Source organism: Rhea americana, unplaced genomic scaffold (genome assembly GCF_003343005.1).
Source record: "Rhea americana isolate MKP2758 unplaced genomic scaffold, rheAme1 scaffold_76, whole genome shotgun sequence".
Lineage (NCBI taxonomy): Eukaryota > Metazoa > Chordata > Aves > Rheiformes > Rheidae > Rhea > Rhea americana.
This window is the reverse complement of record NW_028186934.1, coordinates 1,224,016-1,326,186: the sequence shown is the minus strand read 5'-3', so window position 1 is coordinate 1,326,186 and position 102,171 is coordinate 1,224,016. Positions and strand designations below refer to the sequence as shown.

The 102,171-nt window shown below is 45.9% G+C and overlaps 1 protein-coding gene across 2 annotated transcripts; it reads right to left on the bottom strand.

The window, feature by feature from the left end:
- Positions 1–14,116: 14,116 nt before the first annotated feature.
- Positions 14,117–86,983, bottom strand: PLD1 (phospholipase D1). Of its 2 annotated transcripts, XM_085322303.1 has the most exons (27): positions 86,810–86,983; positions 68,807–68,992; positions 67,436–67,563; positions 67,004–67,149; positions 66,153–66,261; positions 64,424–64,489; positions 58,226–58,284; positions 56,807–56,899; positions 52,327–52,479; positions 51,384–51,533; positions 50,019–50,102; positions 48,205–48,286; positions 44,935–45,045; positions 43,622–43,828; positions 42,646–42,862; positions 41,578–41,691; positions 39,373–39,501; positions 38,960–39,078; positions 38,713–38,826; positions 29,694–29,804; positions 28,909–28,997; positions 25,546–25,659; positions 24,498–24,547; positions 23,392–23,526; positions 20,965–21,118; positions 19,729–19,843; positions 14,117–19,143 (listed from the first exon to the last, which is right to left on the bottom strand). In XM_085322303.1, exons 2-27 carry the CDS (start codon positions 68,958–68,960, stop codon positions 18,919–18,921), a joined length of 3,228 nt encoding a protein of 1,075 aa, XP_085178429.1. In that variant the 5' UTR covers positions 68,961–68,992; positions 86,810–86,983; the 3' UTR covers positions 14,117–18,918. The 2 variants fall into 2 exon arrangements, with proteins under 2 accessions (XP_085178429.1, XP_085178430.1); XM_085322304.1 differs by lacking the exon at positions 41,578–41,691.
- Between the last annotated feature and the right edge of the window lie 15,188 nt (positions 86,984–102,171).

The following is a 102,171-nucleotide window of genomic DNA, read 5'->3' as shown; positions in this document are numbered from 1 at the left end:
CGGGGCGGGCAGGGGCCGGGGCTGCGTGTGCCCTCCGGCCCCACCGCCCTCCCTCTGCCCCCTGCCAGGGGCCTCGGCCCCCCGCGGCAGCTCTCCCCTCGGCTCTGGTGCCTCCCGCCGGGCCTGCTTTCCCCCCAAGCCCCTGGCCCGGCTGCCAGCCACGCGGGCGGACGACCGGACAGACAGACGGGCGAGGGCCGTGGCCCGGAAACCTCGGCAGTGCGCTGAAGTCCAGCCCGGGACGCGTCGCTGTGCAGAGTCCCACGCCCGCGTTCGCTGAGCGCGGAGGCTCCACGGCACCAGAGACCGCAGGGCCGAGCGTGTCCCGGTGCCGCGGCAGCTGTGCTGCGGCTTCGTAAAGTTTGGTGGCAGAAGCTGCCGAATCCCAGCTGCCGAACCCAACCGGTGCAGCGCTTGGGCGCTAGGACGCGTTGCAGCCACCCAGACGCGGTGGCCGCTCTGCTTCGTGCRCATCAGGACACATCGGGTCAAGGAACCGGCCTGCTCCGACTGGATCGAGGTGTTAGATCCGATTTTGTGTCCTTTTCCCCCAGTGCTTAGCACTATCACGAGCTGTCGTTGACCTATCTAGTTCCATTTCCGAGCAAGCATGAGAGATTCGCGCTGTCTCTGGGACTGGAGTTGGCCAAAAGCCTCCCAAACCCAGCAATTAGCTAGGTAGAGTCAGCTTGGACTGATTTCCTTATTCCCTTTATTCATAAGTCGTTTCTGCCAAACCAGGTGCCATATATAAATATATATATATAAAATCTGTTGCCTTTGAGCAAACCGTATGGAAGATGTACTTACAACATCAGCTCTCGCCGGCTTGTGTCAGGATCTTACAATATGCGGATCTGGAAGAGGAAACCCTACACATGAGACAATTGGCAGATGGATGGGGATTTCTGACGCTGGCTGGTCCGAGATGCGCCTTGTATGGTTAAAAAAAAAAATCACATTACAGACAAGCAGTGCTGTTGCAGGGAGGCTCAGTGCCGCAGCYAGCGCGTGGCGGGGCTCGCTGCCCGCGGCGCGGCGGCAGTTTTACCGGGGCTGGGCCGGGAGGGAGAGGCGGCCCAAAGGACGAGCCCTGCGAAACCGAGCCGAGGAGGTGCAGCCCTCCGCAGCTGCGTCGGCGGCTTGTTAGCGTTACTAGTGCTGATCGCGGCTTTGCAATACAAGCCGCGGAAGGGAGCAACTGCGTCRGCCTGCAGCGCTGGGAACAGGGGTGTTTCTCTTGTTGAGTTGCAAAACTCCCAGGGAAAGCAGAAGGTAATTTTTTTAATGAACTGTTGGAGCATCAGGTAACTGGAGTGACCCTGAAGTGCATGAAGTGTGCAGGACTGCACAACAGATGCAGTGCTGGGATGGCAGCACAGCTGAATTTATTCCCTTTTASCTGCTCCATGAATCCTTAATATCTTGCAAAGTGATTAATGCTCACAAGCATTTAAAAAGCAAAGTTTGATGAAAATGTTAATAAATACAAATTTGGAAAACAGGGAACAGCCTCTTTGCTTCTGAGTGTCCTGAATCTGTAGCACTGATGGAATTTTTTAAACCAAATGTTGTCTGTGTCAGGTCAAACCTATCTATTACAATGTTTTGCTCATACTTTTGAAACTGAAAGAAAAACTGCCTGGAAACTAGTAAAAAAAAAATGCAAGCTTTTCTACTGCTTTCATTGTTCCCAGGGAAAGAAATAGGAACAGATGGAGTGACAGAGGACACTTGTTTTCTCCAGTATGCTTTCTATCCAAGAATGCAAAGTTTTATTTGTAAAGCATGAAAAGATTAAGATAAATAAATAAATAAATAAATACCTGTCCTGCATATGGACAGATTGCCTTGATCAAGGCACGAACACAAAGTCTCAAGCTGAACTGTAGTTTAATGACTATCCATCTTCTGCCTTTCAAGATGGCAAAAATGCAGAGAACCGTTCTGCGTCAATAACGTAAGAAATGCRGTAAAGGATAGTGGAAGGCAGATGCAAACCCCAGCAACTTCAAGGCAGTGCGGCACGAGGATTGCCGTGGCGAGAACAGCACACAGGTGACTGCTCAGGGCAGCACGGCCTCGCCAGGGAGATGTCCAGCTGTGTAGGACTCGCACTGGTCAGTCACTTTCTGCAGGAAGCTTTTTGTACAGAAAACAATGTTTCTGAGCCATTACCTTTTTTGCAAGGAAGCATCTGTTTGTGTCTCTCCATACACCATTTCTCTTCCAGGGGCATCTAAACAAAAGTCTTGCAAATTGAGTTGTTACGACTTGAAAGAGAGTTYTTTGTTGAGTTGACCTGAAATGTTTTGCCGTGAGTCAGCTCGACATTAAATTGTGTTTGCAGCTAGCCCTCCTGGGGATTGCTGCGAGGTCCCATCCCGCCACGAGCCGGGGCCCCTTCGACCCAGTGTGCTGTGCCTGGGATTCACACAGCTCCACCAAACTTGGCTGCCAGTAACCCCGGTTAGCTCCACATGCGGCATTTCTATCTCCCTGGAGATGGGAACAGTTTTGTGTGAAGAAGTTATTTTGGCCATGTTCATCAAACTCTTTTTTTTTTTCCACTTTTCCATCCTCTGACAAATGGCAGGATTTTGCCTTTTGAGCACAATTTGGCCTGTAGATGAACGCTAAAATGTCAGTTTTTCCTGCAGGATGACTTTGGCCCCAAGCTTTGGTCAGCACCTGTGAGCAACAGACACACCGTAATGCACCACATCTCAGCTGTTGGCAGGGAGGGCTAATGACATCAGGGTCAGTGGGTTTGATTCATTCGTTAAAGGACGTTGGCTCACTGATAAACCATCCAGTCCATTTGACCCCTGCGTATAACCAAATTTAATAATCTAACAGTGCTAATGGTGTTAATTACATCCTGAGGGGGTATATGTTGAAATTAGTGAACCTAAACGACACACAAGGCCTTGCCTGGTTATAGCAAAAGCTTTGGGTGCTTTGGGCTTTGGGTTGTTCTCTAAAAGACTAGAAAGAGATGGAATGAAGCAAGTAAGGAAGCATATTCAGGCTGTATTGCTTGATTTTTTTTCCACCAGCATATGTGGATCACTTGTTTCCAAATAATTCTGTGATTTTTCTGATTCCTTAAGACCATGTTGGTCTGCCTTGGTGTTCCCAACGCAGTAGGCAGTGAACTCTGCCTCAGCTGRATGGAAGATGTTGAAAAAATTAATACTCTGTTAAAAACGCCTAAGATTTGGATTCTAAGCTAACATGACGATGTGCAGCTGTGTTAAAAGACACTCAGAAATGAATGGCGAYGTGTGTCCTACCTGCATCTATTGATCTTCCCAAATGCAGTTTAACTGATTCATTACCACGTCCTGATTGCTAGGCCTTCTTCTGCTGATACATTTTTTTCACTCGAGGGAGAGAAGTGTTTCTCCATTGCATCCTGGAAGCTAAGCAGGACTGCTTGTGTGAAYCCTGCGGCCAAGATTTTTCCTAAAGCTCTATATATATATTTAAAAAATCCTCTAAATAGTTAATTGCTCTCTCACTTCAACATTGTTCAACTATGAAAACCCRTAATCATTGCAATGGGGGAGGAAACGGGAAATCAGCAAGTGCTCTTTGAAAAAAACTGGCTCCATACATTCGTATCCATGGAATAGCAGGGCATATTTAAATCCTGAAGTCCTGGGGCGTTGCAGATAAAGAGACAGTAGATGGTACGCTTCCAGGAGCTTCGGCCACCTCCAGCACCCCGGTCCAGGCTGCTGTGCTGCTCCCAAAATGTATGATGCTGAGGCTAGACCGATGTTTCTTTTATGCGGTAGCATTTGCCTTCTCTTGAGGCTACCACTGTGGGCAAAGTCGTGAAGGGGACAGTAGCCTTAGAGCACTTCTCCAGCAGTGCCAGTGAGGTGCCTCGAGAAGCTCTCCTGCTTTTGATGCCATACTCTAGGTCATGTGGATTAGACTTGCTGTCTGAACTGCATGAGTTAAGTGAGACCTTTTCAGACCAGCAAGTGCTAGTACCCTTTGAAGTGGTGCTGTGTTATTTACTAAAATACCTGAGTTTAAATACCAAGTTGCAATTTTTAAGTAAAGTAGAATTGTATGTGATAATGTGTGTGCTTTCCTAGCAGATGCCTACTGACATTTATGTCTTTGTTGGTCTGCCATTAGTCTGGCTATAGTATCTGCAGCCTAATGCATTGTTTATTTGGGCAACACACCATGCTTCTCTTTTAGAACATGTTACACTAGCAGTGTAAAACTTTGTTTGGCCAATCTACCTCTTTCCTATTCTGCCTCTTCTGCAAAGAAAAAAAAAAATCAATGACCAGTCTTACTCTTCGGGCAGGTGTCAAATCTTTTGTAATCATTTAGAATTATGTAATCGATTAGAATTAGCCAATTATGACTATTCAGAAACCAATCAAAATCCCATTTTTGCCCTGCTTGCAGAAAATCTAGTGCAGCTTTGCCACCAGCAAGGCATGTTCCTGTGGTCCTGTAGAGGACTATTAACTTCTCCCTTCTTTGTGGAAATCTCAAGGATAAAATCTGTGTGCATAAAAGAGACTGCTACAGATTTCCCACCTTGTTTGAGGAATGTGTTCCTGCACCCACCTGGCACACCAGGAAAGTCCTCCCAGAGTCTGCTCATACACATCTGGTTTACAACGCTCTTCACAGCTCTGAACATCTGCTCAGTTTCCAAGTCTCTTTTATCAAAATTATTTAGCATCTTGATATGTTTTAATGCTGATTAGTCTGGATCTGAGCTCCCCTATCGAACGAGTATTTAGAWTCTCTCTTTCATTCTTCTTTCTTGGCTTGCATTGCTAGACCAGAGACAGCCCTAAGCCTGGGAAACAACTGACCTGAAGCCACCCTCATCTGGCATTAAGCAGAGATAAAACCAAAYGAGAAACAAGCTCTGTCTTTTGTCAAATGTAAATTGTCAGCAGTTAATTAAGACACATTTCAAGCATGTTGCAGTGTTTTTTGTTTTTTTGTTGTTTTTTAATGATAATCTGTCCTGTGTTGTGGGTGAGGTTCAACATCTCTCTTCAGGAAAAGGGTTACAAAACTAAAACTGTGCATTGCAGTTCGCGAAGACGCTGACAGTGAAGGTCTCATAGGGCTTCAGCAACAGACAAATGCAAGTACAGAGGTCTCAGAGGCCCAAAAAGTAATATATAAAGCACACATGGACCTGTGAGACTGGAGGGACTCTAGGTTCGACTGGAGGGACTCTAGGTTCAAAGCCTCCTATTTCTCCAAATATTCATTTATTTTTAGTAATTGTTGTTTTACTGTAAGTTGTGAAAAGTGTTACTTTGCAAGGAAGGCAGAGCCACAAAGACAATATGCCTTTGCCTTTCGGAAGTATATTGAGAGCTTATTGTTTTGTCCACCAAAAGTTAAAAGCCTTTTACATGCAAAGGAAAAGAAAAGTTAAACCACAGAATAAACTTCCAAATCTGATATTGCAGCTTTCCTCACTCTTACTCAATGACCAAAGTAAGTGCTGTTCAGAAGACAACAGGCAATGCTTAATGCACTATAAAGAAGTAGTGTCTAAGTAGTGTTAAAGTAGTAGTGTCTGAGTAGCAAGACAGAGTTTGAGTCAATTGCTGTTGCCTTTACGTGGCGGCTTCTCTGAGGAACGTTTACTTCCTCGTGCCTTTGTGGATATACGGCATTCTTTTAAAGCAGACTCATCAAATTAAATCAAAATTTTTTTAAAAAAAGTTTCTGGCTCATGTCATAATGGAGAAAAGCCTAAAAAGAGATAACTCAGGTGTTGTCTAAAGGCAAGACACACTGCAGTCTTATGAAACAGGCAGAGAATTTCAAAGAAATCTGATGTTCTGACTTGTAGAAACATGAAATCGTCATCAGAGCCCTCAAAAATATGACCTCACCATCTCAGAAAGGAGCCTCTTGGTTCTGGGCTTTTGGCATGGAAGGTCTTCTGCAAGGTGCTACTGCATGGCATGACAGAGCCAGTGGAGTCAAGGTTGACTTCAGGCCCTGGAAATCCTGTGCAGATTACATAGTCTCATTTATGGACCGTAACATAAGACTATAGACAGCACACTTCCTTTCAACATCAATTTTGTGACCACCAGAAGGCATCCTTCAGCCTGCAAYCTGAAACATCCTTCACTCCTACAAATCACAGCGAATGTTACTAACACCACACACMCATGCGAACGTCTCCAACAGGTTCTACAGATGAAAAGCATTCGGCAATGGCATCTCCTCTCCACTGCCATYTGGCCTCACAAATAATTGACGTATAGTTCATGCAGCTGCAAACGTAACACAAATGGAGGATTAACCCCTCAACGACCTAAGACCTTGACGATTACATCATGTCACCAAGAAAGACTTCCAGGATACCACAAAGACAAGCAAGGCTCAAAGTGCAGCACGAAGGACATCATTAAACACAAATGCTGAGTAGCAGGAGGTAAAAACCTCACAAAGGCAGAAAGTTCACCTAGCTGCATGACATCACATTAGTCASCAGGACTTGGAAATTGAAGTAAGATCCAGGATGGGATCCAGGATTCTCAGTTGAGAGTAGAAAAAAAAGTGGGCTTGTTTCCCCTGTGATCAGAGGAAAACCATAGACATAATCTGAGCAGGCAGTCTGGGCTCTTATACAGCAACTGCAACAAGGAAACCATTAGCTGAGAACTAAATGACATGAGGAAACCAAAACACTCAGAAAAGCCTTAGCAAGGAAGGTAGCTCAACACCAAATCGTCAAAGGAGTGGCCGACACTGATTTCCCTTGTGCCCTGTTGTCAGAGTGGAAAGAGTTGGAAAATTATCTTTGAATTTCTAGCCCCTAAAGCTCCAAGTAGACAATATGTGAAAGGAGGGATTTTTAAACACATTATGTAGCTAACTTATCCCAGAGGTTCTGAAGTTCGTGGTTCTGAGTTTGTGACTCCTGGTACTAGCAATACTGTAATTTTCACTGAAGCCACCAAAAGTTTTGCCCATTCAACAGTTACAAGATCAGGCCTTTGCCGGTATGAGGTGGTGAGCAGCAAGAAACACAACATAGATGATGACAGCTGGAGAGTGGTGCCATGTGGGCCGTTGCTGCCTGCCATGGTTAAAGCCGTGCTCCAGCCAGTGGAGCACACGAGGCTCTGGAGACTGAGACACCAGTTACCAACTGCAACTCTCATTGCTCCATTTACAGAAAATGTTTTAGAAAGTCAGGTCAAGTTTAATACACTTTACTGAAAACTCTGCTTTATAGTTCAGTTTGCTAGATTATTTTGGAAGTAGACGCACATACTTGATATTGGTTTAGTAACACAGTCTTTGCTGGTAGCCTGTTGCTGATGCTTTTCCAAATCAGCCTCTGTAAAGGGTCCAGCTGAGTAGTGTGGAGCATTGGCAAAATCAGAACATATTTCTGTGCCCTCATCTCCAGGATGAGATCAAACCTGTTTTGACAGTAGATATCCTTCTCCYCGGTGCCCACCAAGTGAGCTGTAAGAACGAGCCAATGCCTCAGCCCACTTCCAAGTTCTACTTGACCAAAACAAGTTGCACTGATTTGTGCAACTTTTTCCTGGCCTTGCTCTGTTTTTTATATCTCASTGAGACAGGTCCTTGGCTATGTGTCATGGGAAAAAGAGTGGAGAGAAGGGTGCAACAGCAATTTGGAGGAAATTGAGGATACTTCCAAAACTGATTCATTTCCTGCCATCTGTTGCAGGCTGCTTGGCTTTTAATACATCTACGCTATGCACTGAACACGGTGAAATAGTGACTGGAAGAGAAAAAYGCTAGAGTGCTGGAAACATGCAATTTGCCTTACCTGGGATAAATGGCAGTCTGGTAACTGCASAAAATAAAGTCAAAACTGTTTTTGCAAAACAATGGCTACATCGATAAAATCAACAGGGAAAAATCTCAGCCTGTGCCTTGGCTGATGAAGTGGGAAACAGGCCAAATCTGCCATCAAGGAATGCAGGAGAATGTGATAGTGTCTGTGTCCTGCAAGAGCCAGTGTTCACTTGACGAAAGTCAGTAATGAAGCAGGTGCCCGCATGTGGCCGGGCTCCAGGCCGCTTCCTTCCCCACCGCCAGGAAGGTCAGTAGGAGCTGAACTTCAGTCAGGAAGAAATATTCCCTGGATTACATAGTAAAACTCATCTCTTTACAAGCAGAGCTTCTGTGATTTCTGCAGTAGTAGGACCTAACTGAAAATACTCCTGGCTACAAGTCGTTAGTGAAATCTCAAGCCTCAGGACCATGACAGGCTGCTTAAGTCTCCATGAGGATAAATCCCGCTTTGTGCAGCAGCACCTCTCCCCAAAAGCATGGAGGGCAGGCGGTGACAGCTCTGCAAAAAGTTCTCTGTACAAAATTCTCTGGATTATTTAGCTGTTAAAGAAGATTTCAGTGCTTTACRCAATAACTCAAAAAACATGTTAGACACATTCTAAGAGAAAATCCACTATCCTGTTGGAACAGGTTGCCCAGAGAGGTTGTGGGGTCTCCTTCTTTGGAGAGACTCAAAACCCACCTGGATGCAACCCCAGCTAACATGCTCTAGGTGACCCTGCTGAGCAGGGAGGTTGGACTAGATGATCTCCAGAGGTCCCTTCCAACCTTACCCATTTTGTGATTCTGTGATCCTCCACATAGGTGGTGGATTTAGCACTTTACGAGCAATYATGCTCTCAGAAGCACCTAAGTGACACACTCAGCAGTGTGAGTTTTGCAGGTGACGTAGCTGCCACGGGCTGTTTGCTGCATTAGGCCTTTCCTTTGCAAAACTGAGCATTAAGAGCTAAGCTGACTGCTAGTCAACAGCAATTAGGCTGCTAGAAGCGCAGATAACTTTTGGAAAATAGGCCTTGGGCTCCTGAATCAAGTAGGCCCCTTGTTAGCCCTGATTTTAATTTTTCTGTGTCTAACYAACCTGAGTTAACGTAAGCACTGAGATAAACTAAAATCATCCATTAAAAATAATGAAAAAAACCTATTAGACAACAATTTCTTCTAGGGATGCAAAACTGTCAGTCTTAAAGCCACGTTCTCCTTCACCAGTATTGTCTGTATTTTATTTCAAGTCCTGACATGGCAGATTAAACAATATGGAAGCATAGCAGGCATGTTATCCTAATACTGGTGTGTGGATTAAACACAGTAAAACCACTGCAAGCAACAGCCACTTAATCAGAAAGCGATACACACATATGGTCAAAATGACATTGCCTCGTGTAGCACTGTAAAATGTCCACTTCAGTATTAGCCACAAAAAGGTGTCAGGCACCTACCAAGCAGACCTGGACGGTGAAATGCATGAAACCAGAAAACCAGCAAGAAGCCTGTGCTCCATTCAACCCCACGGGAGCTTTTTTTTTGGCAAATTTATGATGAGAAAAACAAGAATGTAGTAGTCTATCCATGAAGCATGGCTCTTCCAGGTGGCATGTCTTGGCTTGGTAATGAGGAGGGGATGCAGCTCACTTGCTTTTTGCTCCTAGTTTCACTATGTTTGGTGCCTTACTTGAAACTGCTGATCCTGGAATCACACTACTAAATAAGCCTCTCTATTCTTCCTTAAAAAGCAATCAACAGCCAAAAGTCTTAGCTTTAGGAAAGCAAGTCTGAAAATACGGTCCCTGAGAAGATTAAGGAAATTGAAGGTGAATGCAGGTGATGTGCAGACGCCGGTGATGGGCTCTGCAAAGGCCGGGAGCCGGCCCCGCTCCGGCACTGGGAGCGTTGCCCAAGACCATCGCCCCGGGAGGAGAGCGCTCCGCTGCACCGCCTCGATCACAGCCTTGGGGCAGCCTCCCCAGAAGTAAAGTATTGGGAATGTGGGTGACAGCTTAGATTGCACATCGTTAGAAAGAGCCAGTATAATCTGCCACCAGTTCTCTAAAAGGAAATCTTTAGCTAACAAATATGCTCCAGTCTTTTGAGCTGGCAGATAATGATGAAACACAGAATAAAATATATCTGCATTTCAGGGAGGTGTTTGACATTATGCGGCACGCTGGGCTGATTTACTAGGCCAGAAACTGATGCAAAGCGAGGGAGCTGTTTTTTGACGATGATTAAAAGCCCGTTCAGGAAGTGGAAGTGGAAGGTGGCGGTTCGGCTTAGCGCGACGGGTTGCAACACGCTGCAAAGCCGCCCCGGCTGAAACACCGGCACGCTTCCTCCTCGGGACGGACACGTGCAGCTCRCTGTGCCTCCGCTCTGCAGCCCGCTGCCTCTCCTCGCCGGGGAGATGCCACCATCCCAGCACACGCTGTCGGATTTCCGGAGCAGGGAAATGTGGTGTTTCTAGATCCCTGGGCACGGTGGGATCCTGGGGCAGAAGCAATCAGCAGCTGCTGCAGTACAAGTGCATGACGGCGCTGCGACTGCCTGCTGCCATCGCTGACTGTGACACCCAGCAAACACCTCGGCAGCGCGTGGCTTTGGGTCTGTTCTGAGGAGAGGAGCTCTGTGGACATGGTCAATTGGATTTTGATCCTACTGGAAAAAAAAAATCTGTTTGAAACAGCACATCTCAGCTCAGGGAGACTTCTCCTGCTGACGTGTTTTGGATAAATTCTGCCTAAACCTTCCTGATATGATAAACATAATAACAACAAAATTGCAAGACATAGAAAATGCACCGACACAGTGGAAACCGAATTTGGACTGATCTAGATGATTCAGGCCTTTTCAGGGTGATAAGCGGCTTGTGCAGCTCAACGCGCGCCGCACACCCAGTGAGCTGCGAGTTGGTGGGTGGGTTTGAACGATTCGTTATTCTGCACACGCGCCGGCTCCGCAGCCACTCCAGCCTGTACCCATCGGGATCTCGGGAGAAATTCCTGGAGTGTGTAATTGTGTATAATGCGATCATCCTGCAGCAGGAAATAGGTTTGTAAGCATTCTTATTCAGTACAATTGATGTCACACAGATACGGTCTGCAAGGAAACAAAGTGGAGGTAGACGTTGCGGTGAGTCATCGGAGAGCTAATGCAGCCTTCTGGGAGTAACATTTGCAGCAGCGAATGCGTTTAAGCCCGAACAGGCAAYGTGTATGTAGTATTTCATTTTTAAATGGCTCAGCGCAGCTGTTTTCGGAGGGGATGGGAAGCGCGTGGCCCCTTGCTGCTGCGAGGAAGCGCGGCCGGCGCGCGGCCGGGACCCTGCAGCGGCGATGCCCGCCCGGGGCCGGTGCTGCCGCGCAGGGACGGCGCCCGAACCCGGGCAGCAAGGCCTGGAGCTCCGCACGGCCCTGACGGGGAGCTGCGGCTCCCACCCGCCAGACCTGGGTGATTTTTAGGGATATCGCGGCGTTTACAAAACGCTGGTTGAATTTCCTGCCGGCGTTCATTTCCTTGGCGAGGCTGCGGCAGGCGTTATTACGGGTTTGTGGCTCCCCCTTTTGCTGTGCCCACGGTTTCCCTCCCCGTGTCGGCTGGGGCCGGGACGTCGCCGCAGCATGGCCACCTTCCAGGGCCCGTGGTGCCGGCGAGACCCCCAGGGCCGAGGAGCTGGGGCAAGCGCCGGGGCTGGTGGCTTCAACCTCGCTGCCCTGCTCGCGCAGCGCGGCGCCGGCTGTACGCTCCTGCAGGCACCGGACACATCGGAGCGCGTCTGTCTGCGGGGCTGGGTTCTCTATACGGAGCCCAGACGAATAAATACCAAGCTCAGTTCACGTTAGAGCTTGCAATCTCCTAATAAAATGCTTTCCTCGCATTTCGGAGAGCCGGGGCTGGCGGCGCGGGCACCTCTAGCCCGCAGCACCCTCTAGAGGACAGCAGCCGCCCAGCCCTGGCTCTCCGAGGGGATTTGGGTGCGTTTGAAGCCATTTCTCTCCAGGAATGATTTCTCGGGCAAATTCAGTGCCTCCCTGAGCCTCCTTCGTTGCTTCACCRCAACGGCGGCTGCAAAGCTACGGGCTCGCAGCGCCTCTCTCTCCTCGGGGCAGGAGTAATCTCAAGCCAAGAGAAACCTGTGAGGCYGCGATAACATCATCGCGCTGAGGTTGTCTCCTTTATCCTCAGATGGTAACTCACAGGATGTTTAATTATCGAGATCAGGCTGAATACCGGGAGATTACTCATSATTGATCTCGGGCATAAACAATTTCCCTTGCAATTTTCTTCTTTAAAAAAGATTTTTTTTYCTCCTTCTTTCTCCAAATTAATTTACATCCCAGACATGAGCCTCAGTAGAAATTCTTGCCATAATCATTTTGAGCTAAATATTCTGAGTAATCAATCAATGCAGCGGAACCAATTTTGCAACTGTCACTTTTGATATTTCCAATAAAAAAAAATCGAGCATTTCACTCACAGTGCTATTGCAAATTCAAGCTCTTAAAACCTTCACTCCACTGCCTCAGCGCTTCAGAAACGCACTTGAAAATCTGAAGAGCCGGCACAATTGCGGAGAAACTAACACAGATGGATTTTTAGCAGTGAGAAGAAACCTGTTTTCCCACGTGCCTTTAGACCTTTCTCCCCAAACCCTTTCTTTCCTACCTTCCTCTTCTGCAAGAATAACTAAAATGTGTTAGTAATCTSATACGTGCAAAAAGCTGGCACAAATTATGAGTTGACGCTATTGAGACCTCAGTGCAYCCATGTTTGGCTGATTCAAGGGAAAGAACAGATTTGCTTGGGGCTGGGGCAGCGCAAGCAGAGGCGAGGGGGCCTCCCCCACCGCCCGGTCCAGGTGCCAGCGGCCGCCTTGGCGACGGCCCAGCTTACCTGTCGGGGGAGGCAGGGGCTGACGTGGTACAAAAGTGGTTGGAAAAATCCAACCTGGAAAGAACGTGCCAATTAAACGTACTGGTGATTGCTCTTTTTGTTCAAGGTACGTGGGCTGCATTTCTGCTCAGCAAGGAGCAATCAAATTAGAGGCTTTGCAAGTTGTTCCTCATGTGAAATCTTTGGCTGCAGGRAAGATGGAGGGAATTTTGCCCTTGTCTTCGATGAAGGCAGAGCATTTATGCCTCCCCTGCACAGTTTATGTCAGCTATAACTCATACAGCAGAAGCTAGCATCTATTTGTACTTTTAATGGGCTAATGTGCGTGGATGAAGTTGTGCCCAATAAAAGCAGGCGCATGCCTATGCATATATTAGAAAACAGCAAAAGCAGTATAGTATCCACAAGCCTGGCTCTCCTTCACATCTCCTGGCCTGCTCTGTCCTGTAGGAAAAGGGAAGGATCCTTCGTGTAAGCAGATAAGATGTCCTAAACTCTCTGAGATCAGGCCTATTTGTTATTTCACATTGAGATAAGCTTGTGTTGAGATAACATGGTTCTCCTGCGTTGTTAGCACAGGAAATAACCAATTCCAGCAAGATGCAGCTAGCAACAAACGTCAACCTTAACTGCATCCACTCTGCATTACTGTAATTACAGTGTGTTGCCAGTCGTCACCCCTGTGATGAGAAGTGACTGACAGGTCTCAGCACCATTCCTCCTTTCCGTTATCTTTGCTTGCAGGGCCTTGTAGGTGTGATGCAGCGAGCACGCAATTAGGTGTGAGGTTTAGGAGTCGCAGCAGGAGAAGCTCACAGCGTCAGGCAGCAGCACCCCACCCGAAACGCCGGCTCCCTTATCTCGGCTTGTTGCGTTTATCAAAGGCGCAGATCGGACCTGGAAGTTTTGAAGCWGCTGAGAGCCCTTTGGCATCCGTGAAGGGCAATGTAACCTGAGAAACAGCGAAGTTACTATGTTTCCAGTTTGCAAGAGAGCTGGAAAACGCCACTGTTACTTTATTCATCGTTTTCCCCTCCACAGTAATCTGCCTTTTCCTCTCTCGGTGCTGAATTTCCTTTCCTGAAAGCTAAAAAGGGACAGGGGCAAGTTAACTCTATTTCGGAGACAGACGGGTTTTGCCTGTGCCTTCCACAACGCCCTTGGACCGCTAAAGCAGGCTCTACCTATCCGTTTGGAAGCCCAGCTGTCTCTTCCTACGCTGCTGTACTTCAGTCTCTCTCCCCTGGGAGAATTGGAAGGACTCGGTCCAGCCCTTTTTATCGCAACTCTGGGCCTTCCCCCGCCCGCAGCCGGGGCGGCCCCGCCAGGCGAGCGGCCCAAAACGGGTAGAAACAAGACCAAACCCAAGCGCTTCGACAGATGACGTTCAGTTGTATTTTCAGTCTATCAATACACATTTGTTTAGCAAACACAACCCGAGTGGGAAGGAGAGCAGTCGCTAGCGGAAGCAAGGAGGGAGAGCTGTCRAATCCAGCAGCCTTCACGGAAGGAGCAGTCCCCGTTCACACCGGCACCGCTGGAAGCGGGGGCGCACAGAGACCCGCGCCCACGTCGGAAAGGGAAACTCTCATTTTGTCTGTTAGTTCAGCCAGAGACACGATKCAGGGAAACATTCCCAGAACTGTGAATTTTGACGCTGTTTTTTTTTCTCATTTCCCCGAGTGTCAGGAAGGGGTCAGGTAAGTCAGAACTATTTACATCTACGCGATTTCATGAAAACACACTGGGAGGTTAAAAACAGAATAATCACCAAGACTTGAAAACACAACAGTAAAACAGGCCAAAGAAAGACCCAAAGAGGATCGTTGCATTCAGCTGTCAGTTTACGTTTTGTGGGTCTGTTCCACTCTGGTTTACCCCAGTTTAACTGGATTTACCCCAGTTTAACGTTTAAACTGATTCACCGCCACGGTGTCGTGCTCCTGGCTTGAACCTTGATTCCGACAAGGTCTTGATTTCGGCAGGGTTGCAGTGACACCGAAGAGACTGCCCATTTGAATCAGCTTTGCAGAACCAGGGCTGTGAAAGGCTGTGCAAATGCAAAACGGCCTTGCAGGCCCCCCCAGGAGACGCCAGCCTCTGCCCCCTCCCCGGTTCAGGGGCGCCTGCAGCAGCTCTGCAGCTGAGCAAGGTGGGTCGGTTTAGACCTGCGTGGATCTGGGTCTTTCCGTGTGGCAGGAGGAAAAGGAAATTGCACTCATCAGAAGGATCATCCAGACGTTTCCTTTCTATGGCCCGCAAGGGCAGCTTCTGTGTGTAAGTTATACAACCCACAGCATGTTCACTACAAATGCACAGAAGAATTTATTACACGGAAAGAACAACAGCAAGCCAAGACTGAGTTTGATTGTACATGGATGTGTGCTTGGAAGAAATAAAGATACCATGAATTATGACCATCAAAACCCTCACTGAGGTCTCCCCCAGGCAAAAGCACCAGGACGGTTCTCAAATGTGATCAAAAGAAATTAAAAAAAGAGTGTTTGTGTTTTAATCCAGCAAAGCTCACATCAAGCCAGGCAACTTTACTGGCAGCTGCCTTGGATGAGAGACGTGTTTGCCTGGCACGGGCCTGCGGAGGTTTTCTCCCTGCACGCACTTTCACTGGCAAAAGTGAAGCCCAACTTCATAATACCAAGAGACCGTTCATGCGATGGCCTTGGTGAAAACACCCCTCCTTAGGATGAGGAGTGACGAATGCACTTGCTTGCTTGGGGACAACCGCCCTTTCTGCACGGGCCCACCGCAGAGAAGATCACGCTGCAAAGACGCCGCCTCTGCACGTGCCCACCCGCAGCAGGTTGAGCCTGAGAGACCAGGGGCCGAGCTGAGCGCTTCAGCTGCCGTGGAACACTACAGCATTTCTTCTACAAATCACATTTTGGAAAGGTCTAAAATAGGATGACATTTTATCTCTTTTTTTAAGCTATGCATCAATTCCCTACTAAAAGTTTTATCCAACCCAAACTCTATACAATAAAATATATATATTAAAATATCACAATATTTAAAGATATATAAAGATGTGGTAATGACTGAATTCTCAGAGTGGCACCTATTAAGGAATACATAAAAAAAAAWTAAAAGACTTTACTCAGGTTGAACTACAAAAAAAGAAAAAAGCAGAGCCTGGGAGAAATCTCTCATTTCTTACAGTTTTAAGAAGTAAAATCCACAAGAAACAGCTGTTTCGGGGCCTGCTAGTACTCGAACGCACATCGCTCGCTGCAGTACCGTACACGCGTCAGCCACTCCTCCGCAGCCCGGTGAACGCATCAGAAGTAAAAACGCTGCGGTACTAAGTAGTGATTGCTTAGGTACGGAAATAAGTTCTCTCAGGGYGGTCGACCTCACCCTTACAGCGGCTTCTTAACGTAAGAAAGGAAACTGCAGCCGGCGGGCGACCCCAGGGAGGCCGGGGGCACTCGGAGGAGGGCGCCAGCGGCCGCAGGCACCCGGCGCTGCCGGCCCTGCGCACCGAGGGCGGTGCGGGATCGGGAGCAGCGCCCACCCCAGGACCCTGGCTGCACCCGAGGGACACTGCCGACAGCGCGGACGAGCCCCAAAGCCACGTTTCAGGAGGCATCAAACCCGGCGGTCATCGCGGGGCGCTCCGAGCCGCGCCGGCCGTGGGTGGGTTTTTCCTAAAGCAGCCTGGGAGAGGGGGGTTTAGTGCCACCGGAGTGCCGAAGCCCCCCCATGTGGCTGCGACCCCAAAGGATCACGCAAGGGGAGTCCAGTGATTGTAGCATCATTGCTAGCACGGGACGGGGACGGTGAGAGCACTTGGAAGACGACAGGAGTCACAGGCAGCTTCACGCGGGCCGTGCCGCGGCTGCACGCTGCCTTTCCGATGCTGAACGTGGATCTACGGCCTCTACCGATTCCCTGGCAGGCTCCAAGTGTTGAAAGTTAGCAGCACTGTTCAAACCAAAAGAGCTAAAAACATATCAAGAGATAAAAAGCTGCAAACTAGCTAGCACTAGCAAGAAATACCAAGACACCTTTGATCTTGGCATGGCGCATTGCCCTGGCTCAGCAGCAGGTGAGCCCAGGTCAGTCTTTTAAGGGAAATAATCAGGGGAACATACTTCTCTACTTACAGTGCACCAGCCAAAAGCCTCAACCCCCAGACCAATCAAGATTATCACCGAAAATGCTGCGCGTGCACTTCCAACCGGCTAACCAGGGCACAGCTTCTCCAAGCATGAAAGCGCGTAAGTCACAGCTGCACCTCCAAAACCGCGCGAGCTGTAGGAAGCGGCTGAAATCTCAGCTGCCCTGGAGGAACGTTCGGTTGTTACTCTCTCAGGTGACGCGGCGTACAAGACTACTTGGTGCCTATTGATGTCTAAGATACAGAAGACAATCAGCTAAAATGGAAGAGATGGTGCCAGCCGTATTTTAGAGTTAGCTTGAGGAACACCGTGTTTCTTTTCCAGTTGAAAACAAGTAAGACTGTTGGAAGTTCAAACAAAGGAAAAAAGAAACTTCCCTATGAATGCCTCTCCCCTTTTTTTTAAAGCTAAAGTAAATAAAAGTTCATCTGGTCTTTTCACAGAAGAGCATTGAGCACATTGAGGAACGCTGAGTTGAGGACCACATCTGCAGTCCAGCTAGCCAAGGGATTCCTCTCGGCAGCACTCGGGCAGGGGAGTTCAGCTTCCCACTTCCACAGACCGGACTCTCTCGTTAGGTATTTCTGCTCTCTGCGTGTTCGACACGGCATTCCCACCCTCTCGGGCACACAGCTCTGAAGCTCACAGTTGGGATACTAGGAGGACATGAAATCGAGAGACACAGGGGACGGAGCCAACCAAGCACCAACCGAGCAACGTCCTCCTCACCCAGGAGTGGCCGTGTTTTGCCTGGGGATGAACTGCATGCGTGGCTGCTTCACCACCCAGCAAGATGCAAAATAGTTTCTGAAACTGTCTTACACAAATGCAAAACATGACTGGAAGCATTAAGTTTTGCCTGTACTTGGGAAGACGTGTTCTGCACGACTGATTGTGGCCAGCCTAGTAACAAAGCAGATCACAGAGACCAGCTCTCCCTTTCCGCCACCCAAACTACATAGTGGAAAAAAAAGATGCAAACTCAGTTTGAGCACAGCTGGCCTGACATTTCAGCTCTCCCTTCTTCTAAATAGGGAGAAAAAGGAATGGAAAGAAAAGTCTATGTATTTAATGCACTATAAATGCATGGGTAAAGGATCAAAAGCACAGAGCTGAACCTGGCCAGGCTAGCTTTTGAGTTTCTGTTCCCTGTCACACATAGCACCTCACCTTCCTTCAGCAAGGAAGATCTAAGGCTTCAGTTTAAAACTTGTTTCTCTCTTGGAGAAAGCCTTCCAGCAGTTTAAACAAATTGATGTACTACGTGTCTGTAAAAGCCAGAAAACTGGCAATTGCTGACACCTTTAGCTCTACCAAGACTGCCCTTTGCTAAGATCTACATAGCACCATGCTGCGTATTGTGAGGACTGCTGATTGCTCTAGCTGTAGTAAAAACATTTCTCCCTGCCAAGAGGGGAGAAGAGACCAAAATACTGATTCTGATAAAAGATTGCTAGTCTGTTCCTGAAACAGAAATGAAACATCTACTCTTGACAAGCTGTGATCATAGGAATGCCCAAGACAGGATCAAGCAGCACTTCCCAACAACGCCAGAGCTGTGAGAAGCGTCCCGGCAGACCACGAACAGGATGAGATGAGGGGGCTCCAGCAAACAAATGCACCGGTACCTGAAAGCTCTAGAAAGCACGCGCGTCCCGCAGCTCCTGCGTAGCCACATCACAATTACTGTACATTACAACTACACTGGCAGTAGTAATAATATGTATTAGGATGTGTTTCCCTTCCTAGGAAGCAGCCTGTATCCTTTGGGTGCTCAGAAATTGTAGTAACTTCTTCAGAGAATAAACTTCTCATGTGTCATAATTTCCAAGTCTTTTTTGATCCTCTCCTTTGCTAGTGTCAATTTGCTTGAAGTTCCTCCACCAAAATCCTTATGAAAGGCACATTAGTTTGGCAGAGATTTCTTTGCCTCCCTTCGCGGAAAAAAAAAAAAAAAAAATCCTGAAATCCTATACTGTTCATCAACTTGTTTTTAGAGAACTGGACTTTAAAGCATAAAGCAGTCTCAATCTTCCTAAGTCCAAACCTCCATTGGCACCATGGATTCTTTTGTTCCAACAGATGGAAGCAAGTATTCTTCCTCCAGAAAACGAAAGGGGAATTGTACTAGAAACCCACGAATCTTTTTCAATTCTTCTGCTGCTTTCACAGGATCGTCATTTGCTAATTTTGGTTTGTTGATGAAATCACGCAGTTGGGCTAAGTTATTCACCTGGTCACTGGGAAGACATCGGAAAACCTGATCAAAACAGAAAGCAGAGGTATGTCAGAGCAGGGGAAATACTGCAATATACAGTTCCCAAGAAGAACTCAGAATATTACGTAAACATTAGTGGAAGCGACTCAGTTAACAGTCTGGAGAATGGAGAAGGAGAAGATATGCACAAATCCATCAAACAGTTAAGAGCATGAAGAGGAGAAGCTCCAGGGCTTTTTCTGATCACTTCAAAAGGATTACTGGAAAACAGAAGCAACTGGTTTACTTCTACTCCATTTACTCTGTGGCCAGCTAGAAGAAGTAAACCTGGAGTAATTCACCGGAGCTACAGCTGACATAAGTAAAAAGAGAAACCTTGCTCCTCCTTGGGCTGCCACCATTATTTGAGGACACACGAACTCCAGTCCAATTTCTCGTTTGCAGCTTGTGTGTTTCACTGATACTATATTTTCTCTCAAAACATCTCTGACCAGCTCCAGGATCTGAACCCACTTCCCATTCCCATCCCCTCTTGCCACCAAACACAAGCCGCTGCTTCTCCCAATTACATCTCTTGAGAACAAGGAAGCTGGAAGGAGAATGGGAAAAGGAGCCGTTACGCTTCACCTTATCGAAGATGGTGGCATTGCGGGCTGCTGTCGCAATCCACACCTCCTTGAAGAATTTGTCACAGACAGGATCCTGGTGGTCTGCACTGAGATCAGAGCCACCAAGTACAACCCTGGAAAGAGAAGATAAAAGACTGTGCCAACAGAAGCCGAGACAGCAGGAACATTATTCTCGTCCTCCACTCCTTCAGAAGGAAAACAAGAAAAGCTGCTAAGAGAACGCCAGAGGCAGCTACTAAATTACCTTACCTCAAAAACATCCCAAAGTTGAGGCTAATACTGAAGGGCTGTGTTATTACTTTTATTATTACTTGTTTGCAATAGTGCCTAGAGTTTCCAGCCTTTCTGCACTAGGTCACGTGCAGACACTCCCGAGAGYGGCCAACATCACCCGTCAGGGACTGAAAAGCTACCCCTCAAGAGGACAGCTGGTTTTCCAAAGCCAAATAGAGGACAGGATTAAAATCAATCTATTTGAAGTGTGAGGAAGCCATTGCCTTGGGAGCTGAGCATGGACCTAATGAGCTCAACACCTTGCAGGCCCCCCCTCCAAACTCCACTCACTCCACCTCCCCCCCCCCACCGAAACACCAGGAAAGAGAAACTTTCCTTGTGAACTGCCAATAAACATCACTGGGTGCTCTGGGAATGCCTTTCCTGCTCCTTGCTCCCCCTCTGATAGCCTGTCAGCCTTAAAGCTGCCTTACTGCCTCCTTTCCTTCTGCTTAATATCTGTCCAGATGGGAAATAGGAGGGGGAGAAAAAGGTCTTAATGAAAAAACGCCTGTGTTGTGGGCCAGATGGTTGCTCTGAGTGAACRAACTTCCATTAAAAAGAGAGACACCACCACCCAAAATTGAGAGAGTGTGAAAACAGGATCTGGAGGCAAAATATCACTGTCTTGTTTATGAGCTCTCTTAGTTAAGTGCTTGAGTAAAATGATTTATAAGCCAAACCGGTGCTGAGCTGAGGAACGGGAGCACATGAGAAACGCTGGCTCCAGGCAACAGTAAAACACTCTGGCCTAACTYGAGGCCAGGCAAAGCTAAATTTAAGCAAGCATCTGAAGCTCCATTGATTTTAAAGGCTTTGACTCCTTTCACCAGGCGTAAATCTGAGCAAGCCCTGCACAGAAAACCACGAGGCCCAAGAGCGCTCGGGCAGCTGGGGAGAGCACTGCTGCTGTGTGGTCTTGGTGCTCCCTGCGGCGTTCAGGAATTGCCCCGGGCCGTACCTAAAGCACTGAAGGCGGAGAGACTGAGCAAACTTTCCAGCGCTGTAGGGCTCTCCGTCCATCATGGAAGGGGTGGTTTCCGTGTCCTGCACAATGATTGCTATTTCACTGTCCCGCTTCCCAAGCATGCTGCGGTCGTTGATGTTAGCAGAGCCTTGAGAGGAAGAAAACAAAGCAACTACAATAAACCACAGTAGCAGACGTCCAGGCCCCAGAGATCACCCCAGCCCCTAGGCAAGGGCCGTCGGTATTCCAGGGCCTGGGATTTTGAGACCCTCGGTGCAAAGGCACATCCCAGACACCTGTAGGTGCGTGACTCTACATCAAAGGAAGCATCACTTCAGCTCTCCTCCACACTTATGCTCCACACCACCACCAGCCACCCCCCGTCGCTCCACTGGACTGTTCGCTCTGCTGCATCCTTCGTCTGTGCGCGGGACATGTGCATGCGCTTAGCTAGGTAAAGTTAGGCCACCCCCATTCAACTGCCCCCCACGACTTCAAGTGACAAAGCCCAAGGAGAGTGCAGAGGTTGACAGTCTCTTCCTCCGCCAGTAGAAGGCAGYGGGCCAGATTGGGTTACTTCCATTTATTTCTGAAAATGGAGAAAATCAATGCATGTATCTCGTGAGCACCCCCCATTTCATGCTCATTCGTGACACGGTTTCGGCTGCTCAGGAGTGAGGGTTTTGGGATGAAGGTCTGTCAGAGCTGACCCCTTACCAGAGGCACCTCCTGAGAGAGGGAAACAAACTCCCGGAGAGCCAGGATGAGGATAAAACACTCATCCTCACAGGCTTCAGAAGCTCCAGGGCTTGAGAGAAGGTTAAATTACGGTCAAGCTAATGCCAACRTTTTGAAAAGTTTAATTTCTCTGTAACTCCCCAGGTGCTTTTGCTGAATGATACCACAGCTTTCAAAGGTCTTAACTGCTTTTGGTTTGGATAATAAGTTAAGGGAGCAGSATGGGCTTTATGAGGACATCCTCTCAATCTCTAGTAATGTCAGGAGGGAAAACGTATCGTTTGTATTTGGAAGCTGGGAGGTTTTAAGAAGGAGGATTTAGGAAGAAAAAAAAACCATTTCCATCTACGCTGCACCACGGCAGGGGGCAGGTTCTCGCTCGCGGTGCTTTAACCTTCCCTCTCACTACACAGCAGATTCCCCTGCAYGGGGGCCGAATCAGTACTTCGCTTGCACGCACTCAACCTCCTTCTTAGGCGGAAAAGTGAAGCGGYGTCAAGCAATCAGATCAAAGTCCTAACCAGTCCACCGGCAGGAAACTATCCCAGGGAACTTTACCTGCGACAGTTTTGTGCCTATCCAAGGTGCCAGCCTCCGGGCTGCCGCTGTGTTGTGGCAGCTTTTCTCTGGGGGGGGTTGCACTTCCTCAGGAGCGCCAGCGCTCGCTGGGAACGCGCCGGGGAAGCGCTGCCCGCGGCGCCCACGGCCCCGCAACGCGCACTGCCCGGGGCAGCTGCGCCCAGCCCGCGGGCCAGCAGCGCTCGCACGCTCCGCATCGCCTTACCCCTTCCTGGGGTTCACACAACGTAAAAAACTGGTTCTCAGGCTTATAAGCATGAAGAATAATAACAGAGAGCGCTCTGAGACCACCRCAGCTGCAACACTTCCATTGCTGCTATAGTAATAAATCTATTTCTTGGCTGTTCTGCGCACTAGAGACCTGATCTGACCCCCGAGAGGATAACCAAAGGGCAAACCACCCCAGCCCTAACCACGAGGCGTCTTAGCCTGCAGGTCAGATTGCTTCTTTGAAGAASGGGAGTATTTTGATTCTTGCAAAATCTAGTATTAAATTGTTCTTTGGCAAAGTTCTCATTACTGATATTACAGATCAAAAAGGGTTTCTTTAAAGAAACAGGCTTAAATTCTGCTTTCCTATTGTAATGCAACTCAGARCCCATGCTCTCTCATCTTTGCTTTATCACCTCACAATAAATATGGTAACAGTCAGCTGAAAAGCTATCTATTACTTGTTATAACGTATTTCCCCATTCTTAAGGAATGGAGCTGATAGATGACACACGTTGTCCAAATCTTCCAAATTTTACGGCACATTCTGTTCTTTAAGGAGCAGATGACAAGTCTCACAAGTTTTACTGTTGAGCAGAGTTTGATACAAGACAGATGGACAAAATTCCCTCCACTGGGATTCTCTTAACAATTATACAGAGATTTAAAACAACAACAAAAAAATCCAAAAAGAAAAATCCAAATCATTTTCTCCCTCCTGCCTTCCCTCTTCATTAATCCATTTTTTTTTTAACTGCAAAACACTTCTCAAGGAAGAAATCATAACACAGAAAAAAAGCATGTCACTGCAGCTCCGTACATGCCGGAGAAGCTAAGGGAATACTTCAGGTATAATCACATGGTACAAAATCCTCCCGCAAACACCCTGCTTACCAATTATGACAGTGTTGTCATCAGCAATAAGCAATTTGCTGTGAACGTAGATGAGTTCAGTGACTAGYTTTCCTTCCAACTCTGCATATGTTCGAAGTCCACAGAATGATATGTAGTTTATCCATTTATCTCCAACTGAAAATTAAAGGAGAACAAAGTGAGATGGGATGAGGAAGGGGGAAGGACAGATGAAAGAGAAAAGATCCTCTTTATATAAAGCCCAGAATGAATAACACAGTTTACTTTTAACATCTTTCTTTAATGAACAGATAACAGGAGTAAGTCTCTTCAAAAATAGACTTAAAAAATGCCTGTGGGCTCTGTATGCTGCTCTGATCCACTGCCTGCTCAGATACTTCACCCTGGTGAAAGAATGACCCAAATCTCTCTTATTATGCAGCATGCCAGTGCTCACAACTGATACAAACATCTGAAAATAACTGGACTRTGCGACTCTTCCCACAGGATCTGCAGAGAGGGGGTTATAAGCAGGTGTTTTGTCTATGCACAGTATGGAAAATATGTCCTGGCGTGCACTGTCTACAGTTCAGATTAATACAAAAAATTAGAACTAATGAAGCGTTACGYACGCCTCTTGCATTTATGCTATGTGTTTTTCATGGTGCTCTGATTTCTATCAGGGGAAATTCAAGCAGGCAGACTCGTGAGAGAGCAGCTCGAGAAACAGCATTACGACGAGGCAGGTTTTTCCTCCGTGCGTTCCCTGAACGGCAGGAACGGTTCCAGGACGGGGTTTACTGGGCCGGAGGGGGGACGGGGGTCGGCAGCTCCCCGGCGATGCCTCCCTCCAGGACGAGGGACCTGTCTGCTACAACAAACGCGACACGCAACACGAGTTGTGCCCGGGCAGGAGCTGCAGACGGGGCCTTGCTAGGTATTTTGTACTGGTATTTTGYACGAAGCAGAGCTGCTTTCGGTGAGTCTCTGCCCTTCTTTTGGGGGTGCCGCAACTGCCGCATTCCCGGCTATTGCGGTTTATATWATCCTGCCCTTGGAGGATCTGATTTATATCGTACAGATCCATCTACCCCGCAGCGGTGTCCCAAGACTAAAACCAGCCTACAGGAGAGGACTAGAGCTCTTACCCTCTGCCTTCAGCTGGCCCAGAATTGAATTTTCTCCTCTGCACATGGTCCTGGAAAGAAGGTAGGCAGCTGTTACCAACACCAGTGACTCGCAGCAACGACACGCTGAAGCAGCACTCGCTCGGCGAGGTAAAGCGCAAACCCAGGCTCACTCTCCATACTCCACGCCAGTAGAACGGCACTTCCAGGGCACGTATTTTTCCCAGACAAATGCTGACATGTAACAACTGCTCTTTTCTGGAAATATCACACACTAACCAACCTCCACGCGGGAAAGCACCTTTCTTCTAAAGCGTACAGCAATAACGAACGCGCCTGAGCCGCTCTTACACCAAGCGGGGGTCTCGGTGCGAAGCGGCATCAMGCAAAAAGAAAGGGAAAACAAGGGAAACAAATATATTTTGCAGCTTTTTGATAAAYATAGGGAGCAGCTCAGGAATCAGGAATCGGTGCTTTTGTACAGGCCCGCAGAGGTGAGAGGGGGCTGGAAGGGCACAGCGGGGCTGGGGAGTTTTTGCCCTGTGTCTATTTAAACATCCCCCAGCAGAGGGCACCGCGTCTTGCTGCCGGCAGCCCCGCTCTGGCTGTGCTCTCCTAGTAAGAGACACGTATTAAACCACCACGATCACCATCTGTTTTCTGCTGCTGTGTCCAAAAGCTAGGGAAATAGAAACATGCATTCCCACTATTACCAAAGATCAGAAAAAATGACACTGTTTTTTCCTGTTTTAGACAATCCCAGCGTTTGTATCACGGGGAAGTGCCACGTGCGTAACTCAGATCTGCTCAGAAGGTGGGCTGCGGGCCTCAGAGGCAGCTCGAACGCAACCCCAGCTTAAGGTCACTGCTGCAAAATGAATACAGCAACGCACAAAACCACGAGGGAAGCAAATAAACAAGTTCAAAAAAGCGAAAACTATATAAAGAGACAGTGTGGACAAGKCCTAACACAAGGATCGCAGCTGGAGCCGCGCACCGGCCGCAGCAGCGCAGAGGGGCCCGGGAAGGTCTCCGGCSACCTCGCCGGGCGCAGGACCACATACGCTACCTGTAATTGAAGTGCATTATGGCCTGCAGCGCATTCCCGCCGCCAGTCGAAATATCTCCTTCAAATCCAGGCAACAGCGGGATCACCACATACACTCGGAAACGTTTGTTTTCCCTAAAACAACAGTTTGGGGAGAGCATTAGTTTGCAAATTCTATTTCTTTGTATAACGTAAAATCGCAATGGTTTCAGTTTCTCTGGACTGACTCGCTTGGTTTCTGCTACTATGCAGATTCTACGGCGGCAAAGCGTGGGATGTACTTCCAGTTTTAGATCTTCATCACCTGTAATCAGTACTTTAGCAAAACGTTTAGATGATCACGGAGAGAAGAAATAATTTACTGTCAACCAAGGACAAAAAAGAGAAGCTAAAGGAAAAGAAACACGCTTTCACCGAAGTGCAAGGACAGGCTAGTCATCTGGCACGCTGCATCTGCCACTGCGGAAGCTCATCCGAGCACCTCAATCGCGCCGCCTCGCCGAGGCTGCCGCACGCCGATGGTACGGTGTTGTRCAGAGCACAGCCCAAATCACAGAGCTGCTGCGGGCAGAGAAACAAAAGCTCGTCGGAAGGTCCTGCTACACTCCGGTTTTCAGAAATCAGAAGCACCAGAAGAGATGGGAAAAAAAAAAAAACCCGAGGACATAAGTAAAACATTGACTATTCAGAAAGGCAAGTATTTGATTCATATATTACAATCTGCAAAAACTCAGTTTCATCTTTGTTCCCCGACGCCGAACAGTACCACAACTGTGAGCCAATTCTGGGTTACAACAGCTAAGACCACTGTGCGGTTTGGGCCTTTTCTTAAGGCACATTTCAGCATTTTCCTTGGCGACTGAAATGCCGGGCCACTTCTGCTCTCCTGCAGCTCTCAAGATGCCTCCGGGTGTCGGCACTCCCATCACCGTGCCGGGAGGATGAAAYTCCACGTAATGGTCCTGCCACTAGATGGCAAACACACTTTAACATGGACAAAACCGTTCAGCCGCCAGCCTGAAGATGAGCCGGTTTGCAATTTTTGTTAAACGTACTCCTGCCTCGTAAAATCCGTGCCTCTGGGTAAGAACAGAGGATTCGCGAAGAGCGGGGTCTCACCTGGTCCGGGAGTAAGACCTGTACTGAAGACCTATATTTATTCAATTCGAATTAGAGCCATAGTATACACTGTTACAAAGTTAATCCGACAGAATCAGTTAACCAACTCTTACCTATACCTGACAGCAGAGGACGCGGAAAGWCTCTGAAATGAAGACTGTTTGTACTATGTAAAAAACCACTAACAAAAGCATCCTACAAGAACAGTTTGTTTGTCTAAGCCCAGTATTTATTAAACTAATTAAAAATAGGTATTAAATACTAAATATTTTTCTAGTAAAGATTGAAAATATTTAGTCTAGAAGAGGGAGATGTGTATAACTTAGCTAAAGAACTTTATTTACACAGTTAAACGCCTGTGCCTCACCTGCTCTCTTTTCCCGTGACARTTTAGAAMRTATGCATTTCATACGAAACCATTARGTCTGAATTTCTTTTTAATCTTAGGCAACGCCAAGCACCTTGGGGCATGCAGACTGGCTTGAATCTCGTATTTAATGAAGAACCACCAACATCCTGCTGGCATAAAACTGGAATAATACGGAAGTGAATCAAGCACCACATGAGGAAATGGGTCACTGAAGAATTTGTATGACCCCCTTAATATTTTTATTGGACTTCTTGTTCCCTGGAGAGAAGGATACTCGGCACATAAACTTTATATAAGRGGAATATCTTAACAGATTACCTTCAGAATTTGCTGCTCCCTCACTAGCACTGCTAAAAGCAGGTAAGTCCAGAAAAGCTGCCCATGACAATCAGTCCTAAGGGCAAGGGCAAGTCACGTGAAGTGACCTTCCAGAGGAACGCTGACCTGCACGGAGCCACCACATCCGGCTGCCCACGGGGCTGCAACGCAGATACCAGCAGGGCCATTTCCAACTGCTCGGCTGCTGCACCTCATCCGTGAAGGGGGCAGCTCTGCTCAGATATACCTGTTCCATTCTTGATGCTTGCTCATCTTATCATCACAATATCTAATTCACGTGACACTGCTTTTACTTTGCTTAGCACCTTTCACAGCCTTGGAAGGACTCCTGATTTACCCTGGTTGATGACGTCCACCCTGCTTTTCATCCTCAGCATATTTCAACTATTTGTGCTGTGGATTGCTCCTCACAGATTACAAGACCAGAGTAACTCCACCCTGTTATTCTACTCTGCTGTTAATGGCACAGCAGATAACACCCATGCTCTCCCAGTTTCAAAAGCGCTCATCTTTCCACAGTGCCTCTGAGCAGAGCCTGTCTCACAGCAGTTTGCATGGTTTTCCAGACCGTACCTGAACGGCTGTGTCTGAAAGGCCGGAGTTACTGTCTCAGGTTGGTCTCTTTTACACAAGCTGCAACTTCCAAGCTCAATGGCCAAAGAGAAGGAAATCTGTGTAGGTCGAGAGCGCTCTACCTCCTCGGCACCTCTGAGAAAGGAGCCCCTSCATAGCTCTGGACAACTACAGTATGGAAAAATCTAATAATTTCAAGAAACTTATCCAGATACAGTGAAAAAGCAAAAGAGAAATGAAAGAAATAAGTTTAAAAAGTTTTCTGCACATTAGCCCAGCAAGACCTGGATAGTGGTTTAAAACWTGACATACTCATATCTCAAAGGCTGACTCTGGAAGAGCAGCCTTAAGTAAAGCAGTGTAGGGTCACAGTGAAGACAAGGCACTACCTGTGATGATAATGTTATCATGGGGCTAGGCAGTCTCAAGTAAAAGGAGTGTCCAAAACATCTGGATTGATCCATCTAGGAACTAACTACAGTCCCCTTGCACTGTCTGGAGGCTGCAATTCCTGCACTTACCAGAAAAAGGTTGGTTGAACAGTAACAGCTGAACTCTATAGTCAAATCCTCAAAATGCATTTGCTTCAGCTATTTAAAAGCAATTTTCTGTACAGGCAATTTAAATAACCCATATATTTCAGTTCAACCATTTCAGCCATTAACTTGCTTTACTGCTCAGTTCAAGACTGGCAGGCTGTGAAACAACGGTGTGTTTCAATGAGAGGGTTTTTTTTTTTCATTTTTCAAACAATTTACACTGTTAAAAATTACATTTGCATCAAGATATGTGCAGAAAACCACTTCCTGGTTGCAAAGAAACCACTACAGAGTCTCACTGCTGCAAGAGAAAGTGCAATTTAGACCACACAGGGGCTGCGTTGGAAAAATAATTGTACAATTGTTTCTATTAAAGTAGTATTTTAAATCACATTCTATAAATGCATCTGGAAGCCTTTCATTGCCTTGTTAATAACAGGTTACCTGTGAGCTTTAAGAATCCTCTGAGCAATTGCATCTCCTATCTTGTTCCAGACAACTTTGTCATCGGCACAGCTAATAAAGAACTGGTTCTGCAGGAAAAGCAAGGAAAGCTACAGTCAGACAGTGCCAGCGACGAACAGAAAATATTCCCCTATTGTATTTCAGGCCAAGAACAACTAAAGATAGCTGTGTTGTGTCATTTGAAAGGATGTTAATTTTTAAAAAATTAAATGTATGTTTGTGTTTCATTCAGGGAACAAAATACTCTTTACTAAATAATCACATTCCTGAAAGTTCACATAAAGAGCATCGAAACAAGATGCTGCAAAAAACCAGCAGAGCAAGTGTCTCTGCTCAGGCGACGTCGAGTCTCGCTCGGACACAGGAGACTCCCACGGGCTCTAAGGCTGTATGGACACGAGACCAATGCGCTGCGCGTAGGTTTGGGCACGCACCAAGGACCCAGCAAAGCCATCAAGGGCACTGGAAGACTATTGCACAGGTTGTGGAAGCTGCTGGCCATTCTGGCAAGAAAATCATCGAAGAGAGGCCAACTTTTTTCCACCTCAYGGTCAGACGACTGTCACTGTTCACCCCCATCAGCCTGCTCCAACGAGCACTGCAGTCAGAGGAAACAGCCCCCACGATTCAGAGTAGGTTCTGTATCAACATCCACGCCTCAAAATTCATAGAAAGGTAACTCCAAACCTTAAGAAAAAGAACCACACCCCGGACGGCTGCAAGCCACGCTCAGAGCGTCAGTGTTTTCCCTCGTGTCTACTCACTTCTATATATATGTAGTGCTTGCTGTTTTTTATCACGCTGACGTACGCATTATGGATGGATTCTTCATGGTATTTTATGCCGGCTGACCAGTCAGCAGCAGAACGGATCACCTGAAAAGCAGGAAAGATTAACGCTTCCAATTCTAGCCCCATCCAGGACAGCGCTGCATTGCAAGTAAATCATTTAAAAGGCAATGCTCTTAACCGGCAAAAACTGGTGTTCATTTGTCAGGATTTCACTACATAAGGTAATATATACAGCATTTACCATTTGTATTGCATTTATAATAAGGAGAAACATAGCTTTAAAATAGCACTAATAGTGTTAATAACGTTTTGATAAAAAAACATAACGGCCCTGTCCCATTGCTGCATTACTTCCCTCTTCCACCTAAACAGCTCTGCATGAAATAGGAAAAGGAACAAAGAAGCCTCGTTCTTGCTTGAAGTATTACAATAGAGTAATTTTAAAATGACCTAAGTTTCCAAGTCACCCCTTACTTTAGCAGGACATGACCACTCACAAATATCCTCTTTAGAAATTTTTAAAGCTGGAGTCTCTAGCTGGATTAATGATTTTTTTCCGCACAAACAGAGGTACATCTTTATTCACGCAGTCCAGTAACAAGCCATGTCTTTGTCCTAAACATTTAAGGTCATTTATTTTTTCTGCCAAATTCTTGCAAAAGCCATCAGATTTGTGATTATTTGACTTTTTAATTCCTAGGAATTCAACTCCCCAGACTTATTAATTTATTTACTTTTACCGTAAATCCACTCTTTAAGTAGATATCGCAAGATCCCTAGGGCACATTTTCACCCTGCCTCCYGCAGTTTTTATGTAAGAGAGCCAAACGAGTATGAGAAATAACCTTTGGTCATATTCTCATCCATGCTTAGCAATGTCCACTGCAGACAGTCTCCTCTCTCTGCTGCAGTCAGCTCCTACTCAAGAGCCTTCCCTGCTATGGCATCTCCCACTCCTGCCTTTTCCATCAAGATGCAACTGATGGTACATCCTGAGTGACATTTTCCTAGATGGAAATGTAATTTTTAATTAAGTGTTGCCTGGGTATGTCCTAAGGGGAAATAATTATTCTTCATTAGCCTGTCTTTAAACATTATCAACATAAAACATTGAAATAATAGCCTTAAGGCATCTTGATTCAGCCATTATACCAGCATGCAGGTCTACTATGCACAGGACAATATCCAAGTGCTAAGAATCTGTGAAATGTGCATATAGGGAAATGTAAAATCCCCGTTTCCTTCTGGGGCTCAACCAGATTTTTCCCTGGAAGACCTTCTAATGGATTTGCTCTCTTTTTCAATACCCAGTTCTGGCTTCTGATTTGCTCCTCGTTTTGTACCTGTCCCTCCGTCACTGCCGCTCACCCTCAACGTGCAGCACTCCGCAGGTCTCCAGCAGAAGTACGGGCTGCAGCAACCTGAGCTAAGGGGTGGTCTGTACATCCTCGCGTCCTCTGCGGATCAGGAGCAGCCGCCGAAGCACGGCTGCTCGCTGACCATCGCTTGTGAAAACCTCTGTTAAGCTTGCATAAAGCCACTGCCAGGTGGGATCCCAGCAATTCCCAGCAGCAGCAGCCTGCCCAGAGGTCTGTGCACTACTCATGCCCGAGAGGCTTTAATCAATCATTTTGCTGGCAAAGCTTAGCATCGCTTGGTGCTTTACATTTTGGAAGAGCTGTATGCAGTCCCAGAGACGAGCACCACTGAAACCCCTCCGAAAGCCAGGGGAGACAAAGTCACCGAGCACCATACAGGGCTCAGCTTCTGAAAGGGCATTTCACAGTTTGCAACCTGTTGTATTAATAAGGACAGAGAAACAGCTTTTCTGGGTAGAAAGCTGGCTAATTTTCTTTCATATTTACAGCTTTGGCTGCACGCAGGTTTTGCTCTTTCTTACCCTCAGCACACTTGCCTGTGCAGACTGCTGCTCTGTGTGCTTTAGCACTCAAGCGAAGAGCCGCAATTCCCTTCAACAAGTCCTTGACAGCTGTAGGAGCCAGTTGCTATGTCTGGGAAACTGTTCGGCAGTGACAAGCTTCCCAGTCTGTGGTGTCTGGCCCTCTCACAGCTCTTTTTCTGGCCCCTTGGCTGACCCTGCTTACCAATGGCTGTGTATGGCAGCAGGTGTGAAATTATAAATTGACAGCGAGCGAGATCAGTTCAAAGAAAGTCTACCTGACTGGACATCTAATTCTGGGATTTATCTTTCACTGTGATTGCTTGCACCATTTTTGCTTAAGGCTGGAAATGACWATATATAAAGTGGTCCACAACCGCATTCATTCAAACATGATGACAAAGAACATGACCTGACTTTGTAAAGTGTCTTCAGGAATATGTGGACCAACAAGCAAGGACTCAGCGGTCAGCACATGCTCCTGGGAGCAGCCTGGCTGCAATGGCTATGGTCCTGAGCCCTCCCAACACAGGCAAGGTGGCCCCAACACATTAGGATCAATGGGGCATTACCCAGTTAGCACCAGAGTGCCTGGTTCATGCTGTGTACCAGTCAATGGACAATTAGTGTAAACCCCAAGGCTGTCTTCATCATGACAAACTCCTGAGAATCAAGTGTGCAGGTGGTGTAAGATCAGCACGGAAATCAGTGCTGTGCTGATTTACACTAGATAGATACAATCAGGGCTGGTGCTCTATTTTAGWTGTTTGGGCTGGTAGAAATAGGATCAGGAAGAGGAAGCTACATGATCTGGAGAGATTCRAAGTCCACCTTGAAGCCACACACACTCGGTACAGCAGACAGTGGTGCAAAGAGTTCTCAGGGGCTTTTGAAGAACAAGGTGATGGCTCAGGTGCTGCCTCATATGGCCACAAGCTTCAAGATCTGAGCCCTAGTGTCCACTGGGCATTGCAAGCATTCCCCTTTGGGTCAGTGCCAGCTCTGGGACTTGCCCTTCAGGTACACATGGGCTCACAGAGCCTAGATCCCATAAACACTTTATAGGAAGAAGGAAGAACAATTGGATCAAATAAAACTACTTAGAAYAAAGGCAAAAACAAACCTTTGTTCACTTCAAAATGCTGCAAGTGACCTTCTTCTAATCCCACCTCACACACAACCACCAACAGCTCAAGTGTTGTGATCCAGACCATGGGTCCAGTAGCAAGGCAGCAAGATTTGAAAAACAAGGATCTTATTTTTAAGTTCAGGGATACTCTTGAAGTGAAAATAAGCTACTCCTCCTATTGCCACCAGGAATCATACTGGAGAAGGAAGGTAAAGCCACTAATGCGTAGTGCAGTTTTACCGCCTGGTCTCTTGGGAAAACCTGATGGCTATGGTGCCTGTGCCAGAAGAAGGATGTGGGGCAACGGCTGGACCAACACTTGCGTGGGAAGGAAGCAGCATATGTGGGCTGCTCAGATGGACTCTGCTGCCTCCGCACTTCTGATGGAMGTCACCATAAACAGCTCTCCGCTCCCTGCAGCCCCAGCACCCTGCAGACCACAGGCCAGCCGCAGTGAAACTGTGTGGCTGTGCACAGAGGAGGTGCTCACCGACTACGCGGCTCTGCACAGGCACCAGCCTCCCACCAGGAAGCTGCAGTCACACCAGCGTGGCAGTGTCCCCCAGCCCGTCCAGGGGATCGCGCAGCTATGCTGCTTTGCCCAGCTGGCRGCAAGCAGCCCCGCAGAGCTTCCTCTGCTGCTTCGTCCTGCTGTGGGGAAAGTCTGTGGACACAGAGCATGCACACAGCAGGCTGGGGACCTCCTTATCTCAGCATGACACGGGCAGCAGCAGTTCAGGGCGCCCCACCAGCAAATGCAATCTGGAATTGCACTCTTGGAAAAATGCAGATTGTAATTTTACAGTGCATGAATCACTGATCCTTAATAACTTTTASCTGACTAACTTTGTCCACATTCCCAAAGAGTCATTTCTGCTCTGGAGATAAGTTGCTGAGCCCTGCACTGAACAAAGTAACTTCCACACCTTCCTTTACAGCAGCAATAGTTGAAACTTTGCTTGGCACAAGGAATAAATCAATACYTTTTTTCTAAATTGTGAGCTTGGTAGTGCAGAATCCCCTCACTTTAAAGAGCAGCCTAACTGCTGTGAGATGTCTGTTCCAAGCTGAAGAAGTCATCAGACAGGAGAGCTTTTGGGGCAAAGCAATCACAACAGGACAATTCCTTTTCAGTCCTCTGGCTGCACGACTCAGTCCTTGTACCTATCCCCYTTTTCAGTTGCTTTTTACCCTCTTAACAAAACTATCACTCCAGCTGTGTCAGCACACTCCTGCTATTAAAGAAATAGCTTCCCTCTAACCTGKCCTGCAGAGCAAAGTGTCAAGGCAGGTCCTAAAAGGCTGGCTCAGCATCATCCAAGAAGCTTATGCCAGGGTGCTGCCCTGAATCTAGCTCCTCCATATCCTAGATTGCATCCCAGTCACTGGGGCCCTCTTCTTCCATCCTAACAATGTTTATATGCACATTTCCGTTCACTTTCCCTTACCAGGTATAACCACAAATACCCAGCTGTATCTCTGGTAATACAGGACTACAAGAAAAWTCAGTTTTGTTTCACCCTTTCATGCAAGACCAAGAAATGGACGTGTAGGGTGAAGAAGTGGTTTCAGGAAATGCTGGCTTTGGCAGCAAAACCCATGGAAGGAGTTCTGGCTCGGACCTCCTGAAAATAAAGAGAAAGTTATTTTTAATCTGGATCATCTGAGCAACCAGCATTGATCACAGTGCTACTCCGCAGCCGTACTGACACGCGGAAGYGACAGATTAGTACCCTGGGGTAGGACAAGACCTCTGYAGCCACCAAAGCCAGCATCTTGAARCTGCTGGATGCAGCCCCTAGAAAATGAAGCTGGAAAACATCAGTGGTGAGAAAAGTGGAATGTAARAATCTTCCAAGTGTGTATTTATCTTTAAATGCTATTTTGTCTGTTGCTCCTGGAAATTTCTCCTTTCCTATCACAGTACTCTAAGAGAGCTGGTTTAAACCCAAACTCTCCCTCTCAGGGAGAAAAGGTCACAAGCTACTTCAGCGCAGCCCTCACAAATAAGAGGGYTGTCTTGAGTCGTCTTTTCCTTCTCTCGCTGAAGTCTCACAATAGCACCGCTAAGTGCTATGCCAGGCCTGTCTTCTYTTCAACTTCTTTAACCCGTACAACAGTAACAACATTTGTTTGCTGGGGGCTAGTGCGTAAACTCCGAACAACGCAGGCTCTCATACGGGCTTCTAAGAAGACCTTCAGCCACCGACAGAGCATTAAATTCTCATTGCATTCACATCATGAACTAGATATTGCCTCACCAYGTCACGTCCTTTCCTATGCTTTCTTTGGATGATAACTGCAAACTGTGGAATGGAAAGAGTTGGAAGAACTTGGCACTGCCTTTGGCAGAACGCTGCTTGATTCTTACAAAAAAATAGTCAAYGTGCAATCAGATTGCTGTTGTAAGCAAAGCCCAAAGCTCAAGTGAGAGGATGTCTGACTAACTGACTAGCTCTTTTCTTCCTTTCTAGCTTGTACCTCCACATGCAAACTATGTTCCTTCTACCCGCATGGGATCCCATTTTAGTGCCGCTCCCGCTTTCCAGTCTTCTTTCAAAACCTCCTGAACACACACTTTCTGGTGTTCTCCTCTGACAAAGCAGAGCAAAACCAGATGGCACAATAAGGCCAAAATCTGTTGATGACAGGTCAGTTGCTTGAGCTTACAGTAACACTGCAACCCCCACAGATCCTGTGTGTTTTCTCTTCCTTTGATCTACCACAATTGAAGGCAGACTTGCAAACAAGTTCAGAAACATGAAGACCAGCCGCCAGATTTTCTAGAACCACGCACTGGTCAGGAATGTTCATTGCGTCTGGATGCTGGATTCACCTTGAGGCAGCAACTTCTGGTCTGCGTCACCTATAAAGTCTCTGAACAGCACCACAACAGAGATACCAAATATGTGTTTGGCTGTTGTTCAAATAAAAGATTTGGTATCAATAAGAAAAATATTCCTACGTTTTTCTGGACAAAAAGAGTCAGAGAAAGATTCTAGGATATTTGCTTATTTATGGACCATACCACTGAAAGGAGACGTGGGAACCTACAGCCCTCTGGTCCTAAACTAGTATATCGGAGAGAAAGAAGGTTGATGTCACTGTTGGTGTGCCTTGCCCTGGGGAGCTAGTAAGAAAGAGAAATGTAATTCTCATGGCAAACGCAGCTGTCTCGCTAATGTTCAGGAATACTACAGAAAACAGCAAATTTTGATAGGGAAGCAGGGAAAAAGAAAAGTAGAAGAAAATTTGTTTCTGGAAAGCCAGCAGGTGTATTAGCACTCCACCACTTGGGATAACCCAGCAAGGAAGGGGGAAAGCACACATGGCTCATGCAGTACTCGAGGCCGGGCTCCAGCACTACTTTAGGAGCTGGGCAGTGTCCCATCACATCAGCTGCAGCAGCATGAAGAGCCACCATAGTGCCTGCCAAGTCCCCCCACACTTGCACACTGCTTTTGGGAAGACGCCAGGCTTTGGTCCTGCCTAAAACTGAAGCCGTCAGTGGTCTGCCCATGGAAAAGTGTCCTTAAAGGAGCTTCTGAGGGCTTGCTCTGTGCACAGCCTGGCCAGCTGGGCCAGCATGCAGCCTGGGAGCCCCAGAAGAAAGGTACCAGGTTCAGGTTCAGACTGCACGTTTCCTCCCCTCTCCCCAACTGTTTGCAGGAGTCAAATCTGAAATCTTCAGGAAGAACGACTGAGCCAGTCATTAACCTGCAGCGGGGACTTCAGRGACGTCCACAGCATTTTTGGTGGTTCAGGAAAGCTACACTCTTCTCTCTGCATGAGCCCACCCTCCTCAGGTTCCCACACAGTTTCCCAGTAACCAGGTTTCCTATCGTGTGCACTGCTGTGTTGGGAATGAATGAAAACCAGGACAACGAGAACATTACTGAGGAGACAGCCAAAATTACAGTGCACGCATGCAAAAYGATATCTCAGAGCTTGAGGAGATCATCTTAAGGAAAAAAGGAGACTCAAAACACGTCAACGCCCCACAACGGATATCCCGCTCTAKGTCCAACAAACGGTGCTTCAGTGTAGGGGCGACCCAGCTGCACAAAACTCAGCCCTCCTGCRAGGCAGAGGTAAGGAGTCCGAACGCAGCACTGGGCAGACACAGCTTTTGGGACCCCAGCTCCATAGCCAAGCACTCGTGGCACGAATGCACCAGCCTCGGCAGCTTTAGCTCCGGCACTTCCAGTTGAGCAGTGCACAGTGCTGTGCACAGCAGCCGTCACCCCGAGAGTGAAATACTGCTCTCCCCTGCAGCTGCATTCAAAGGGGCAGCGAAGGCCAGCGTGTTGCAGGGCAACAACATATTTTCAAGCCTAACGTCATTTGTTTTAATTTATCTAGCCATATGCTGTGTAGGGCTGGGCTGCTCCAATGAGTCTCTAAGGGCTGCAATTGCACATAAATTAGAAATGATCAAGGTAGTTTCAAATGAATAATTCACAAGACAAACCTGCATTCTTTTTCCCTTTATGGCATCACGGAGAACAGACTATCATTTCCTGCAATGTATCAGTTATTTGCAGCTCCCCAATAACATCATCGCGAGGCTAGTTTTTAAACAGCTCACCATCAATCTGCTAGGGTAGAGCATGCTTGTATTCATCCTCCTTCCTAAGTCAGCAGCTCTGTGGTATGGGGCCGAAGAAAAGTTTGATCTGRGACTATGTTCAGCTTAATTTCTCCTTTGGTAACTTTCTAATTCTGTAACGAGAACTTTTCTTTGCTACAGCAAAACTTGCAGTTTAAAAGTTTTAGTCTTGCAGTCAGAGTGAGCTTAGGTGCCACAAGCCCCCTCGCTTCCGCGAAAGCATGAAGGTTTCCAAATAAACTGGCGTCGCAGACAGCCTGGGAGGTGCTCACAGCCAAAGAGAAGCGTGACGGTGCCTGAGGCTAGAGTGTATTTCTCAATAAGCTGCAAGCATTGTTTTGGGGGCTGATGTAAAGCACGCGCGAACCTTTTACACAACATAAAGATGATACAAGATCCCCACGCTGGCCACCACTCACACCACGTGCAAGCAGCAAAAAATGCCTGACAACCCACAAACCCTGCACAACCGCCTCTTGTCACACGAAGCCTCCCCAAGCGCTGCTGCCACCTGGGTGGACGCTCACTACGGCCAGAAAAGGCACCCTTTGATCTCTTCCTCGCTTTGATCTGATCGCTGCTAGTTCACACATCTTTCTGCCACAGACACTCACAATTGTTTTGCTGTTTTGACATAACTATTTTAACTTGGTATTCTTCAACATGTCCGTGTATATACCCACTAAGTTATATTCAATATATGCACACAATATAGCTAGGGTTTAAACCCAAACTCTTCCTCTTAAAACCCTTCTAGGGTTTTAAATATAGCTATTATTGCAATTCCAGCTGTGAGGATGATTACAACAAACGTGACCATGGGCTGACTCTGAAGAACTGCAAAGGACCCACGTGACTAAGCGGTTGCTGAATAAAATGCAAATAAGTTTAACACAGAAACCAACAGCCCCAACACTCCACTTAAGTCACTGGGCTCTGAGCTGACTGCTACCAGTCCCCAGTAAGACTTTGGAGCCTAGTAGATAATTCTCAGATCTTGCATAAATACTCAGTAGCCAACACCAACCCACTAGCCTTCCCAAAGCAGAAAAACAAACGTTAGGCATTAGAAGAAGAGAAGCAGAGAACAAAACAGAAAATTACACAGCTACAGCACTCCCACAACTTGAGTACTACCTGCAGTTTGCTCCACTTATCTCCGAAGATGAAGGGGTACATTAYCACATCTCTACTGAAACAGCTGCATTATTTTATTTTAACTGATGATCTGACCACCTATGTTACAAGCTAAAATAAATAAGAGTTCCTCATTTTACATTTTTAAATTTCTGCTAGAAAGATGCAAAAAGAGCTCACTTCAGGAGTATGTGAGCAGAAGACCATCAACACCCACCTGGACTGTGGCACGAACAGCCTCAGGCACCTGGTACTTCAACTCATTAGCAGTTTGCTGAGATTTTGGCAACAGGAATGGGTAGGAAAGGGATCGGTATTTGGGCTTCATGATCTGCCCCGRCAAAGAAAAAAAAACACAAGAGAAAAAAACACAGCAGAATGAGAAAACTGAATGTTGTAGGTGGTGCTGTGGGCACTGGGGTAGGAGGCCATCCATGGTCACATGCCACCTCCTTCGCCCCTACCTTGGTGAAGTTCCAGCGCTGRATGAAGTGACGCGCCACGTCGCGTGCAGCTTTGCCATGCACCACGGAGGAGATGTCGTGCCACGGCATTCTTGGTGTGGTGTGCCGGTCAATGAAATCTAGGGGGACAGGAAGGCATACCTGTTCTTTTTCCAAAATCCATGTATTCATGGGGAATATAGTGGGGTCCCTTTCATTAAGCTGAAGCTTTCTGGGGCATGACATTGATGGCTGTGCAGAGCACTTCAGACTTACTGTGCAGTGAACCCCCCACTCCCAGCCCAAATCCGTAGACCGTAGCAGGATAATTGRCTCTACGATATTTTAAAGAGATTTTGCTGCTTCTTTCTGGCAGCAAGATATGGAACAGGGTTTAGGGGAAAAGTAATGAACTCCAGTGCAAAGGCCCTTACCAGCAAAAGGTTTGTCAAGCTGAACCCAGTCTTTAAAGACAAAGTTGCAATAATCTTTTCCATGCCAGAATCTGGTTTCCCCAAGCAGCTCGCCAACATCTGTCTTCAGGCTGCGGATTGACCCTTTACCTGTTACARGTAAATGAGATGACACAAACATACGTCCCCAAATTATATAATATTGGTGAGAAACTTGCTTCAGCAAAAAAGCAATGGTGTGACTTGGCAGGCTCAATAAGTTGAAGCTGTTTTCTACCYAGTCTTTCTGCTGCTTTCAAAGAACTTACTAAAATATTTTTCTTCCCTATTTTAATATTTCTGATACACAATCAGGATAGATTATATATACATGAACCTGTTACAGAAACAAAAAGCAGATGGTGAATCCTCTCTGCGTTGGACTAAAAGAATATATAGATTCTTTTAGTCCAATGTAGAGAAAGAAAATATAATTATTTGTCTTTCCACAATCTCATGACACCTAAACAGTACCAGGTGGGGATCTAATCCCAGCTATCACCGACCTTAGCAGAAATATGTACAGGAATAATACATACCTACTTAATGTATTTTACAACACAAATGTACTAATTTCAGCTTCTCTGGTAGATGGTGTATGATGTTCCCTCTATAATAGGGTGCATCCCCTGTACTACAAGCTAGTCTTTATTAACTAAAATGAAACAATTAAAAAGCTTTGATTCCCTYGTTAGGTGTTGTGTTTTTTGCGGGAGTGGGGTGTGGGTAGTCTTTTTTTTTCCTCTCCCCTCCAAACAATGCCATCTTTTCAGTTTTACAATTAAATAAACACATCATGAATTCCAAATTTATGCTCCTAAAAATAATYGAAAATATTATCTGCGGGGATATTCCTCTTCTAAGAGGACCTGTCTTCCAGAGCACATACTTTGGGTGCAGGGTGAACTCTTTCCTCCCTCCTAAAAAACAGAGAATGTCAGCCTAGATCAAAAACGTTTAACTAACGTTACTTCCTGTCCCTGAGAGTGGCCTTCATCTAATGTATCAAGTACTAGTGCAATAAATACATAATAATATGCCAATAGCAGTACTCTCCTAACCCAACCACACCACCAAAACCACACCATGAAAATGCCTTAGCGCACACACACAAAAGAAATCTTTTAGTAGTCAACAAAATACACACCAGCAACACTGTAGTAACAACAGCTTACAYGAAGCCAGCCCTGCCAGCACTGCTTAAACACCCAAATGAGCCGAGTCAAGCCAAGCCATGCCATAAAGCCATGCAGCAAGTATGTACCAYAGCTGCCTTAGAAAAGCATGAGCTCCTAGTGAGAGTCCAGGTGGAGCTGGAGAATCACTGACTCTGCAAGCACGAACRTGAACATATGGGATGTACTGTTGAGTCAAAATACACTTCATGTATCAAGCTCTTGTGATTGTACACTGACTCATGAACGAGCATGAAGTGACCACAGTGGCGACAGGACTTCATTCCCATGTGGAGCAAATACATCTTTTTCTTGTTACACATCAATACTTTGCAACCAGCATTTTGTAACTGCCTATTAACATCTCAGAGGAGGATGTTAAAACGAGAAGGATGTGGAATAACTRCTTCTTACTCAATTCCCCAAATCAAAGGCATCTATATGATCTGCCTATATATATATAGATGGGCATTTTCAATAACACCTTTTAGCATCAGTCCAGAGATCAGAACAGCTCAATATTCATCACCATCCAACTCCTTYTTCAATCAAGTATGCTTTCATTAACTGTAATAAGGGCCAAAAGGGAAGCTCACATCCTCATCCAAATGTGGGCCTGGCAGTTGCCAATTTGCTGTTTCTTCYGTCCATCTTCTACATTAGGTATTTTAAAGTAAGCCTGATACATATGTTCTCAATTCCTTTGAGGAAGGGAGCTGCTGGAATAATCATGTACCAAAATCTGAATTAACTTCTCAACTGTACCTGCTGTCATTACTGCAAATCTGTATTTTTATATTTTTTTTAAACTTATGCTGAAGGTTTTGAAGCTTCTAGAGAAGGTATTTCTGTAAGAATGTCTTCAGATGGGGKGATAAGGTTGTTGAGTGTGAAACACAAATAGGAAGAGGTTGATCCTGGAACCCAACCTAACTCTCACCAAAGCTATAGTGCAAAAAACACTGACAGCTAAAGCCTACRGGGGTCTGCACTTTTGCCTTCCTCCACTTACCCTCCTGAGGCTCAGCGAGCCCCTGTTTGGATTCAGTGTGGTGATGAAACATTTTCAGATGGGGTTTTAAACTCTGGATTATATTCGGTTGACTTCTAGTGGGGTTACAATAACCTGCAGAAAGTCAAGATGCTCCATTTACAGCAAAAACACGCAGCATATCGGTTACTGATCATGTCTGAAAACAACTTGCATGACAGTAGTTCAAATGAGATGTCAATTTGCTGACACTACAAGCAACCACCAGATTCAAGACCTAGTTGTTTTCTAACTAGACAGATAAAAGTGATGACTTTGCGACTTCAGTATGTCCTGAGCTATGACCAATGCAAACAGTGCTCCTGCAAGGCTTCCTCCTGCCAGAGGAATAAATCATTGTGGAACCTGTCTGGGTGGGGAATAAGGRAAATTCAAAGAAATTCCCATTTCAAGCAATTTACAGCCTCTGGAATGAAGGACTTCAGAATCAGATTTCAAAATAAAAAGTCCATGCTGGAACAAATTTTAGCTTGCAATTTTAGCATTGAAGTTGGTTTTGAATGTGTGGAATTAAAAGCTGCATTCAAATAATCAGCTGTGGAATAGCCCTTTCACCTAGGAAAGGAGTAAATCAGGAATGTTTCTATTTAAATGGAGTAAATTAAACGTACGTAACACTAATGTATGGCAGAAGATAAGCATATTCGGTAATTGTTTCACTTGTTATACTAAATACAAGTTGAAAAATGAAATGCAATTCTCCATTGCAGGAAAACAAAAAATCCAAAAATACAAATAATAGATATCACATACACTACATCACGTCATCTGATGGCTCACGACAATCACTAATTAACTAAATCCAAATCCACTTAAAACTTTCTTGCATGTTTTGCAGTGACACAAATTTACATATTGACTAAACATAGTTATTATTCTGATAGTTAGGGAATTCATCAACTTACTTTCTTTACAAAGAACACGTTACCCTAGAAATTACGTGAATGTGCACATACACCCACCCACCCACCTCCACAAGTACTTTATAGATGTCATTTAGGTAAAACTAAGTTGAAAAACATTACTTACTTAACTCAGTGTCTATGCTGCTGATGCTATCAGCATGGTGCATGCCATGTTTCTGGAGATGCTTATAAATACTGAACCTTGAGAACTTCTTGGTTTTTCCTATCCCTTTCATTTTTGAAACGTCTGAGGCATCTTCAGCATTTCTCTGGAGCAGATGGTTTTCTGGGGACATAACTTGAGATTCCAGGGCAATATGTTCAGACGACTCAGCTGCAGACTTAAATAAAGAGAAAGAGGATATTGCTGCTGCTGATGTATACGAGTTAATTTTCAGTTTTTCCCCATACCTTTAATTAAGGGGGACAGCTTATTATTAAAATTAAAGGTGGACAAGCTCCCCTTTAATTACAAGTGATCATTCACTTCAGTGCTCTGAAACACCACGAGTCAAAGTTTGCTCTGTGACAAAGACACAACTTGCAATGGTTTTAGTGGGAATTATGAATGCTTTTGAGAATTTGTGCCAAGGATGCACTTAACAAAAAGCTCTATTAAACAGTATGTTCTTCAATGAATTATCCATAACTTTACTCTGGATTATTACTCTTCCTGAAATTCCCATAAAATCAGACCACTTTAAATTGCCTTTAAACCCAGGTTATCAGAACAGCTCAGCAAACAAGGCACCTGCTTACGGCCTGAACATCCATAAGTTTGGAGCACTCCAGAAGTGCCTACGCACTTATAGCTAAAAATGTTATTAAGAACCTCCAAATTGTGACRGCTACTCCAAGCTCTGGAGGAAACCTAGTGCTTTAGTGGAGGTTGACCTTTTCAGGATCTAGCCTAAGGAGTCATTCAATACACAGATACTTCCCTCTTCTCATTACTATTTCTCTTTAAACCCTCTAAACTCAATGCTAGGCTTAGAAGCGGATATGGTTTGTTCCTGCCCCCGACACCACAAGCCCACTACGTCTTTCCTTGYGGAGCACACATTTAAACATGGGCAGCCAGATGGAACAAGCTCACTTACTGCTAGATTGATTGTCGACACTGACTTTGTAGTCATCATGCGTTTAACRCTGCCAACATCAGTCAGGCGATGCTCATCATCGTCCCACCTGCCGTAGGCCAAGTCAATGCCGCCAACAAATGCTACGGACTGGTCAATGATGACAAGCTTCTCATGGTGAGCCCAGAGGTACACGGATGAGGACACATGGTCTGGGTGTCTCATCACCTGGAAAGAGAACCACTGCCTGGCTCAGCTGTTTTGCAAACCTCCTTGATCAGTTTAAACCTCCAGCCAGAAAGCCGCCAAGCTTTTGTGGGGCTGCTCAGGATAACAGGGTTAACACAGGAGTTTTTATAAGATGCATCCACACAAATGGTCAGATTGCTATAGTTACTGAAGCAACATGACTTCCCTCTAGCTGAGGCACACAGGTGCTTCCCAGTGATGGGGGTATTCCTGCGCAGCAACAGTTAGAGATGTGCCCTAGCCCAGTAACTGCCGCAACATAAGGGCATTCGTTAAAGGATCACAGTCAAGGAGTCTTGACTATAGACATTCAGTCTACAATTTCRCTCTTTGCTCTTAGAGGAGAGACATTTGACCAACCTGCAGCAGAAAAAGCTACAGAGTTTCACCTGGCTATTCCCCAAGTCATTTACACACCTTCCACAAACACTGTGCAGTCGTGCTGTGTAGGTGACAGTGCAYGAGCACTTCCCTTCAGGGACAACTGATCAAGTGACAATAAATCTATTATTTTAGTAGTTTGTTAATTCACTCTAATGCATACTATACATATACGTTATGTCTCATTAARATGTATGTCTCTAATTTCAAGAGAYGGCACGATAATCTACTAGCTTATGCCCCACAACTCATTTTCTGCTCTGTGACAGAGCAGCTGTGTAACAGCACAGACAGCACAACGCTGTCTGATGGGAATCAGATGATGGGAATGTAAACATCCACTGCTGACGCTCTTCATTTATATATGAACAAAAACACTGATATGAGGCAACAATCTCAAGTTGTGATTTTCCATTTGATGCAACTCCATTAACTCATCACATGAAGTATGTTTCTTGGGAATCAGATCAGTAAGTGGTTGGACAAGTCTAAACTGAACAAATTTATGTTCAGTTTATAACCTAAAGAAATGAAGTGGCCATGCTCAAATGCTGGTAAGCACCACATAGCTATATCTTCAAAGACTATTCCCACTGTAATAGAGACAACAGCTGACTTCCAACTCAAGCCATGAAATTCCTTACTAGATTTCAAGAGCAAATGAATGCAAGTGTCATTCATATGATTGCACAATGCACAGTTACCTTAATGTTTGGATGGAGACGCATGAGTGTCCGCTTGCTGTATTCGCTGTTGATTCCTAGAGCAAGCTCCACCTCTTTATACAGCATAACAAAAATTCTCACTCCTTGTTGCTGTCAGAAGTTAAAAGAAACACATGGTATGCAGATATTTCAATGGATGTAATCCATTTAAAAAGCAGTGAAAAGCTAAGAGGCAGTATGCATGTTGTTCTTGTAGATGAAAATACAGACTGTGATTACTGAGCCTCGTTCTTGATTACATTCTGCCAGATCCAGCAACCTGATCCTACAGCATGCCAGAGCCCTCACCCCTCATGAAAGCACTTCAGCCTCCAAAAAAGGGCTCAGTATCTGGGTTCTTGGGTAAAGAGCTGAGGTAAGCAGAAACCCAACAAAGGGTCATTCTTAGAGTTCCCATTTTTAAATAGCCTTTGAGGCAAAATTATGCAAGCATGATTCAYTCCACATAATGATGATATTCCACATATCCACTGAAGTTTAGTTTTCTACTGGTTTATGTTCTCCCAAGTTTTGCCTACAGTTAAGAGCATCTGCAGGATAATGTTACCACTGCAGTCATACTGTCATCCTTCTCCCAAAGGAGATGCAACTAAGCCAGTGCCARCAAACAAGGTTTTTGCTRTAAGAAATTATTATAGCTGAAGCAAGTTGGAARAGAACGAGCAATACTCAAATAAYAGTGTTTTCTGTTACTGTAATAATATAAYTGTATCCTTAGAAACCCTCATGWKGATGTTAAAGCACTGGCAAAASTGCCAAGTACTTGCCTACTGAGGTTGGTCACACACTAGAACACCTTCCACTGCCATAATTTAGTATAGCTTCAYGTCTTGCAGTGGAGTATGTCAGCTGAAACCAATGACCTAACCTTTCCACAGCATTGTAAATCCCTGTTTCCATAAAGCTGCTATTGAGAGTTTAGAAAGTCTCCAAATTACAGATGATAGTCTGCACTCGAGTGYACTAATCAGAGGCGGCCAAGGAAGCACAATACACTCATACAGGACAGTCAAACTCCTACCTAGATACCAGAATGGCTCTGCTGAATCAAAGAAACACCACAAATGAGAGAGTAGGCAAGTATTTCCATGAACTAACCTTGAAACATTACTCACTCTCACAAAATATTTATAGCTGCAGGAACATCTATGTCGACACAACAAATAAAGCCAAATTCCTCCAGTGAGCATGCCCTATGGATACAATTCATTTGCCAGAACATAAGACTACTCTCAAGTCAACAAAATCAGATAAAAACAGAAATCCTATATTTTTCTAGKCATGTGGAGTGGCTGAGGACTATTAAGATGACTGATTTGGAAGGAATGCAGCCAACGTTTATTCTAGTGCTGCTGCCTAGACTCCTGCCCTTTCACCACGTCAATCAAYACTCAACAGCCCCCACCTGGCTATGCCTCCCTCACTGAGTCTCTGCTCATGTGCAGCAAACTACCAGTCCTAACACTAGTATTTTCACTGGTTGAATTAACAACTGAAACACAGTCCAGAGTCATAAAAACCCCAAATTCAACATCTTTTCTCTCTGGCTTATTCAGGTCCTTTAAACATGCTTTTTTTAGTCTGGATCCAGACTGATTACTTGAAAGCAGAGTATAACCAACAACAAAATAAACTGTTTGCTGAGTGGATGGAAATGTAAAAAACAAAATAACAAAAAAGCACTCAGCAGGCTCACAAGTGCTGTTCCTTGAAATCCAGAACTAATACGTGTTGCGGCCTGCCCATATCTTAGATTATTGCAATAAAAGGAGAGTGCACATCAGCACAGAGCTTCACAAGGGAATTCTTACAGGGAGTACTAGCAAAGGCACCAGGTCAACAGCAGGTCTGAACCTGTCAGTTCAGGAAGAATGGCAGAGAAGGAGAAATTAAAAGGCAACGAAAAAAGCCTTATCAAGAATCCCAGTTTATATAAGCATTTGCTTACTGTGCACAAGCATTTATTAGCTCAGATAACATGGCGATACAAGCAAGAGTCCAAGTCTGAGTCAAACTTGTCACTACGTTGCTCTCAAGCTCCACACCAGATTCCAGCTCAGAGGAACATGATGCCATTTGTGTTTATTCGCTGAATTTCTACCTTTTCAAAAAACCTTTCATCCTAATCAAGCCACATGCTCTGCTAAAAGCCCTTTCCCCCATGTCCCTTCTCCATAGCAACACACCCAAATCTTAGTGACCGGAGTCACCGTCTGAGATGGGATAGACAAGGAGGGCAGGGCTGGTCTTCCTCCTCTTAGTGGCCATGCAACAGTTGTGGGGATACAAACTGGAGGGGGTGGGAATAAAGAAATGAGGAGAGACATAAGAAATAAGAGCCATCTATCAAAAAAAATAAAGCCTCCTTGAATCACTTAAGTCATGCTTGGAAATGAAAAAGAGCATTTTGGGTGCAGGYCTYTTATGCTCCACTAAAATTCAAAATTAAAATGAACAACGGCAGCAGCTGTGAAAGAGCTATGGTAAGAAGAGCATTGGGCAGCCTGGCCYGGGCAGCATCAACGTAGGAGGAGCTCTACAAGAGACAGCAAGACTGGGAGACACTAAGATGAAGTTTGACAAAAATAGGCACTTGTTAACTACAGTAAGGAATGATGGCTAAGAATTTCAGCACATAAGTGTTTAGTTGTAGCAAAGACCTGAACAATGTATCATTATTAAGTATGGAAATTGAGAAGACTTTAGGAAGTAAGCATTATCTTTTGGGTGATACTGAGTGACTTCTTGCTAACGACACCTTGGTTTTCACAGAAGACCGATAGTATCTTTCATAGCTTCTGCTCTGAAAGCAGAAGCACAGCTACATGGCAATGACACACCCTGTCCGCAAAACACAGTAATGTACAAACCATCTACCAAGAACAATTACGAGTATTTAGTCTCTTTAAGCACATAAAGTTCTCTATGCCATAAGGAAAGAGCCAGACAGCAACAGCTCTTGGACCACACTAGGAGCCGGAGCAGTCACAAGGCTGAAACAACCTGAGCCCGAGGAACGCAAGAAGCAATCAGAGGATCTAGCATTCTGCCTCTGAACGCTTCCAAATTCAAACAGGGGGAAGCAAATCAAAACACAACTTCAAAGGTCAGCGGAAATAAGGCTTGCTCTAACTCTTACTCCTACGAGAATAAACAGTGCAAACACTCCAATCCACGTATGACCTTGTAACTTGGTGGATGCCCAGTGGTTTACTGCAGAGCAGTAAGCTGAAGTTGGAGCTCACTTACTGCCTTCCGCTTGAGAATGCAGTCCAGTCTCCAGTGATTGCCTTCTACAACAGGTCGTTTCATGAAGATTTCCGGGCTCAGCCTAAGAAAATAAAGGGGTGGGAAAAACACAGTCTGCAAACAAAGCATTGGCATAGATAATCAACGCAGCAAGCAGAGAAAAGGAGTTTATGTAAGCCGATGTGAAATCTCATGTCCCAAAATGATACAATCGACTCCAATGTCATGCTCTTTGTTTTTAATAATAGAGCATTACAGAGGACAGGCAATGTGTGTGGCACATTCATTTTAGTATTCAGCAACCTATGAGACCAAATTTACCAGCTATATAGAAATAGGGAAACTTGGACTCTCTATGAGAGATGCAAAGACAGAAAATTCCAAGATAGATTGAAACAAATATGTAGATTTAAAAAAAATAGCTGGAATTTCAGTTCTCCTCATGCTTAAGCTAAATGAGTAACAGATTTCTGCTGAATTTTCCTTCCTGCCTAAAGAGAAAGCAACATGCTCTCACAACAGGACATTTTATTGATTCATGGTTTTAACGATTACACAGAATAATTAAGCAATCTTGTCTAACTCCTGCAGAGCAAGGTCACAGAGTTCCATTCCTTTACTTTTGTATAGAGCTCAGGAACTTGTGCTTGATTAAAGCATATTGCTACATCCTAAAAACATGCCTCTGACAGCAGCATTTTTATCTTAAGCTCCAACTTTCGATAAGTTTTACCAATGTACATTAAGAACTGACTGTTGTCTGAACAAAAGRTTGAGGTAAGTAAGAGGCAGCACATCCCAAGTGTGATGCTTTTGTGTCACTACCCAATACTGCACGTAGGGCTCCAGGGGCATTGGTTCATTTGTGTTCATTTTAAGAAACACTGTTCCYTCAGTGAGGGCAAACATCCCATTTAGTTTTCTCAAACTAACTCTAACTCCCACCTAGACCATGGATCAATCCTCCTAGCGCTTCCAGGAAGCAGAAGAGTCATAAGAGGTTCATTTTACAGATGGAGAAAGAGAAGTGCGGAGACTTGCTCAAGGTTAAAGAGGAAGTCCAAAACCTAGCTCTAGARTCTACCCTGTTGCTTTGTCTCCAAGATCCAAGCTGACCTCAGGTTATCTTCGCAGAGGTAGGACACAGGCAGCAATGACCACCATCCAGCCAAGTAACTATCTCGAGGACCGTAAGAGCACTTTATTTTCTGCCTCTAACAGAAACCACCATAGTAATGCATAAACATATTAAATTGCTAGTTAAGAATAGGGGCCTGCCTCGGCCCCAAGCAGCCACGTAGCTCACAAAAGACATTACAAAACTCCCTCTCTGTTGTCTGGCCTGTTCAAGAGCAGAGCAAAATTACATCCACTCCCAAGTGCTCTCCTTGGTGACACAAGGCTTCCCAAGACAGCGAGGAGGAGCAGAAAGGATAATGTCAGAAGTGCACTGTAGTAGTCAGATATTTGAGTGCCCCTATTCCCTTCACACTGAAGGACATTCTTGTCTCTCGGGTTTGCAATGATTTACACTCCTGATGAAGCAATGCAAGCCATAACATTTTCAATTCAGGTGGTGCCTTTTTATGCAACTTTCAGCCCTTTGGTTGGAAGGAGACAACCAAGCTGTTGATTTCAAGCATGTGCTTTTGCTGCCAAACCTCCTGAAAAGGTCTTTGAACACAACACAAGATGATGTTTGGGTGTGCTGCCAAACCATCTGGCTGCACGGCTAGTTTCCGCCTTTGAACACTACAGCATTGTTGGGAATGTCCTGAGAGGGCAAATCAAAATCCAAATACGTAAGTACAAACCACCAATCTGTGATGAAAATTTCTTCTTTAGCTGCTTCCATGGCATTTGCAACATCTTCAAAGTACCACTTAGCATTTACATACCTGTAAAAGCAAACAGAGTGCATAGACTTATTTTTCCTTGCCCTTAATMAAACAGAAAGTTCACAGCTGCAGACTGACAGGGTTCAATGCTAATGTTGTTTACATTCTCTTCTCCAAAGCAAAAACAAACCTAATTTCATGAATCAGGACAACATGCAGGGAGGATTTCATACTGCCATTAGTATCCTAATCGAATGGCACAATAAGGGATTATTTTGTGCCACCTGGAACTCCCGACAACCACACACAATGCTCCATGGGGCTCTGCTTAATGTGAGCTAGTCTGGCTCTCAGAAAGGATGGTGTGATATTATTAGCTTTGATTTATGGAAACTTCCTGAGCAGTGGAAGGCTGCAGGACAGAAGCTGCAATGAGAGCACCAGTATTGAGTATGATTAGAATTAATCAGAATCAATTTTTGAGGTGCTCCTGGGAACAGCATAGTRCAGTCTGGTTACACTGCAGAAAGAAAGGTTACTTGCATAAAGCCAAGTTACCTTTAGACTATGCCTAAATTTGCATTTGCTGATTCTCTTCCATTGCAAGTCTGCAAGGCCTGAATCTGATGTTGCTGTTCAACCACGACTGACATTTACATCTGAACACATCTGTGGTGTCTGGAAGGACAATACTATACTACAGATTGAGAATCAGCCTTGCAAGTGTTGTGTGCTGGACATATCTTGAATTTTAGAACAGGAAGGATGAGACTAGACCATTGGTCACAGGTGAGCAAAAGAATGAGACTGCAGCACAGCTCCTTTATGAAGGAGCTACAGAGAAGGAAGTAGCAAAAGAGGCGGACGTTTTCAATAGTCCTACATGACCACAAGTTTACAACCCAGAATCAGAAACTAYGATAAAACTGAACCCAGGAATACATTAACGAACGAGCAGTTCTGTCCTTAATTCATAAGTAACCTGCCAATTACCTGTGTGTCAAGATACAATTTTTGTCCTTAAAATAACGAACTGACGTATTTAAATTCTTACAAAATTCAAGGTTTAAAAATTCTACTAGCTGTGATGCAAAGTCACCACAGGAYCAAAACAGTCATCTCACAAGTATTGCCATTCTCTTACCAGTCAAGAAAGCTACAGTTTTTCGGCTTTTCTCAGTATCACTACTACCTATAATTACTGAACGAAAACAGACCTATGCATCGGGCTTTAGGACTCCATTAGGAAGGTCTGTGCTTTTCCTGCTGCAGAYAGCACCACCTTTTTCTCCAAAAAGCGTGACATGGATTACATTCTWGCTCCAGTACTCCATATCTTACCACTTCGCCAACGTGTTCTCCTGCACGGCTGCGTAAGACCCAAATCTGTGCTCTGTTAGAAAGTTCTTGCCATTTTTCCGAATGAATTCGTCTATTCCCTGTCTCCACCACTGGGCATGCCTGTAGCTGTTACACTTCAAAATCAGTGACCTGTAAAACAAATGACGTATGGGGAAGGGCGCTGAGGCCACGTACATTTAATTGGCTTACTTCTTGCAGTCTACATAGATTGGTAAGTGCACCTGTATGAGTCATGTTTTATTTAAGTGAAGAGTAGGAGTAGCAAGAGACTGTGCTTTGTTGTTTCCAGAAGAACATATCAGCATCTAGCCATATAATATTGCAGACTGCCAAGTATAAAACATATCCCAGGGTTAAATGAATAGAACCAGCCTAAGTGCAAGAAGAACAGGACATAGCTAATGTTATTTTTTTTAATGCGTTTSTATGTTATTTTACCATGAAAATATTAACTATGTTTTTATCCCAACTAGCATATCTTTTGTGTAATGCTCCAGTTCCAACTTAGAGCAATACGTTCCTGCTTGCAGCATAAAAGAACAGAGGGGCTAGAAAATTACTGCAACTGATTGCTGCAAAAACAAACTGTGCAACCGACCGAGCACCTGCCTCCCGCTCCCGAGGGAGAACTGTCTGGATGAACCAGCAGCCGCCGAGACTCCAAACAGCACTTCAAGACATCTGAAAAGAACAACGGTCCCAGCCAAATCCCCGCAGGTATRAACGCCCTAGAGACTGCAAAGGAACCGGGAAACCCTTCCTGCCGGGACTCCCCTCCACCAGGAAACTCACCTGAATTTGCTCACTTGCTCAGGCAGGCACACTTTGTTTACACCTCCTACACATAAGCTTTTTTTTTTTTTTTTATTTTTAAAAGGAGTGGAGGAAAAAGAAAGAAAGTCTAAAAGTCTGTATTTCTTACCTACAGAGATTGTCGATCTGCAACCCATATTTAGTTTCTGTTTCTTTCTGGCCTATCTTAATGTTGAATTCTTTATCTACCAGCAAGACAAAGGCAATGGCCCCAGTATCTGGCTTCATGTACAGCAGGAAAGAGTCTTTCACTACCAGCCACCTGTAAGGGGAGAGGAAAGAGCAACTGTTTCACTCATGCCATTCTTCAAAACATCCTGCRCATCCTGTAGAAAGACTGCAAACCCTTTACCTCTGTATTAAGGAAAGAAAAACGTGCAGCTACAATGTAAAGTGACCGTATTTTGAGTATGGTATAAAGACCAACAATTAGGCCTGACTATTACCTCGAAAAAAAGTTAAGAAACAACTTCTCTGATGTAAATGACGAATTCACTGCAGCATAAAAACAAGGTACATCTGATTATCTAAGAGAAACACACACACACGCCTATTCTGCACATTTGACGTCCAAAATTCAGCAGAGGATTTCTAAGATGACTTGCATGTTGACTACTTATGGAAGCTTCTGCAAGTTTAAGCTCTAAGAGCCCAATGAAATAAATGCGGATCAGCCTGTCCACAGGCTAACTCACCAGCCAAGCAGCTGAGTAACGGTTAAACGAGGTTAAACAAGGATTCCTCTATCCCAAATTATTATTTGGGTTATATGCTATACCTAGAGGCAATACAGGAGTTACTGGACTTCTCTAATGTTAATTACGAAACTGGGATTGCTTACTCCAGAGAAAATATGCACAAGTCATTTTGGAAAGCGATTATTGCCAAGCAAAAGACATCCTGTTACAAACATGCGATGAGAGATGGCCAGCAGGTTTTACATAAATACCATAGCCTTAAGGCAACTCTAAGAACTAAGTTCATTTTCACTGCAAACAGCCCTTCTCATTCTTCCTCYGCGAGCACATCTGAGGTAACCTCTCCCTCCGTCCCACACCGGTCTCAGCCCTGTGACCTAGCCCAGTTCTCGTGCATATTCAGAAACGCACAAAGCAAGAGAAAAGACCGCAAAAATGCTTTAATTCTTGCATCTTTTATAACTGATCCAGTTTCTCATTTATTTCCAGATCCCAGTTATGACAGCATCGCCTCTCACTCCTCCCCGGATCCGTCGCGCTCTTCGCCGAAGGCCGACGGCTGCTTTACGCTCTGCCTCGTGCCACTGCACGACATGGTGCCGTGAAGGAGCCTCCAAATGCTGCCGCAACACGTACGTTGGACCCATCGCCTACAAACCAGTTAGCTACACACGGAAACAACCGTGTACCGCAGGCCAGCGGTGAGCGTGGACCTCTCCCGCAAACGGCAGCGTCCCCAGGTTGGAGGGTCATGCCTTCCTCGAAGACCAGGACAGACCGGAAAGGCAGGCAGCTGGCAAATCAACCCTSCAGAGCAGAAGGCTGCTCTTTCCAGCAGAACAAGCGTTTGATCAGTTGGTTCACAACGAGGAGCGACTCACAACCTCAGCAACACCACCGGCGTCCTGGACACGAGGCCCTGCGCCACGTGCAGGGCGCTTGCGTAACTGAAATYGTACGGGAAGTCAAACGAGCACGTGACACGCTGTAATAAGTGAAGTGCATTTGGGGCGTAGGAAATCCAACGCTCGTGGCCAAGCTCCTCTGGGAGAACAAGGGCCTCGCTGTAAGGGTGCTCTGCACCGAGCTCTCGCTCCCCCCGCTGAGCGTTCAGCGCAGACCTTTGAATGACTTGGCACTGCAGAGTTTGATGCATGCATGGTGCTGGCAAAGAGCACCGAGCACGGAAAAAACTAGGCCAGGGCAGTTTTTGTTCCAAAGAGACAAAAGAGACCGATACAGGAAGACGGGAGAGTGAGRATGGGGAATGCAGCCTGGTGATGAAGCATGTGCAAAGCAAGAAAGAGTCAGCACGTTTAGGTCCTACAGTGCCCCACTGCATCTGGAAAAGTGATCCCCAAACCAACAACCTCCTGGCTTAGGAAGGTGCACGCAGACTGGGCATCACATTTGGTATTTAATTACAAGGATGAGTTTGCACTGTAGGAACAAGATGGTCAGCTGGACTGCTGTCCTTGCTGYGCAGCAGCAGACACAGCGCATTAAACAGTAATCGCGTTAGAGCCCACGGAGTTYGAGTGGAGCCTTTTTTGCCGGGATGGGGTGTCAGGGGACTTTCAGAGCCTGTTGAGTTTACAGGTCTAGTGTTTAGGGAAACAAGAACCAAAACTATGCTTGCACACTGATYGGAAAATTATTTTAGAAGATAACCACAGTGCTCCATAATGTATTTCCCCCCTGTAAAACACTACTCAATTTTATTATTATTTTTCTCCTTTTATTCAGCAAAACTAAGAAGTTGTATAGTTTGAGAAGCACACGAAATTGCTTGTAAAAATATAAAATTAAATTTTCCTGAAATTTTTCAGAACTTCAAGAACCTTCTCTTGGTAATATCATTGTCATTTGTTTATTTATTGATGCATATATTCTATCACTCCCTGCAGGCCGTGGCTAGGRATTCAGTGCCCTCTTGTGTTACTCGCTCTGCACACATAGCTAAGAGAATCTCCCTCCAAAGGCTTTTCTCATTCTATTAATGCTCTGAAGGAGAAACAAGATCCAATGCAGAGCAGAACCTGCTACTGTCCTCCAAAAAGTTCGACCTCTGCGTAACACAATGAAGAGTTAGCTGGGGGATATTAAAAGAAAAAGGCAAGCTTTCCTTGCCTTTCTTTTTYAAGCAAGGAGGAAAAAAATTGGACTGTGTCTTCCTGGTTTAATCTTCAACTCTCTCTGTAATCACTCCAGATAACCTCTGTAAAACTGTATTCAGAAACGGTAGAAAAAAARTAAGTTTCTTCACATATATGCAGCAAGATTTTACAGGAAAATAGCGATTTTAAAGGTAAAGTTAAGCTAACCACAGCGCATCACCGTTCTGCAACGCCAGAATCGAAAGGTGGTTAACGACTCGAGAAGCTCTCTCAGACAAAGACACTRTTACTAGAGGGCAGGTATGTGCCATCTGGATTTCAAAAAGGAAAGATTCGCCCATTAACTAGCAGCAGGGAGAAATACARCACAGAAACCCTTTCAAAGAGAGAAAGGGGAGCTCATGTAACACCAGGATCAGTYAGATTTTCTAACATGTGGTTATCAGTTTGGGAGTTGGAACAAAATAAACACAAAGATAATGAAAAGCAGTCAGCGAGTGCACACACCTTTGCAAGGCAACAAACACCMGGTTTGCTAATGCACAGAAAACTCCTCCGTGCTTCTGAGCGAGGAAGACTCCCGGTGCAGAGCACAGCGCCCCGACAACGGGGACGCCACGGCAGCGGAGAGGGCGCGAGCTCCTCCAAGCACACCTTACGTTTATCACGTGCCAGCCGACAAAACGCAAGCTTCCCCGKGCCGCGCACCCCTTCCGCTGCGGCCCGGGCGCACGGCCTCCCGGGGCGCGGGTCAGCGGAGCCGAGGCGCKGGCTGAGCTTCCACGCCACCAGCACACCCAGAGAGGGAGAAATGGCAGAAAAATACAGYGGCCTCGGCAAGCTTTAGCTTCGCTGCTGTTGCGGCGGAGGATAAGGACCACTCTTTGCTCTGGGCAGAAACATTCCCGCTAGACGCCGTCTGTCCGTCCGTCAGGATGGTGCTGAGCGCCCCGCGGGCAGGACTGACTCRGAGCAGCACCCACCCGTCCGCACCTCTTGGCTCAGACCTCCCTCCGCCGCTGCTCTGCCCTGCTGCTCTTGGCAGCGGGTTGCGCTCCCGAGGCGGCCAGATCGCGCTGAAAYGAGCGGCTCTGCTGCTCCAGGACACGAGGACTGAGTTACACCCGTCTGCAGCGGGAAGGGACAAGAATGACGCGGCTTGAAAGACTTCCACAAAAGCACTGGCATTTGAGACACACGGCAATCAGGAAGCAGCGACATATTTAATTCAAGGTTAGCTGTACCAAGCGGAGCTCCCTACTACCATAGTTCCTGTCTGATTTAATCCAGCTCTGAAGCAGCCTAGATTATATTTCAAATAGCTGGTTTTCTTTTTGCAAATCGAGGAAGGGAAGCTCAGAAAACTGAGCTGAAATCTGTCCAGGAAATCCCCACATCCCCTCCCAAAGGCACAGGTTCCCCAGCAGACCAACAGCAGAGAAAGCTGCAAACAAATCAGGCGATTATTTCAGTTTCTGCCAGCCCGTGGCTACACAAAGTCCCATTTCTCCTTAGGAGCAGTATGTCCGTTCTGCTATGAATTCTAATGCAAAACAAAAAACAAAACAAAACCAAAAAAATCTAGTATCTTCTACACAGGAGGGTCAGATGGGAATAACGTGTGGTCTCTTCTTACCTGAAGACCTGCAGCTTTTTGTAACAGAGCAAGAATTTTACTTGCAGCCTTCTTGGGGAGAAAATGGTAAGTGAGGGTGTTTATGCACATGCCTGGGCAGCACCCACTGCCCACCACTCTTCCCAGCCCCAGCAGTACCTTTTGGACCATCGATAGCACATCCTTCCTTGGCCGCAGCAGTTCAGGCCAGGTATTCTGTGGCCCCCGGACCGCTTCATGATCAAACCTTCTCTAAAGAGGGGGAAAAAAAAATTCCAGTAAAGACAGGGTGAAACAGCTCACGTGGTGATGCGGTGACTGCCCACACCGGGACGGCTCCTGGGGCCAGAGCGTGCCCATAGCTAAGGCTGCTCATCGGGTCCCTCCGACCTCTGCCAACAAGTCGCTTCTGCAGCCCCAGACAGCGCTCCCCCCACGAAACCAGCCCCTCCCCGCCCCGATCGCAGCACCCCAATCCTCATCCCTGCACCACTGGTCACCGGGCTCCAGCCGGGCCTCAGCCATCCTCTGTGGGGCTGCCCTCAAAGCCAGATCACTGACCTGATCAAGGTTAAGAATAACCCTCCCCCCCCAAAACGTGAATCACACACATTTGAAAAACAACGCAGAGGCCGCACAGCTACGCAAACAACCAGGTCAACGTTACTGAGAGACCGGTTGTGCGAAGGGAAAGGAGAGAAACCCTTGACCTGGGTGGTGAGCTGAAGCCTACATCTTGCGAAACAACAGACCATCCCCTCCTGTACCTCCTGCCTTCTGGTCTTAGCGTAACCTTGGAGCAATTCCAGCCAGGAAACCAAGCACACAAGCAAAGCCGCGAGGTTTTATTGATACTGTCAGCCACAGAGCATCTAAGGGAAAAGCTCTGCTTGCACTTCAGCTRGGAAAGGCTGAGCCTGGCAGAGCATCTGATGGGGCCGAGATGCCTTCGGAGCAATATCTAGTAGGTAAACAAGGAAGGAGAGGTATCGGAAAGAGGTCACAGCACARATCTGGCTGCCGAGCCTCCGACTGCAAGCGCGGCTGCACCAGGCCCTCTCCACCTCCTGCACAACCTCTCGTCACCACCTACAAGGCTGACCCTGCACTCAGCTCTCCCTGCGCTGGGGCTGGAAAACATGGGGAGGCTGGGCAAAAGGGAAAGGCAAACACATCTCTGCATTCAGTGCACTGAAATTATCACAAGTTACCCCTGCAGCTACAACCTTGCCTTTGCACCAGTTGTGACCCCAAGGTGCCTCAAAGAGCACTACGACAAAAATGACACTTCACCCCAACTCCCACAGACCAAAGTTATCCTTCACGCAGCTCCGCTGGCGCCAGAAAAGGATTAACCCCATGATGAATTTGGTCTTGGGAAAGCTCCTCTGCCTTTAATGTTCATTTGCCAAAGTTGTAGTGTTTCTATCTAAACATTAATACATTTTGATATCAGGATGACARCATATTCCCTAGGCAATTACCAATAAAAACGGAAAATTCTATGTCAACAATATTTGTTTATAAAACCATATTCTTGGTAAACTATAACTCAGAAGGAAACAAATCATAACTTACATGCCCTTTGGTCCTAGATCATGGATGAAAGACAGCTGACTTACTCCAATGAATTCCATCTGGGGGGGAAAAAAAAAAAAAAAAGATATACGGATTTCCCTCCTCTTTCATACTTAGAAATCYACAAAATACTTTGCTTCATGAAAGTGGCATGTCAGAAAGACAGAACCCGCTCAGCAGTCTCAGCAAAAGTTATCCAGCAAAGTTTAAGCCTCTGTAATAAGAGCAAGTATTTATGTGCTTTGGGGAAGGCATTCAACACAACCAGGACGATCAAGATCAGAAGTGCAATGAGGACCCATCGGTATCTTCCTTCTTGGGTCACTGGCTCAAACCAGGAATCAGAATTTACACTGCTTAGTGATCTGTATCAACTTAGCTGGCTGTCTGAATCCGCTTTTTCCTGCGGGCATTAGTGAAYTTCACATGGAGCTGGAAGTCTGGGCGAAAGTGCTAACTGCCCATTAAAAGCAGATGTACCTCCCAAACTGTCCAGCTGGCACATTCCCTGCTTCCCAGAATGCCTGAACATGTCACCACTGTTGCATGTGCCCTCCACAGCGAGCTCTGGAGCACCATGTCTCCTTCTGAGTCTCCTGTCCCCAAGGGGCACCTCAGATACCTCCTTGTAGGTATTCAGCTGCTGCAGTACAGCCCCAATCTGACACTCCGAACCGAAACAACGCTGCAAAGTCACAATGTCTCATCAGGCAGGAAGACAGTAAGGTTGACCACTATGGAAAGAGCAGGTCCAGCACAGAGCATGCCCATCATGACTTCTGCATGTCTGCATCAAGCAGCACATGGCCAAGCCCCTGCTGGAGCCGCAGGACAGACAGCTTGATGAACCCACGTATAGTACCTAGCTTTAATCAATAAATCTCAAATTCAAGTAAGCAGACTCCTCACAGTTTCAGAGGTTACAGAGGAATTTAAAGATAAGCAAAGTCAGTGACAAAGCACAACATGATTGCACTCGAATCTAAAATTAGGATGCCATGTAGTTTTGAACAAGCAGGCTTTTCTTGGCACAATGGGACATTCCTGAGAGTTTGCTGCTTATTAGTCTTGGGCCCAGCTGGCAGAGAGAAATGCCTTCCCAACATGTCCTGCCAGAGACACAAACTGAAACAAGAGCAGCCTACCAGAAGGCAATGTTGAAGAGGAGCTTGACTCAGGAGGCAAAGGGTTKCTCACGCTCAGGCACTGTTTATTTAGCTTATTATCACATAAAACTGCCAAAGTGTACTCAAGAGGGGGTAGGGTGAGCACAGGAAGCAGTTGTCTTCTTTGATCAAGCTACAGGTAAGAAAGCTAAAGTGAACTAATTAAGTAATTTGCCAGCCAAGGTTGCTAGGACTGAAGTCCAGGACTCGATCCACCTTCGTGATGGTAACTGAGCTTGAGGAAGAATCGCCAGATTCTTTTCTTCAAGCGACTGCTCTCATCTGCGTTTCGACAAGCCAAACTCAAACCTATCTTTGGCAAATTCCAATTTTGCACAGCAATTACACAGGTGGATCCACCAGACTCATAGTGATTTTCAAACGCTAAAAATAAAGCAGAGAGGCAACACTGGGACAGAAGCCTACCCTGCAGTTACCGTGAGAGTGGCTCAGGCTTCCTTCCCAAGGCGTGTTGTTCTCCCTCTATTTCTGCAGGGTGGGGGAAAAAAAGATCCTTCTTTCTCCTCACGCTCTACTAGTTCTGGGACCTTCCCAGACTTCTCACCACATCAGTGAGATCAGAAGAACAAAGGATCTGTTATTCTCCTACAAGTAGCTTAAGGATATAAAGTAACCTCTGCTTAGTAGGAACAAATCTATGCCCTCATTCTTTGAGAATTTCGGCATGTTTTCGAAAAGCATCTAGAGCAAGTTATTTCATACTTTTACAAACTGTCCTGACATCACCATTCCTCACTATACATCCTGGAAAAGCAACAGAAAGGAACATTTTACCTATTTCTGCAGATGACTCTCAGAACTGTTTTTTCTGCATACTTCCTGCCCAATGTATCACGTAAGATCTTAACATAGGTGCTAAGTGAAATTTCAGACCAGTTCTTTGCCTGGATCTTATTTCCATTTCTTCAGAAAATGCCTGGCATTCCCCATCAGAGAAAAATCAGAAAACTGGACATAACCTCTCATGCTGGGCACACACACAAAAAAAATTCAGTACATACAAATGTCAAAAACCTTTGAAAATGTTCACTGCGAAAAGAAACAGGGCAGCAACCTGAGGAGCACTGCATGCAGAGAAATAATTGCTCCTGAAGGAGAAGGAGAAAATCCAGGAAGAAAAAGGAGAGTTACTCACAGAAACAGAACTACATGAGGAAAAAAAGAAAAAAAAAATTGTCTGGCAGTACAGCAACCTGTTCTTCAGCTAATGAGTCTTTAAAACGGCAACTGTGGCAACAAAGACACTATCCAACACAGGTCCTATCTACTGAGCTGACTGAGAAAAGCCAATTAGGGATGCTACTGCAGGCTCCTCTTATGTCCAGCGCCTTGGCGAGCACGCTCCTGGCCTATTCCCACCTCCCATATCATGTGCTTCTGTGGCTCTACTGCCAAAAAAAAAAAAAAAAAAAAAAAAAAAAACACAAGAATTCTTACTTCTGCGTTTCTCTTCATTCATGCAAATGATCATGCATACTTCAAGGAGATTATTTATATGCAGAACAGTTACTATATTTGGGGTTTGGTTTGTAAAAAACTCAATTACCAGGAAAATTCCTCAGTGTATTGGAAAATACTTGATTAAGTGATTTACTATTGTTATTATTACTACTGCACTAGCTATTTTTACTGTTACAGTGCCTGTCATCCGAGGTGCTTATAATTCACAAAAAACCCAAGAGGGGAATGCAGAGTAGCGATGCACTTTCATCTCTTTCACATCTGAATTCCTGTGCTGCCCAGCTGCCTGCCTGGTGAGAGGGCATCCCACTCTGGTTTCAAAGTGAGCTGCAGCAGAATATTTTGAGTATGAGATATGGGACTAGAGAATGCAGTTTCAATGACATTGTTGTAGCAATAAAAAAAATAGACATGAATGATCAGCTGAAGAAAGATAAGTTATGAGAGGTGGAGAACCAGCTGCAAGGTAGATGAGCTGCAATTTTAAGCCATCACATTCTGCCAGCAATGTCAAGCATGCATGATTTATTTAAGCAAAATTCTCATAAAGTAGTCGCATTTTGGAGAAAAAAAATTAAAAAACAGCAGCTCCACACCAGATTTTTTTTTCCTTCACTTTGAAGTCTGGTTAAAACAAGCAAATAAACAAAAAACCTCACCTAAACAAGCACTTGAATAGTAGCTGTGGTCAGGAATAAAGCTACAATAGTGTTCAGAATATTGTTCAGTGACAAGTTGCCAGCTCTTTCTTACAGAAAAGAGTGGCTATCCTAAACCCAAATTTTAAAAATATTCAGTGTGCTAAATTTCAAATCCAATAACCAAAAACATGGAAGGGTTGAGTGGTCTGCAGATCCAACTGCAGTACACAGGCAAACGAGGAGCCACGTGTATGTACTTGTTATGTTGCAGTCCTTTGGTAAAGCTCATACAAAAATGTTCTGAAGATACACATACTGCACTTCGGCCAGAAGCTCTTTTTGATTTTGCTTAGGCATCTTTCAGCTCCTGCAGCGCATACACAAACCGATGCAAAAACACAGTTAATCAAGTATTTACACTGAATTCAATCAAGCCCATGGTTCCTAGTGCATCTGGCCTACGTTCCCCCAATTTCCAATCCCCAGAAGTAAGTGTACACAATTAACACATTTAGATTGYCACAATACTCATTTGAATGGTAATTGTCTTGAATCACTTTAGCACAATAGTACTACAGAAAGTGCTTGGACTAGAAGATGAGATTTAATCACAATTCACATAGCCAAAAGGGGGGGGGGGAGGAGAAAGAGAAAAGGTTATAAAGTCTAGGTTCTAATAACAAAATAATGCATCTATAATCCTATTTTGTGAACTSCACATGAAATAATATGTTGCAATGATGACGACAAATTAAGGAAAACTTGAGCAGAAGGTAGTAAGTTTTACTATTCACAGCTAACTAGTCAAAGCAGGGGACACTTTACATCTCTAGATGATGATGCTTAGGTATGCTCTGTTTTCACAGGCTGCAGGAGACTCATCTAGGCAGGCTAGATGTATAATCTCTAAAATGCTACACAGTCATCAGGGACCTTAAATGATTCTCAACCCACCAAGGACTTCAGGCCTGCAGAACAGCTGCAAGCTAGACCTCCAGCCAGAAACTCTTCCAGAGTATGTCATTATCCTCAAAGAGATGGTATATAATTTCATGATCTCCTAACCAATCAGAAATTAGTCAATCACAAATAAAAAATAAAAGCAGCAAAGACAGAATTAAAATGTATGGGGCAGAAAATGTCTCTGAAGGACAAATAGTTAATACATCAGGTGGGTCAGCTTGTCATTGTAACTCTGCTTGGGTCCATGTCTGAATTTCCAAAGAATTTAGAGTTTAACAAAAACCTCGGTGTATGGATCTGATGATAGGAAGGGGCAGGAATCAAAACGTGCTCCAAGAATGAAACAGTTAAAGCATTTGTCAGCACTCAGGCAACAGACTTCCCATCACAAGAACATCAACATGCTCATTTTGATCTTTTTTTTTTTTTTTCCACCTCTCTCTCTCTCTCTCGGAAATATTTTACTCCCTGTACTTTCCTTCAGCATCAGCTGCAGGACCTGCTGCACTTGGCAGTACAGCTGACATCAGCAGCAAAGTTCTCACTAAATGCTTCACTGCAGTCAGCTCCAAGACAACAATAAATGCAGAGTTTATGTGCAAAATGACATCTGCCTCCAAGGGCTGAGGACAGAAGGGCAATTGAGTGCAGGGGAGGCAAGAGGCCCACAGCTGCTCTGCAGCCAGTGCAGAGAGAACACAGGTTTGCTCATCACCCCCCATCCCCAATGGCCAGCAATCTGCTGCCAACCACAACTTGACCAAAACATCGATGGCATTTTCATATTAGCAGAAATTACCAGAAATATCTGAAAAAGCAATGCCTGCCTAAGAGTGACAAGATTCATCTGTACTGTAAATTGAGTCTCTCTTGCTTTGCATATGCTACTGATCAAAATTGCCAAGTTATCGCTGTCTCGCCTTAAGAACAAAAGATGGTTATTTTCCACGTGCAGATTAACACAACTCTTGTCTGTATTGTACTTAAAGTTAGAAGAGCTGCTTCGTAGCCAGTCCCCAGAAGAACCACTCTATAAGAAAAAACAGTTCCTCTCAGTTCAAGTGTGAAGGCTTTTTCTTTGCAGTACAAAACATGTTGGCCAATACTGGGTGAGCACATTACCCCATACAAGTAACCACGCTCACCACCCTGAGCTTTAAAACAAGAGTACATATAGAGTTTGAACATGACATCCAGCTAAAAGCTGTCGATTGTCTCTGCACAACAGAAATCTTGCATAAGGTTTAAAGAACAGAATTTCTACCAAATAAAAAAATAGAAGAACTGGCTCCTTTAGATATTCTAAGTGTAGTCTGTATTTGACTTGTTTTGAAGCCAAGCRCACCCAATTATCACACCTAGCTCAGAAGTTTCACTGAGTTCTGCAGCTACCCAAGGTATGCATCAGGTTTTGCTGATGGTAAAAAAAGACAAGGAATGCAGCTCATCATGCAGTCAAGAAAAGAGGAAATAAGTTACCATCTCAGGCAAATGTTACAGTTGACAGGTGAGGACTACTGAAGAAATGTTCAAAGATGGCTTTCAAAAAAAATATTTTTGCTTAAAATAGGCCAGAAGTTGGATTTGACGCCTCCTCACTATAAACTTGGGATAATAAAACAATTACCTTCTCTCTTTGGAAATGACAAAACACCTGCAGAGGTAAACAGATATCATTCAAATTCAATTGACTAAACTACTTTGTGCAGGTTATCAGTGTCRTAATAGTGGCCTCCAAATGGTTCAAGACTGAGCCAGTCACTCTATTCCTTTAATTTTAGATCCTGCTACATCCATGCTGGAGAAATCAGTTGAGACAAAACATTTGCAAAATATGAAATGTTTCTGATACGTCAGAGAACAAGCTGCAGGACTTCTTTGCACTAGTTAACAGAGTAAAGAAAGAATATTCTTTTGCCATTTAAGTCATTCTAATTTGTACTTACTGTTCCATAGTAGTTCCTGTACATTGGCATTTTTAAGATCTTTGTCAAGTAGTCTTCCAGCTGTTTCTACAATTAAAACATGGCAACTTTAGCTAGGATGCAGGAATTTTGAAGAAAAATCAACTRTCTATCATTAGAAGATTAACAAGAAATCAGAAATGCTTTTCAGCTTGAATGGATAAACATATTATTATGGGCTTACTGAAGATTATTGCTCAATGGCACAAACAGTTGGATTATACATTGTTTACTGCTCACAGATTTGAGTTTGTACCTTCCATCAGCTGATCTATCATTTCGCATTGCAATTTTAGAAGTCACTTATCTTGACCGAGTCCAACCTTCAGAACAACTTTAAACATAAAGGCAGGCCCTACTGTTTCTGGCCCACGCAAGTTGGCTTCGTGAGAAAAYGGCCTCAGACGCAACCGAGAGTCTCCTCAACCGGAACGTCAGGTTCCCGCAGGGACCTGGGGAGCACAGCTCCTGCGCTCTCCTGTCCTCAAGCCACACAGGCCAGGCGCTGGAGGACCTGCCACCCCCATGTGGAGAGGGGAAGGAAACAAACTATTACAGGAAAGAGATTCCTCCCCATCCTCACAGTAACTGGGCAAGGAAGAGATTAAACTCTTTGGATCTGGGGAACAGGGCAGAGTCGTACAGGCTCAGCCCAGGAGGGAAAAAGCAAGGTTTAATCTATAGGAATGGCAAACAGAAGCCATTCCCACCCCAAAAAGCAATTGGGTGTCACACAAAAATGAAGCAAAAAGAAGAAATGGAATTGGTTTTCCTTCTGAAAGTTAGCATGACAACACTTCACCCATCCAGGCGTGTAGCAGTGATATATATCCCCATGGATAAAGGCAGTATTTGTGTGTGTGTGTGTTAGGGGGAAGAAAGTGAGAAAAGGGAAACCAAGAAGAGAAAGTTTGAGAAAGCTTTTCTTCCCCCCCCCCCCCCCTTAAATAATTCTCTCCCCTAAAATTCTGGCACAATAGCCAAGCTTTGATCAGAAGGGAAGGTTATCCTGCACCATACAACTAGGAGACACAACCTATCAGTACTTGATATTTCAGCAGAACAAAGGCCAGAAAGGGAGTTAACAACAGTAAAGTACTTTTCTGGACATGGTAAACAGAGAATCAAAGAACATGTTTTTGTAGAGTAATTTTTGCAAACAGTAAAGCTGCAAAGAAGAAGTAGGAGGATATCTACCCTCTTCATACAAGGACCCATCTGTTAACATCTGATACAGTTACGTGTAACACGTGTGCCTCATCTAGAATTACCCACTTCAGAATTGAGAGCCTGATTGTCATCTCCTCTTTCAGAGGAGGACAGGACTGAAATCACTCAGATTTTGATGGCCACTGCACTGCCTCTGTCATGCAACCTGACTCTGTGAGCTATATCTTCTATGTTTAATCTGGAGCAGGTGGGAGCAGAGAAACTGCCCTTCTGTGCATCTTTACTCTCCCCCACTGCAGAGGGAGTCTTTGTCCATATCAACCCTGGGAGCAGTGTCCTCCTCCTTGTGTGCAGGATGACCTGGCCTCAAAGTTGGACTTTGAGTTTAAGTTTACCACCATTAAATTCTTTTGCTTGACAAAGCAAGGACTCTGATAGAGTGTGGGTTTGGAAACAACCTGCCCAATAACTGAAACATCAGAACCCCCCAGCAGCATCTCTCTAACCTCTGCACGCTCTGAGCTGCAGCCTGAACACTTACCCTCCTGCTAGAGAAGTGCTCTTCTCGGACTGTGCTCTCTGAGGTATGCGGCAGACTTGGCATCTGCCTTGGCTCTCCCCTTTTGATAGATTGTCTTCTCACTGTGTGACTGGAAGAAAAAACAAAACCCAAAGATAAGTCTAACCACAGAGAGAGAGTACGCTCCTTGGTATGTAACTCTTTCCATTTGATCCTTTATTTTTTCCATCTAAACAAAAAAAAAAAAAAAAAAAACAAGAGAAATAAGTGGGCAGGAAGCATTACGAAATGTGAGTCTTCCAACTAGCTTACGAACAAATATACAATGCACAAAAATCACAGGAGCCAGGTCCCCTTTTGCCCTGTTAAAGAAAGGGAATCTAAACCCTATTCTTAGAACATTATGCTCCACTAGTCCTTAACCCTTTATAATTTACCTTTCCTTATGTCCTCTACCCACATTTCCCCCAGCAAGAGGGGGGTAGAGTCTGCCCAGGCCTCTTTCTACGTGCAATCTCTTCCCAGACACCCTCTTACATCTCAAACTGCCCTACAACGCCAGCTGCACACCAAAGAGGTCTGCATCTTCCACATCTGGCCCATACTGGCAGAAAGCCATGTTATGCCAACAGTTTCCATTAGCAACAGCACAACTCCTCCCTGGTGTCAAGGGAAATTCTGCTCAAAAGCTGGTAAGCCAGGGACCCTGAGTCAGCAGAGAGACTTGGACTACTCAGATTATAGCTGTTAACTCCAYAGAGACTGAAATAAGTTCTCCTCCTGCTTAGAAAGTAAATAGGATCAGTGGAGCTACACCAATATGCTATTGAAAGAAAAAAATAAAATTGCATCTTTCCAAAATGCATGCTTACCTCCGTGTAGGGATTGGGATGCGTATAAAAGCCTTGTACCTCAGCAGTTCCCTGTGAAATTCCTGAAAGTGCTTGAACTTCCTTTTCACTTGCCATGTGAATTCTCCGTGTGTTAACTCAATAGTGTAAACATTTGGACTTGGTACCTGCACAGAAGAATGACACAAGTGTTCCAGCTTTTAAATAAGCAGTTTTCTAGCAGCAGCTCATCTAAAGATTCCTCATTGTATTTTATGGATCACTATTCCTTATAATTTCTTCTTCTATTTTATTAATTTTTTAAAAGGACAGGAAACGTTCTCTCTCAGTGTTTTTCTGAGACTCGGGCAGTCTTATTTCTTGAACTCATGAACTGACATGCACAAAGTTAGCCCATAAGTAGCACTTTATCGTTCTATGGACATAAAATGACATTTGAGTGTAGGTTCTGACCTTCCTTGTTGAAGTAAAACGTTCAACTTCCAAAACACGCACTCTGATAGGACAGCCCTTGAGATACGTCTGTACATCCGGCTCTTTGAATCCACACGTGTGATAAATTGCAGAGAATGGAATGCTCACTAAAAAGATCATAAAATCCCAGTTAACTTAACAGCATTTTAAATGACCAATGAAGGCATAAAAGCAGAAGGTAGTGGAACACTTTAACATGCTTTAGAGCATTGCATAGTTTATTTTCACCAAAAAGCACCATGTTTTATTTAAATCTTTCTAAGAGAGCTTAAAGAAACTCTCAGAGAGGATTTGACTTGAAGACATCAAGCATGAAGAATGATGCCTCCAGTCCTAAAACAGGGTCCATGACTGGGCAGAAACCACTGAGGCTGCACCATAGCTTTCAATGGATTAAAATCACACACCAGACCAGCCATCTCCTCAACACAGATGTAAAAAGGAAGCGTTGTAGCACAGTCACGCAAAATGGTAGGAGACAGGAACTGCACGGTCAGCGAGGCAAAGGGGGTTGAACCTCCCTCCTCTCTARCCTGCTAGGACTTTTGGGCCACCAATGCACCGGTCCAGCCTGGATGCAGTGGCACGTCTAGGAGTCCGGTGTTCCTCTCATGCAGGCAGCGTGCAGAGAGGCCACGTGTGCCGGCAGCCACCCTGCCTGCACGGGAACACAGAGTTGCGCTTGTGGATTTAGGTCTCTTATGTAGTAGTGGGAATTGGAGAGGAGTGATGGCATGTCATTTTCAGGGCCTTTTAAGGACTCTGAAAAAAAGTATGTGGTRGAAATATTGTGTAATTTAGGAAAAAAAGAAACAAAACAAGAAACAAGAAGACCTCAGACTACTGAGTTGCCAGAAACTAGATAGTGTAACAGCATAAAGCAGTAGCGGTAAATCAGGACTAGTGGCCAAAACGTAAAGACATCCACAAGAAACACACAAGAGACCTAAGTGAGAAAAATCCACGGCTACTGCTTCACTGATCATCTTAGATTGCTTAGTAACAGAGTCTCCTTGGAAGCCAGCAAAGTTATTTTATCAACAGTATCACACTGGGGGTTTAAATCTCGGAGTTCAACGCCGCAAGGCTCGTAACTCCTGAAAAGGGGCTGGGAACCCTCAACAGCCCTTTGAGCGGGGGACCCTCACCCCTCGCAGAGTTCACTGCCYGATCCCGCGCTCTTGGGAGCATCCATGCCCTGGAAAACCACGCCACGCGTCTCATCCCACACACACACCCCTCACCCGCGCTGCTGGAAGCCTCCATGCAAAGCCTTGTCTTCACCTCGGAGGCCCTCCGTTACCACTTCCAAGCAGGACATACAGTGAAGACGCCAGGGCGTTAACTCACCAGCGACTTTTGGATCACTTAGCACCTCCGAATCCACCTCTTCCCCCTCAAAGTGGAGCTCCCTCGTGTCCAGGCTCTCTATTACGCTGCTCATGTCTGCAGCAATCTTCTTCAGCGTCGACGTATCTACATGCCTTTCACTGCTCAGTGACATCTCAGAGACTGGCACTCTAAAACCACGGGGGGCTGTTGAGGAGGAAGGAAGAGRACTGTTACTACTATTCCTATAATATCCTAAATTGCAGGGCTGTCAGAGTCTAACGAATCTATTAGCAATTGCAGACCACCTTCCCTCCAACCTCACATTCATCTGAGCCATCCTCATCCTATAYATCCATTACAAAGTACTTAGCCCTGTGGCTGCAGTAAATCACTGCACGGAGCGGAGGGGAACAGCAGTAAAGCAAAGGCAACTTCAGGCTACAATACAAAAACTTCCTCTGATTCTAGTGAGCACAGGACTCTCATACCGTGGTACTATTTTAAATGGAAAATATGAAATATTTCATGTTTCAGCCTTCAGTGGGTTTGCTCATAGCTTAAGAGTACCTTCACATATTGATCTCAAATGGAAAGCAAGCAACCTTTTACACCAACTTGCCTAGTCATTTCAGCTAGCTCTGTAATAACAATGATGCATAATAAAGATAAAAAGCAGATACCATTTTAATGTCTGGCCAAACTGTAGGCCTGTTTCACATAAAGCTACATTTCCAAGTTTAGGCTACATAGAGGAAAAAATCACTCAAAAAAAAAAAAGGCATTTTTGTCAAGTATTCAACCTTCCACTATTAAAAGGGTGATAAAAAAAATCTTTGTATTAAGAGTCTCTCTATTTTTATTCACCTTACAGGATGGGCCATGGCATCTGCATGTCTTACACTCTCTAACAGCTTTATCCCCTCAGCAGGTTCAAGAGATACAGCCACGAGGGCTCCTGTCTCCAGGTTAGAGAGGGGAACTGAGGCATGCAGATGCCAAGTGACTTGTTCAGTCCCACAGCAAGCCTGGGAACGACACGGGCTGGAAGCCACTCTCACCCAGCAAGAGCCCTCACCAAAGAGCATGTCCTCCTGAACACAGGGCCTGGGTCCCCGCTGGGGATGATGCCGACCACCCTGCCTGCTGCAGGCTGGGGGCAGTTGTAGAGCAGCACTTAGAGATATTTGGGCAGTTGCAAAGCACCTTCCACCTTTACTTCTGCCCACATTGCTAGGAGCCTAGGACAGGAGAAAAATGAGGGAGGAAAAAAAAAAAAAAAGATATGAAACATGTTCACTAACACCAACGCAAGCTTTCATCACTTACAACCGCTTGCAAAGCTTCCCCCCCTCCTCCCCAGCCCAGGTAAGAGGCCCTGACACGTATGAACCATCCTGCAGCTCCCCAGATCCCACGGGAGCTCACTGCAGGGCTGCAGGCCCTGGCTGCTGGTCCCCGAACCCAGTTACGCCTCATTGCGTGGGCATCTTCGCAACAAAACGCCTCCTCAGTCTTTGCATTGCTCTGTAATAAACATAACAGCCTGACAGCTACACTGAAAAAACACGGATGGGACAAACTGGTAATCCTTCGCTGAAGTCAACGCAAGGAAACGCATTTAAACTCACGAGAGCTCTTGCATTATGTGAAAGAATGATTAAAAAAACCTCACAAACTGTAACACTTCTGAAGTTAAATCCTTCAAAGAACACAGTGCAATTATTCTTAATGAGCTGCTTAGAAAGTTGGATATGCTGTAATTTGGAAATAATTTAACGTTTTGATAATTCATGTGTTTAGTTGCTTTTGAAAGAACATTCTTTGTCATCCTTTTGTCTTAAAAGTAGTATCTGATTTTATTGCTACATAAGGCTAATATCATGCAAGTCTAAAAACAAGTTAAAAAATGAGTTGCCTTCAATTTCCAGACCAACTTGAATGAAGAAAAATTGGGTCAATTTTCCTCCTATCCCAAATGCAGCCCAGAATCAACAAGGTTTCACCTTCGGAAGAAGGCCACCCCCTCCCTGAGGGAGGGCCCAGAGGGGGTTAGTGGCCCTGCTACCTCCGCACGGCGGCCGCTGATGTCCTGGCAGCAGGGAGCTCTTCAGGGCTGGACGCCACATGCATTTACCCCATAGACTACCTTGATCCCCTGCCGTGCAGCAGGGCAAAGTATGGGTTTGCATTAATCTTCCTAGGTGGAAATACATAGAAACATAAAGTAAAGCCACCTATTTTATCTGCTGCTCTACCAAGTTTGYGGAGCCTCCCTTTAATGTGACCTCAGCGCTGCTCTGCATCTTCTTCACCGCGCTTAGATGGAAAGGCGATTCTCACCATCAGGGCCTTTAAACTTCACCTACGACCAACAATACACCGCAGGGAATTTTAAAACGTATAGTTACTCGTAGGGTACAAGCTTCTGCTTTATCTTTCTCCAGCAGTGAAGTCATCTCACCAGCTATAGATCGGCTTCGGATGGCGGGCGATTTTCTCCATAGAAAGCGGACGTATATAAATAACTCTCCAGCCGGAGCCACTGGGGAACAGGGGCCATACCACCAGCCTAACGCCAGGCTTTCTGAAATAACTGGGGGTCACGGGCAGCGGGAGCACGCAGCGAACATAATACAGCACTGCCCCGCTCCAGGCAACAGGTGCTCCGGCACCATGCGTGGACGTGACCCTCCGTCACGCCAACCCCTTCTATCCCCCCGCCCCAGCCGGCCGCGCAAAGGGCTTTCTCGGACACCTGCGCTTGTCGCGCGAGMTGCCGCTGAGGGAAGTCGGGCGGCGCGCTGCTTTGCGCCTCTCGCCTGTGCTCTCGGAAAGCGGTCCCAGCTTTYCCCGGTCTGCGGAGATGCTCACGCTTCGAGGAAACGCGGCGCACCTCCCAAAAGAAGAGGTTTGCTCGATCGAAGGGCAGAGAGGCCCGAACGCACTTTAAATCTGCGCTCGGCACGCCGGCGATCGAGCAGAGAAACACCACGCGGGCAAGGCCGGAGGAAGCGCCCGCGGGCGGGAGCCGGCGAGGAGGGGATGTGCACCCTCTCTTCTCCTCCGCCCCGCGCGCTGCCAGGTTCACCAGGGTTCTCCTCGTTCGCTTCCCTGACACGGTGAGTTAATGGATAAACAATTAACCAGCGCGTGTAACGAGTATTTGCTAAGCACCACAGCACAGCTGCMTAACTCTTTTTAAGCTAAAGCTTTTTCACAGAGGATACAGACAAGTCCTAGAATAAAGCCGGGCCTGGGTCAGCCCCACCAGCAGGACTCCCCCCGCCTAGATTACCACCAGATTACGGGCTGCAGAGGGCAAACGCGACTGGCCTAAGGGCTGGGTTGGAGCCCCGCGAACCAGGGCATCGGCGGAGCTCCCGCCGCGGCGGCGGGCTGCTGGAGAGCTGCAAGGTGCCAGCGAAGCCCACGACGCCGGCGCAGACGGGTGCAAATCGCCTCTCCCGCAGGCCAGCTGGAAAGGGCGATGGAAAATTGGGCCCCACTGAGAGCCACGGCCTCATTAGCACCTCTGCAAATTTTTTTCGAGGCTCTGCTCAGTAGGAGCTATTTAACCTCCTGCTAGAGCTTGCGCTGCTGTCACTTTTTACACTCCTATAAGCAAGCTAAGGAATGCGCCCCGGGTTAATCCGAGCAGGCTGGGCACAACGCCGGCTGGAAAGAAACGTACTGCACGAGCAGTTATCCATGAGTCAAAGTCAAAAGAGAAGGGCTACATCCAGMCCCAGACACAGGCCCTGACTATCCAGTGCCACTCGCTATTTGCACTAATGACACAAATGATAGACAAGATAACGCGCTCTCAAAAATCTGCAGACAGTGCCAGCTTTGGAGGTATGGCAATTACGCGAAGGACAGAAAGAAAAGTCAAACAATCCTGGCAAACTGCAGAAACTCTGGGAAATGTGAGAAAATTCACTGAGAACTAAATACTTCGCTTCAGTGTCTGATTGCTGCAAAGTACTAGGGGCAAAAATAAGAGTTTTTAATAACAGAAAGAGTACAGCCCTGGACTGGGTGAGCTGGAGAGGCTGCAGAGTCTCCAAGGTTTAAAGGTCTGTACCAGCCTGTGTCAGGACTCAGAGTGGTGCAATCCATCTTCCCCGGGCAGAGGCGAAGAAACAACGCCTCAGTTCCCTGCCGAACCTCCCCCTGCACAGCAGGAACGCCAAAACGCCTCCGAGGGAGCCAGCAGCCGGCACGACGACACGATGGCACCAAATATTCAGAGTGACACTGATACTCTGGTAGTAGCAGGCTCAAATTCTGCCAGGATAAAAGAAACAGAAGGTGGAGGGGGAGCRAAACTTTGGGAAGACTGAACAAATAAGGAAAACAGGGAGAGGATGAAAAACTGAAAAGTGAGGTGAAAAAGAAACATATTAACAAAAAATACGAACAGTGCTGACACCATGCTTCTGCCAGCCCAGTTTTTTGATAAACTCTTTTTTCTTCATAACAGACTCTGCGCCTCCAGCTGTCACTACAGCACACAAGTCCCAGACCTTCCTTGGCTAGTAAATATACATTGGAAATAGTGACGACACTGGGAGTCAGGGTTTCAACAACAGGAAAAGGGGACTGTAAAACAAAAATTATTCAAAACGGCTGGGGGATTAATGTGTTGTGAAATCCCAAGTAAGGACTGTCAATTYTGTGACTTTTCAGGTCCGATACCTATTTTTGTTAATTTTTTTTTTCCTTAAACTCCAGGTTTAAAACCTAGATGTTTATACAAGAATCTCAGCCACTAATAAAGTAGTAACAGCGTAATTCTGATCATTGCATAGGGAAAAAAAAGTGCGACTTTAAAGGTATGGCAGTCAGAAGACTAAAAAAAMCCCACCTATTTAATAAATACTAATTATTTTGAAACACATCTGCATTTTGAAGGCCAGCAAGTCCTGATTTCAAAAGGCATGCAGCCAGCAACAGCACAGACCACCTAAAACGCGCTCAGCCCAAGTTTATTCCTTTATATGCATCACGTCGGCCGATCTGTAACAAGCTCAGAAAATCACTGCTTTTTCATGAAGTTATGATGCTGGGAAGCACCATGCAGAGCTATGAAAACAAGAGAGCCTGCATTTGGGAAGGAGGGAACAGAAAATAAGGCCAGTAAAAATGAAACATTTCCTGCTAATGTCTCCCAGGGTTTGACACTAGGCATAAACTCCCACCTCTGTCAGGTCAAACATTCCTATAATCCCTGAAAATTACTGTTATTTCAGTTCTCACGACATCTCTCTTAGTAAAATGACCTTCTGACAAAGGCTATTAAACACGACCTCCCCTCCCGTATTTGGCTTTGCCGTGCAGGCACAGCGAGTTCCTCACTTGCARCGCTCTGTGCAAAGCAGACTGGGCTCCGGCCTCGAGCTAAAACAAAGCTTGGGGAGGGGGGGGAATAAAAAAAAAAAAAGAGACTTGAGCCATGAACGCCTTTTTTCCTTCTACTGCTAGGAGSCTGGACTCCATAAAGACCTTTGATTGCCAAGATGAGATGCCAAGGCAATCCCATACACAGTGCTCTCCACAAATATTTGCCCTGCCTGGTGATGAAGCTGTTCCACATATGTATATCTCGGTTCTGCATACTTTAATCTTAATTGATTTTGGACCACTCCTTTATGAAGAAATACCCTCAGCTCACGGGAATCCSTTTTGAGGAGTTATCTGCATCTCGTAGTAGGAGCAAGGCTTGTCACCACCCCAGATTTATGTCCTGGCATGATAACACACGGCTTCCTTCCAAATTCTTCAGCAGGTGTCAGACCTCCTTGGACAGCGCGGGGCTGTCACCAGGCTCGGCGTGCCATACCGGCCTGCTATGGGTCTGGCACGCTCACAGCAGCCTGGACCTGCAACTCACCCCGCGGAAAAACCARACACCGGTACGGAGCAAAACAAAGACGCGCTCTGGCCTTGCTTTACAGTATACCCTTACATTTATTAAAATGCAACGGCTCTTGTAGATGACGGACAGCATTTGTTACATTCCCTAAGTAGAGGATTAAAAGCCAGGTATTTTCAAGAACCCTCAGCAATGATTTAACTCTGCTTTTAACTTTAATACACAGAAAACAGTTAGTTGGAGGAGCAAACAGTCAGCATAGCACACAGATAGTCTTGTGAAAACCAGCCCTTCTGAAATTAGCCCCCTCCAAACTTCTCTTGGATAGGAAATAAAACATTGCTCCCATCCTGGAAAGATCTCCTACAGCTGGAGGACTGAAATATGAACCCAAAACRACAATAAGCATGATATTCAGAGGTGGTCCCAATCTAGACCTTTTATCTATGGCCCAGTCTTGACAAAACAAAGTATTATACACGCTGCTTCTGTCAGAAAGTTCTTACATTTAACAGTAACACCTCTAAAAGCAGGAAGCAATTAGTGTTTTCTGCTTTGATGACTGCAATATAGCCTTTTGGTTCTGCACTACTGATCTTTATAGTTCTGCTTGAGACTCGCTGCTAAGCCACGAGCACACTAGATTTCCAGCAGAATAAGCTAAGCCACCAGGATCCGGAGAGCCTATTTGCAGAAGCAGACAAGACGTTTACAGACTGGATTTTCCTGTTAAGTAACAGGTAAATCTACAGAAATCCCTCCTGTATCATCTGTGCTGCAGCAGGGTCTAAGAGCCCTTCCTGCTGCTGTACCGGGTCCTGTACAAACAGGGCAAACTGAAAGAACCTGCCCCACACTGTCTGTAACGAASAGTAGAAAAAAATAGGTAGAAACCATGAAGTAAGGCACTGGTGGTCACGACAGGCAACAGTATCRCTACCCAAGGTGACTAACCTACCCTGCAGTCAGAAAACCCCYCCGTGCTGCAATTTTTCCCACACTCAGAATAAGCCTAAGCGTCAGGCCCTTCCCAAGGATTCATTTTATTTGCTTTACAAAACACTGACACGAAAAGAAACCTTAAAGGTTTACGAAAGAGCATCAACTTGAGGTCACAAGACGACAGGAYGGTGTTGCTCCGGCTGCTGTTAGTGCCCTGTTTGAAACCATTACTCCATTTTTCCATGGATGTTAGACCAGAATCAGGCCCTGAACTACTGAACAGGTATGAAATTATGTCCTTAAGCCTACCATTTGCAAAATTATGTCCTTAAGCCTACCATTTGCAACTGAAGAGCTGACATTGGCTGACACCTCCTCCACTTACTGCGCAGGCTTGCCTGGGAAACCGAGCCTACAGCTCAGATAGTCTGAAAACGTCTAAGAGGAAAATTAAACATTGATTGGTCTGTGAACCTGCAACCTTTAGCGAGCTTCATGATCTCTAAGGATGCTCTGAACAATAGATTTCGCATTTGGGTTCTTTTGCCTAAAGCAGAAGACGAGCACAGCCCCGTGCACGCAGCGGCCCGGGAGAAAGGGCCTCGGCTCAGCGTTCCCAGTGCAAAGCGCGCGGCCCAGGCGGCCCTCGGGCTGCAAGCTGATCGCTAGGTGTTTATCAGTGAGCGGCGCTCATCCTTCACATACATATTTTACACTGCATTTTGGAATCCTAGGGTGGGTACACGTAGCTATAGGCAGGCAAAGAAACTGGCTGACAGCACCTTGCGTATCAGTATCACCCCAGCTTTAGCAAGACCTCAACAATCCTTARAAGTAATGAAAAAAGAAAAAACCTACTGATGTAATTACTTATTTGACTCTTTGTGGTAGAGGGGAGCAATGAAAAGGAAAGAACATGTCATTGGGGGTGAGAGGGGAGCAGGGCTCAGGAAAGAGGGCTGCAAAAAAGCATAAGGCAGGGAGGGTCCAGTTAGGGGGGCTGCAATGGGATGGGAAAGGGATGAGGGGAAAGTGTCTAGAAAAAGCATCTGCTTCTAAGAGTGAAAACAGTAGGAATACCAAAAGATGCTGCACATCAGAGTGGTGACAGACACATAGCTCTTGGCATGAGGCCAGAAAGCATAAAAGTTTTAGAGAAATCCTGAAGAGTTTGCAGGGGCAACACAGTAACGCAAAGGGCTCTGGAAKAAGTTATGAGCACAGTAACGAGAGGCGGCCAGGACCACCACGCTGCATTTGGAACGGTAAGGATTTCTGCCGCTCATATAYATAGTTGGTCATGTCATATAAATACAGGACATGTTTTCATTATCTAGATGTATATGTCTATATGGCTGGTTTACTGTACGTCATTCAATGCTATTCTGGGATATCTATATGCCATGTGTGCTCCCAGAGATCACCACCTGCCAAATCATATTTCTGCATGGAATTTCACTAACTATGGGCTGAGCAAGAGCACTGGAATGCAATCTGGCACTTCAAACCAACTGCGTTAGATGGGTTTAGGTCATAGCTGACAAACGAGAACATTTACAGAACTTCATAGCTCTCTCGGGCCACGCTAAACCCAAGTGTAACAGCAGGCAATGCTGTGGACTTCAGAAAGGCTGCACCGGCCTGTGCTTGGGGCAGAATTTAGGACTAGGTATCATACAGTTTCCTGTACTCTCGCACCTCGGTATGATTTATAATAGGCTAATGCAACAGGATCTCTCAGCCATCATCTTCCAACCCTGCCTGCTCATTCCTACGTCCCTACGCAGATGCTTGCTCGCTTCCTTGCTCTCAGCAGCTGTTTCTCTATATAAAGGCAGACAACGCAGGTACACTGTTAAGAGCTTACAGTCCTCTGGCTGCCTTATTCACTTTTAGCTCCAACTGTTCTGGTTATTGTTAAGTTTCCATTAAGTGGGGACATTATTCTTTTCTCATACTGCTGTTAAAATCACAATCAAAACAAATACATAAAGGAGCAAACTTTTTTTTTTTTTTAAAAAAAGAAAACTCTTAAATAATTTGCTCAAAGTAATGGGATGGGATGAGAAATTTCTGTAGTCATCGTGGAAACAAGAAGTAGCAGGAGATCGAGATAGTCTGGTTTTTAGTAAAAGATTATTATTTTACAAACAATGCAGTTTGTTGACTTGAATCTTTTTTTTCATTTTTAATTAAATTCCTCAAATATTTTCATTGGAGAAAAAGAGCAGCAGGCATGCACAGAAGACCAAGATAAAGATGACAGACACCACTGCAGCAAATGAAGGTTTTGGAGCAGTTCCCATACAAGCAGCCAAGTTCAACTCCCTTCTCTGCCTGAAGAGTTAGTGAACAAGCTCACCTCCCAGGAGTGCATCCCAGCACTATACTGTCAGGCTGCGGTACYGTCGGCAACCACAGCAGCTCCCAGCTTCACAGCAACCACCACGTGCTTACCACCCATCCCATTCTGTCCATCAGAGTGTTTGTCGCTGCATTTGTCCCTCTCCAGGGAAGTCCCCAAGCACCTGACAACACGGCTGAGATCCACACGCAGCATCTGCGATACGCAGTTTGGGACAGTCCCAGGAGATTCATGCAGAACAGGTACATGGCGGCATCAGATGCTTCAAGGCAGCATGAACCAACCTTAGCACATCACAMGCTCAAAAACTAACTTCAGGTTGTTTGTTGCACATGCTGCAGGATAGGGATTTACTCGCGTACAGTAAACCCAACRCATGCCATGAACATCAGGTTTATGACACTAGTGGAGTTCCCCAGAAAAGGGACAGCACCTTCAGGAGACTATTCTTCCACCCCCCAGACAAGGGCACCTCTCCTGCATTTTCACAGGCTCCTCAGCCAGGGCCTCTCACCCCAYTGCCCCCCCGCCTAAAGCAGATTCCCAAACCAGCCCTGCGAGCACCAGTGCCAAGTCAGCAGGCCAGGTTGGAGCGACTGGCCCAGCACCTCAAATCCTGCAGTGTGGGACAGCCACAGCAGCTCCGTGTCACCTGAAAGTGCTCCCTGCCATCCCAGCTCTTAGCATCAACTTATACCTTCCCATAAGGAAGTYTCTACCAGTGGCTTTTTTGAGCAATGCAGAAGAGACATGGAGCTACTGGAGAGAGTCCAGCGTAGGGCTACAAAGATGATCAGAGGGCTGGAGCATCTGCCCTATGAGGAAAGACTGCGAGAGCTGGGCCTCTTCAGCCTGGGGAGGAGAAGACTGAGGGGGGATCTGATCAATGTGTACAAGCACCTGAAGGGAGGGTGTCAAGGGGATGGGGCCAGACTCTTTTCAGTTGTCCCGTGTGACAGGACAAGAGGCAAAGGGCAGAAATTGAAGCACAGGAAGTTCCGCCTGACCGTGAGGGGGAACTTCTGCCTTGGGAGAGTGACGGAGCACTGGACCAGGTTGCCCAGAGAGGTTGTGGAGTCTCCTTCTCTGCAGATCTTCAAGGCCCGCCTGGATACAACCCTGTCTAACCTGCTCTAGGTAACCTTGCTGAGCAGGGAGGTTGGACTAGATGGTCTCCAGAGGTCCCTTCCAACCTTACTGATTCTGTGATTCTATGAAACAAGCTTCACATGTTCTGGCTAATAAATCCCACAATAGTTTGAGGTTGCCAATCTCAGCTGACTTTCATTCTTTAATTTCCCCCTAAAGCTATAGCACTCAATAGCCTCGGCATGGACTTCAAACCYCTGAACATCCAACGCCACGTGCACGCACTACAATAAGGCGCCTTACTCAACCTACAGCAGGATGCGTCAGAGGAAGCAGTAGGTGGGTGCATGCCTGTTCCTGTTTTGCATTTTCAAAATCAGCTGCTCATCCTCAACCAGGGTGAATGGCAATCAGCGATAAGGCCAAACAAACTCTGGACCTTCCTTCTCCACACAGAGTGGCTACTGGTTCATTATCAGTTTCATATATGGATTAACGGTGATATAAAGGACTACAAAAAAMTGCATTTTCCCTCTCCCTAGATTAAACCTGTGTGCAATACATTATTCAAAACAAAAGGTTTGAAAACAGTTTACAAGAAAAACAGAGTTCAGAGTTGGCCTAGAAAATCCCCAAAGGTAAGCATAAGACTGTTCAGAGGGCAAAACAGATAWCCCAAAGACTTGCAAAGCCACCTGAAGTCCTTTATAATCAAGCCTTTCTAAGAAGATTCCCAGATCCTCCATAGGATTACAATAGCATTCAGGACCCAGGGTACTTAATTTTTCTATACCAAGAAGTGTATGATTGCTTATTCTTAATTGAGAAATAATTATAGAATAAATACAAATAATTACAGAAGTTAGGCTCTGATTTCAAGAACAAACCTGGAATGATTACTCAGGCTTTAGATTGGTACCTGTTGAACTGAGATTGAAAACAAACTCAACAGAAAATCACACATTATATACAAACAAGTAGAAACAGAACAGTTTTATGTTTCTTGTTCAAATCAACTGAACACCTGCAAGTTTATGCAAAATAGCTCATTTATACATATTAACAATTCTGACAGTTTTCTTAGAACAAAACTGAGGCCTCTGATTTTTTTCGATCCTCTTTCCTGAAGGGATAAGATAAATAACTAAAATATCACACTCCTCCATCAGGACTGTACAGAACTGTGCTGATGGTAGGCAGTAAATGAAGATATTCATATGTGAACTTTAACCACCTTCAGCTGCCTCCTCATTTCTCTTTCCTACACATGTACCTAGACCTCCACCAAGTTACAAGCAGTGAGGATGTCTGAACAAGCCAGAGATGCAGCTTGTTATTAATCTGTGAGAACTCCTTTACACACTTCTCCACAAGTTCCTAGAGGAAATCAGAGCATTAAGGTTATGACTTCCATCCTTACAAATTTAACCCTTCACAGCACAAAAGCTGCAACTACACAGAGCAGTCTTTAGTCTTCAAGTAATTTCCAAAAAATTAAACATTACTTTTTTTTTACTGGCTGTGACTTTACTGTCACAGCTTTCTGGAGCAATACTGCTCCAAAGGGTTTCAGCGAAGAAAAGGACTGCTTGGCAGAAAGAAAAGCTAGAGTTTGGAAAGAAAGAAAGAAAAAAAAACTGAAAGGGCTCAGACACAGCAGTTTGCATCTTGCTGGTTCTTTCTCCCAGTGCACAAAATGGCTTAAATTGCCACAGTCGCTGCCAGAATTCAGTGGGATCGGATCTAACCACAGATATTTCCAACTGGTTATGACTCATCTATTATTCTTTACTGGGAAGACCTAAAGCTGGGTGGGACCCTTTTGTCCACTCCTGACTTCCATACACTCATATACTGATTTTTAGAGGGGAAAAATAAAAGTTTCCATTAAAGAGGCTTCCTATAAGAGGTTTTGTGTAAAAATACACAGCAGAACACAGGAACTACAAAAACAGACATTAAAAAAAAAAGCAGGGAAGAGATCAAAATATTTGTCTTGAAAAGAATGCACGATGCACTCCATTCCCTCCAAATCATTTTGACAGACCATTAACCTTAACAGATACGGAGGCTGAATTTACAGGAAAACCGACGGGGTGGCTTCTCAGTGCAAACTCAAGAAAGCACTTCACAAGGCATATTTTGCATTCTTTGTGAGAACGTGCCAACGGCATCACGTAACTGCATTTTGCTTCAACTCTGAATAAAAGGAGACAACGTGGCCCAAGACACCCATTTATCTTACCTTTCCCGTGTCACATTTAGACAAGGATTATTTGAAAGCAAAGACTTCTTTTAAACAGGTTGCCTGTAGACAGTTATTGCTATAGCACAGTTACAATGTACTCTCATGGATATAATAATATCACAGGTCACTTAGTGTTGGAACCGTGCAATTAATCACGATCGGGGGTTTATTTCTACTGTGGGAATCCCTGGAGGCTCTGATCAAGAGACAGCCCAAGACAGCGAGAAGAGTTTCTGCTATACGGCACCTCTAACCCGAAAGACGACACAACCAGTCACGTGCACTCAAGACTGGGCTTGATTCTGCATGGGGGACCAAGACAAGGGCTAAAAAGATGCAAGGAAAAAAAAAAAAAGACACAAGCACTTGCAATTAAAAACAACATACCTATTTTRCCAGCCGCACATCTGGGAGAAGTTTCTGGGAAGCCGCTTTGCGATGTGTCATCCATTATACATTAGCAACGCTCCTAGCCGGAGGTACAGGGAAGTCCTGAGGCACGTCACTCACGCGGTCCTCAACACGAAAAGCGCCCGCACGAGAAAAAAAAAGCAAGCTCCGACATGATAAGATAACCAGAAACAACAACCACATATGAATCACCCGCTTGCACAGACTCGGACAAAGGACGTCACAGGGCTCGTCTGTGGGATATTGTCCTCCTGATACTGCCTTTTGTTTCTTGAACGGCAACGCTTCTCCGAGAGAAGAGCGGTCCCGCTGTGTCCAGACCACCTTCTCCCTTGATGCTGAGAGTCAAGCTGTAAACAGCAATCTGCTGACCCCCCAGCTGTGAATACTGTCAGGCTGGATCCCTCACCTGCACCTGAGGCACTCATTTGTGGGATGCCAGAGGAAGCATGAGAGAAGGTTTAGCTACAGGTTTATCTAATTTGACCAAGAAGCACTCACAGTCTCTTTGCATTAGCGTAAATGAAGACGGGACTTCGGTCCTCTAACAAACTGATCTGGGAAAATGCAATCAAGGAAATTACACTTCAACTCCTCTACCAAGGGAGGTACAGAATCAGAAGAATAACTCCCAATTTCCATAAATATTCGCTGTCACCTATGTAGCRCAGGGAGGACTCCATTTCCAGAGAAAATGCCTTTTCCTGCTGAGCAAGTGTGGAAATAGCAGAGAGGTTTTCCATCTCCTCCAGCTGCCAGGTTTGCTCTCAGATCTGCAGCTCCTCTTTTAGGTGCTGCCCATATCAAAACTCAGCTCAAGCAGAACGCAAAGTGGAAGGATGCTCCTTCACTCCCACCAAGTGTCCACCCCACCACTACTCCWATCGCCTTCCTCTTGTGCTCTTTCTCCCTGAAACGGTCTGTTCAGGCAGCAAATTCCTCAGGGCAGAGGATGAGTTCTTATTTCATGTCTATGCCTTCTCCACTCAGGAGAAGGGGTAGAGAAGGAAGAGCCAACATCAGCACATCCAGGTGACTAATGCAAACCAGTACTTCTCTGCAAGATCCTTGGAGAGGCAAAGCACGGTTTTTATCTGACGTAGCTCGGTACGGTCACGGCTGTCCGCAGAGCGGGGAGGAGCCGTGCTCTGTCCCCACTAGGGACCTATCTCGAGATGGCTAGCTCGAGGGAAAGCGGGGCCCGTAAAACCTGGCTGCGCTCTGCGCTTCCACGCTGCCTACCTACGGCCCATCGCCGCGCGTCTGCACGCCGCTCTTGGCTGCTCCTTTTCCCCTTTCCAGCCTCTTTTTCAGCAGGTTTTGCCTCATGCTGGATTCTGTTCAGGCTTGTACAAGGCGGAGTTGTTTCCCCATAAGAAGTTTTGGTTCTCAGGGGCAGGACTCGTCTCCTGCCTGCGAAGCATAGGCCTCTCTCCTGCCTTGGAGAGAGCAGAGTGCCTAAAACGAGGGAGAAGGTGGTGCAGAGGCGATGCAGCCTGGCAGCCGTCTCTCTCAGCCGACCCAGCAGCACCCAAACCAGGGCCAAAATCACCACCTCTGTGGGCAACAGAAAACCCRGCCAAGGTTTCATGCTGGGGGCAAGGGATGAAGAATCACCAAAYGGTAATTTTTTTCTCAAACAGCTGCGACAAAATCATTTTTGGTCCCTCCAGGAAAGTCTCCACAACACAGGCCACGTGAGAGCAAGTTAAAAATAAATAACAGCAAAACAAAAGGAGGAAAAGGTGCAAAGCAGCCACTCGTCCTCTCCTCCCACCGCCGGCGTGTGAGCCAAGACCTGCCGCTACTGACACAAGAGCGTCCAGCAAATAAACACCTCGAAGGAAACATATTGCTTGCTTAGTTGTATTTCACACCGATTTAGATCCGCTGTACAACACTCATTCCCACTCACAAACTGTTGGTGTTTTAACAAGACTAAATGTCACATTGGAACAGCTATTTTGAAGAAGAAAAAAAAAAAAAAACACCTGTTTGCACCAAAAGCATACACGAGAAGTTCTATTAACACAGCATACGAAGCTGCTGCTACCCTYTGCGGTTTTCACTATTTTTGAAAGCGAGTTTCTTCTATATGCCTGCCTATTGGACACACCAAAGACGACACATKCAGAAAACTGTAGGAATATTAATGACTGATGCCCATTTTCTGATTTTATTTCAGAGAATAAGAACTGCGGCAATACTGGCAGTGTGTGTATTCCCATGATGTTCCTTTTCCTGAAGACAGGATAACTTGCTTTAAACCAGTTTCCAGAGAAGGAAAAACTCAAAAAAAGAAAAAAAAAGAAAAGTGAGTTCAATTCATAACTAGCTGATAAAGGGGTAAAATCTGCACGTATCTGCTTGTCTCAAAGAAAACATTTTTCAAACCACAGCTTGAAGCAAACAGGCACACTGTGAAATACAAGATCGTTTCTTTAACGCAGGCACACCTGAAGTCTAAAGAGCATTTCATAAATTATATCGGTTAACAACGTCAAGTTGACACAAGCCTTCTCATTCTGCTACTTAAGAGAACTGGTAGAAACTTCGGGTTGAGGCATGTGATTTTCAGGCTGCTTCAGGAAGGAATAATTTCACAAGATTACATAAATATAAAATTGTAAGCAGTGGGTAAGCAAGCAGTTTAAAGAATTCACAGTTCTGATCCCAGCCAACTCTTCCTTCGCTCTAAGGAGCTTCCCGCTTCCCTTGTCAGGGTAAGAGTGATGCTTGCGGTAGGAGCTGGAGCTTCTCAAAAGGGAAAGCGTCCCACAGCTTCCACGGAAATCAATCTGCTGCGGCTCTCCAGAAACATCAGAGCCACAACATCAATTTCTAAGGATCCTGAAAAAGAGGAACTTAAGTATCTAGACAAAAATCAAATGTGCAAAGAAGTTAGACCCTTTGATCTTCTGCAAATAGTTAATTCCTGGCAAAAATTTAAACAGGCGCACATCTCTCRATAAGCTTCAATTAATATTAGTACCTAGCTGTTGATGATTTTTGTCCAAATTCTCAAAGACAGAACTAAAATCCATGGGAATTTCCATATATTTGGTATCAGATCTTTTGGGTCCCCCCCCCCCCGCCATTCTTCCCTCCCTCCAAAGGAGTTTTTTTCCCAAATCAGTTTTAATAAATTTCAACCCACGTGGCCATGAAGCCAGGCCTCTTTGGCCTAGGTCTGGAGCTGCTTCAGCTCAGGGCTTGCTTTCGTAGCTGGAGGTGAGAACAGAGCTCAGGTGCAGCCCTACCTCCTTGGCACGGATGAGCGAAGATGTTTTGACAGTTCAAGTGCCAGTGGTTCTCCTRTGGTTCGCTCCCCACGACACCACTGAAGGGCAGGCATGCTTCCCCCACCACAAGCCATCAATTTTAAAGGCTTCGTGGCATCTTCAACAAGAGAACCGTGGTAAGAGTCTCTTCTAATAACACAGGCAAGTGTGGAACAAGCTCCCCAGTGGCCTTCCCCACACAGGTACTCAAGCGCCTGTGCCTGTCCCCTGGGACAGCACTGCAGCCAGGACATGCTCTGAACCTGGTAGGTCTCATCCTGGGCAGCTCCAAGCATCTCACAGGTAATGCTTATTGTTAGCAGAAGAGGTTTTCCGTATATTTAGAATAAATACACTAAAGACTGACAACAAACTGAAGGTGGGGAGTGGTAACCTTGTGCCCAAGATAAACAATTCTGYCTGAGTACTTAAACTGGGAACTTCTTAACTTCGGACAAATTTGGGTAGGATTTGGCCACAAGAACATACTTACAAGGCTAACATTCATGTAAGTGTCAGGAAAAGGGAGAGTCAGAGGGGAGAAATTAAGTTCCCTGATTACCTGAGAATGTACAGCATGAGCTCACACTGTCAAATACCAGAGACAGCATGGAAAAGAAAACATAAATTCTTGAGCAATTAAAGAAGCTTAAAATAGAGTGCACACACCCCCAATGGGCAAAAGCAAACAGCTAAGAAACATAAAGCCATATGAAAACACAGTTCATTATTTCCTGTGGTCATAGAAGTACTAGCTTTGCTGTTACATTCTATTGTTATTTTTGTTCTTCAAAACTAATGTCAAATTAACAGATCTTCACCCACCCAATGAAAGTACTATAAGACAAGGAAAAGTGCTCTCCCAAAACATCCACATAATCTTAATGACTTCAGAGGCATTGCACAGACTTACTTAACAGCAGAATTTGGAGACCATGTAGACCTGAATGTATAATACACACTGTCCTTACTCAAAGAGAGTTCATTTCAATCCTGATCAAACAGATGAAACGCTCCCAAAGTCAACAGAACTGCACCAGCTTGAATAATTGCCCAGTTTGGACCTACACACACCTAGTGCCTTTGAAAGCAAGATTTTTCAGGGACCAGGCTCCCAAACTGAGAAAGAGCATCGTGGCAAATAAAGAAAAATAAGAACGGGCAGGAGAGGCTTTCGCTYCAAGAGATCAAGGTTGCAGTGCAGCAGAACTGGTTACGTGAGCGTGTGTTGGGAAATTCACAGGTTTTTCCAATGTTCTGAAACGGCAGCTGCTAAAAGAGACAGGGCAGAGATGCCAGTTTCATCATCTTTGATACTACACCAGATGCACACAATTCAGTGAACAAGAAATGCTGAAGTTCACAGCAAAATGCAGAACTACCATCTCTGAATTTCCAGATCCAGAACCTTCACAGACCCCTTTTTAATTTCAGCACAGGATAAGGCTGATCAGCATTACTGAATCTGAATTAAAGACTTCAAAGTGTGAAAAATTTGTATGTCATTCTGAGTACATACTATAAGCCTGATAAACATCTTTCCATCAGCAAAGTTCACTTCCTAGCTTTGGCACAACCACAAATAGAGCCCAGCCAGCAAATAAAATGTCATATGTTTAGTAAGTAACATCCCTTTTCTTTCTGAAACGATTACAAAATCAGCTGCCCACTTTCTCTGTCCTCTCCCCTGCAGCCAAAAATCAGTGATCTRGCAGCACTACTGAATCAGCTGCTCCATGTTAGCTTGACAAACACACTGAAACAAAACATTCAGAAAACAGCAAAAAACTTCAAATCTTTCTTTACCAACCTTCTGCCCCCGTGGAAGTAGATGCCTCATGGTGCTTTTAAAATCAGAAACCTATCTTCCTACGAAGTCACTATCCAGAACTCTGCTACTATGAGGAAAACAAGCACAGAAACAATCTGCACAGGCAGGGAAAGCTGCGTCTTGCGAAGTGCTTCGGTTCAAGTATTCAGGCTGGCTCCCCAAAGGCAAAATGAAGCATGACCCAACCCACAGGGGCACTTCAGCCTATGAGCATTGCTAATTAGGTGAAAACCCCTCCCCGTATGTTAAGCAGAATACTGGGATACTGGCAGGAAGGGCGGAAAAAAAGGACGCGGTGAACTAACGATTTCTGCTACATTTGTATAGTGGGCACTTCATATTAGAGCAAAATCAAGAAATTAACAACTCACAGCGAGGACAAAGTCTGCTTTTTTATTTCAACTTCATGCTGCCACAAATGCGGGGACTCAAACTGGCTTGCTCCGCACTCGTAAACCCAAAGGCAGCTCTCAAAGAAAGAGCAAATTCTCCCTTTTGCACTCTTCTCATAGAAGTCCAATTACTTTAAATGGGAAAAGTGAGTTTTCCCCTACCACAGCCAAGAAACAATTGCATTTGCTTAGGGAAACAAATGAAAAGTCAGTGCAAATTAACAATACATTAAATATACATGTAATGTTATTTTTAGCATAAGACAACCTAATAATTATGGTCACATATTGCTTGTATCTGGGTAGCGCTCACCTGCAAATGCTGCATTTTTTCATGTTACTTCCAATACTCTCTCTCAGAGACCTTTTTAATATGCAAAGACGCAGATTTCTTACCAAGAGAGAGAATTCTTATGCTTTTAGAAGCACTGTACTGACAGGCAGAGAAGCAAAAAGCCTCCATACATTAAATAGCTAAAACATAGTCTGCATGTTGGCACGCTGGTAAAGTGCCTGAAACCTGTCTACAACACTACAGCTTCCATCACTGCAGTTGTACAGGAGACATGGTGCTTTTTCCCAGAGAGTTCAGTGTTCACACTTCTGCCCCTGTGGCATGATTTCAATATGGTTGTTATGGTATTTTTCTTCCTTAAAGGAAGACTTTTTTTTTTTTTTTTTTTTTTTTTAATGTAGCAAGGAGATGAATTGTGGTCCACAAATCCACATGAGATAAATAATCCAACTGTGATCACTACTGTCAGAGATGGATTCTATCTCTGTTTTGGCAATGCAATATTAAAGCATCTCCACGTTTTGTACCAGAACATCAGTCTGGGCCACCAGTATCTGCTCCGTTTATAGGCACACCTATACCACACTAGTTCAGCTCATTTAAAGTGGTTTTACTCTGACTTGGTTTATCAATGGCTTACTAAAAACAGAGAGTGACATGCTTCACAGTAATAAATATGTATCTCAAATTCATTTCTCAGTTGGGTTCCAAATGTAGGTCCAACATGTCTTCTCTCAATTCACAGTATTTGCCTCAAACATTTCTAAACTCAGCGTATACGGAAAGCTATGAGTCAAGGTGGCTCACCAGTGATCTCTATATTAAGCTAGGAAAAACACAGCACAGACATTTCTAATCCTATGCATCAAAAAGAGAACAAAGCAATAGAGAATAGCAAGGAGGAAAAATCTGCAGCAACGAATATGTGTATGTAAAGTCATCCTATACTGCTACATCACCTCTTCCACTCCAAAGAGCCGTCAAAGCCATACTTAGAGGAAGACACACAACCCTGCACTGCAAAGCTCTGGGCGCGGGGTCAAGGGATCTCACACTAGTGCCAACATACTACCGCCTTTGGAGGGGAAACAGCAGAAGGATGGTGTGGGGAGAGCCCYTAAGAGCCAGCCTGGGATCCCCCGGCTGCACTCTCCCTGGCAATTCCCCACGGATAACCCCACAGCCTCCTCGGATGGCAGGACGGGGACTCCCTGCTTAGAGGGGCCTTTTGCATCACGGCTCATGGCACGTGTGCATGGAGAGGGGACATCTGAAACACAGAGATGAACACCTCCCCTCCTACAACCCCCTGCCCAGCCAGGTCTCTTCACCTAGCCTAGCATTTATTTTTGTGTTTCTAAAGTATAGAAATCGCTAGCTGGATTCTAGCAAATCTTTGCAAATGCATAAACCTTAGTTCAGTTAATGCATATTTAATTCTTCTCCTATTACATTAGGTTTATTTTGGCAGCCACTATGAGTAGGGCTAGACCAGCAGCAGCAGCAGCGAACACTTTCAGTAAGTATTTTGGCGTCTATGTATCACATTTCCTTTCTAGCAAGCATCAGAACAAAGCCCGTTCTCCACCCATAATTATGCTGTTCTTACACAAGATAGAAGGGGGATATCCATACCTATTAGGGATTTGTTACCTTTCCATAACTTTGCCTGTCTCGAAAGCAATTCATCAAGTGGATACTTGGCACATGCCTTTTAAAATATCTTGAGCTCTGTAAAAAACAGTGTTGCCTAGTGACAACAGAACCAGCAAGGTCAGAATTTTTTGTTCTCTATTCCCACTTGACTTTTGATCTCAGAAGCTGTCTTCCCACCTTTCTGGGGACACTTATCTTTGTTACAGGATAATGTGAGGTTTACTTATTTAACATGASATCTTGGTGCACGCAATGTGCATGGCAGTCACACTGGGACGCTGCATTCTGCAAAATCAAGGCATGAATATTAGGAATCATTTTGGGCTGCATTTTTTTCCTCTTTTTCTTCTTCTCCTTAAATTTTTTCAGAGTCATTTCTAATGAGTTGCCCAAAAGTGGAGATACACAAGTTATCTAGAGACATTTGGCAATATGGCTTTTTAAGACCAGCTGAGAGCTTGTACTGCTGCACAATAAACCCAGTTATCCAGCTGAGTGAAAATAAATGTTTTTTTTCTTTTTTTTTTTTTTTTTTTTTTTTTTTTTAATAAGGATCTCTTATGTAAAGGTGCTCACTGCTTGGCATCACAAACAACTGTGAGACAGGAGAGGGGCTGATACAGACAGGCACGTAATGGCTGCTGAATCCAGAGCCAGCTCTGGGAAAAAGGGCAAACCACACTATGGCCTCAGAGAGAGAGCAAGAGCATGCAAGAGAGAAACATGGACTTCAAGTCTCTCAAACCATTTTCTTACATCTGGAAGAGCCATCTACCCTTCCACTACAGGGCAAAATCAGTGTTGCCCAAGGATCAGAGCCCAGGAGGGAGTGCTTTTCAAACTAGACAGTGTCATTTCCTGCAACTTTACCTGCTATCTGCCTGGTTTAAGTGGAGGCTCTGGGAACCCAAAGAAGGAGGACCTAGTCCTGGTTCTGATATCAATTAGCTGGAAAGTTTTTAAGCTCAGTTTCCACATAGGAAACAATAGCTTCCTCATAGGAATGGTATAAAGCTGATCAACAGGTGCTTAAGAAGAGCTTCTGAGATCTTATTTAAACTTGATATTTCCACACAAGCATAGAATATTTACTATCATCATCTTCAGCTCAGGGGCCTGTTTACAAGCTTGCATCTAGAAGCTATCAAGTGTATGAAGATGTAGAGTCTTGCACTGATACAACTGAATCTCTGGAGAGAAGCAAGTAAGGGAGGATTTTGCATAGGACTGTCACTGGGCAAAGACAGCTAAAGCAGAAAAAACAAAGAACCAAATTCATCAGCGATCTCAGTGGAGTCATAACTGGGATCAGTCTGACTCAGTAAAAATAGATGTGATCTAAACGCACTTTAGCTGAAACTGTTTGCAGCAACAGACTCATCCTTGTTTACAGGAAGAATCAAAGACAGCAACAACCATCTCGCTTGCTTGGGCTGAACATGTTTCTGCTTATCCTTYACTTTTAAAAGCAACCTGAAAGACCTCTTTCCTCCTTATATTTCACCTTTAGATGCRCAGATGCTTGCTGGCACAGAGTGTGGGCCCGTGGAAGAGACACTGAGTGCCTCTGCAAAGCAACGGAGGCTAGAAGAGAAAAGTCGAGGGCAGGCAGACTTCACTTCCATAAACGAGGGATTTCTGGTTTATCCTTGCTTTGGTGAGGTCTGGAGCCCCAGGAAAGGTTGGGCTGGGGAACTCTTCAGGAGGTCTCGCCAGGCAGCTCACGGGTTAATGACTCTCCTAACACACATGACCTCTTGGAGGTCATGATTAAACAGGCATTAAATAAAAAGGGCCTCTCTGCTCCATTTAAAAATCCAGCCTAACCGCTCAACTCCCTGACCAGCAAGATCTGCACATTATTAGTGCCTCTGTGTACACTGATACATACAGTTTGACTTTTGATGTGAAAATAGTGAAATGAGGAAGAAGGCAGCTGTACATCATAAGGAAACCAAAAAGTATAGTTTTTTTCCCCTCATCTTGATGCCTTTTGCGGAAGGAGCCTGCTGAGCGCCTGGGGAGGGAGGAATGGGCTGCAGTGCCTGGTGGTGAGACAAGGGCCATCTCCAACACCATGCAGCGCTGCGTGACGTGAGCCCAATGTCCGGTGCAGCCCAGGATGCCCCAGCGCACCTCCTGCTTCTGCATCCCACCCTAAGCTCTATTTAAACCCTGCTGCTTATAGAGAGCCAGTCCTACCTGCAAGCAGGGGTGTATCCATCACTTCCTTGCTAGGGTTTCAAATTATTATTTACCCTTCCCATTTAAAATAGGCATATGATGATTTTGCAGCTCTTCAGGACAGCACGGCTGTACTCTGTATATCTGTCCATATACCTCACTAGGAACTGAGCTAGGAGCTAAAAATATGTTTTTCTGTGGCTGTTTCAGCCACTGCAAAGAGAAAGTGCCTGAACCCACACTGATGAGGTGTGCAGAGGAAAAGCCAAAAAAACCACGACATCCAAGGAGAGCAGGACTAGATCCCCATTGCTCTGTGCACAGGGTGACCACAGCAAAAGCTGGCGGTGCCCCGCACCAGGTGCCCAAGGAGCTTGGAGGGCAAAAGGTGGCTGAGGAGAGCCACTAGGGATGCCTCCAAGGCTGGAGCAGCACATACTAACTAGGGGCAACAAACCAAATCGTCATTGAGCCATCCTAAGAAACTAGAGTTGATTTTTATTCATTTTCTCCATGAGAATGATATTGCAAAAAGAACCCCCCCCCCCCGACCGTTAACTAATTTCCTCGTCCTTCAAGGAGAAAAGCAATTCTCCTCCTAACTTCAGAGGAAGGGGTGGGGAAGGAAGTTTTGGCAAAAAGCTCTGAAATGTGACAGTCTGATTTAGTCACTGCGCCTCATGGGATTTGTAGTCATATCCTCTCAGCTCCAATTTGCTATTTCTGGCACTGTTCTCCAGCGGACTAAGGCTCTCTGTGACAGAACCCAAAAGATGCAACCCAGCCACTGGGCCTCCTCCAGGACAGCAAAAGAAGGAGAAGGACCTGGGAGTCCTGGTGGACAACAAATTGACCATGAGCCAGCAATGTGCCCTTGTGGCCAAGAAGGCCAATGGTCTCCTGGGGTGCATTAGGAGGACCTTTGCCAGCAGGTTGAGGGAGGTGATCCTGCCGCTCTACTCAGCCCTGGTGAGGCCTCATCTCGAGTACTGTGTCCAGTTTTGTGCTCCCCAGTGCAAGAGAGACATGGAGCTACTGGAGGGAGTCCAGCATAGGGCTACAAAGATGATCAGAGCACTGGAGCACCTGCCCTACGAGGAACGGCTGCGAGAGCTGGGCCTGTTCAGCCTGGAGAAGAGAAGACTGAGGGGGGATCTTATCAATGTCCACAAATATCTTAAGAGAGGGTGTCAAGAGGCAGCGGGCACAAACTGAAACACAGGAAGTTCCATCTGAATATGAGAAAAAATCTCTTTCCTGTGAGGGTGACGGAGCCCAGGACCAGGTTGCCCAGAGAGGCTGTGGAGTCTCCTTCTCTGAAGATATTCAGAATGCATTTGGATGCGATCCTGAGCAAAGCGCTGTAGTTGACCCTGCCTGAGCAGAGCGGTTGGACTAGATGATCTCCAGAGGTCCATTTCAACCTCAACCACTCTGTGATTCTGTGATTCTGTAGAAAGGAGAATGAGATCCATGCCCTGCAGTTCCTGTGAGACAGCCTGGTGGCTTTTCAGAATTCAAACAACATTGATTTTGGCCAGAATATTTCTTTTTTTTTTTTTTTCTCACCTTCCCCCTCTCACAGAATTCCCATGGAAACAAAAATAAAGCTCTGATTTTTTAGGGGGGAGAAGGAAGAGGAGGTGGAATGAAATTGAAAAAAAAAAGTATAGAAGAAAATATCAGATGCCACTTCTAGCTTACTCTTTCCTGCAGCAGCACATCTCCGCTCTGTGTCACCCCTTAAGAGGCCCAGGGGATGGATAATGTATTCATTGCTGTGGGCTTATTTCTGGTGGCATTCCTGTATTGCTAACTTGCTTTTAGGGCAGGCAAAAGGAAAGTCCTACCAGTTTCCTCCCTTACACACCACTTCAAATACCTGGATGCCACCGTGTGGCTGCTGCCCTACACCTGCACAGCAGCTGCGGTGCAGAGTGGGCCCATGTGGCCAGGCCCAGAGGGGCAGAAGCAATACCATCTGACAATGTACAGAAGGAAAAAAGGAGGAGAGAGAGAGACAGGAGCTTTTTTGCAGCAATCCACAAAACTTAAAGGAATGACAAGCACTTCAAACTATATGAAGCACAGTATTAGGAGATTATTTACACTCTCGCCTTCCTCCATGTGATATTAAGCTAACAGACACAAATTATTTTTCTATTTAAAGTCGTACAGTAATACAAACTCTGGGTTTGAATGAGATTAACAAGTTCATCTTAGAACAATTTGCATGGTCCTCTCCACCACAGAATCTGGGCATCCGACAACATCTAATACCTTGCCATTCCCGCATAGTGAGATACGACCTGCCTTTAGCTGCTGGAGAACTGAAGCCCAGATCTGGAAAGGCAGTTAGTTATCCAGAAGGTCCAGCAGGATTTGCCTGGGGGCCTAAGCAGCTTTGGGCCTGGGACCTCAATCCCGTGGGGAGTTTGGCTGCTCTGCTCTCCCACAGCCCTGCTGCGAACTCGAAGCGTGCCAGGAACTGGCACCCACGAGACACCTGGCTGCWGCTAAGGCTGGGGTCTCTGCTAGCAATGTGGACAGCTGGGAGAAGAGGCCTCTTCTGCGCCCTCCGCAGCACCCTGAGCTCTCTCCTGCCACGAGGGGGGCAGAGGAGAACCGAGCATGGACCGGTGACGTTGCGAGGGGCCAGGGTTTGGCGCTTGCCCAGTTCCTCCCTCGTCCGCYTCAACAGCATCGCTTTGAAACGGGTTCCAAGATGCAGTTCGTTAAATAGGTGGGTTACATGTTTTGTCATCAGTCCGTAACAGCTTGTCAGGACGTTATTAATGATAACGAGAAAGGAACTAACTAAAATATTTTTAAGTATGTAATGAGCACTTGGGTAAGAGTTAAGCAACGAGAGTTGCTGTAAYGATGAATCTAGGCGAGCTCCGCTCCACCCGCTTTGTTAACAGGCAAAGGCTTATATAAGCCGGGAGTTACATAAAATGCTAAAACCGGGAGCCAGAGAACTCCCCCACCTTCGGATCGCAGCTCGGCTGCAGCCCACGTACCTGAGTTCACACCGCAGAAGCTCCCGGCCGCTACGGCGCGCACGCACGGCAGCGCGGCGCGCCTCGCCGCGGGGCCGCGGGCTTCCCGAGCTGCGCCACCGCGAGCGGAGCCTCGCCCGCCGGCCTGGGCTTGYCTGCAAGCCGCCCTGGCACCAGCCCTCGCCGTGACCTCCTCCGGGCACGCCGACCTCCGCTCTCGCAGCCTACGGACCCACGTCGGAGCAGACGCAGCGGGTGAGGTGGGAGCTCCGCCGGGGCCGCCGCGGTTACTGGCGGGTAAGGGACGCTTAGGAAAGCGTCTGCAAACACGGCGCCACGGTGCTGAGAGCGCCCTGGTACTCGCCCGGTCCCCAGCAGTTTGCCGATCTGGGACTTCCCAAACCAGAAGCGGGATCTTTGCTCTTGAATTGCCCCCGACGGCTACTTCGTTCATTAATTTGTCCGGTCAAGGACACATGTTTTGAGGTCACATGAGCTTCGGTCTTCTGTAACAGCAGAAATTCCACAGTTTAACGTACCTCTGAGGAGAAGGAGGAAGCGGTGTTTTACAAGATCAGCTGCTGCAGCTGAGAAGAACACAGGCTGCCCGGGGTGCAGCTGCTTCGGCAGGTCTCGTGCGCCAGAAAACCCGTCTGCCTGACGGGCCCTTGGGGCAGGGTCTGGAGGGGGGCACCTTCTTCTCCCCAGACGCCACGCGACGACCTTCGAACTAAACCCGGGCGGCAAAGACGAGACGGCGGTGACCGCCGGCGCCCTCGCGCCGCAGCCGCGGCCCGCTCCCGGGGGTACTCACGGCAGCGCCCGCGTCCCCCGTCCCCGCGGCGCCTCTTCCCCCGGCCGCCCGCCTCACTCCTCCGCGGCGAACCGCTCCCTCCACGCGCCGGCCGGCCGGCCCTCCCGCCTCGAAGCCCTCCCGAGGAGCCCTCCGGCCGGCCCGCGGCGCCGCGGGCGCCCGTCTCTCCCTCCCCGCGGGCGCCGCTTCCTGCCGCCCCCCTCTGCTCCCTCCCTCCTCCGAGCCAGCGGCGCCGCCATCCTTCGCCCGCCGCGAGCCGCTGCCCGCCCGGGGCCCTCCGCCGCGGCCCGGCCCGGCCCGCCGCAGCTGGAAACACTGTACGCCCTTATTTCTATTTTTATTAATTGTTTTTTTGGTCCGTTTTAATGGCGGTTTGGTATCGGGGCGGCCGTATCTCTGTCCCGCCGGCGCGCCCGCGCTGCGGGCCGTTTCCTTCAGGAAGGCCCGTGCTCGTTTGCGTGGTGCTCTCGCTGCCCACRACCCCACGCAAAGCACGCAGAAAGATCCCCCCTGCGGCACCCACGTCTTCTCCTTGTACGAGCGCCCTTATTTTTGAAAAACTGCTGTATTTTTCTCTGAATTCTCCTGTGTTCCCATTTTACTTGCTGCTCGCTGCGCCCATTCCAGATACGCTCAGCGTCTGGGTGAAAGCTCTTTTTCGGGCTTTCGTGTGCCCATAATCCAGCTACAGGCAGGATTAGTTCAGTGTCTCTGAATATTTTCATTTAAACTCTGGCATCTTTAATACCCACTATTAAAATGCTCCAAATTAGCCCATCACTTTAATTTTTGTTTATCACAGGAATCAACTTCTTTGCATGCTTTTGCAATCTGCTACYTTGCTGGCTCCTTGGCTCATCGATTACACTACTGGAGACAGAGCCTTGCGAACTGAAAACGTTTTCTTGGACGTCACCTCAGTCCTCTCAGGCTGTTGTTATGGACCTGAATGTCAGAATCTGAAATTAGGCAAGACTGGATTTGCAATAAATCCATCCAGTGAAACAATTCGTTGGGCACTGAAACAGAATCCTCCTAATTAGAAATACCTTTATTAAAGATTGGACTTCTTTTCTTTCCAGGGCTGAACCCTCGTTCAAAGAGAAAATTTATCCTACAGATTGTTGCATGCAGACAAGATAGTTGTTGTTTCTGATCTCCAGCGCTACAAATTCACACACAGTACCACCGAGACATGCGCTGCTTCCCACAGTGACCGGTAATGCAGCTCTTTTTACTTTGTTTTCCTTTTTATCTTGTCTGTTGTAATTTTCCAAGTTTTCCTGTTAGACTCTAACAACTGTCTTAATATGAAAAAAAAAAAAATCTTTCCCTCCATCGCTTTGGGGACCGAAATCCAAGATGTTGCCATGATTTCTGTTCTGTCAGTATTTCCCCACCAGCCTCAGTGTCTGATTTCATGCAAATCCAAGGGATGACTCACCCAGAAGACTTTATTCAGGGCTCCAGAGCTTTATTCAGGGCTCCAGAGAAGAGAGCGGGGCGTGCGCTAAGCTGGAGGCAGCTTTCAGACGTTGCTCCTTGCTGCCCCGCGCTTGGCAAGCTCTTCCTGCAAGCGCGGTCCCTAAGCCTTCCCGCGCTTGAGCTGCTCTATTTCACACCACACTTCTGAGCCAGTTCGGTTGTTTAAAACATAGTTCTGTAGCTAATTAAAACGGCGCTTTGAACAGACTCTCTCTGTGCTAGGACAGCGGCTGGCAGCAAGCAGAGTGGTAGGGTTTGGTTAGCAGTGTGCTTGGACTACGGAAACCTCAGGCACTGAGTCCCTGTCACGCTGACCTTGTCCGTGACACCCACACCAGTAAATTCTCACTTCCCCGCGTACACAGCCTCAACCCGCTTAGTTTTCACCCGTCTTTCTTCATGTGAATAGCGTAACCAGGTAGAAAACCACCAATTAACAAAATTAGCAAATCAGCCACTGATACGAGGATGAGTTCAGCTGCGGCAAACAGGCAGGTGGGACACGATCCAGTTTTAGATGCACACCTCGGTGCACCACAGCCCGGGTGTTGCCCGTATTACTGGGACACTGCTGCGATGGAGAAATGTGCGGTAATATCCAYGGCATGGAGCGACGCACTGGCTAGCTCGGGCCCTTAGCGCAGCTCAACATGAGAACATCAGGAGAAAAGAAGGCTTTTACGAGAGATGCAGAGCAGCGGGGTTAAATGATCCACAAAAGGTTCAAGAGGATTAGAGACACCATGAGCTGAAAGGCCCCATAGGCTTCCACACCACCAGAAGCCCCCTTTCCTGCCAGAACAAGCAAGAAACAGATCTGGAGAGGAGACAGAAGGAATGACATCCAGCAAAGACACGTGCCATGGCTCTGATTTAATTCTGTTTCCCTTGACCAGAAAGTCTCCAGGAGAAAGACCTGACGCACTGTGCACACCCACGTGGCACCACTATCCTGGGCTTGGAAACAGAGGGCCTCTGGGTGAACAGAAGGCAGAAAAACACAGGCAAAAGCACATTCACCCCCCCCCCCCAGCAGAAGACATACTGGAAAAGTTTTATTTTTCCATCAGTTGTACTGAAAATCTACGAGGAAGCATAAAGCAAGTCTCAACAAGCTATTTTACTYTTTGGCAAGCACACAAGCAAAAAAGCTGCAAGAAATGCTGTGTATTGTCTTTCTAGAATTTAAATCAAACACAAAACTGACATCAGTCCCAGTTCTCCACTAGTCTGCTTCCARTTTGCTCATACACTCCATTAAAAGCTGTAGAAAAATTCTGTATTCCCTTTTTTTCCTAGAATCCCAGTCATTTTGCACAGTCTAATTAAAAAAGATGTAAAAGCAGGCTCTGCCATAGGATGAAAACTGAAAAAGGAAGGACAAATGAAAAAAACAGTTGAAGAAAAACAAARTCTTTTGCACAAAAACCCTACAGAGTGCACGCAGTCACTGTATTTTTGACTTACCAAYACGTCAGCTTCACAGACACCAAAAAAGCACTTCCAGTGAGTGGTATACTCTTATCTTCCTTTATCCTTAATTCTCTCCACAGGTCTAGGAAGACTGGAGTATAGAGTCACAGGGTGCTCAGTGGAAAAGGTGCTCAAGCCTACAGCACAGAATACATCACCTTTACCTAGATGTCTTTTTCAAGGAAGTAACTGAGCACATGTGTTTATCTGAGGCTCATATTCAATGTACTGAGCAAAATTTACTTAAGTGCACAGCAACGCCTATTTACCTGGCTAATCCATTAAGTCTTCTTTCAATAGAAGAAAATATTAAAAGAAAAGCAATGCAAAGTGGTGCATTTCATCAGCTTTTTGCACCCTCTCAGCTAGCAACTGGTGTCCAATTGCAGATTTATGATGGAGTGTAAATCTAAATCAGAAGTGGTTCTTCAGCATTTTGATTTTAATTACCACATACCGCAGCCTGTGATGACCACCCCGATGAGGACCACTTGTTCAAGTGGTGAGGATGCCACAACAACAAAGTAGCTGATGCCTTTACTTTTTAACTTTCTGCAGTCGCTAACGTCAGTCRTGTCAGATATCCGATTATCCCAGGCAAACTAGAGAAAGGTCATTGCTGTGAGTTTTCTGGATTCCCAAGTGACAGCTGAACAACATGAGTACAACATGTTTGATTAGAGTCCGCTCCACAGCTACAGTTCCTGACATGTGGGGCTGGGATATCCAAACGAGAGCACTGCAGGTTTCTGAGCTCATACAACGAGGGCAGGCATTTGTTTTTCATCAAGACGTCATTACAGCATCCCCCTGGGCAGATCTTTATGTAGAAGAACAGYGTATACTTGAAATTTGCATTAATGTTGACTGAAGAACAGCTTCACAAAACACCTGTCTCCAAGCCTCTGTGTTCTCCCAATAATCAAACATTTCCAGACTCATTTTATGAGTCAAATTTACGCTAGATCTGATTAAGAGCTGCATGTGTGTATTTAGTAAAAGGTGACTTAAGTAATTGAGGGCTGCTGTGAGCAAACTGCCTCTCCCAGGATCTGCAGAATACCCAAACATACTTATCTCCTGACATTGCACTTCCTTCTGCTTTTAAAGCAAGAGACTACTTTAGAGTCAGGAATGTAGTTAAACCGAAGAGGGAAAAGATGAGTTCATGTAACTGTGTGCGTCTGTTCATGAAATTSCCCAAATTAAGCTGAATACCATCTAGTGCCCGACAGAGCCAGCCCTCGAGTCCCTCTGGCAGCCTCAGGCTGAAGTCAGCAGGCGCTTACCTGGGTCAGAGCAAATCCACGGCTGGTCAGCGCAAATGCCATGGGCATGACATGATTGGCTGTGCTTGGGCCATCAGGCAACGGGAGATGCAAAAAACAGTTTGAAATCGCAGCACTGCCCCATCAGTTTCATTTTTGTTGGTTTAATGGTGGAAAGAACTGACAGCTCATCTCAAAGTTCTGAAAAAACAGTTGTGTAATATTCCTGCATCTAACCAAATTAGCTGGAAAGGAAAAAATCCCTTGCGGTTTTCAGAAAAGCAGACAAAACTGGGACCCTGACCAGCTGCTCTCTTAATCTTTTTCAGCAATTTGTGCTGTAAGTTTATTCACGCTGCTTTAAAAGTGAAAGAACAAGACAGCAAAGTGAGGGACTGAGCTCGCTGACAGTGCATGTTGCTTCAAGATTCCCAGCTCTGGCTCAAAACACATGGCCCCCACTTTGCTAGTCTAGTATGAAATCACTCTGCTATTCCAAATTTGCAAAAAGTATTTAGACTGAGTAGCTTGGCTTTGTTCCTGTTGCTCCGGCTATCATCCGTCCGCAGGTGCTGGCCACGTGCCCAGATCGCGCGAAGCAGTGCAGAGTCGTGGCCCAGGATGGGGTAACAACCTGGGACACAAATCCACTGCTGCGCGGGATGCGTCCCTGCAGCGTCCCTCGAACACGGGGGATTGCAAGGACACTGCGCAGCTGGGGGGGATTTTCTAAGAAGGCATTGGTGGAGAAAACACACTCCTTCCCCACAGCCATTGACAAGACGGTTATGGCTTATATAGGCATCCAAATCTATTGATTTTCCTGGAAAAAGCTGGATGCATTTCTCCACTGTCAAGCTCAGGCTTGGCTGCTTTCTGGATCCTTCCTCCATCTCCAGCCCCTGCTCCTATTAGCAGGCTGATTTCAGCCCCCTTTGATTCAAGCGAGATTAAAACTCTGCCAAACTGAACTCTTGAGCCCCCAGCCAGTCCGCACCTGAGAAGATGACCGTATCTGCAGCAATCTCTCCCAGTATGGGGCAGGGCACCCACCCTCCAGCCTCTGCCCCACCTGCAAACCCCGCTCGCCCCTCAGGGCCCCGGGGGCTGATTATTTCACATAAATACTCAACATTGCATTGAAATTACAGCCTTTCGGGGAAGAGGGATGGAAGGTTTGTGTGGTGTTGGTTGAACTTTAGCAAATAAAACTTGTTTCACAGAAGTTCAAGCATAGTAAGACTTCACCACCAGCAGCAGCAATTAGAAATGAGCATTATCTAATTGCTTTCTACTGTAATCTTACTTTGCTTTTTCTTTCCTCTGGTAAGAGACAGGGGAGCGGAGGTGTGCAGGTATCTTTCACAGATTTATTCTAGGTACATGGGTAGTTCTTACAAACKCTTCAGAACTGGTTGAGTTGAAGTTCTGGAAGGGTTTTCTCATCTTCATTCTGAATCAGTTTTCATTTCCATCTTCTAATTCCTGACACAGCGYGTTTTGTCAGGCCTTGGTGGTTCAGGCTTCTGGGCTTCTATTGCAAAACCCRCATTGCTAAGTCCTCCTGAAGTTTCATTTTGCAATAAAATGAGAGGTGGAGATCTCCTCTGGAAAGATCAAAGTGAAGCCCTTCCAGAAGTGTAGTACGTTCCAGCACGGGAAGAAAAGGGACAAGGGTTAGGTTTATTATATTTAGGTTAGTATTAGTATCAGTATTTGTATATAGGTCAGTATTTATTTCTGTAAACTACTGCCATCAATGGCTCAAGTGTTGGCTRGTGTTTTGAATAGCCTCTGATGGGAAAAAAGTGTGGTGTCCCGGAAATGCCAGATGGATTTTGCACTTTTGGAACTGCAATCCCGCTGCATTCCTAAAGCACTAAAAACCTGACGSTGCTCGTTACAGAATTCCTTTGGCTTGCCTGAAACCCATCCCAAACTCCCTGCCCTGCAGAGCTTTTWAAACACAGATAACATACTGCACTAATCTGATCTTCAGGAGGCTCCTAATGCCTTCAAGTGCTGTTCTGAGTGTTCAGCATTTTGAAAAYCAGACTAGCCAAAGATGCCGTGAAAGGAAGACCCTTGATTTCTGATTTCCAGGACCAGCGGTCACTGCAGGAGGTTACAGTGCCCCTGCAAGTATGTTTGTTGAGGGTGGTACCCATGTTTATGAGTTTGCTGACTGAGACAGCACTTGCACAGCAGCAGCCTGGAAAAGGACTGGTTTTAATTATGAGCATTACGGCTTGTTAAGTGGCCAAGTATGGTACTGAGTCACATAACATGAAACTTTAAGGAGGCTGTTTAGGCCAATGAAGCTGAGTACTTTATCTTAAAATCTCTCCTAAGACATCACTCGCTTGGAACAAAGGAGCCAATAAAATATTTGGTATCTAAGTATGTAGTTCCAGCTAGTACGACACATTTATCTGATCTGAGGCTAAAGAAGAGGATTTTGTGAATTCCTAGAAACAGACTCGCTGGAATGTCAGTGGAACAGAGGCACACAGCCCAGGAGAGCATTGCTTACGTTCTCACACGGTCCCCAAAACCCTTCATTTAACACCGGGCAGTTACACTGGCTGCAAACACAACTTGTGGTGGGCTTGGGGGGTAGTTTCCCTTCCCTTCCCTTCCCCTTCCCTTTCCCTTTCCCTTTTCCTTTCCCTTTTCCTTTCCTATTTCCTTTCCTTTCCTATTTTCTCTCCTTTCCTATTTCCTTTCCTATTTTCTCTCCTTTCCTTTCTATTTTCTTTCCTATTTTCTTTC